The sequence below is a fragment of the Labeo rohita genome, chromosome 7 (assembly GCF_022985175.1).
Source record: "Labeo rohita strain BAU-BD-2019 chromosome 7, IGBB_LRoh.1.0, whole genome shotgun sequence".
NCBI lineage: Eukaryota > Metazoa > Chordata > Actinopteri > Cypriniformes > Cyprinidae > Labeo > Labeo rohita.
Window position 1 is genome coordinate 29,549,674 of NC_066875.1, and position 123,621 is coordinate 29,673,294.

Below are 123,621 nucleotides of genomic sequence, written 5' to 3' on the forward strand. Positions count from 1 at the left end.
AAATACAGAGTAGTGATTACCTATTAATGTTCTTCATTTTAATCAAAGACAAAGGTTAGCCTAATGTCTTGCCTCATAATTCTTCAGGCACTGTCAGCACGAAATATTTCAATGTTAATTGTGCTTGTGCAGGCAGTGAGCGCCTTGTCCGACACCAAATGAAAGGGGCCTGAGCAGAACATAAATATTGTGGCACCTTGCACTGTGAACAAATTAATAACCAGTTCAGCATCTAAAATGATGCACTATTACAAGGCACAAGATTTGGAATGTAGCTACAGGCTACATAAACTTCCTGTTTGGCCCATTTAGGTAGGCCTAGTGTTGTTACTACCCAGTGTTCCCTAAGCACTACTGCTAATTGCTCTATAACATGTTAAGATGATGCTATGTAGTTTCATAGGCCTATGTGTTGACATGAGCAAGACTGTGGCTTTACCGCCCCCTAATGTCAGAACACCTCAAGTGCACATTCTCCCTCAAATCGAGCTATTACTATGCAATAATGAAGCAAGAGCTGCTGAAGTTGTGTTATTGTTTTATCAGACAAAATATTTACAAAGCTTGAGGCTCATAGCGTATTCATTAAATAGCGACAGCTGGAAAATGTCAAACACTCACTGGCTGAATTCAGAGGTGGACTGACTTTCCTTTTCGTACTGGTCGAGCGAGGTTATTTATAATCGCTAGCTCATTTAGGAACCTGATAATGTGTTTTAAAAGGGATAACGTTTGAACACATCACCTCAAAGGTGGTCGAGTAAATGTGCCATTCAACGTTCTAAAAAACGAGCTGGTCCAGTTTGTTCCCGGGAAAATAAATGATTTAAATTATAATTAATAGGGTAACCTTTAGAGAGGAGCTCTAGAAGAGCAGGACTGCACCTGTAGTCTTTCGTGGCGCATAATATATTTGCCCACAAGGAATTTGTCCGCTTTACAGTAAAACATTTGAAAGGGTTTACATTGAAAGTTCAAAGCTGAATACAATGCACTTCATAAGAATTTACATCCAATCTAAGAAGCAGCTTGTTTAAAAGGGGCAATCATTTGAATGTCAAAGCCCTGCTAAAAAAACAATAGAAACAATCACAGAATTTGTAAATGGCTTTGCTGGTCATAACAGAAATTGTACTGGTTTTAATGGAAACTGTAATAGTGCCTGTTGGTCTCCATTGGTAATTGGTCACCTTCTATAGTGTTTTCACTACGCCTCATCAATTAGCCATTTTGGCGGCACTGCATGTAAACAACTCTACTGAAGCAAATGAAACTCGCATATTTCGCTTATTTTTGCTGCTGAAAATGGTCAGTTATTGTTATGTTTTGGGAAAAACATTTGGAGTACTATAAACTGCCAAAAGTTGTAACAAATCAAGGAGATAAGCGCAAAAAACTGAGGAACAAAAGAATCAGGGCAAGAATCTTGACAACCTGTGTTTGTTCTCATCATTTCCAGTCAGGTAGGTGAAATATATCTTTACTACCTATTATTTTTTAGTTTTTCAAAATATTGCACCCTTTCCCACCCAGTCCTTTTATACCCGTGGTTTAGACAGCATAAATTAGCAGAACAACATATTTAGTAGTACGTTAACCGTGCAATCCATGTTCTTGTTTACATCCAAGTACCACCAATATGGCTGCACATCCGGGGGTAACTTAACCCTCTATTGATGGCTTGTTAAACCCACTAAATCCTAATGGAATATGTCTGAAAACACACCACAGGAAAACCATTTTTAATCGTTTTAATGGTTGGAAGTTGATGGTTTGTAATGATATTTGTACTGGAAACCATTTTAAATATTTAGAATTTCTGCGATGGTTTCTATTGATTTTTATCAGCAGGGAGGTTAGCAAGAACACAGTAAATTCATGGTTACAAGCTACAAACCTGAAAACACGAGATGCTTCATTTAAAAGTATGAACTGAAATGGAAATCAATAAATAGGTCTGATTTAAATGTTAATTTAAAAAAGTAACAATGCTTCATTATGCTTTATAAATCAAAAATGAAAAGTATTAACATTCATTCAGCTTTCAAAAATGTAACAATTTCTGTCTCATTCTTTAATTCAACTTTCTTTTTCTGACTTTCTCTTCAAACTTTAGGTACTTTCCTAGGAAACTACAGTGTAGGTCTCTAATACTACATCTATTACTAATTCATTTCATAATTAGATTTTACAATTTAAGGACTTTTGTGTTTTCATCAGGTGCAAAGTGTAATGTATTCTGACATTATTTTGAAGTTTATTTGATTTAACCTTTTTGAATTGCCTCCATTAACTGACTTGAACGTATTTTACATTGCACAGTGTGAGAAGAATCTAAATTATGTGAAGCAACACATTCCCCAACAAACTCAATACTTCTAGACTTAGGAGCACGTCAATTGGATAAATATCATCTGTTGTGTAAGATTACAGCACTGCAGTGTTTAAGTTTCTACATTAGCACTGTGGGTCATATCAAAATGACGCAATAGACCTAGTGTTTACATGAGATAACAGCTTGATGGGTGAAGCATGTTGACTTTAGAAAACACGTTTCTGCTCTATATGGCATTTATTAAGCTGTTTAGAACGAGGTTAAAAAAATGAAATAAATAATTCTAATAATTAAATTTAGTCTACAATTATGAGATGATAATGCAATGAATAGCTTGCACCAAAACCAATCCATATAGAGAGAATCACTCCACTGCAGGTAGACCCACAGTGTGACTGAAGGTCATGTGATGGGACAGTTTTCACAGGGTTAGTGAATCATCACTCCAATAAAGTCGACTTAGCACACAGCAGCTGTGGGGTCAACATTGGGGGTCAGAGTGAAACACTGCTTTATGAAGACAAGCGCTTGCTTTCCTGCGGTCTTCAAGGAGGGAAATTGGAGTTTAGGAAAAAAGGAAGCCTGTGTGTTTCAGCAGCGCTCAGGGCTTATAGTGTGTCACTTTAGGAGATCAACAGACACAGCACAGATCCAATGTCAAATGCTGCTACCATTGCTGCTGCTGCTGCTGTTGTTATTGTTGTTGTTGATATTTGGGCTGTTCCTTATGTTATTGAGCTCCAGCTCAAGCTGTCGAATCTTAATGTCCTTCTGCGTAAGTTCGTCCTTCAGTCGCCGCAACTCGTCCTGCTGCCTGAAGAACATCCGCAAGAGCTGCAGAGCACAACATACAGGTTTACACATACACACACATATATATATATAAACACCTCTCAGCAAGGAACTGTACTGGCTAAATTGTCCTTTCAATAACCATAATAAATCTTAGAATTACAGTAACACCTCATTCTCTGTACGGGGAGGCACATTTTCTAGCAGGTCAATCCCATTGACTACTCCACCCTTCTTCTCCTTCACAGGAGCCTTGAACACCAGCTTGTTTGGTCTGTTGTATCCCTCTTTTAAGGACATGAGCACCGGACCTAGACGTGTACATGCAGACATGAATGTGTTTAATTTTAGACTCTGTCTTTTCAAATATTTTTATTTTCAAATTAACTGCAGATCTTTACCCCGGTTAACTCCACTGAGCCACTCATCAGCAGACAGAGCAGGTTCTGTCCCAGGAGTCATGGGATATATGTCCTCTTGATATGTCTCCGACTGCAAAGAAAGAGGGTTTTCAATTTACTGTTCATTTATTGTTATTTGTATAGTTAGATTTAAAGGAGACATCGGATGCCCATTTTCTACAAGTTGGTATGATTCTTTAGGGTCTTTATGAAATGTCTGCAACATACTTTGGCTAAAATTCTGCAATGGTCGTGTAAAACAACGCCATTTTTTACCTTGTCAAAAGCAGCTCTGTTCACAGTGACCCGTTTTGGTGCATGTCTTTTTAAATGATAATGAGCTAGTGCTTACTTCACCACTCTCTGCTGTTTTGTGTATTTGGTTGTGCGTTACCATCAAAAACAAAAATGCATTGCTTATGAGACGTTGTTGCTACAGCTGCTCGATTGCGTAGAAAATGCTGGACAACGTACAACTGGCCGAGGGTGGAAATGTGCTAATACAGGACAGTCGGTCAGTGGTTATGGGCGGGGCCTGAACAGTATGATGTCATACTGTTCAGAAAATCAAAACAGCTTGATATTTGAGATTGTTTCGTTTTTGGGGGGATTAAAAAAAATGAGTGAATGGATTTGTTATTATTGCAGGGTGGTTGTGTCCACACACTGCTAAGACCCACTTATATGCAAACACTATGTAAAAGTGAATTTTGCATCCGGTTCTGCATTAGTATTTGGCGATGTATTAGGCTCTGGGCTGGCAAATGTTCAGTCTAAACTAATATGTGGAATTCAGAGGCTCACAGGAAGTACACTATTATCTCTGTGTTCATTGTGCAGAGCACTTAAGGATGCTCCAGGATGCATAATTAGTGCACTGTGAGAAACTTTGAATGAAAAGGTAACTCAATATCTGGGTGAAAATAATTCCAGGTATTCAGGGACTTATTCTTAGTGGTTCATGTGGATTTGCTGAAAGACTTCTGCTACAAATAAAATAAAATGACTAATGTTTTGGGTTTGAGAAAAACTAGAGGTTTTTAAAACATATGATGCCTCCGACCTCCAAATATGATGATCTCCTTCCTAAATTCTAAAGGCAGCTACAAGGATAAAGTAAATAGTGTGATAAATAAATAATATAAAATAGTACATGTGTTGTTCCCAAAATAATAAATTCCAAAATATTAATTACATATTTGTTTTGTCAACTTACTCTATATGTACATACATATAAAGTATGTTTAAACAATTGCATATTTTATTTTATATATTATAATTATATATTATATTTAAAATTAATTTTTAAAAAATATAATATTAAACATAAAATTAATATTTACCTTCACTGTGTATTTTTTCTACCTAATATTAAAGAAACATTTTGAATTTAAATCTATTTGTACAACACTTCACATGATATATATATAATTTCAAAGCAGCTTTATAGAAAATAACACAAATAAAAACAATTCTTTAACATACGTTTGTACCAAGGAAAGAAAAAAAAAAAATGCATATATTATGCATAACCACATTTATTCTGTTACACATGTAATTTTTTCCCCTCCCAAATTTACAGAACACCTTCTTGTTGCATCCTGATTTTAAAACCGCTGGGTTAAACCACTGGCTGGGCAAATTCTGATTCACCTTCTATCATGAAGGATAGATATGGCTTAATAGGTATGAGGTCAGTTTGCACTGAAACAGAACTGGCAATGGATTTATTTGGGTGTGTTTTAAAATTGTGGTGTTGATAGTCGGCTCTCCCTCCCACTGTTTTCAAAGCCTTCCGATAATGGGCCAACCTGCCCTTGCCCATTCTGTCCAGAGCACAAAACACACATGCTGTGTCTCACATGGAGGTTATTACATGGCTCACTACTCTCATCTCACCGAGGCGGCAGTTACACCAGCAACAGAGAACTGATGGATTCCTCCATCCTGTCAGACTGCTTAAAAAAAAAATTTGGCAGGATCCTCAACTATAGACTTCACTCAAGGGATGTGTCTAGCACAAATTTCTCTCATCCTTCTGTGGAACTCTAAATGATTCATCTAACTGGGAACCATGGACTGTGAACTAATAGCTTCATGGTGCTTATGCTCACCCTTCTAGGTACAATCATAGAGATTGGCTCAATCAGGCCCTTTAGAGTCACCAACTTATAAAACCTGAAGACTTCACACGCTCCTACATCCAGCCCATGCTTCGGCATCACTCCTATGAGAATACACATGTGAGAGAGGAACATATGAGAAGTTGAACATTAGACACTGATAATTGCCATGCTTATTGCTGATTTTGTCTTGAAATAAGAGGCCATAACACAACACGTAGCTGGTTTACTAAAGGGATAGTTCACCTGATAATGAAAATGTTGTCATTATTTACTCACCCTCATGAGTTTCTTTCTTATGCAGAACATAAAAGAAGATATTTTGACGAATGCTGGTAATCAAACAGTTGATGGTCCCCATTGACTTCTATAGTATTCCATTCCCTACTATGAAGTCAATTTCTTCAGAACTCTTCAACGTATTTTCTTTTTTGGAAAGACATGAGGGTGAGTAAATGATAACAAAATGTTCATTTTGGGGTGAATTATTCCTTTTAGAGCAAGAATGTACTGAGAAACTAAAAGTGCTAAGGTTATACATACAAAATTCCAGGTTTAACTCGACTGCAAAAATATAGTCAAATTACTTGATAGGGTTTTTAAATTTTTTTTTGGTAAAAAAATGGTACCCTGTGATATTCCTTATATTCCTCATAAGACTAATATGTTATAATATACATATTTTTGGTCATAGATTTAGAAATACAATGTTGAATGTGGTTGAAGTGAATTTTATTGCACTGAAAATTAAGATAAACCATGGATGCCCTTCTATGAAGAAAACCACTGAATCCAGTATGGGTCATTTTGACCCCCTTTATCAATTTGTGTAGGTTGTTTTGGTTTCTGTTTGGGTTTTTTTGCATTCTAGCGTTAATCTGGAAAATTTCCTGCACTATTTTTACAGATATTGCTGGTGTAGTGTGATCATCGATCATGGATTCAGCTTTACCGAGCCCTTTCTGTGGTGCAGGAGACCTGAACTCCATGAGATACTGCAGGTAGGGTTTCTCCAGGGTGACCTCATAGTACCGGATGTTCCCATCACCCTGCAATTACACCGTCTTAGTCAGTTCAAAGACAATTACAGTTTTTTCTGTAGGCGATCATTTGTGATGGCAGTAAAAGGAAAGCTGTAATATCAATGTACGATGCCCTACTTATGGATCAATATGTCTTTTCAGTATATAATTCAAACTAAATATTTATATATCTAATATACACTACCAGTCAAAAGTTTTTGAACAGTTAGATTTTTAATGTTCTTTAAATCTCTAAAAGTCTCTTCTGCTCACCAAGCCTGCATTTATTTCACCCAAAGTACAGCAAAAACAGTAAAATTGTGAAATATTTTTTACTATTTAAAACCACTGTTTTCTATTTGAATATATTTTAAAATATAATTTATTCCTGTGATTTCAAAGCTGAATTTTTAGCATCACATGACCCTTTAGAAATCATTCTAATATTCTGATTTGCTGCTCAAAAATATTATTTATTTTATTTTACATATTATTAGTATTATTATGTTGAAAACAGCTGATAAGGATTTTTATTTAGGTTTTTTTTTGATGGAAAGAATGTTCAGAAGAACAGCATTTATCTGAAATAGAAATCTTGTGTAACATTATAAACGTCTTTATCATCACTTTTGATCAATTTAAAGCATTCTTGCTAAATAAAAGTATTAATTTCTATAATTTCAGATAAATGCTGACTTTGGATCTTTCTATGCATCAAAGAATGAAAAAAATGTACTCAACTGTTTTATGTTATAACAATAAATAATAATAATAAATATTTCTTGAACAGTGAATCAGCATATTAGAATGATTTCTGAAGGATCACGTGACACTGAAGACTGAAGTAATGATGCTGAAAATTCAGGTTTGATCACAGAAATAAATTATATTTTAAAATACATTTGAACAGAAAGCAGTTATTTTAAATGGTAAAAATATTTCACAATATTACTGCTTTTGCTGTATTTTGGAGCAAAAAAAATGCAGGCTTGGTGAACAAAAGACAAAAGAACATAAAAAACTTTTGACTGGTAGTGCATTTCTAAATATGTATCTTTTCAAGGCTTACATATGATCAAAAGTAATAATGTGAAATATTTCAAATATTTTAATAAAAATCTTCTGTTTTAAAATGTTTTTTCCTGTGATGGCAAAGCTCAATTTTCAGGAACCACTGCTCCAGTCTTCAGTCACATGATCCTTTAGAAACCGTTCTAATATGCCGATTTGGCCCTTACTGACGCTAAACCTTTAAATGCCTCACACATTTAAAGTACACGCAGTACAAGCATGTAAGAATCCTTAATAAAATGCAGTAATATGTACCTTTCCTGCTAAGTAGAGCATATGTGTGTCTGCATCATAGAAAGGGAAAAGCAGTCCTGAAAGGCCGTCAATCTCCTCCTCAATAATAGGCATGGACAGATCCTCCTGCCGTGAGAGACAGTGCAGAATGAGTGCAAATAACATTGAATCCAGATTTGCAGAGAGCAATTACCCCATTTTACAAAACATTTTTGAGATACAAGGCTTTCTCAGAACCCTAACAATCCACTAAGAGCAACACAACCAGCTTCTTTACCCGCATTCTCTCATTACTGCAGTTGAGTGTAGCTGTTTAGCTACACATATAAAGAACAATGAATGTGATTATCACACAATAATTACAGGGAAGATGCTGAGAAGAAAACATAATGACTTTCAGCATGGTAATCTTTAGGGTAATGCAGACATCAGGGACAATGAGTATTTCTGGATGAGTTTTGGGAATTAATCACACAAAAACACACACACATTTGTTTATCTGTCACGGTGAAGACTTTCCATTAACTTCATTTGTCATTATACTGAACTAATGATATATTGTAACCCCTAAAACTGACCCTCACAGACACATTTTAATATTTACATTTAAACTCAGACAATATTTTGTGTTAATTAATTTGTTTTCCTAACAGAGACCATTGACTGGTCACAGAACGTAGGTGATTTTACGTTGTATCTACCCTTGTAGGGACATTTGATCAGGTCAAAACCTGACCCACACACACACACAGGTTGTTCTCACCTGGTCCCAGAGCGCAATCTGGCGTGTGTTCCAGCGAGACACACCTGTCGTTAAGAGTCGTTTCATGTTGCCTAGGAACACAACCCGGTTCACTTTGTGGTTTTTAAAGTTCGCCTCCTGCTTGACAATGTAAAATAAAAATAAGTGAAATTTTCAGTTGTGCAAACAATTTTACTCAATAGTGCATTTACAAAAACATGCATGAAAAATTATGATTATTACATAAATTTAAGTGTTTTAGAGTTAGAGTGTTTCATTCTCTGTATATGGTTAATTTGTTAATGAAATATTTTAATAATAACACAAGTTATCATGAACTAAAAATAAACAATACTTCCACAGCATTTAAGTTGACATAAATTTGCATAATTATAATGTTAATTTCAGCATTTACTAATGCATTACTAAAATCACAAGTTGTGTTTGTTAACATTAATGAAATGTGAGCTAATACAAACAAACAATGAATGGTTGCATTTAACTAACATGAACAAAGATGAATAAATACTGTAATGTTTTGTTCTTTGTTTGTTAATACTTCTAATGTTAACAAATGACACCTTATTGTAAAGTGTTAAAATATAAATATGCAGTACCATTCAGATATTTGTGGGTTGATAAAAATATATTAAAAAAAAATATTTCTTTAAATAACTGTTTTCTACTTTAAAAATGTAATTTACTCTTGTGATGGTAAAGCTGAATTTTCAGCATCATTACTCCAGTCTACAGTGTCACATGGTCCTTCAGAATCATTCTAATATGCTGATTTGGTACTCAAGAAACATTTCTTCTTTTTACTGATGTTGCGCTGCTTATCATTTTTTTTTTTTTCAATTGAATTTCTGATTAATTAAAAAAAAAAATCTGACCCCAAACTTTTGAACAGTAGTGCATAATTACATTGTTTTCAGTTTTTTAAAGTGTCAATTCAAGTTCTCTAAAGGAATGTGTCTACTAAATGCACACAGTCCACACCTGTAGCACTTTTCCAGAGCGAGGCTCGATGACGCGGAGCTTCTTGTCCTTGCAGCTGGTGGCCAGCAGGCTGCCTTCTGTGTTAAACGACATACAGAGGATCACATCTGTGTGACAGTCAATCATTTTAACTGGCTCCCCAATCTCAAGATTCCAAATAAGGATCTACAGAAAGAAAAAAACAACACAATAGTCAATCTTCAGATACAATCTTTTAACAGTTTTATCTTTGCGAGTGGCACTCTCATGTTCATATTATAGACAACCAGAATTGCAAACAATCTTTAGCACTGACTGCCAACACTGTTATTTTAAATGATCAAATTTTGTTCAGATGTTTTAATTTTACAGCTCATATTACTACATAATGTCCAATTCTGTTACAATTGCATTACCTTGTAGTCATAGCCAGCGCTGAAGAGAATCCCACTAGTGGTTGGGTGCCACTCTATGAGACCAACACGCCTGCTGTGGCCATACAGTTCTAATACAGATTCTGTCAAATTCCTCCTCAGTCCACCATCAGGAATCTCCCATATTCTCACCTGACACATTCACATACACAAGCAGAACATGCACATCATTTTTAAATATCATCATATGTTTTCACCTGCTCTATCCCTATTGTAATTTTGAGCAAAGCATTTTAGGCATCTTTGTAAGTGAGTGCATGTGTATTTTTAAATTAATGTATTTTTTTCCCTTTTTTATTTATATTTATTATAAATATAGTTATATATTCTTTTATACTTACATTGTTATTATTTGCAGGATTATTTAATATGATTTATGTAAAAAAATGTACACACATGAAAATTACATTTAATAGGATAGTTGAGCCAAACATTGAAATTCTGCCATTAATTACTCCCTTTCATGTTGTTCCAAACCCGTAAGAACTTCATTCATTCATCTTCTGAACACAAATTAAGATATTTTTTTATGAAATCCAAGAGCTTATTCACCCTGCATAGACAGCAACGCAACTGACATGTTCAAGGTCCAAAAAAGTAGTAAGGACATCTTTAAAATAGCCCATGTGACACCAGGTTTTTACATCAGAATGCCGGATACTGCGTTGAAGCATGCATGGTACTCTTGTGAACGTGCATCGACCGACACAGAAGAGAAATTGTTGAATGAAGTTGTTATTTTTGTTTTCTTTGCACACAAAAAATGTTCTTGTAGCTTCATAAAATTATGGTTGAACCACTGATGTCACATTGACTAGTTTATCGATGTCCTCACTACCTTTCTGGCCCGTGAATGTGGTAAATACATTACTGTCTATGCAGGGTCAGAAAGCTCTCTGATTTCATTACAAAATTTCTTAATTTGTATTCTGAAGATGAACGAAGGTCTTACGGGTTTGGAACGGCATGAACACCTGTGGTACACCTGTGGTGTACTGGTTTAGGTTTAATAAATAAAGTTTCTATTTAAGTGATAACTGAAACTCTTTTACCTTCAACATCATGAAAACTAAATGCTGGTTTTCCATTTATGAAAACAAAAATGAACCGAAACGAGTTTTCATTGCAGAAAAAGAGGTTTCCAATGTTTATTTAAATAACGCTGACTAATTTGAACATTGTAGTGATTTTGCATTTTAAGTTTACTCACAGAAGAGTCCTCTGAACAAGAAGCGATTATGTTGTCATGGAAAGGATTCCATTTGATGTCCAGCACATTGCCTTGGTGACCACAGACCTTTGGATAGTGAGGGTCGATACGGCCAAACTGCAGGAGGGAAGTACGGGTTACTCATCTTATGTTTTTTTTTTTCTTTTCCCCACCAATATGACTGAGAATACAAACAAAAGAAGGCATGAAATATACATAGGCCTATATGTATAGTTGAAAACGTTCACATTTTATTATGATTATACAATCTGACAATATCACACCTGCACAAATATAGCTGCATTGTAACACACACAAATGTCCACTGTGTGGCGCTACATAACTACAGTCATACAGTCGGTAGTAGACAGAACGTTAGTAATGATGTCATGAATGTTTGATGTCACTTTAGTCCATTGACCTCCTTCTGAGGTCCTGTGGGATTTGTAGTTCAGGTCATGCATGAGTGCACCCTGAGTGGGCTGCTTATGAAAGACTCTTCATCTATAGGTCAGGCCTTCAAAACAAAGAGTGAGATAGTACTGTTGGCGCTCTAATATCAGAGAAGTCATTGTTGTCGAAATTTTGTATGCTTCAATTTTAGTCAAGAAGCAGCTTAATATTCCCTAACAGCATGTTGCTTTTTGGTAGCATACATTAAAGCAATAATGGCTGTCACACATTTTCTCTGTGCTATTCTCCTAGATTGGCATGATGGAAATCATGTCTGTGATTTGCAAAATGTAAGATTATTGCATTAATTTAGCACTGTGATTGCTCGAGGGCTGTTCATTTAATAGAATTTTTCCTTGATTTCCCACCGGAGATCAAAGCTCAAAAGAAAATATGACCAATTATAAAATGTCAAAGCTTTTACTACTGTCACAAAGCACTCAGTTACACCTGTGCAAATGTTTGCATATACGTGAGGATTTCTGATTTGTCACGGTGTTTTCCAAGACTATATATAGCTCTTAGACTGAGCCTGCTTATTTTTACAAACAATTCTATTAGCAAATTTATTAGAACAATTTGAACCAAAACTAAAGGTATAATTAATGATCTTTTAATTGCATTTGACAATATTTTTTTGTAAAACATCAACCATTATTATGATGCTGTCTGAGGGACACTTTCATATATGCCCAGGACAAAGTGTTGAAACGAGATTATTTTTGCGCCTGGCTTTCTCTTTGTTTTTCAGTTTCCTGTCTCTAATCATGTCTTTTTTTATTCTTGTTTATTGTTATTCTTTGTGCAAACTAGCTATGGATTTGTGTGTAGGAGTGTGTTGCCGGCAGGCGGTTGTTGACACAGATGTGTAGGCTGCAAATCAGGCTGAGTAGTCGCTGTCTGAGATCTTACAGTGAGAGACAAAAGGAGATAATATATTTAGCCACACCCTCTATTGTGAGCAGCACAATGATGCGTAAGGAACAGCCATGTGATTACACTAATTATGATGTCAGTAGATGTGCCTACAGTCTAGACTGCCATAACTCTGATAGCACATTTCCTGCATAGAAAATGCAGTGTTTTCTTAGACAACAAATGTAACACCCTTAGCAGAGAAGTTCTATGGCTTAGCCACTACTGAGCCACACTTCAGTTAGTGTTACATGAATGTCTACATTTAAATATTAAGTCAATATAACATTATTCATAGTTAAAGTCTGTTTCTAAACATTGTAAATGCTAGAAATGTATTGCTGCAAACATGCTAAAAAGACTGTGAACTAAGTAGTACTGAATAGTGGAGTTAAATAGTTTTTCCCCATTTCTGTGTACAGGATTTTTTTGGGCAGGGCTAAAATCATGTCTTGATGATGCACTAGAGCCACTGAGCATGAGCCCTCCACTAACACTATAATAACTAGAGCGCATTAGCATCAGTGGTTCGCCCGTTCAATCGTGAGTTACTGTCTTTAACGTTAGTTACTACAGCCTACAGTTTGCTAGCTAGCTATGCCTAGCTATGCTAGCTATCACATAAATACACATTACCTGCTTGCGATCATTTACAAAACAGCTCGGTCTGCTTATTTAAACTGATTTTTATTTGACAGTTGGGAGAGGAGGCAGCTTTCTCACGAGTGGGCGTGGTTTCAGCGTTTGAGAGCAGAGAATACAGCTTATTTTTTTCAAGATTTTGATAACTTATTTTATTTACTTGACGTTTTTTATCATTCAAATATGGCTGGATGGTTATTAATGCATTTTTCTGTAGTGTGACTAACTCAGATTAGTCACATATTTAATATTGCTTTATACAAACTTTCAGGTTCGATTATGTTGCTATTGTGTTTATGAGTCCTAATCACACAGTAAACACATTTTTGAATGCACATTTTGGGCCTACAGGTTATGATTTTGCTCTCTAAATATCTACACTAAATATCAAATGAGCGAATGAGTAGACCTGTAGTACTAAAACTTAAAGGGGTCATCGGATGCCCATTTTCCCCAAGTTAATATGATTTGTTAGGGTCTTAATGAGAAGTCTATAACATACTTTGGTTAAAATTCCTCTATAGTATTGTAAATAAACACTCTTTTTACCTTGTCAAAATCAGCCCTTTACAGAGCAAGCTGTTTTATTGCATTTGCCTTTAAATGCTAATGAGTTCTGCTCACTCCGCCCCTCTCTTCTGTGTGTTGATGAGCAGTACTGTTTACTTTAGCTGCATTTTGCCACGTTTAGCCACGAAACTTGCTAACTAGCACATGATTAAGAAAGCCGATTTGCAAAGATGCATAAAAAACGTTATACTGATTTCTGCTGTAGGCAAAGCTGCGTCAAGTATGATTTGCATGAGATCGCCAGAGGCATATCCTTTAAAAACGAAAGTAACGTTAATCCACTGCATCTTCAGTGGCTCAGATGTAGGGAGTAAATGAGGACTGCTATGTTTATTATCCAACAACAGAACACCTCACCTCAATCAGAGACATTTTAGTCTTCCCCTTCACCGATGGCGTTTGGACTGTTAACAGCTCACTCAGGGTGGGTCTAAGGCAAGACGGCCATGTCAATCAACTATCGTGGAAGTGTCCTTGTTTTTTGTGACATCACACAGACAAGATGCTAAGAATGAAAGAGTTTATCCATCCTTTGATGGTAAAGGTTTGATGCAACCTTTCATCTCTTCAGGACCTGTACACTTCCAGGATCCTAAAGCATGCAGTTAAGATTGTGGCTGATACTTCTTACCCTGGACACAAACTTTTTGAGGCACTCTTGTCTGGCAGAAGGCTGTGGTCCATAAGGACCAGGACCTCACGCCATGAAAACAGTTTTTTCCCATCCTGACTGCCCTTATCAATAATATTCTGATTCTGATTGATTTGAAAAAAGGGATAATGGAAACTGCATTCAGAAACCATGATGAGTTCGCCCAGGGAAAGAGGAAAAAAAAAGAGCATGAATAGAAGACTGTGGTATTTGCGACGATGTCATCATTAACTGAGACGTCATCATTAATTGCAATGAAGAATGATCCTGCATTCTTCTGAGTCCAACAGTTTCCGAGTTTTCTGAACAAAGTTCTAAATAAAAGTAATTTCAGTTTTCTGAGTTTACTGTTTGCTAACTGAGGCATTATAAAAATGGGTGTGGGTCTAGTAAAAAGCACTTTTGGGCATGTTAAAGTAGTCTGAACGTGGTTGGCAGTTTCCTATCAGTGTTGCCAGACAGCCCAACTCCCTTTTATATAGACTGTGTGTGTGTGACTGTATGCCTGACTGCTTCAGTCTGCATTATTTTAAGAATTCTGATATCATCCCAAAACATTACAGCACCACCTCACACATTATCATTCACAGAAGTTTCTGTCAACAGCCGCCTAGCAGTTCAAGGAAAGGAACGGTTTCATTTCCAAATGGTTAAACAGTTAATGATGACATCATCGCGAATACCACAGTCTTCTATTCATGCTCTTTTTTTTTCTCTTTCCCTGGCCCATCTCATCATGGTTTCTGAATGCAGTTTCCATTCCACAACTGAAGCTCCTTTGTCATATGAGGAATTCCATTTGAAAAGCCAATGTTCTGCTACTATATTGCTCCCATGTGTCTGGATTTTACTATGAGAATTGCTTATTCTTAATCAGACAGTTGTCCCTGTAATATAGACTAATGTCTTGGACTAAATAAACACATTGGAGAGATTTAATAAGCTACATACACACAAGTTCAAATTTGCATTAAACTGCCAAACTTCACACAAGTTGTTTAAATTTTAATATATATTGCTATAAAAGGCTAAAGGTCTAACCGCTGTCAGCTATTAAATAGCTTTACAGTGATTTCTATAATCTCCATGGCAGATTTCAGTGATGGTGATAGAGAATTTCTCAGTATTACTGTATGCAAACTTCGCAGGAAGCTGTCAGTGCTAGATACAGAATGACCAAGACACAAGGGAGATGGAAGCTGGGAAAAACAGCCCCACGTGGCGTCCAAAGAAACACATATGCGGAAGTCAGAGGGACTGAACTCTTTTCCAATGCCTGGGAGCCCAGTTGGAGTCACAAACAAAGTGGAATTGAGCACATTAAGGCCACAAAGCTGGCCATCTACATCACACATTAACTGGGCAACTCTTGAGTGTTCATCACAAAAGTGCTATTGATAGTTTATCCAAGTTGGCTGAGACCATGACCGAGGGTCTGCAGACCCACTGGGCAGTCTAGCATGACCGGATGTGCTCAAGAGGAGGGACAGAAGAATAGACAGAATAAAAAGGAGAGGAGATGACTGAAGAGAAGAATGGGACATCAGAGGCAGAGCGCCAAAATCTCATTGTCATGTCAATGATAAACCATGTGTGAGTCATTTTTTCTGCCTGTGCTTTTTGTGCCGTCTGGCTACTTGCTGTGGAGGTGGAATTTGGAGGCACATTTAAATTCACTAACTTTGCATTTCGTATTTTCAGGAGTCAGTAACACGCACAAAAAGATAACTTAAATGATAAAATTGTTATTATTTACTCACCCTTACTTTATTTCTTCTGTGGAACATGAAATAAGACATTTTGGGAAATAAGTTGTTGTTTATTTTTTGGCTATATAATAGAAGATTCTTCAAAATAGCTTCTGTTGCAGAAGAAATAAAATCGTACAGTTTTGAAACAACATGAAGGTGTGAGGGTGAGTAAATGATGACAGAATATTCATTTTTGGATAAACTCTTTCACCTGTAAAACCCTGTGTTCTATCTTTTCTAATGAAACAGATAAGCTGTTCCCAGCCAGAGCACATTAATGTCCACATTAATTAGTCCACACCACTGTTATATCAGTGTATAAGTGAGCAGGAGTTTACAGCTTGTCCATTCTATAGCATTAAAGCCAGAGATCAAAGGAAAAGCATCTGCTCTCTGCTTACTAGTCAGGCTTTTGCTCGGCCTGTAAACAGGGCGACAGAAAAATTCAATTTAGAGCATGTCAAGCCACTGGGTGAGGGATTCATGGTTCCATGAAGTCATGATTCAGACTCAGAGAGTGATGAAAATAACAACTTGCTCTTAAAAGATGCAAAAACAAACATATGTGGTCACTTTGCTCATTAATTTGAATTTATTGTGTTCTCTGGATGTGACATAATCGTGTTGAAAAGCATGCAGGTGATCATGAAATGACTGTGTATTGGTGCAGATGGAATCTAAACCATGCAAAGAAAATGCATAATATGAGAGCGTGAGGCAGAGAGGCCTGTGGGTTTTTTTTTTTTTTAAGTGTGCACCACACGTGCATTTATAAGAACAGGGCGAGGGATGACTCATCTATGTTTTTCCACTGTTCGGTAACCACTGCTCATGTTCTCTCTACCAATTAATGTAAATGTGAATTGGTGCAAAGCATCCATTAGCACTCCTCCGTAGCATTTCTTTGTTTTAGAAATAGTTTATGCATGTTTGCAGTAAAGTTATTATAAATGCTTGCATGTTTAAACACTGGATAATCCATCAAGATTTAAGTATATGTACACTTTAAGCACAGTTCACCTTAAGATGCGTATTTTCTACTGTTTTTTTTTTTTTTTTTTTAATACATAAATATCATATGTTAGCTCATTGAGTGTTGTAACCCATGTTTCAATGGCTTTTGTGTGTGTGCTTTGTGTGTCAAACTTTGACTTAATATTCCCATATCTGTCTGATACAAATTAAAGTCAAGCACAAAGAGCACTGGGGTAGATTGTAACATTAATTAAAACATTTAAAAATGTGTGCATAATTGTAACATAATTAAAAAACATTTTAATTCAAAACACACACATAATAAAAAACATAACTGTGTGTGCAGTACATGGGTGTGCTTAGTTCTGGTTTGGGGCAAATTAGTCATCAGAGATTAATCTGACAAGATCCCCATTTGGTAGCATCCTTTGTAAAAAATGATAAATAAACTTTATATTGGACTGTGGTCTTAATGAGTGAAAATGTACCCCGTAGCTCATTTCTAATTGGTTAAAATGACGATTTTACAACCCATTTAAAACACTTACCGATTTCCGCTATGCACATCGACGCGACCTCATTGCTATAGGCTCCATTTTAAACCCACTGCCTGCATGTATGTTGCCAAAACAAGGCTCTTGCAAAGTCCGCATCATTCATGCCGCTGTTTGTGCCAGTCTGACTCTCTACATTGTGTGGGTCATGAATTTAGTGTAAGCCATTAAGACAAATCTGTCTAGAGAAAACACTAGTACGCGCGCGTGCTGTGTCGTCGTGGTTACCTGAGTGACCGGGATAACAACGAAAGATCCTCCTCCCGCGCTCTCCGTTACTATGGCGAGGAACTTGGCGTTGACCGCGCAGAAGTGGTTGTCATGGACGTTCTTTGTGATCGGGATGCCCTCGAAGCAGTGCTCTCGGTTGGCCACTTTGCCATAGACGTTTCGAAACTTGGAGCTCCGGTAGGTCGGCCGCCATGACATCTGCAAAACACATGTGAAGACAGCTAGATTATAATTTTTTTTCAACTTATATTTTAAATTGTGACGTGGGCAGATGGAGTTGTGCATATCAAGACTGCATTTAAAAAATAAAGGTTCTAATTAGCCTAGAGCTTGAGCCAAACTAATCTGTTTACCTCTAGAAGAATATTTGAAAAAGTGAGCATGTGAACTGGTAACTGGGAAAAATCCATAGTGTCAAGAATTATTTTTAATCTCCACCGAAACAGGCAACACTCAAGAATCTTATCCACCTTATTTTTCACCGCAGAAGTAAGCATATGGGCAGTACTTCCGGTTCATTAGCCGTTGCAGGGAAATAACGAGAAGAATAGCAAGGTGCAGTAAACTGTTTGCACTACAAACCAGTGTGTTCATAATTAAGTTAATACATACAAATAATATGGTAAGACACCAATCTGCAATATCAAACAGCAAAATGAACTGTTTTGTTCAGCTAAAAATAGCTGGACACGGGTGAGACCAGAAGCCAGACCTATAAAATTTACAAATGGCTGCACCTGCTCATATGGGAAAAATAAGGTGGATACTGCATTTTTGTTTTTGTTTTTTTGCAAAGGACAAATGAGCCGTTACTTTATTGGTATTGGAAGACAATGAATAAAACATAAATTTTAATCAGAAAGTTCAGAGGTAAAATCAAATTGTTACAGTGTTTGCAAGCCCTGTTGAAAAAAACAGCATATGGTGGTTAGGTATGTTTTGAAGAATGGCTGCTGGTTTAAAGGGGTCATCAGATGCCCATTTACCACAAGTTAAGACAAGTTGATATGATTCTTTAGGGTCTTAATGAAAAGCCTATAATATATTTTGTTTAAAAATTCTCAATGGTTGTGTAAAAAACACCCTTTTTACGTTGTCAAAATGAGCTCTGCAAAAATCATCCCATTCTAAGGGATTGTTCCTTTAAATGCAAATGAGCTCTGCTCGCCCTGCCCCGCCCCTCTCTACTTTCTGTGGAGTGACGAGCGAGAGATTGTTTCCTTTAGCCGCATTTAGCCGCGAAACTTGCTAACTAGCACATTAATAGGAAAGGTGATTGCAGAGATTCATTAAAAAAAAAAAACCTTATACGCACTTCTGCTGTAGGTGAAGCTGGATCACGAATGATTTGTGCGAACGTAGACACATTTATGTCGATCAGGAGTCACATTCCCTTCACAAACAAATGTAATCCACTGCATCTTCAGTGGCTCTGATGTCTGGAGTAAATGATGACCACTGTATTCATTATTACATGCAGCAACAGAACACGTCAATCGCTCAATCAGAGATATTCTTGTCTAACTTACATCCCTGCTCTGGCATCGAAACAATTGAGGTCGGACTGTTACAGCTGATCTGAGGTAAGACGCTCATGTCAGTCAATCGTGGGAGCGGCCTCTGTCAGTGTGACACCACACCAACAGGCATCTGAGAATGGTTCGATTTAAAAAAAGGGGATATTATTTTTACAGATTAATTAAAAACCACGGCATGGATTTGTATCATTATAGGGTAGATTTGTACATACACTGCTAACACACATTAATGTTCAAACAACATGTAAAATGAACTTAGCATCCAATGACTCCTTTAAGCTGAACCTTAGCTGGTCATGTGCTGGTCATGAACTGGTTTAAGCTGGTCTTTGGCTGGTTATCTGCTGGACCTGAGCTGGTCCCAAGCCACTAGCTCCTGCTCAGGACCAGCTTAGGACCAGCACATGACCAGCTTAAACCAGCTCAAACCAGCAGCCATGTTTAAAAACATGCCTAACCAGCATATGCTGTTTTTTTCTACAGGGAGAGTGACCAGCAAAACTGGAAAAAGGAAAACAGACAAACAAATGAAACAAAGGAAACAAGACTTAACACAAACCAACACCCAGATCCCAACTAGTTGTTACCCAGCCCAACATCACTTGGGGTCTTATGTGTATAAGCAAACTCAGATACAGTACATGTAAATAAATGTATAACAGTTGAGATGTCCAATGACACTATGATATGATAAGTGAAAAACACATAAGTGTAATACATATATTAGACCCATTAGTGCTGATTTGGCTCCATTTTCTATTAAGAAACCCTTTTAAAAGACTCTGCCACTCAAACAGGAAGCGGTTGGTGGATGCTTGTAAAATTTCACTCACAACTCAAACCGCCGTTTGTAGTTTAGCCTAGAGGAATGCACAAGGAACAATTTAGGCTCTAATGAATGAGACTGTGCCACTGAAACTAAAATGAGCTGTGTTTTGAACAGATAGTGACCACAAGGACAGGAAGTGTTAAATCACCAGTATCTGATCTGAATCTTTATGTGAGATTGACATCACTCGGGACTAAAGACTGCATTGTGAAATTCTGTCTGCTTTTGTATGAGAACATGTACAACCCTTATAGTCTTTAGTTTATTGCTAGCATATATGATGACTAATCAGGAATTGTGTTAGCATAGTTAACTTTAGCTAATTGTGTTCTGTTAGCAGTGAGGCTTGAAATTGCATCCATCTGAGATTTTTCTGTCCTCATCACTTTTTTTTCCATCTCCACGTGTGTAATTTCAGCTCTCCTCCTCTGTGAATGTTTATAGCAGTCCTAAAGCATTCAGCGGTTTGCGTGCTTGTTGTTCTACCTGTTTAACCATAACCGATAGATTTGCATGCAAGAACATTTCTTAATTTAATGCTGCATGCACACACATTCATTCACGCTCACTTCTCCGAAAAGACCAATTGGCCACTATCTGCCAGTGTACTCTGTGTAATATTGCAATGTTTCTATATATGAATCAAAATATATTTTCCTATTCAGTATATGAGAATAATCATATTTATTATTAGTTTTCACCTCAACGTCTGACTCCAAAATATTAAGGCTAATTTCCTACCTTTTCTCTGGTTTTGAGCTGACCACCCTCTAAATTTAGCAGTCATCTACAGAAAGAGCCTGTATCTTCTTCGGCTTCCTGCGTGCATCCAGTTTGCCGGCCTGAGTTACTTGCATCTGTTTCTCTCTTTCCCTTTTTCCTCCAAGCCGTCTCCTCCCACAGCCTCCTTTCATCCCTCCCTTACTTATTCATTCCCTCCCTCTTCCCAGGCCCAGCCCCACATCAGCTACTTTGGCACTACTGTAATTGCTAGAGGTTGAATGTCTTTCTCTCTGCCCGACACACACACACAGTTACTCCCTTTCGAACATAAACACGTTAACTCACTTACAGGCACAAGTTGTTGCTCCATCCTCTCTTTACTTTATGTCAGTGTTTGCTTATTGATGTCTTTATTTTTATTCATCCCATTGCCTGACCACACAGATCCCTCACCATCTCATTCAGTTTAGAAAACATATTGATCTAAACTAAAAGACAATGTTGAGTTATATAAGTATGACGCAACTGCACTCTGTCTGTACTTATGTCTGGGGGAAATGTCCTCATTTCCACAGGAGGATGATCATTGCTGTGTATGCATCCACTATAGCAGTTATGGTCTTAAAAACATCATAACAAGATTACCTTCTTGCTCCTGAGCTCTCTTTCCATATATGTTCCTGTTTATCATCTTTTTCTATCTCTCCACTCACTGACCAGTCCTAAAATATTAAATATTATGTGCTATATTTAAGATATGTAGTTTTACAGTTGCATATACATGGCATGAATAAAGTAACACACAAGCTATTTGTTTACACTACAATTCAAGCTTTTGGTCAGTAAGAATTGTCAGTGTTTCTAAAAAGTCTCTTATGCTGAACAAGGTGCCATTTGTTTGATCAAAAATATCATGAATATTATGAAATATTACTACAGTTTCAGATAACTGTTTTCTGTTTAGTTTATTTTAAAATGTAATTTATTCCTGGGATGACAAAGCTGAAAATTCTTTCAGAAATAGAAGGATTTTCAGGAATACATTTATTTTCTTTGGTGAATAGAAAGTTCAAAAGAACATTTAATGCATTCTTATTGAATAAAAATGTTAATTTCTTCCAAAAAAGAAAGAACCTTTCTTTTCACCTTTTTCTTGCTGTAAGAGTGGGTGCGACTATCTGTAAATTTTATGGGTCTGGCTTCCAATCAAGCTAATTTTAGTTGTACAAAACAACTCATTTTGCTGCTTGATATTGCAAAATGGTGTGTCTTACCATATTATTCTAATGTATTATCTTAATTATGAACACACTGGTTTGTATAGTGCAAACAGTTTTGCCGTTTACTGCACGTTGTTATTCATCTCGTTATTTTCTCTATAGCAGCTAATGAACCGGAATTCTCACCCATATAGGCTTACTTCTGTTTTGAAGAAAAAGGTGGATACAGTTAGATGAGCATGATGTTACATTTTTCTATGCATATTTTGTTTCAGAAGTTGTGGTCTGTGAAATCTACAGTTCATTAAACGTTAATCATGTAGTCATGTTCACCGTGTTTAACCAACTAGTCATGTTTCCCATGTATGTTAAACAGAGCAAATGCATTTCTATGCATTTTGTTTTGGTAGGACATCCTATATTGACCCTACATGAAGAAGATATTAGAGGCTGGTTTGTTTTTCTGTGGTTGGTCAATTTACAACTTCTCAAATAATTATAATTAGGCTGTGTGATATATTTAGAAATAAACACAGGAATGTTAATAAGACATTGGACATTTTCTGGAACGTTCTCAGGTCTATGTTAAAACAAATGTCTCTCTCTCTCTAATTATGTTGAATGATTAAATGGGATATCTGGCTGGCTCTTGACAACCTCTCTGCAGGCAGACAAGATTTATTTTACTTTAGTGAGACAACAGTCTCTCCTTGGCCTTCCTTTCAGCTCTGCTCTCTGTTCACCATGTGTCTGTCAAACACCAGATATTTTGTAGTCTTTTGCAGACATTGATGCAAATACTGTCCAGAGAATATTTCTGACAATCTACTACACATTGTAAGATAATGTCTATTTAGCTGTTAGCATTTATGTACTGGTAAACAAGAAAAAAGTTAATATGTTCATTTTGAGAACATCTCTTTTTGTAGGGGATGTGCATGTATGCTTGGACTGGAGCATTAGTCTCAGCCTCAGACGGCACACCCAGTGATCACCCACAGTTTGTTTAATGACTGTCTGATGCATATTGCCCACAGTAATGGCAGAGCTGGCTGAAATTGCCCATGCTAATTTGATTGGCTGGTGCTCTGCAACTTGGGCATAAGAGCGCATTTTGATTTTTTTAATTTGATTTTTTTATCATCCTGAACAAAAGTTAAAAATGTTAAAAAATGTATCTTTAGGGTTACGCCTTATCACAGGGGGAGTAGCCTTAAAAGGACACCTTTGTACCTTATCCACCTGTAATAAGTGCATTTTAGTACCTTAGAGTAGTGATATTTATAATATATCTAATATATAAGTAATATGTAGGATATTATAAATATTTTAGGGGTAAATAAAGCATAAATATATTCTTTTAAGGGTACTGTCCATAGTGATTAGCTCTTGTTACCCTAAAGGTATACAATTTTTGTGTATTTTTCCTGATAGAGTTATTGTTTTTTCAAAAAGAGCTGATCACTGTTTTTTCCAAATGAAAAGTGAATGGCATTAAATCTTTCAAATTTACAGTACTTCGTGCTTCATGTGATGCACTCAGTACAAAGTTAAGATTTGTTTTCTAAGTATGTCTGTGAAATAATCAATACATCAATAATATCATCTATACAGAATTTTTTTTCTTTACAAATGTTCTGTACAATTATTTGAATTGATTTTTTTTTTTTATATACAGGTCTATTACTGTAATCTAGTCTATTTCAGATAAGTCTTGCCCCTAAACGGCATATATAAAAAATAAACAAGCTGCAGTCAATTTAATTTTCAGTCAGATGGCAGTTAAATTGACAAGCTTCAGACTGGGCCAGGTTTTGTGCAGTTAGCCAAAAGTATGACTACACAAGAGTGGTAAAGCATGTATAATTTTCTCTAGGATGGTATCACTGCAAATTTAGCAGACTATATGGGAGAAAATTACTTGGGTGATGTGTATTGTTCTGGTGTATGTTTTTGTGGACATCGTCTTTTTGCTGCAGGATAGAGAGACTCAAGAGACTTCACACTTTATTGACTTTTTCACATCTTGCCTGCAGTTTCTTCCACTGCTATGCTCCTGGTTTTCTTTCTACCGTTATTATAAATACTTATGTTATGCTTCGTATGTCCAATTTACTAATAATTTTGTCTTATTACTACAAATAGTGGACTGATGAAACAGAACGGAAAAATGCAAGGCCGACCCATTCATCACTCCATTACAGTATCCAAATATTAGATCTCCCCAACACAAAACTGCCTTATTCATGTAAAGCATCACGCAAAGCTAAAGATATTCCAACAGCTTCCAAGTCAGGAAGCAAGCCCCTTCTGTCTTTAAAATGGGACACAAAAACTGATGAAAGGCCTCCAGAGGGCCATTGGTTAGACTGCTTTCAGCCCCTCACCATGCCAGGGAGCCCATCTTTGTTGGGCATTAGAGCAGCTAACCTCCAGCTCCCGCTTCTGAGTAGCAGGAGTGAGTTCTGATGCCATTCGGTCTCTGTGGGAGTTAAATAACTCCGAGCCTGGAGACCCACTGCCTGTTTTGGCAGCTCTGGCTCCAGCTGTGAATGAAATACAGCTGAAAGAGAGCCAGGTCAAGCTGCATGCTGTCCTTTCACACATAGAGAACTCAGAATGAATGCTGGTGACTGCAGAGACAGGTTTTAGCGTAGGCTTCGATAAATCTTGTTCTTAAATCTGCCCAAAGTCTGCCAGGCCTGAACTTTGGGAAACTTGCTATAGAACATTTAGCATTTACTCAGTACAGACAAAGATATTATGAGGACAACATGAGATTTACCTGATATTTGGCTGCCAAGCTGCAAATGATAACACTGTGTTTTTTTGTCACTGTATGTTTATTGTTCATTTTCACTGGATTCACTATATTATATTCGCGCACGCACACACACAGTAATGAGATCATCCTAACCCACAAGTTTAATGTTATTCAGCAATTACAATACCTTGAGGAAAGCAAAGTTTCAGAACAGAATCATTTTGTCTGAGTTGAAGGGCAAATCCCTTCAATTCTCAGTGAAGACAGAACTCAGGGGAGGGAGGGAAGCTGCTCAGAGATGGGATAGAGACCCTTATTACTACTCTGCTGGAGGGTGTTTTGTGTACTGGGGTGCCCTTTGGTTTGTTATTGTCTGTCTACTTGACTGTATTTTTCTCCACAAGACAGTGCAGATGCAGCTGTAACAACTGACACTTAGATTTGAAAATTTCACACACTGTACATGATCTGTATCACACTGAAACATGTTTCTTATTGTAAATGGCCTAAATGTGGAAAGAGAGAAAAACTATGAAAAATCAGCCTTAGACTAGGGGTCTTCAGCAGGAGGTACACTGCAGTACTGACAATTATTGTCTTGATTGATTTCACAACTTGCTTCATTTTAATATCAACATTGCTGAAAAAATGCAAATGTTAAATCTAGTCAATCAGCTTATGAATTCATTTGTTTGTGAATCAGATTACACTGGTTGTGCTGTATGCTTTCGATTCACTATAAAGAATTGGCGAGTCATTTGTTCTGCAATCAGACACACACCGGCTTTTTTATTGCATTCAATACAAGACAGAAACTCTCAAAACTCAGATAAAATAGGATGTTGATCTAAGACACCTTGGAAATGTATTGAGAGTATCATGACATACTTCCTTAAAACATAAGAAACAAGACCACCAGTTTCCTCTCTTTTTGTCTCAGTAGGGGGTTACACAGACAGGATGGGTGCAGTCAGGCTACAGCATTATAGCTAAAAGACAGAAGATTTGGCTGAGTGGGGAGACAGAATGAGAGAAAATTTTAATAGTCAGCATCCTTTTCTGTGAAATGTAAGCAATACTTCGCCACGTCTCTTTTTTTTTTTTACATTCAATTTGATTTATTTCGATAACTCATGCAAAAAAAAAAAAGAAAACTTTTGTGAAGTGCTGAGAGTATCAACTGTTGTTGTTCATGCGCTTAGAGACAGGATGTCCTTGAGGGTGTTATCAGACTTTGATAAAGAAGCAAAGAATAATGAAAAAGGAAGTTATCTGATGCCATGCTGAGAGAGACACATGGTCAATAATGGCCTTGCTCTGCTCATAAGATCCAGTTATGCTTCTAAAAGATTCTTTCTACCATAGAAATGGTAAACACCCCCTCCTTCTTTGTTTATCCTGCACTCTGTAGCCTCTATATTACTTACAGCTTGCTTGTGAGTGTGAATCTGTTCTGAGTCAGTACCAGTCAGAAGTTTGGCCACTTACTTGCTCTTTATTATTACTCTTTCCCACATTTTAGAAAAATTGTAAAATTAACAAATTTATGAAATGATGGGAAAAGTAAAGTATAGGAATTAGGTTTTATTCCTTATATTATAGTAGTTTCTTGACATTACTCTATAAGACAACAAGCCACACGTTTTTAAAAACAGTTTTGCACTATTCGCATTAGGGCAAGACCAACAATGACTTAGATTTTGAGATCCATCTGTTCACAGTGAGGACAACTGAGGAACTCATATGAAATACAAAAGGTTCAGATGATGCTCAGTGATGCTCCAGAAGGAAAAAAGATGCATTAAGGTGTAAAGGTCGGGGTGTAAACTTTTGAACAGAATGAAGATGTGTACATTTTTCTTATTTTGCCTAAATATCTTTCTTTGTTTTTTCAATTAGTACTGCCCTTCAGAAGCTACAGAAGATACTCACATGTTCCTAGAAGACAAAAGAAGTTAAATTTACCCTGATCTTCAAATTCAAAAAGTTTTCTCCCCCTGACTCTTAATGCATCATGTTTCCTTCTGAAGCATCAGTGAGCGCTTGAATCTTCGGTAATAGTTGTATATGAGTCCCTCAGTTGTCCTCAGTGTGAAAAGATGGATCTCAAAGTCATACAGTCATTGTTGGCAAGGGTTCAAATACACAAAAAAGCTGAAAACAAAACAAAACAAAGAATTTGTGGGACCTGAAGGACTTTTCTAAAGAACAGCAGTTTAGCAGTTCAGGACAAACAAGGGACTCATGAACAACTATTACTAAACAAAAAACAAAAACAGCTGTGGATCATTCAGGTAACAACGCAGTATTAAGAATCAAGTGTATGTAAACTTTTGAACTGGGTCATTTTTATAAATTCAACTTCATTTTCATTTTTATAAATTCACTTTGTCTTGTGGGCTATATGTAAATATCTTTTATGTAAAATATCTTATTCAGGTCAGTACTAAATAAATAATAGCATGCATTTTGTATGATCCTTCTTATTTTGGTAAAATAATTAATATTTTGCAGATTCTGCATGTAAACTTTTGACCTCAACTGTATATATTTTAAAGCTCTGTTTAAATCATTAATTTGTTTTAGCATTTTAATATAAGCCAATATAAGATCAAAAACTTGAAGATGATTTAAAATAAGAAAAAACAAGCATTAAAATATACCAAAACAACTAAAATTCAATATAGTTCATTTAATTCATCCCCTCAGATGTTTTTGTTTGAAGAACCATGATTCATATAATTAAAGGCGCACTTTCTAGACCATTTATATATTTTTAATGAATTTTTCTAGTAATGCCAAGCTCTAAAAATGTGCAGTCAACTTTTAACTTTTTAATAATAAAATACTGTACAATGATTTACTTACTTGCTTAATATTCAAAACCAGAACTTTGGGAAACTTGCTATAGAACATTTAGCATTTACTCAGTACAGACAAAGATATTATGAGGACAACATGAGATTTACCTGATATTTGGCTGCCAAGCTGCAAATGATAACACTGTGTTTTTTTGTCACTGTATGTTTATTGTTCATTTTCACTGGATTCACTATATTATATTCGCGCACGCACACACACAGTAATGAGATCATCCTAACCCACAAGTTTAATGTTATTCAGCAATTACAATACCTTGAGGAAAGCAAAGTTTCAGAACAGAATCATTTTGTCTGAGTTGAAGGGCAAATCCCTTCAATTCTCAGTGAAGACAGAACTCAGGGGAGGGAGGGAAGCTGCTCAGAGATGGGATAGAGACCCTTATTACTACTCTGCTGGAGGGTGTTTTGTGTACTGGGGTGCCCTTTGGTTTGTTATTGTCTGTCTACTTGACTGTATTTTTCTCCACAAGACAGTGCAGATGCAGCTGTAACAACTGACACTTAGATTTGAAAATTTCACACACTGTACATGATCTGTATCACACTGAAACATGTTTCTTATTGTAAATGGCCTAAATGTGGAAAGAGAGAAAAACTATGAAAAATCAGCCTTAGACTAGGGGTCTTCAGCAGGAGGTACACTGCAGTACTGACAATTATTGTCTTGATTGATTTCACAACTTGCTTCATTTTAATATCAACATTGCTGAAAAAATGCAAATGTTAAATCTAGTCAATCAGCTTATGAATTCATTTGTTTGTGAATCAGATTACACTGGTTGTGCTGTATGCTTTCGATTCACTATAAAGAATTGGCGAGTCATTTGTTCTGCAATCAGACACACACCGGCTTTTTTATTGCATTCAATACAAGACAGAAACTCTCAAAACTCAGATAAAATAGGATGTTGATCTAAGACACCTTGGAAATGTATTGAGAGTATCATGACATACTTCCTTAAAACATAAGAAACAAGACCACCAGTTTCCTCTCTTTTTGTCTCAGTAGGGGTTACACAGACAGGATGGGTGCAGTCAGGCTACAGCATTATAGCTAAAAGACAGAAGATTTGGCTGAGTGGGGAGACAGAATGAGAGAAAATTTTAATAGTCAGCATCCTTTTCTGTGAAATGTAAGCAATACTTCGCCACGTCTCTTTTTTTTTTTTACATTCAATTTGATTTATTTCGATAACTCATGCAAAAAAAAAAAAGAAAACTTTTGTGAAGTGCTGAGAGTATCAACTGTTGTTGTTCATGCGCTTAGAGACAGGATGTCCTTGAGGGTGTTATCAGACTTTGATAAAGAAGCAAAGAATAATGAAAAAGGAAGTTATCTGATGCCATGCTGAGAGAGACACATGGTCAATAATGGCCTTGCTCTGCTCATAAGATCCAGTTATGCTTCTAAAAGATTCTTTCTACCATAGAAATGGTAAACACCCCCTCCTTCTTTGTTTATCCTGCACTCTGTAGCCTCTATATTACTTACAGCTTGCTTGTGAGTGTGAATCTGTTCTGAGTCAGTACCAGTCAGAAGTTTGGCCACTTACTTGCTCTTTATTATTACTCTTTCCCACATTTTAGAAAAATTGTAAAATTAACAAATTTATGAAATGATGGGAAAAGTAAAGTATAGGAATTAGGTTTTATTCCTTATATTATAGTAGTTTCTTGACATTACTCTATAAGACAACAAGCCACACGTTTTTAAAAACAGTTTTGCACTATTCGCATTAGGGCAAGACCATTAAAAACTAAAATTAAAAGTAAATAAAATGAATTTTGAATAAGAATAAAATGTTACTTTAATAAAAATCATCATTCATAGAGTTGAGATCAAAAGTTTACATACACCTTGCAGAATCTGCAAAACGTTAATTATTTTACCAAAATTATTTACATAAAAGAAGTTTACATATAGTCCACTAGTGAAAATAACAATTGAATTTATAAAAATGACCCTGTTCAAAAGTTTACATATGCTTGATTCTTAATATTGTTGTTACCTGAATGATCTACAGCTGTGGTTTTTGTTTAGTGATAGTTGTTCATAAATCCCTTGTTTGTCCTGAACAGTTAAACTGCCTGCTGTTCTTCAGAAAAATCCTTCAGATCCCACAAGTTCTTTGGTTTTTTGCATATTTGAAACCTTTCCAACAATGACTTAGATTTTGAGATCCATCTGTTCACAGTGAGGACAACTGAGGAACTCATATGAAATACAAAAGGTTCAGATGATGCTCAGTGATGCTCCAGAAGGAAAAAAGATGCATTAAGGTGTAAAGGTCGGGGTGTAAACTTTTGAACAGAATGAAGATGTGTACATTTTTCTTATTTTGCCTAAATATCTTTCTTTGTTTTTTCAATTAGTACTGCCCTTCAGAAGCTACAGAAGATACTCACATGTTCCTAGAAGACAAAAGAAGTTAAATTTACCCTGATCTTCAAATTCAAAAAGTTTTCTCCCCCTGACTCTTAATGCATCATGTTTCCTTCTGAAGCATCAGTGAGCGCTTGAATCTTCGGTAATAGTTGTATATGAGTCCCTCAGTTGTCCTCAGTGTGAAAAGATGGATCTCAAAGTCATACAGTCATTGTTGGCAAGGGTTCAAATACACAAAAAAGCTGAAAACAAAACAAAACAAAGAATTTGTGGGACCTGAAGGACTTTTCTAAAGAACAGCAGTTTAGCAGTTCAGGACAAACAAGGGACTCATGAACAACTATTACTAAACAAAAAACAAAAACAGCTGTGGATCATTTAGGTAACAACGCAGTATTAAGAATCAAGTGTATGTAAACTTTTGAACTGGGTCATTTTTATAAATTCAACTTCATTTTCATTTTTATAAATTCACTTTGTCTTGTGGGCTATATGTAAATATCTTTTATGTAAAATATCTTATTCAGGTCAGTACTAAATAAATAATAGCATGCATTTTGTATGATCCTTCTTATTTTGGTAAAATAATTAATATTTTGCAGATTCTGCATGTAAACTTTTGACCTCAACTGTATATATTTTAAAGCTCTGTTTAAATCATTAATTTGTTTTAGCATTTTAATATAAGCCAATATAAGATCAAAAACTTGAAGATGATTTAAAATAAGAAAAAACAAGCATTAAAATATACCAAAACAACTAAAATTCAATATAGTTCATTTAATTCATCCCCTCAGATGTTTTTGTTTGAAGAACCATGATTCATATAATTAAAGGCGCACTTTCTAGACCATTTATATATTTTTAATGAATTTTTCTAGTAATGCCAAGCTCTAAAAATGTGCAGTCAACTTTTAACTTTTTAATAATAAAATACTGTACAATGATTTACTTACTTGCTTAATATTCAAAACCAGTACTAAAAAGGCTTCCTCCCATATGTCCTCCTGTGTCCTTGTGTCTTTAAACATTACTGCAGTGACTGAAAGAGCATCCCCTAGAGATTGTCATTCCCAGGAGAGGAGCTGTCTGTTGTTTTCCTTCCTCTAACCTCCCTGTTGTTAATGGTCAGGGTGTGATAAGCAGAACCAACAGATGGATAGATGGGGATTACGGTGGGGAGGTAGAGAGAAGAAGCACAAAGGATGGCACACGTTAGGTGATGGAGGGGGTAGGGCAGCAAGATGATGGTGCGGGTGGGGTGATCATTATGGTCACCATGAGACTAGAGCGTGACTCAGCTCTCTGCTGATCTGTCAATCAAATCACACAGGATTCACTAATGACACTTTGCTGCATTAAGACGTGACTAATTCAGCATGAAATGAGGAAATTTCTGAATGAAAGTAGGCATAGAGTGTGACTTTTTAGCATGCATAGAGAATACTGCTATGAGACTGCTATGCGTGTGAGCTTTCTGACACAGCTTGAGATGTCCTGGTGCCAGCTCTGAACCACATGCAATAAAAACACAAGCCCCAGTTGCGTTGACAGCCATCTGGCAAGTGCTCAAGAAGAATATTCAGTATAGCATCCAAGAAACAAACAAAATAGACCAAAATCACTGCAGTGTTTTCAGATAGATGCACCAGATCTGTTCTCTTGGCTTTGGTATTTTAAGAGAGGGGGTCAAATGGGGTTAAAGTCCATTCTCTCTGAATTTGACATGCAGTGTTTCTTTCCGCAGGAGCTGCTCTCTACTGGCAAAATACTTTTCATTATTTAGAGAGCTTCAACACAGATGTAGATGCACTTTGCAAAATTGCTTCCATCCCAACCTACATATTTCTTAGTTTGGAATGCCAAACTTGCATAAAGACTAACAGCCTGTCATCTCTGATTCAGTAGATCTCCACTTCACATGTCAGGAATAATTCATTGATGCTGCCCAGGTAGTTTTAATAGCAGCTTGTTTGATTGATAGCAACTAAAACAAACAGAGTTCTGAGAGATAAAGATGTCAAATGTTTTTCTCGGATGAATTGTGCACAGTATGATAGCACACAAAATAATCATACCTGACAAAAACCTCTGTCAGTGACACAATATATTAATACTAAACCTCACAGTCTGTACGGTCCATCTTTTCTGCATTTTCTGAGCAGTGTTTTTACAGGAATTTACAAAAATGTAAATCTATGAGAGTAACATTATTTGATAGTTCCAAAATATCAAATACACTGAGGACAACTGAGGGACTCATATGCAACTACTGCAGAAGGTTTAAACGCTCACTGATGCTTCAGAGGGAAACAATGCATTAAGAGGCGGGGGTGAAAACTTTTTGAATTTAAAGATAAAAATTATTTTGTCTTCTGGGAAACATGCAAGTGTCTTCTGTAGCTTCTGAAGGGCAGTACCAAATACAAAAAAAAACATATTTATGCAAAATTTGTCAACCTGTACACATCTTCATTCTGTTCAAAAGTTTACACCCCTGGCTCTTAATGCGTCGTTTTTCTTTCTGGAGTGTCAGTGAGTGTTTAAACCTTCCGTAATAGTTGCATATGAGTCTCTCAGTTGTCCTCAAATACACAAAAATGCTGAAAAAACAAAGAATTTGTGGGACTTTCTGAAGGATTTTCTGAAGAATAGCGGGCAGTTTAACTGTTCAGGACAAACAACGGACTCATAAATTCATCTATTATTTTCTCTTGTGGACTATATATAAACATCTTTTATGTGAAATATCTTATTCAGGTCAGTACTAAATAAAAACAAAATGCATTTTGCATGAGCCCTCTTAATTTGGTTAAATAATTAACATTTTTCAGATCCTGCAAGGTGTATGTAAACTGACCTCAACCGTATTTACATTTTAATGTAAAAGTATTGGTAAAATAGTTTAAAAAGGCTATTCTTCTATTTTAGAACAGTGCTTTTGCCAATAGCATCCTTTTGCATGTATGAAAATTCTAAGCAGAATGTTGGCTTTTATGTAAATTAATTAACACATGAAAATGCTAATTTATGTATGCTCTTTGGTGTGAAACTATGAATGACAGCTTTCGAACTGTGGAGCAGTAATGTGCATTTTTGACAATTTTGATGCAAAGAATGATTTGTTGGTGGCTTTCACACTTTACTATGCCTCCCCCCTTCTATTGCTCAGTCTATGCTGTGCTTTCTAATCCTATGAAAGCTGTACATAAGTTAGTCCCTCTCCTGCATTCTCCATCTTGGAGAAAGTCATTTTATAAATTGGATTAAGGCTTCAGATTTGGCAATGCTTTGCTGACTAGACAGACTTTCTCTCCTGCAGTCTCTGGCTCCCTGTGTAAGTAACAGTCTGCTCCTGTATGCTACACAGAAGAGGAGCATCATGGCTCAGACATGCCATCTGCCCTGGATAAATTAGCCAGACACACCACACCCAAACCCAAAGCAGTGACATAATCTAGGCATTGTGTAAAAGCTATAAGCAATATTAAGAACTGTGGTCGATTAAAAAAAATGTAATGATTTATTTTTACTTAGTAGACTGTATATAGTAGTATAGTTTAATTTCCATAGGACCTGTGAAGCCACAATGTGGATGATTTAGACAAAGCACTGCCATTTCAGATGGTGCTATAACAACATCAGCCAGACCTCAGAGGCTGGCATCCTGTAATAGTGTTACCCAGCTACTGATGAGCACCGTGACCTTCCACAGTGACATGACAATGTCGTATTAGCCTGTTGTCTTCCTGCTTGGCTAATCTCTTCTGACTGTTTCTCATTGCTGGCAGGATTCTGTTTCAGCGCGATCGCCAGCACAGCACTCTGAGCTAAAACTGGCTTTTGCAAGGTGTGCTCTGAAATGTGCTCAGGCTAGTGTCAAATGTAAAACAGCTGTATGAGAGGTTGAGCGAGGTGATAAGTAAAACTATTAAGCAAAAATAACAGTGAAGGTAGCATTCAAGGACAAAAACTGTGATTTCTGTGAAATGTAATCTAATACATGCACTTGTGAAAAAATGACAACAGATTTAAACCTCATTTTGCATTGTGTCCTTCATTTCAGTGTCTGTTCTTTAGGTTTATGTGAAACTTCAGGCACATCAGGAGGTCTGTAGTACAAGGGGAAAACTATGCATTAACTTTTCCATTTATGTTTGCTCTGTAGAAGTACTGTAGTTCTAGAGGCAGCTTGCAATCACTTGCACTAACTTAAAGTTTGGGGTCGGTAAGATTTTTATTATTTCTTTTTTTCTTGTGATTATTCTAAATACTATCATGCTTGTTCTTATTAATCTAAAGTTTTATATTTTAAAACATAAATTCTCATAAACAATCTTCTGTTGTCAGAGACTTACCAGTGGATGTCAAAAGATTAAAATCTGATCTATTTTAAGATGTCCCATGAGAAAGCTGGTTGTTTGCAAATTTGACTTAAATTATAGTTTAACAAAAATCATTATTTAAGATATTTGCATAGTCTTATGTTTCTGACAATTTGCCCGCTCCATATGTTTTTTCCATATGTGCTTATCTGTAGTGTTTGTTATTTGTGTCATTGACGTCATCAGCAGAAGAAATCAATTTCCTTTATTGACAGATTTCTGTTTCTCCACAAATGCACACATATATGTGTGTGTCCTACGTTGTGACCTATTTTAGACTCATGTATGGATTTGAGCTCTTGAAAAATCAGTTAGTGTCAGTTGGACCATTGTTCATTTTTGGGTCAACTATTTCTTTAAAAGGATAGTTCACACAAAAATGAAAATTCTGTCAATAATTACTCACCCCCATATCATTCCAAACCCGTAAGACCTTTGTTCATCTTTGGAACACAAATTAAGATATTTTTGATGAAATGCGAGAGTTTTCCGATCCTGCATAGACAGCAACGTAACTGATACATTCAAGACCCAGAAAGGTTGTAAGGACATCGTTAAAATAGTCCATGTGACATCAGTGGTTCAACCTCAATTTTATGAAGCTTTGAGAATACTTTTTGTGAACAAAGAAATCAAAAATAATGACTTTATTCAACAATTTCTTCTCTTCTGTGTCAGTCTACACTGTGCGTTCATGAGAATTCCACGAAGCATGCGTGTAGTACTGTTGACACAGGGGTCTGCATTCTTTGACCGAGAGGATGACTTGCCATTTTTTGCCCAGCCTTACTTATTTGTATCAGAATATACAGATGATCATCTAAGAGAAATGGACGTTCTATGTCAAAAAGCCAGCTCCTGTCAGCTGCTTTGTGGTATTCTCGTGAATGTGCATCAAAGACTGACACGGAAGAGAAGAAATTGAAGAGTTCAGATGCAAAACCAGAAAATGAGATAATGATAGTGAGTGAATGCTCCTGACACATATTATATGTCCATCAAATACTTTTACTTCAAACTCGCTAAATTCCAGCCTCAGTCCAATCAGAAGTACTAGTACTTACATAGAAACCTATACAAAGTAGCCAGAAAGAAACACTCATTTTAAAGAAAAACGTCAGATGGATTTAGCTGGTTTTGCATCTGAACTCTTCAATTGTTGAATAAAATATTTTAGGTTTTTTGCACACAAAAAAGTATTCTCGTAGCTTTATAACATTGCAGTTGAAACACTGATGTCACATGAACTATGTTAGCAATGTCTTTACTACCTTTCTGGGTCTTGAACATGGTAGTTGCGTTGTTGTCTAGGCAGGGTCAGAAAGCTCTCGGATTTCATCAAAAATATCTTACTTCGTGTTCAAAAGATGAACAATGGTCTTACGGGCAGGGACCGAAATTAAGTTTTTGACACACCGGCCAAGTTGGCCGGTGGATTAAAAAATCAACCGGCCAAGCTTATTTTTTACCTGCCAAAATTCTGAACGATTTAACACAGATATATCCAAAGCACGTTATTCTGTATATTATGTGTGCTCCGGACAGAGAGGAGTGACAATTAAAACATCAATAAGAAAAACAACTTTTTGGTCATTTTAGATTTTTTATTATCACTTGGAAATGTTTTTAACGAACTATCTGTGCGCAGCTCATTCGAGCAGATTCTGGTTCAAAATGCAGCCAGTTTCTCACGACACCGCCATCTCCAGTTCGCCACTTTTCGTTGAATTTTCTGCTGTGCCCTGATTCTGGTGGTGGCTTTTCTTCCAGTTCGCCAAGCTTTCTTTTTGAAGGCTGGCTGGCTCCAGTTAAAAACCGCCACATCTCGCCACTAGCACGAAACTACCGCTACGTTGAGTGTGGGATAGACGGAAATGACGTGAGTGCGGCGCTCGCGTTTCACTTACGCTTCGGTACGTCGCATGCAGACGGGGGCGGGGGAGCATCACAGAGATCCGCGAGACTGATACTGATTAACATTACTGGTGAAAAGATTTACTCGCCATGTGGCGGATGGCGCTTTAAATTTAACTCGCCAGACAGAGAATTTGCTCGCATTTGGCGAGTGGCGAGTGTTAATTTCGGACCCTGCTTACGGGTTTAGAACAACATGAGGGTGAGTAATTCATGACAACATTTTCATTTTGGGGTGAACTATACCTTTAAATAGTGGTATATTTAAAATGTGTAGCCATAGTATAACTTCCCAAACAGATGCAATAACCAGTTGGAGTGTTAGAGCTGAAATCTGTGTCAGTGGGTCTCCACCTTGCAATCTGTCTGTTTAGGCCTCAGGCCATGTGAAGCGGTGCCTTTTGTTTTGCTCTGAAAATATCCACAACATTACCTCTCTTTTTTTTCTCAGACATCCTCTCTAGTGTCCACTTTATGCTTCTGTTAGTTTCTCATTTTTGCACATTCTCTTTTGTCCTTCTGTATCTTTCTCTGAATCCTCCAGCTCTGTTTTGTTGTGTGGGATTTGTTTCGTCCGTGAAGTTTGATTAATTGGAGGCTGGAAGCATGAGCTAAGCGCTCTGAAAACTGCCTGAAGGAAGTCTGGGCTGCCGTAAGTCCAGGATCACATGGGGTTAGATTCATGCCTCTTTAAATTGCCTTCCACAACATAGACCTTCTACCTGAGGCCTGTAATACACGTAATGCATTTCTCATGCCAAGTTTGCTTTCTATCCAGCCCAAATTTTCCACTATTGATTTCTCCTTCCAAGCTGGTTTTTGTTGGCCTTATTGCAATAGAGAGTGTACAGATTTGATATAGAATTGATTTGATGTGTTTGATCATATATAATCATGTTCTGGCTGGTGTTTATAATAATATTGATCATTCTTGCCGGAATAGCAAGCCAATGCTGTTGTGAAAGTCTAACGTTGCTCACACACACATGCACGCTTTTTTGCTCCTCTGCACTTTCTCACTGATGCATTTTCTAAGAAAATAAAAGGCTTGAGTTTTTGGCATATCACTTCAAAAAACAGTGCTGAAGGCCAGGGAATGCTGGGAAGGAATGTGAACCTTCACAGCACTCAGCTGACCTCTCTCTTTCTTTCTGCTCTCAAAGAAATCTGCTCTCTTTTTCCTTTTCAGCGGCAATAACCTCAAACAACTTGTAGGTATTATTTACTTCAGCCTGGAGTATCAAAAACATTTTCATAATGTTCTTATTGTGCTTTCTCTCTTATGACCAGTCCAGATGGAATCTGCTGTTTTTTTTTTTTTTTTTTCAATTTCTGTGCTAATTTTGTGGAGGAAGTGAAATCTGTGAAATGGATTTAAAAAAGAGAAAATGTGTTAAACTGAGCTGAGAGTACTAGACTATATTAATAGCTGAAAGCACAAAATTAGCCATAATATTTAATAAATGTGCAAAAGATGAGGAGATTGACAGGCGTTCCAGTTTATGTTCCACTTCAGATTCTGCAAATGATTATGAAGTCCATCCATGTGTTTTTATATAATATATTATTATATAATATTACATTACTTATAGGGCTGGTCCGAATACCATTTTTTGAGCTTCGAAGCTTCGGTAGTAATCAACACCGAATAGTCGAAGCTTCGGAGGGAGGCTATTTAAATAAAAGAAGAACGAAAAAAATGGCGCGGTGTTTATATATATATTTATGTTTATATAAATGATTTATAAATAAATATACATATAAATTATATATAACGTTTGTGTAAATAGGCCTATATATAAAATACATATGTATATAATTTTGAAACACAAAATAAATGAGGCTCAAACATTATTAACAAACGTGCGTGTTTATTTTAGCACTTCCGTTAGTGAACAAGCAGCCAACAAAACGCTAAAATAAATCAAAGAAATAATACATTTAAATAAGAAAGTAGCCTAAATAAAAATGTTAAACAGGCCATTAAACGAACATTCGTTGCAAAAATTCCTAACAACCTCGCCCGGACGTTGTACGACAGCTCATCAGAATTAACGTTACTGGCCCGATGAAGTTAATTTAGAAATATATTTGGAACACTTTTTATTTGTTGAATTCAAGTTTTTGTTTTTTAAAGTATCGACCAAGCGGCCAGCGGCAGACAGATGAATTTAACCTTCTCAAGTCATCACGATTTAAAAATCCATAGATATAAAAAAAACTTAAAGCATATCACAATATTAGTTTAATCGTTTAACCTAGATAAATGTATGCTATTATGCGCATATGCAGTCGTTTGTGTGGAGAGTGAAAGCTGAAGCGGGCTTCATAATTCATGCAGGACATGGAGGCGCCGGTGCGATGTGAAACTTAATTTTTGCTCATAAAGGTAAGAGTAATATATCATCCGGAACTGTAAAGGGTCTACTTTAGTTTGTGTGTACTCACATTATCAACAAAACGTGCTTTTAAAGAAAACAAACAGGATACGCTTTCTGATGTTGAACAGGAGCGCTGCACAAAAAATTACCAAAACGCAATTGCCTCAGACACGATTAGAAAACGAAATAATTCAAATTCAAAACAAAACTCTTTCATTAGCTATGGGCCTAACCATAAAAATGCATTCAGGCATTAAAGGCGCGTCCATTGAGCAGATGGTGAGTCAGGATCTTCATCTTTGCCACAAATACTAGTTTATTAATAAATTATTCAAATATCTCCTTACCTTTCCCCCAACACATTCATAGTAATTATTTTTGCTGGGGCTTTGCGACCAGCTTTACCCTATTGCATGCATTTGCGAAGTTGTCATTGCGACAGTCACAGCCATAATTTTGCTTCCACCATGTAAGTGGGCCCGACTAGTACTGTCTCTCAAATATTGCTCAATCTCTTTCTTTGCTTTCTCTGTGCTGGTGGTGAAGCAGTCTGATTTTCTCCATTCATATTCAAGCGGGAATGAGAACCGTTTAGGGGAGGATGCCAGGTGTATGAAAAAAAATAAAAAACGAATATTCGAATCTTAACATTTAAAATCGAATGCCAACCCACCGAACGAATATTCGAATAATCGAATATTCTGGTCCAGCCCTAATTACTTACTTCAGGTTGACAAGATTTAATAGCTAAAGATGTCATGAAAATGATTAATAGCTAAAGATGTCATGAAATGAGTACTATTCATAAATAAAATGTAAATAATTTTTTCTTGAATAGAAATACCTACTGATATCCTTAAAATGTCTTATAAAGGAACTGAGCAGATCAAAACTACTTATGTCAGATCCATGTGAAATTGTATCATAAGGCAATTGTATTATCTTGTGTGGAATGTGTTCGCCATCCTGAAACGTGTCACATCCCCACATTGTCTTTATGAACAGACAGTGCTGATAAGCAGTCTTTGTTTTGATAAACTCATAGAGGTCAAGAGGTGAAATTACAACACGTAAGTGACTGAAAACCTGACATGTTCATGAACAGAAACAATTTCTGGTCTGGACCAAGTTCTGTCATGAAACTAGATGGCACAGGCTGATGGGTCATTAACGCAAACTGATGATACTCACAGCATTAAATTACGTGGCACAAGCTGATTGGTTGATGTTGCATACATAGCCAATGAACTTAATGCTTTACATTTAAATGGCTGGTTAGCAATCACTAGAGCTTTTTGCAGTGCACTTTCAGATTACCTCTAAAACCCTCTACCTCCCCAGCTGCACCTGTATGGATTTGCTACAGCTTATTATATAAGCTACTTGTGCAGCAGTATCTTACATTTCTTAATTTTGGTGCCTTTATTGCCTGAAGCCTGTTATATGACATGCATGAAAGAAAGTGTATAATTTACCAGCATTTTACTGCAGCAGATTGCTGTCCACTTCAAAATTTAAAAGAGTCGTTGGTAAGTAGGATCACTCAGTGGAATCTGTTGCTGTGCTGCATTACAGATAATGAGCTCCATTTTCATGAGACTGTGTTAGTAGGAGAAGCGTGTTGAAATCCTGAGAGTGTAAGCATATGACCCATCTTCATGATGTTGTCACGCTGTAGTTCCCACTCCCACACTGTTTGATTTGTGTAGGCTGTAGCATTTCCTTCTCTGGACCTCTTACACACAGGGCACAAAAATGGGATTGCAGTATTAATGACTGTTTCTGAAACTCAAAAACTTGGTTGCTGTTTTCATTGATGTTGTTACATTGTGACGACACTTATTCTTTTTAACAGCCTTTGAGTGCGTGTATGTCTATGCGTCTAGGATTGCAGTGGCAATAGATACAGATATCTTAAGGCAAGAATCTTAACATAATATTTTCTCAGTTTCTGTGCCTTAGAGTAGGAGTGAAAACAGAGAAAAGACAGGCAATGGGAATAACAAGATAGTGTGAACATCACATACTGATGCCCCACAGCTGCTGTTTATCTACACTTAGTCCTACTGCACTCGATAACCACCCCAGGACCACAGGAAGCACATCCTCCTCCCAGTGTCTCTACTTCACGTTCACTACAGCTCTGCAGGAGCTGAGCAGGATATTTATAAATGACATGATCTCTTTTCCTTTTCTATAGAAAGTCCCGCTGAAACTCTCAGTCTCTGTGGAGTTTGAGCAGTTCGTTCTCACCACATAATATCGACAGAGGCGTTCTGATATCTGCATCTATGAATATACTCTCGTGCACTTTCTCAGACCTCATAAAAAAAAAAAGTTGAAGAAAAATGCCGGACCTTTTAGTCATTTGTTCACTATTGGATGTTTTCTGTATAAGCACATTGGCCAGCAGGAGGTTTGGGTTGCTAAGCTAGCTGTTAGGACTTGGATCAAATGTGGCTCTTCTCAGCATGCGTGCACACTGCCTGCATAGGGCATAACAGCCTGCAAATTCACTCCAGATTATAAGATTCCCTCTGAGGATAAAACAAAACCTGCATCCAAATCAAGCTTGTACTCAAGGCTGCCAGGTTTACTAACCATAACTAGCCCATTGGCCAATCAAAAAAAGCTCCAAGCTAATAACTCTATCCCAAATATCAAAACTCAAAAATGTACTCCTATATCTATTTTTTTATTTATTTATTTTTTACTTTTTTTTTAACAGTCATTTGTGTCATATTCCTCTGTTTTCAACAAGGAATCATATATTCATATAGTCATATTCTAAATCAACTAGCAGCAACAGTTTAGAAGTAGTGTAATTCCACAGGACAACCCAGGCCTGCCAATACTCTGTTAGTTATTGCATGCTCTATAATTAGAAAAATATAATTTAATTAGTTTGTAAGTGCGTGCATTGAAGCAAACATACACAAACCAAACAGTTTTGTTGTGATTTTCGAGATTGTATTAATACAGCGATTAATATTGACACAGAAAACCTGGGCAGGATATTGAAGGGCTTGTTCCATCCATCCATTCACCCATCCACCCATCATCCATCCATCCAATTCCCTTCCTTTCTCTTCCTTTCCCTTCTCTTCCCTTCCCTTCCCTCCATCCTTCCTTCCATCCATCCATCCATCCATCCATCCAATCCCTTCCCTTCCTTTCCCTTCCCTTCCCTCCATCCATCCATCCCTTCCCTTCCTTCCATCCATTCCCTTCCCATCCAATTCCTTCCCTTCCCTTCCCTTCCCTTCCCTCCATCCATCCATCCATCCATCCATCCATCCATCCATCCATCCTTCCCTTCCCCCCCCTTCCTTCCATCCATCCATCCATCATCCAATTCCATTCCATTCCATTCCCTTCCCTTTATCCATCCATCCATCCATCCATCCATCCATCCATCCATCCATCCATCCATCCAATTCTCTTCCTTTCCCTTCCCTCCATCCATCCATCCATCCATTCATCCAGTTCCCTCTTTCCTTTTCCTTCCCTTCCATCCATCCATCCATCCATCCAATTCCCTTCCTTTTCCTTTCCATCCATCCATCCATCCATCCATCCATCCATCCATCCATCCATCCATCCATCCATCCATCCATCTATCCAATTCCCTTCCCTCCCCTTCCATCCATCCATCCATCCATCCATCCATCCATCCATCCATCCATCCATCCATTCCATTCCCTTCCCTTTATCCATCCATCCATCCATCCATTTCCATCCATCCTTCATCCATCCATCCATCCATCTTCCATTCCCTTCCATTCCTTCCCTTTATTCCATCCATCCATTTCCCTTCCTTTCCTTTCCTTTCCTTTCCCTTCCCTTCCCTTCCCTTCCCTTCCCTTCCCTTCCCTTCCCTTCCCTTCCCTTCCCTTCCCTTCCCTTCCTCCATTTCTTTTGATGTGATGAAATGCAATAGCTTACTACTTTTTATTTGTATGTATAATATGTCATACAAATAAGGCACCAATATACACCTGTGTGAGTTTTATGAGTATATGTAACATATAGCCTACATATATTCACATTGCCAAAAAAAAAACACCCACCACTATCTGCATGAGGTCAGTTGTGCATATGGTGTGTAGTCATAATAATGCGCATTACAGCTGTGAGTTTATAGTCCTCATACCCACGCAGTGTCTTCTCAGTTGTTCAAACACTCCTGAGAAGTGTGTTTCTGTGCATTTCATATGTGCAATTGTCATCTAGCTTTATAAAAACACCTGTACGCCTCCTACCTGCCTCTCAATCTACTGACATACAGACATGTGCAAACCCACCCACACACACCATAGATGAGAACCCTTCTTATAATCACCCAATAATTACACTCTCACACATTCAGTGATATTGAACACATGATGTCTGCCAGTCTCTGTGGGTTGATATAGGGGGAAATTTAACAGATGAGTCCATTCTTCAGATTCACTGGAGAATTTGAAAGATATTCTAAGCTTTAAACAAAGGCATGAAAGCACATGTGTTGACCTTTGACTCTCCTCCAGCTTTCTATCCATTCCTCACGCTTTCTTTGCCTCTTAATATGAAACTGATTACAGTGTTTCTGTAGATTTCATACCTTTCACTGTGGCAATTAGGGAACGATTTTTTTTAAGTATTTTAGAGATTTTAGGAATTTTAAAGATCTTATTATTTCTTAAGGTATTTTTCAAGGTACAACCTTTCAAGGTTTATGCCACCACTAGCAAATGTTGTTTTAATGGTAAATATTTAATTAAAGTAATAATGAATTATTAGCCAGTCTGTGTGCTAATAAATAGATGTTTATATGCACTTTAACATTTTTCCCCACCTGTTATATGGGGACTTTTCTTAGATTGTGTGAGAGGCACTTTTTGTACACTTTTTTCCCACCACTCATTAAAATATATACTTTAGCATTTGCTTTGCTTTTATAACTGGTATGTAATTAGCATCCATAGTGATTTATTAACTATCGCATTGTGCTGTGTGTGACAGGAAGTGATGCGCAGCCAGCTGTTTTATAGCCCTGCAGTGAGAGATGCATCCTGCCCTGTTCATGACAGTCTGGGTGTGTGACCATTCCAGTCCCAAGAGTCTGTGAGGATATCCTGCCACACAGCTGTGTGGTTAAACACTAGTCTATATGTGCACTCACTCTCACATATGCAGACACACTCTGGAGTGGAATTACTCTCTGTCTCTCACTGTCTGACACAGAGTGCTGTTCTGCTCGCTCAGCACACATGCACAAACACTCCAAGGTCATTTAGCTCTGTACTGTACCATCACTCAATCCCCCACTCAACATCTCAACCTTCTCCATCAGAGCAAAACACACACTCACATTAGTTCTTACACAGTCAGCAGCTGCATCATGCGGGTAATTCAGCTGGGAATAACTACAACACACACCACTGCTTGAACACAAATAATATAATATAATATAATATAATATAATGGTGACACTTTACAATAAGGTTCCATTAGTTAATGTTAGTTAATGTATTAACTAACATAAACAAACAATAAACAATATATTTATTACAGTATTTCTTCATTAATGTTAGTTCATGTTAATTCACAGTGCATTAACTAATGATAACAAGCACAACTTTTGATTTTAATAATGCATTAGTTAATGCTGCAATTAACTATATATATAATATAATATAATATAATATCATTTTATATATATACAATGTAATATAATAAAATATAATTTCTAAACTACTTGTCCTCTGCTATATAAAGCAGGGATGCTGGAGCATATAATATAGTATAATATAATATAATATAATATAATACATGACACACACACATACAATACAGTATATGACACACACACATATTATGTAAGCGGAAATGTTTATTTTGGATGCAAATAATTGCAATTAATCAAGTAGTATAGTGTAATATAATATAGTATAATATAATATAGCGTAGTGTATTTTAATATAATATAATATAATAATAATTATATAATATTATAATATAACAATATTTCTTTAATAGATAAAACACATATTACGTAAACAGAAATTTTTATTTTGGATGCGATTTTTTTGGAACTGCTTGTTCTATGCTGGAGCATATAATATAATATAATATAATATAATATAATATATTTTCCAAACTACTTGTCCTATGTAAAGCTGCATGGATGCTGGAGCATATAATATAATATAATATAATATAATATAATATAATATAATATAATATAATATATTTACTGTAATATATACATTTATGTGTGTAGATTTTTATATACATATAAATGTACACAGCACACACATATGTATTACATAAACAGAAATGTTTATTTTGGTTGCGATTAATCGCGATTATTGTTTTGACAGCACTAAATATAATATAATATAATATAATATAATATACATTTTCAAAATCACTTGTCCTATGTAGAGTTGTGGGGTTATATTTAAATAAAATTTCAATTTTCAAGTATTTTTTATATATATTATGTATAATATATATATATATATATATATATATATATATATATATATGTATAATGTAGAGATGTATGTAATGTAATGTAGAGATATAGTACAATACAGATTGTAACTAGCAACTCTTTATGTTGATCTCTACATTATCAGACCTAGATCTGCAATGTTTCCAGCTTTATAGACTAACTATACAGATCTGTTTGTTTCTGTACTGCTTTTTCTCTAATTTCATAGAGCCATTTCATAGTCATTTTTCTCCAACCTTTTGAATTAAGTTCAATTAGCCAGAAGCTCATGACAGCGTTTCAGGCACAAATCAAACTTAAACAGACACTTTGATAAACAAACACAAGCACAATAAAGACAAAATTAGCCTGATCCCCATTCATACTGTCAGCTAAATTGGCTACTTTTTGACCATCATCACAATTTCAATGTCAAAAAGTGGCCCAGCTGACCTGAATTCCCCCATATCCCTTGGCCTGCCTCTTCTCATCTTGCTCCTATCCTCTTCTCTCCTTTTTATCTCTGTCACGCATACTGTAGTATGTGACATGCTCAGTCTTTCCTCAGCAAAAAAGCACAGCTCAGGCTTTATGCAGGACAGCACTGGATTAAGAGCTCCACTTCGTAATCAGTCTGCTAAAGCCACACACACACTCTCACACACTCACACATAAACATGCCTCACCCAGCCAAGACCCACTGCCCTACTGCGGGACAGGCACTTGCATATTAAACACACACTGGGAGCTAGCTGGACAGATGCTCATAGAAGTTTGTACTGCACAGCAAATCCAGCAGGCGTAAGATTCACCTGCATAAACACACGCACTCCACCTGTCCGGCACTGCAGTACACTACAGTCACAGATTCAGCAGAACATCCCACTGCAGTGGAGCCCAAACCCAGCAGCCCCTCCCAGCCTCACACGCTCCAGCACACGCTTACCTTTGTGACAGTCATGCAGAGAACAGTGCAGAAGAGTCAGCTTCTGTTCCTGAAACGCTGAGTGAGACAGCAGGACAGAGAGAGAGAGAAGGACTCACTGAGCGCGTGCAGCCTGCAGTCTATACCACAGCAGAGTGAGACACGGGAGATTGTGGAAGAGGAGGAGGAGAAGAGAGAGAGAGAGAGGGAGAGGGAGGGAGGGTCTGGTCGCTGTCTCTCGCTAAGTATCCAAGCCTATCAGTGCCGCGGTAGCCGTGGTCCTGTAGTCAGGATACTGCAGTGAAGTCAGCTCAGCAGTATGTTAGTACTATTACTCCTTGCTCTCTCTCTCTCTCTCTCTCTCTCTCTCTCTCTCTCCTTCCAAGCTGTCAATCTGATTACTGCATGTGCTAATGAAGATTATTGATGTCCACAACAGCATTACTCTGTTTACCATGTAACGTTCTTTCTCTTTAGCTCTCTGTAAACCAAATACAAAACCCATGCTCTCTCTACTTTCTGTATCTAGTACTATCATCATACTCTGGTAACTTGGCTGCTATAATCAAAATTAATAATGCAAACAAAATTACAGAAAGACTTTGAAAGCTTAAAAAGCGTACCGAAATTAAAGAGAAATTAAAGACCGAAATTAATTTATATATGAAAGTATATTATAAAATTTATGTACTCAACAACTCTGGATTCATCCTAAATAAGTGTGAAGAACAAGAAAACAAACACCAAACCATGATGTAAGATGAGCTGTAGCTTTATGATGTTCTGCTGTCCTCTTGTGGGCCTCAGCAATATAACATCGCTTTTATCGAACAGCACATTTAAAGGGAATTACACCCAGAAATGGTATGGTTATTTATTCATAGTCGTGTGCTTCCAAGCCTGTATGACTTACTTTGTTCTGTGGATCACAAAAGAAGTTTAATGGAAAAAAGGTGCAATGAATCTGGTGATTGAGGCTGTCATATTGGCTAACATCTGTAACAGCTGTTGTGTGGTTGAAAGCCATATATACTGTAGGTTAACAAAATGAAAATCTGAGAAATATTATTATAATTTAAAATAACTGTTTTTAATATTGTGCTTTTTTCATGTGATGGCAAAGCTATTTTCACCAGCCACTGGGGGTGTTTTTTGTCAGAAACACGCAACTACAGAAATATTATCATATTTACTGACATATCGCTTGAACTTACTAATATAAAAATTGTAATGAAACTTTATTTGGAGTACTTCTTGTGCACAGTGCAGATTTCTTATTATTAAGCTTAAAAAATGTTTTAATGTCACTATTGTTGAGGATTGTATGGTCTTGAAATAATATTGGTCTATTTAAATTGTACCTAAAGTATACGTGCAATAGTTTCACTTTAGCACAATCAAAAATATGGACTTCAGACTATAAATACACTAGTTTAGTATACATAAAAGTACAATTTTTTTAAGTAAATAGTATGTAAATGTATTTGTAGTATACTTAGAATGAAATGAATGTATTTAAATACATTTTTGTATATTTATTTTTTCACTAGGGTTTCTTTGGTGGAATACAAAAAAGGAATGTATTTCTTTTTTTTTTTGTCCGTACAGTGGACAAATCAGTAGTCAGTAGTAACCAACATTTTTGATATTTTTGATGAAATAGTCCATGTGACATCAGTGGGTCAACTGTAAAGTTATGAAGCTACAAGAATACTTTTTGTGCACAAAAAAAAAAAAACTTTATTTAACAATTTCTTCTTTTCTGTGTTGGTTTTCGATTCGTGAGAGTACTATGACTCATAGGTTTGTTCATTGTCTGTATCTTCTGGTTCAAATAAGCAAGGCTGGGCAAAAAGACTGTTTTATATATAACGTGCACTTCTTCTGCTTGTAATCAAGGAGTAGCACATCCAGGTTCTGTGTCAGATGCGTTGTGGTACTCTCGTGAATGGCGGAAGAGACTGAAGGATCCGACAATCCTCAAATGCAAACTGTGTATGTTTTGCCTCAGGGCAACCATACATTGTGTTGTGTTTTGCTTTCTTTTTATTCTTCATTTATTCTTCATTCATTTATACATTTATAATCATTAATCATTTCATCATTTTATTATTACATTTAATCATATAATAATTTATAATAATCATTATAGTCATTTACATATTCATTTTATTGATTCATTAATTCATTTATACTATATTATAGTTGTTTTTTATATATATTTTTTCCATTGTTGTTTAGTCTTATGACTGTGTAGCTTCAAGGGCTGTTTGTCTTCATGAATAAGAGATACAAGGGAATGTTTATAGAAATTCAAGGTTTATGAGATGTTGTTGTGAATCAGTTTGGTATAACAATACTTGTTGGATTCGTGTTCTCCAGACGGAGTCTGAGCACTGAGACATACGCAACTAAGACTATTCAATAAACTCTGCTCCTTTTTATCATCATACTTCGTCTCCTGCTTCTGCTCTTCACTTTCATTGGCTTTTTCCTCAGTCAACTTCTTGGCTGATAGAAGACTGTTAATAGTGTTTTGGGTATTTTGGGCACCAGACAAGACCTTCTGTTAACAGGGTTTGGGTATTAGACTACTCTGCTGACGAGTTGTTCTGATACCGGACAAACTGATATTTTCTGACGGGATCTGGCTGGATCTTAATTGTCTAGGCATGGAGACAGCGATCTAACAAGACAGACACAGAAGAGAAGAAATATTTGAATAAAGTCATTATTTTTGTTTTCTTTGCGCACAAAAAGTATTCTTGTAGATTCATAACATTCTTATCTCTCATTCTCATAACAAGTCTTATGGCTTTGAAATGACATGAGGATGTGTAATTAATGACAGAATTTTGAATGGTTGAACTGTACCTTTAAGACTCTTAACTTGGCTAAAACAGGTCTTTGAGCTCAGTTATGGTGATTTTGTCTGATGTTTGGAATAATGCTGGGAAATTGCGTTCAGTTGCCACATTGTCCTTATGGCTGCATTATAGTAATTTTTTTTCCTAGCATGCAGAGTAAATGTCTCATTAAAACAAACAGAAGAAATGACTGAGATAAGCCATGCTTTTGAACTTCTGAAGCCCTAGTTACTGTAATTACTCTATACCTACAGAAGAAGAGATAAGAGCCCGACATGCAGAAAAAATATCTTATCTGCTCATACCTGAAATACCTCTTTATGATTTTGACTGGATTTTGGAAAGCGAGGCTGTACAGGAACTTAAGTAGTTTAATAATAGACAGTGATTGCAGTTATTTTACTTAAAATCTTTTCTTTGAGTGTGTGTGTTCATGTACAATGGGAGAGATTATTTTTCAGTGCTCTGTTCACTAGCAGAATATTGACACTAGGGGGCAGTATCATACACTTTGCTTGAGTCAGACACTCACTCACTTGCTTATGGTGAGATTGAAGGCAGACCCCCAATTCTGGTTTGACTGTCCACCAGATCTGTCTGCACAGAAAGTGTTACTCTAGTGGAACTTTTAATGTGCACTTCTTTGGTTACAGCTTCCCATGAACATGACACAATGTTCCAGATACACGCTGTCTGCACAGAAACCGCTTCCTCTGAAGTCAGGGGCGAAGGGAAAAAGTAAGGGCCTCCAGGAAGGAGACAAGAGAGAACCTGATGAACTGATTTGGCCTTATGGAGTACAAACAAAAAGAATAAGGTGTAACACAGGATATCGAAAATTATAGCTTTAACATTGAAGTATTAAAAGGATAGTTCACTTAAAAATGTATGGATACAAACATTTGGATCCAAAATATAATTTGAATTGTAAAAATGTAATTGTAAAAGAATTGTAAAAATGTAATTTTAAAATATTATGTTTTTAGACTCTTAAATGCATTGTGAAGAAGTAGTTCACTTCCAGAACAAAAATTTACAGGTAATTTACTCACCCTCTTGTCATCCAAGATGTTCATGTCTTTCTTTCTTCAGTCATAAAGAAATTGTTTTTTGAGGAAAACATTTCAGGATTTCTCTCCATATAGTGGACTTCTATGATGCCCCCAAGTTTGAACTTCCAAAATGCAGTTTAAATGCAGCCTTAAACTGATAATTTTGAAGGATTTTGTGGGATGATTTTGAAGTTGGAGAAGAAAATGAGATGGGAGTTTTTCAGCATACCCTAACTGTCTTGAACCGGAATACACAAAGTTCACACAGAGGTAGACAAGACGAGCATTTGAGGTTAAAAATATATAAATTGTCATTTTTTTAAGAAAATAACCAATCGCTCCGCTAGATAAGACTCTTATTACAGCCCTTTGAAGATGCATTTAAACTGCATTTTGGAAGTTCAAACTCATGGGCAACATAGAAGTCCACTATATGGAGAGAAATCCTGAAATGTTTTTCTCAAAAAACATAATTTATTTACGACAGAAAAAAGAAAGACATGGATGATGTCTGAGATCTTGGATGACAAGGGAGTGAGTAAACTATATGTACATTTTTGTTCTGGAAGTGAAACTTCTCCTTTAATTGCATGAAAATGTATTAGATTTTAAATTTATGTTAAATGCGGTTACCTGAAACTTTAGAGTGATTTTTGACACACTTAAGTAAACTTAAGTATATGCTTTTAAACTCAGTACTCAAAAAAACATCATAAATACTCATAGTTAATTTCATAATTAGTGCATATCTGAATGTACTGAGAAGCATTTATGGTAAACTAAAATCTATTTCTGTTTCTATTGAAACTTGCATGTCACGTATTTAAATATACTTGTAATTGTACATACATAAAGATGAAGTTGCAATTTAGTACTTAGTTTTTAGTACAAAGTAATATAATATAATATAATATAATATAATATAAAATACCACACTACAGTTAAACTTACAGTCAAGTACAGTAGTGCTTTAGTGTGTTAGTCAACACATCAAAAGAAGTGTACTTTTTTAAAAAGCATTATTGAAACACTGATTTAAAATGTATTCTGAAGTAAAGCCTTTAAATTGACACTCTTACAATGTGCATTTTCTAAAAGTGTACTTAAGTGTCAGGAAAGTATACACACTTTTTAAGTACACTTAAATAATTTCATAAGTATTTTGTCTGCAACCAGGCCTACATTTTTATATCATTTTAAGTTTTGAAGTACACTGCAAGTGCACATTCAGTACAATTAAGAACACTTTTTTCCACAAGGGGTGCTGTGCATTTTATGAAATTTTTAGTATTAAAAGTACTTTGGCAGAGAGTGCTCAACATGCTGCAGATAAAAAAAAAAAATCCTGCAAATTAAGAAAACATCTTTATCAGTTTGACAGCAGATGTGCTACAACACAACCAAATACAGAAATGCGCTGCAAATAGTCAAAACACAACCAAATACAAAAAACGCTGCAAAAACAGAAATGCTTTTTTAATATTATTAGTTAAACCACAGTACATTAAAAACACTAACCGTACTTTAACCATGGTATCTACACAAATGGTTATCAATGCATGGGAAAAAAGAAACAACAACAACATGGTTACTACACTTTTACTATAATAAAACCATGGTTCATTTTCATAAGCATTGTTGGCTTTCCCACCGTTGTGGTCTGTGCTTGCAGTGCCTTTTTGTGTTTGGTTGTGTTGTGACTATTTGCAGCGCGTTTCTGTTTTTGCATCGTGTTTGTTTGTGTTGTGAGTATGTGGAGCACATGTGCTGTCAAATAGATGAAGATGTTTTCTTAATTTGCTGGTGCTTTTTATATTTACATGTGTTTTCTTAAGCTGCAGCGCGTTTAACTCTCTCGGACACTGTATAAAAGCCCTAATGAGTCAAAAAAGTTGATTTGACTGTTATACGTCTACTTGACCTTGTCCTAATATTGTATTGAGGTGCAGTAGTCCTCTTTATAAGATTTTATTCCCGACTCTATGAGTTCACCCATAGTGTCCATAGATTTGCACCTTTAAAACATTACATGTGGAAGGAAACCATGTGACTCCACCCCCCACATCCACCGTAACTCTTGCTGCATGTTTCCTCAGAGTGATACATTAAGTTCTGCATTGCACACGTGGCATTTTTCCCCTCATAAAGACATTAGCCTGTTAACCCCGTCACATCATTACAGGCTTATTCTTGTGAGTTATCGCTGCTGCTCCAGAGGGTTAACTGGCTGTCTGGAAATAGAGCCGTCTCACTAGCTGATAACTTTAAGCACGCTTTAAACATCATGTAATGTTGTCATAAAGAATTGCATGCTTTTGCATGTCATATTTGACTGATTCACTGCACATATGTGAAAATGCAAGCAAAAGACACCTTATAGATACAGTTTTTAGATGTTTAAGTTATTGCAGTGGAATTACTGAAATATAAAAAAAGTGTAAGCGTAAGCTTTATGTGTCCCTCAGGGTATCATTAATAAAAAACATACAATAATTTCTTCTATAGATAAAGTATTTAGAAATACTGTAAAAATAACTGTACAAGACAAATAACGTGAGAACTAAACTGTGTTGAGAAGCTGTGATAGTATAAAATATAGATGATTTTATGGATATGCTGTTCATATTTCAAAGTGTGACTGTTCTTAAATGCTTAAATGTGATAGTAAATTGTGATAGTTTAGAGCTGCAGTCCTGAACTCACTGGTCATAAATGCTTTGATGTGGTCAGGGATCCATTTATCTATGCATTTAATGTTTGGTTAAGCTTTTTGAATGTTGGGCTGATCCAGTGCCAGGTACTGTGTGCATACAAAGTTCAGCACTTTCATGTGTGTGTCTTTTGTGAAACTGTCAATCCAAAGAACAATATGTACTGTGTGAGTGTGTGAGGACATATGTGTTTGTGTGTGTGTGGTCTGTCAGCTACCTCACCTCTGAAGCACAATATGGCTTTAACCATGAGTCCAGTGGTCTTGCTTCAATTTAACAGTTTTGTGAGTCTGCTTACACCTCTCACAGAAGTGTGTGGAGCTTTGACTGCAAAGCTTTATTAACAAACCAGAGTTAAGAATGAAAGAAGAGGAAATTCTGCTGAAGTCTATAAAAGAAAGTGCAGGCGTCAAGCTGTCAAAGCACGAGGGGTTTCCTTCACCTTTCACGTGTGTTTGTCTATAGATAAGTCTCAGGATTGTGCAGTGTCTGGAGTATGTGTGCCAAATATTTATGAATACCAGAGAAAAATGGAAAAGCTTAATTGGTTATAAAAGTCAGAAAATGGGCAAATTTGGACACTAATGAGTCTGATACAATGGAATATTTTGTTAAAATAATAATAATAAAATAAAATAAACAACATTGAATTGACAGGGCTCAACAATAAGCATGTTGGAATTTCATAAAAGGATGTGATGATCTTGAAAGCATTATGTGTAAAAAAAAAAAATCACAAACCATGAAGTAATATTTTGCGTCATATGGCATTTATATGGGTTTTCCAGCAAGTGTGTTGGTCAAAAGATTTTTTTTTTTAAATATTTTGAAAAGACTCAAATTGAGGACAACTGACGGACTCATATGCAACTTTTACAGAAGGTTCAATCTCTCACTGATGCTTGAAAAGGAAAAACTACGCATTTAGAGCTGGGGGGTGAAAACTTCTTTTCAATTTGAAGATCAGGGTAAATTTTACTTATTTTGTCTTCTGGGGAACATGTAAGTATTTTCTGTAGCTTCTAAAGGGCAGTACTAAATGAAAAAAATATGATATTTAAGCAAAATAAGAAAAATGTACTAATTCAAAAATGTAAATTCAACTATTATTTTCTCATGTGGACTATATGAGAATGTCTTTTATGTGAAATACCTTATTCAGGTCAGTACTATATAAAAATAACATGCATTTTGTGTAATCCCTCTTGTTTTGGTCAAATAATTAATATTTTGCAGATTCTGCAAGGTGTATGTACACTTTTGACTTCAACTGTACATTGGTAAAAGATAAAACCGATTATTGTTTTTGGCCAACAGGTCCAGCACAGAAAATCCTTACTGTTGATACTGTAGTGCAATCATTATAAGTGACTTAATGAAATCAAAATTCACTTTTAGATGGTGTTTGCATATAAATGTCCCTTAGCAGTGTGTGGACACAACCACCCTACAATGATAAAAATCCATTCACTCTTTTTTTAAATCCCCAAAAACTTTGACAGTCTCAATTATCAAACTGTTCTGATTTTCTGATCAGAATGATGTCATACTGTTTAGGCCACTCCCACAACCCCTGACAGACTGTCACGTATTAACATATTTCCGCCCTCAGCCAGTTGTATGTTGTCCACCATTTTCTCTGCTTTCGAGCAGCTGTAGCAACAACAACGTCTCGTAAGCAGTGCAGATGTTGTGTAGTTGGATGTAAAAGTGAACATACAGTCACGGCCAAAAATATCGGCACCCTTGCAATTCTGTCAGAAAATGAAAAGTTTTTTTTTTTGTTTGTTTGCATTGGAACAACACACACACAAAAAAAAAAAAAACAGAGAAGAGAAGAAAATTATTGGCACCCTTAACTTAATATTTGGTAGCACCCCCTTTGGAAAAAATAACTGAAATCAGTTGCTTCTTGTAACCATGAATGAGTTTCTTACATCTCTCTGCTAGAATTTTGGACCACTCTTCTTTTGCAAACTGCTCCAGGTCATTCAGATTTGAAGGATGCCTTCTCCCAACTGCTGTTTTGAGATCTCTCCACAGGTGTTCTATGGGATTCAGATCTGGACTTATTGCTGGCCATTTCAGAACTCTCCAGCACTTTGTTTGTAACCATTTCTGAGTGCGTTTTGAATTGTGTTTCGGGTCTTTGTCCTGCTGAAAGACTCATAATGGCCACTCTCCACCATTCTGGTGACAGTCTCAATTCTGGTGGAGACAGGCCATTACTTTGTGCCCCAAAATTCTTTGGTAATCATCAGACTTCATGATGCTGTTTACACAGTCAAGGCATCCATTACCGGAAGCAGCAAAGCAACCCCAAAACATCTTTGAACCTCCACCATGTTTGACTGTAGGGACTGTGTTCATTTCTTTTAAGGCCTCATTTACTTTTCTGTAAACAGTGCCATGATGTCCTTTACCAAAAAGCTCTTCTTTTGTCTCATCTATCCACAGTACGTTCTCCCATAAGGATTGTGGATTTGTCACATAAGATTTAGCAAACTCCAGTCTTGCTTTTTTATGCCTTTGTGTCAGCAGTGGTGTCCTCCTGGGTCTCCTACCAAAGCGTCCCTGACACTGTTGTACCCTGTGTCTGCAGATCAGCTTGAATTTGTTTGGAATTTAATCAGGGTTCTTTATCCACCATTCGATCAATCCTTCGTTTTAATTTTTCATTAACTTTGCAATTCCGTCCACGTCCAGGGAGGTTAGCTTCAGTGCCATGGGCTGTAAACCTCTTGATGATATTGCGCACAGTGGACACAGGAACATTAAGATCTCTGGAGATGGACTTGTAACCTTGAGATTGTCCATGCTTTTCCACAATTTTTTCTCTCAAATCCACAGAGAACTCTTTACACTTTTTTCTTTTCTCCATGCTCAGTGTGACACACAACACAAAGGCTGAGTCAACTTTTCTCCATTTTAACTGGTTGTAAGTGTGATTACTATATTGCCCACACCTGTTACTTGCCACAGGTGTGTCTAAATGCAAATTACACGAGCATCACATGCTTGAAAAGCAATTATTTACGTAGTTGGTTATTTTTGTTTTTGATGGTAATGTGCCACCAAATACACAAAAAAAAGAAGAGGGCCGGAGTGAGTAGTAGCTCATTAAGATTTAAAGAGACATGCACCAAAACGTGTCGCTGTGAACAGAGCTGTTTTTAACAAGGTAAAAAAGGGTGTTGTTTTACATAACCAATTTTGAGGAATTTTAACCAAAGTATGTTGCAGACTGTCACGAATCTGGTCGGTGTCCCGCTGTCCGCTCACCACCAGATGTCACTCTCGCCCTTTCACACACAGACTGTTGCACCACACCCCGGACTACATTTCCCATCAGCCATTACACTTGACCCACGACCAATCAGCGGCGCTATAAAAGCCCCTGTATTTCGCCGTGCTAACCACGGATTGTTGTATTGTTGTTTGCTAGCGTTTTCCTGTTTCCAAGTTCCTAGTTCCCGTGGTTTTTGACTTCTCGCCTGCATTATCGTTTACGTCTGTCTAGCCGCCTGCCTTGTGGATTATCGCTCTCGTTTCCTGGACTATTCTTTCCTACTGCCTGTGTTATTCCTGTTTGCTCCCGTCTCGACCTTGCCTGTACGACCATGTCTTTGTCTCGCCCAATAAAAAGCTTGCATATGGATCCGCTCGCCTCTCGTCTCGTTCATCCTGTGACAGAACAATCCGTCAACAAGGATCCAGCAGCTCAGGACCCTGCGATACAGATCATGCTCCTCAAGCAAGGTGAGCGATCGGTTGAGGAGTACGTTATGGACTTTCATACATTAACACACCAGACTTCTATGAGTGATCTGTGTTTAATGATCTTTTTCCGTGGAGGGCTCTCTGAACCGTTCGTCTCCTTAATGCCAACACATCAGCCCCATTGGACTATAAGCCAATATCTAAACATTGCACTACATATTAGCGGTTCTTCACTTACTGTGGATGTTGCGGAGAAGCAACGCGATATCGCGCCAGCGCCGGCGCCCGTTCACAAGATGGCGGCCGCGCCGGAGCGCGTTCATACCCTGGCGGCGACAACGGAGCCCGTGCGCAAAATGGCGGCGACTGCGATGCCCGTTCGCAAGATGGCGGCGGCGCCAGTGCGCGCTCACCAGATGGCGGCGATAACGGAGCTCCGTCATTTCACAGCTGCCTTTCCTGAGTCAAGTCAAGTTGCAGCTGTGTTTCCCGAGTCAAGTCAAGTTTCCAAGTCGAGTCAAGTTGCAGCTGTGTTTCCTGAGTCAAGTCAAGTCTCCAAGTTAAGTCAAGCTGCAGCTGTTTTCCCCGAGTCAAGTCAAGTTGTTATGTCAAGTCAAGCTACTACTGTGGTTCCTGTGTCAAGTCAAGTTACAGCCATCATTCCCGAGCCAAGCACTGTCAAGATGGCCGCCACGCCAGAGCCACTGCACAAGATGGCCGCCACGCCAGAGCCACAGCACAAGATGGCTGCCACGTCAGAGCCACTGCACAAGATGGCTGCCACATCAGAGCCACTGCACAAGATGGCTGCCACGCCAGAGCTACTGCACAAGATGGCTGCCACGCCAGAGCCACTGCACAAGATGGCTGCCAAGCCAGTGCCAGCTAACGCCATGTCAGCCAAGCCACAGCCTGCTCAGGCCATCTCAGTCAAGCCACAGCCTGTTCACGTTGTGTTTTCTGCTCCTGAGTCTGCACCCATCAGGGCCGGCCTTCCTGAAGCGGTTCCCGAGTCAAGCAAAGTCACAGCCGTGGTTCCTGAGTCAAGTCACGTCCCGCCTGACATCCCAAGATCGCGGCCTATCCTGATGGCACATGTGCTGGATTCACCCCTGATGGCTGTACGGGCAGCTAAAATGGCGCTCCTTCACGTCGCGGCTGCTACCCCAGGGTCAAGTCAAGCTTCCAAGTCCGGTCAAACAACAGAGTCAAGTCAAACCAAAGCTCTTGTTCTCCACGAGTCAAGCCAAGTCACAGCTGTTCCTCATGAGTTAAGTCACGTCACAGCTGTCGTCCCTGAGCCAAGTCACGTTACAGCTGTTATTCCTGAAGCAAGCCAGGCCTCTGCAGATCCTCGTGAGTCAAGCCTAGTTGTCAGGTCCTGTCATAATGCAGCTTCCGTCTCCAGTCAAGCTCCAGCGTCCAGTCAAGCTTCAGCGTCCAGTCAAGCTTCAGTGTCCAGTCAAGCTTCCAAGTCCCGTCAAGCTTCCAAGTCCCGTCAAGCTTCAGCGTCCAGTCAAGCTTCAGCGTCCAGTCAAGCTTCAGCGTCCAGTCAAGCTTCCAAGTCCAGTCAAGCTTCCAAGTCCAGTCAAGCTTCCAAGTCCAGTCAAGCTTCCAAGTCGAGCAATGTCAAGGCGGCTGTTCCAGAGTCAAGCCACGCCCCGCCTGACGGCCCAGACTCAAGCCACGCCCCGCCTGACGGCCCAGACTCAAGCCACGTCTCGTCTGGCCACCCAGAGCCTTACCATGACCCGTCTGACGGCCCAGAGTCAGGTCATGCCCAGTCCCCAAGTCAAGTCACACCAGACCCCAAGTCAAGTCACATCTCGTCTGACATCCCAAGACCACAGCCTATCGGGATAGCCAGCGCCCTGGACCCACCACAACCTCCCGCTGCTGCTCTACCCTTAATGGCTATTGCCATCTGGTGTGTGTGGGCTGCACATTGTGCTTCTGGGGTCACGTCTGCTCCCAAGCCTGCTCCAGAACTCCTGTCCAAGCACAAGCCTACTCCAGAGCCCCCGCCAGTTGGAGAGGCCGCGCCAATGCCTCCTGAGGTGTCAGCTTCGGCTGTGGATCCTCCCGTGGAGGCGGCGTCCCCTACAGACTCTCTGCCTCTCCCCATATTCTCTCTACCTCCTCTGTCTCTGCTGTTTCCAGGTCCCAGGCCATAACGCGGTTTCCTGCTCCGCCCCAGCTCCCGTCTGGTCACAAGCCTGTTCCAGAGCTCCCGTCCGGTCACAAGCCTGCTCCAGAGCTCCCGCTGGGTCACAAGCCAGCTCCAGAGTGCTCGCCTGGTCACAAGCCTGTTCCAGAGCTCCCGTCTGGTCACAAGCCTGCTCCAGAGCTCCCGCCTAGTCACAAGCCAGCCCCAGAGTTTTCGCCTGGTCACAAGCCTGTTCCAGAGTGCCACTTGGTCGGAGAAGCTGCGCCAATACCTCCAGAGGTGTCAGCCATGGCTGTGGATCCTCCCTTGGAGGTGGCGTCCCCCTACAAGCTCTCTGCTTCTCTCCCTTCTCTGTTTGTCTCCTCTGTCTCTGCTTTCCCCAGGTCCCAGATCGTAAAGCGGGGTCCTGTTCCGCCCCGGAGGGCCGCTGCGCCTCCTGTTCCCCCGGAGGGCCGCTCCGCCCCCGTTCCGCCCGGAGGGCCGCTCCGCCTCCTGTTCCGCCCCGGAGGGCCGCTCCGCCTCCTGTTCCGCCCCGGAGGGCGGCTTCGCCTCCTGTTCCGCCCCGGAGGGCGGCTTCGCCTCCTGTTCCGCCCCGGAGGGCTGCTCTGCCTCCTGTTCCGCCCTGGAGGATCGCCCCGCCTCCTGTTCCGCCTCGGAGGGCTCGGGCGTCGCCTGTCCCGCCTCCGGTTCCGCCCTGGAGGGCTCCTGCGCCTCCTGCTCTCCCTCCGGCTCCGCCCTGGAGGGCTCCTGCGCCTCCGGCTCCGCCCTGGAGGGCTCCTGCACCCCCTGCTCTGCCTCCGGCTCCGCCCTGGAGGGCTCCTGCGCCTTCTGCTCTGCCTCCTGCTCTGCCTCCGGCTCCGCCCTGGAGGGCTCCTGCGCCTCCTGCTCTGCCTCCGGCTCCGCCCTGGAGGGCTCCTGCGCCTCCTGCTCCGCCCTGGAGGGCTCCTGCGCTTCCTGCTCCGCCTCCAGCCCCTCCCTGGAGGGTACCTGCTCTGTCGGTTCTGCCTCAATCACCGGGTCCTCCGCAGGGACCTGGTCCTCCAGCCCTCGCCCTGTCTCACTCCCGCCCCACCGCTCCCCTGGACTGTTACTCTGTTGGAGCGTCTGGAAGCCGCTCCTTGGGGGGGGGCTATGTCACGAATCTGGTCGGTGTCCCGCTGTCCGCTCACCACCAGATGTCACTCTCGCCCTTTCACACACAGACTGTTGCACCACACCCCGGACTACATTTCCCATCAGCCATTACACTTGACCCACGACCAATCAGCGGCGCTATAAAAGCCCCTGTATTTCGCCGTGCTAACCACGGATTGTTGTATTGTTGTTTGCTAGCGTTTTCCTGTTTCCAAGTTCCTAGTTCCCGTGGTTTTTGACTTCTCGCCTGCATTATCGTTTACGTCTGTCTAGCCGCCTGCCTTGTGGATTATCGCTCTCGTTTCCTGGACTATTCTTTCCTACTGCCTGTGTTATTCCTGTTTGCTCCCGTCTCGACCTTGCCTGTACGACCATGTCTTTGTCTCGCCCAATAAAAAGCTTGCATATGGATCCGCTCGCCTCTCGTCTCGTTCATCCTGTGACACAGACATTTCATGAAGACCCTAAAAAATCATACCAACTTGTGGAAAATTAAAAGTCCTCTTTAATAGCATTTTCAGAGGAAGAGATGCTTCACCAAGAATACATTTTATTTTAATCATATCTATCCTCCATCACATCTGTGGAAAAATTGTACACCTATGTAGGGAACGTGCCCATATGTGGACCTTATGAGACATCTTGTGAATGTTTTAGACAGTGTAAATATACTTTCAGGTGACTATCCAAATAGATCCTGTTCTTAATATTCTTGGAATGTTTGACAAGATGTTTCTACAGAATTGCTAAGTTTGTGAAGATTCCCTCACTAGGGCAGACGGATTGAAAATAATCAATCTTTACGTTCTGCTTGACTTTTATTCTGCTGGATAATGTTATTTGTGCCCATTATATGCTCAGGCTATGTGTTTCTACTTTAACATACAGATCACCTGTATTCAATACAGACATTGTGGGATTTTCCATTCTTTCCATGGAGTGGTGCTTCTACGCCTCTGGAATAATCTTTACCTCTAATTCACCAAGCAGTATGTAAAATCAACCGGCTGAGAATCTGAGCTGGTATTTCCAGCTGAACGCTCGCTCCAGGTCCCCAGCTGTTTGGCCAGATCCAAACCCAGCCGTCCAGCTATATTTCAGTGCTCTTTGTAAAGATGCCCATGCGATTTTTCCAGACCTTTTCGAAAGATTTAGGAAGTGAGTCATACCCATTTGTAGAGCAATTATGTGTTTATTTTCACTTCTGTCCATGGCATATTTGCAATTTCTGTGGTGTCTGTGCCTTAGGTCCAGGAAACTGATACTGTTGAGTGCTTAATCCCTGGCTTGTTCATTCCTGACAAATGACTTGCAATGAAATCATAACTTTCTGGGTGTGATTATCATACAAGCTGATGAAGCAGAAAGCACAAGTCTATTTTAAGGGACTAAGTCACATTAGGAAAAATCTGAAATTGTGATTTTCCATTTTATAGTTTCCTTAAAGGGCAAATGTATTTGCAGATTGAAATACGTGCATGTGTACATTATGGATGATGTCTTGTTTCTGTAAATGGTCACTGAAGGATCAAAAGGCGGCTAATTTCTCTGAAGTCTGTCCAGCAACCCTTGACCTGGCCAAACATCAGAGAAACAAACGGTAAACAGGGAAGTACTCATTGTTTACTTCCCATCTTCTTAAATAGCTCTTCTTTTTGAGATTCTGATGAGAAAAATTGCTTGTGTTTTAGAAGAAAAGAAGATGAGTTTTTTTATGTAATTTCTGCTAAGCTCTGTCATTGTTACTTAAAGTTTAGTTTTTCTTTTTTTTACTTTTGTTTTAGTGAGTTTTTGAGTCATGAAAATGCTTTAGTTTAGTTGAAGTTTGAAATTAGTTCTATTTTGTTTTCTTTTAACGAAAAGGTTCTCGTTCAGTTTTCATTTCATAGTTTCATTTAACGTTAATAGCACTGACTAGAGCTGCGGGGATGAAAAGGGTCTCAGTGTTTCCACTTGCTACTGAGTGAAATGTCCTTTAAATGACTGTATTGCTAGGAAATAAGCGGACAACAAAAACATTTATACAAGAAAGAAATGACTCTGCGTTATTACTGCAAAAATCTTCTCGGCCACAAGAAGCATTATGCTTTCTCTTGCTGATATGTCATCATATGGGATGCATTTACAGGGCCTGCTCACAGGGGCTCAGTTCGGCGCTTAAGCGGTCAACCCTGAAATAAATAATTACGTATAAGGCTGCTCAAACCTAATAATTACATGCTGGAAATGACGGAGCTTTGGGTTTTCCATGGTGATGCAGGAGAAAAGAAAGATATTTTCCCCCTCTCTTACATTTTTCCATTCCGTTTCATATGAAGTGATGCGGAAGCTCTATGAAACAGGAGCATTTCCCTTTAGCAGGCACGCACAAGGCATTGGGCGATTTTTAGACCACATTATGAGCTAATTGGTCGATGTTGAAACAACTGCTTGTGTTCGAGTGGCCGCTGAAGGGCTGACTCAAGCGAGAACAAACCAAGGCCAAAGCTTAGCCTCTGAAGTCATTACTCTTTGCAGCTTAAAGGTTACGAAGGACAGCTTCTGCCCACAAATTCCTTGTTTTGCTGTAGATGACAGTGAGGAATTGTAAATTTATAGTGTCAGGGATTTCGTTAGTCCAGCGGTTTAACGTGTACCCTGAGTTTACCTGCGTATATAATTTGTTAGGTGGCGTGGTTATAAATCGCTGGGTTAAACGGAGCTGTGCTGTCCCTGGTCGGTTTCTGGTTGTGTGTCTTCATGTCTATGCATTTGTTTGCATGTTTGAGTATTTTGTGCGTGTGCGTGTGCATGTGTGTGTTATGTGGTGCAAATCATGTGGCTATTCTTGCTGTGGTGTGCGGTTTCAGTTTCCACATCTCCCAATGTTGCTACTGGCTCTGAGCACCAGTCAGCTCACATGCCAGATATCTGGAAAAGTAAGAATGACTCACTGCTCAAGCTAGACCATTTGCTCGCTTGCTTTCAGTATTTATATTAAAGGCCTCTGCCATTTTTCACATTATATGAGCATTTCTATTGGTACACTGTTGCCCTGCTTACAATTAAACCACTTTTCATTCTCTCAGCAGTAATCTTATGTGAATAACCACATCATGTGCAATAATAAAACCAGCGAGGACTGAGAGAGTTAAAGGGTCTTGGCACATGGTACTAGAAGTATGGAGACGTTCCATCAGAAATATCAAGATTTTATGACGCTTTTGACAATTTGGTGCTCCAAGAGTAGAACAGACCTCCTTGGTGGCAAGAACATAGCTAATTTTTGTAAGTGCTCTGTTTGTTCTTTCAAACGTTGTAAGTGATGGACTTAGATTTTGAAAAGGCAGCATGATGCACAAATATGAACAGTGCAAACTGTGGGAATATCATGTAGTGCAGATCAATGCAGTTTCCAGGGATGGTGGTTAGAGAGTGAACATATTGAAGTTATTTAATCATGTAATGTGCAGTTGAATGATTTCTTTTACACATGAATTTCCATTACTAGCTTATTATGAAAAATGTCTAAAATGAACATTTGTGAACTTTGAATTTGACATACTTCATATAACGTTCAGTCTGCCTATTGTCCATACCATAGTACAGATACTGCACTTGATAAAGGTGGAAACAATTTGTTAATGGCTGCAGATTCTGTATTTCTATCAGTTCTATTTCTTCTGTGCAGTGCAGTTTTTGACACCGTCAAACATATGTGAACATAGTATTTTGTTGAAGAGGTTCATTTCCATTGATCTTATTTATCAGGTCTGACTCAGTTTGTTCAAATTGAAAGTATAAATCATGGATACCTTAGATTACTAGTGGTGTGCCTCAGGGCTCAGTTTTGGGCCCTCTTCTGTTTATCATTTATCTGTTACTTTTAGGACAAATTATGACACCTAGCTCTATATGTGACCCTGGACAACAAAACCAGTCATAAAGGTCTTTTTTTTTTTTAATTTATATATCTGGAAGCTGAATAAACAAGCATTCCATTGATGTGTGTTTTGTTAGGATAGGACAATATTTGCCCGAGATACATCTATTTAAAAATCTAGAATTTGAGGGTGCAAAAATCTAAGTACTGAGGAAATCACCTCTAAAGTTGTCCAAATTAAGTTCTTAGCAATGCATATTACTAATCAAAAAATAAGTTTTTATATATTTATAGTAGGAAATTTACAAAATATCTTCATGGAACATGATCTTGAAAATCCTAACGATATTTGGCATAAAAGAAAAATCAATCATTTTGACCCATACAATGTATTGTTGGCTACTGCTACAAATATACCTGTGCTACTTATGACAGGTTTTGTGGTCCAGGGTCACATATGTTTTTAAAGCCAAATTCAAAATTATCGCCTTCTTCTCTTCTGCTTTGTTTATCTGAAATTAAATCGTGGTTTACAGGAAATTTTCTTAAGGTTAACAGTGAAAAGAATTTTAGACTAATGTAAACTAATTACATTACTTAGTTACTATTTATGGAAAGTAATGCGTTACTTTACTTTTGCGTTACTTTTTAAATCTGGGCTTGCTTGTTTGTTTTTAATATAAAAAGTTCTGTTTTTGGCAAATGTAAAAGCCTTTTCACACAAAAAGCCTCAGGCTTTGAGAAAAGTAAATTCACGTCTGTACGGTAGACCGCACAAGAAAAAAATGTCAACTCTTCAGCAATAAAAAAGGAAAACAAATGTTAGATTATCTTGAGTAATTTTTGCTTGTTAGTATGGTTGAATTGGATCATCAAAGGTCGGCAGCAAAGACATCGTTAATAAAATGGGAATAAATGCATAAAGGATATTTGTATTATTTAACATATTTATTTATTGCAGGTTTGCGTCATATTCTGAGTTAAATTTCACTGTTTTTATTCATTCTGAGGAATACTGAATCTGTTTTTTGTGAGTGAGATGAATTAATGCATTTTCACATTTATTCTAGAACTAACATCTTACTCCCGATTTCTCTCAACATGGGGACAGGAGAGCTTTTAATCAATAAATGGGGGGGAAAAGTAACTGGCGTTACTTATTTGAAAAAAGTAACTCAGATATTTTTTTTGGCAATTAAAAAGTAATGCGTTACTTTACTAGTTACTTGGAAAAAGTAATAATATTACGTAACTTGCGTAACTAGTAATGCGTTAACCCCAACACTGGTCAGGATGTTATCATTTGTGAAACGTTAATTGCCTTCGATCATCCCCTTTTGCAATAGTACTGCTGTCTTTGTACATGTATTAGTTACATCTCATATAGACTATTGTAATTCTCTTGTCAGTGGTGTTTCACAGAAACTTCTTTACAGAATTCAAATGGTCCAAAATTCGGAAGCTCAGATTATTACATGAACAACATGAGCATAGTTCTCCAATTTTAAGGCAAATATTTGAAATTAAGTAGCTGGGAAAGAAATGTTTATATTATATCAGTGTATTAAGTGACAGCAACATAATATACAGTACCTATACTGCTGTTTGGACCGAAACTGTTAATATGACCCAAACAATAAAATAAAAGCAGAAAATCACTCACTGCACTAGACTGAATAATGTGTATAGCCGTAATAAGACAACATTTCTTACTTGAATGCTGCTTTTAAATGCTCTGGTGTGAAGATAAACATGGCATATAGTGTGTTTGCGGCTCACTCAGGGCGGGGTCTAGGCTAATATGGCCGTGTCAGTCAACTGTCATGGGCGGGGCTGGTAAAGTGCGATGTCACACGGTTTACAGTTTCTGTGATCAATAAGCTATGAAACACAGTTTATGATTTACAGAGATTAAAAAAAAGGAGCGGGCGGATTTTTATCATTATAGGGTGGTTGTGTACACACACTGCCAATACACATTTATGTTGAAACAACATGTAAATGTGAATTTTGCATAATAGGTGCCATTTAGCTCCTGACAATATTCTTTTTTTCCCCAAAGTGTATATTAGTCTTCAGGATCCAAAATAATGAGTCAGAATGAGTTCATTTAGGCAACCACTCTTAAAATTAATTGCTGCACCCTGCTTAGATGGTAATACATGTGGACCTCCCCAAAATATATTTAAAAAAAAATCTATAAATGATTCACAATTCAACCTCTCGCACATCATAAAGTGTCTAAGCTACTATTTTTGACTCCAGTGTGGATGACGTCCAGTTCAACGCTACTGTTAATGGAACAGTAGCACAGAACTGAGATGATTGTCTGTGGACGTCATTTTTGTGCTTATGGTTTCCAGAACAACAAATCAAAGTTTAGTGAATGTGTTTCTGCTCAGTGTAAACTCATTCAAGAACAAAGCCGCAAATCAACCATCAAACCTGACCTTGACTGCTGTGTCCTTAATGGAACTCTGACACTGTGAGAAGTCGTAAAAATCTCACATCATTTTTCAACAATATTATTTGGCTGTTTATTTGTATAGTTCTGTCATAGTTTTTCTTTGAACTGAACAGCACAACCAGCAAAAATAGCCCTTTCATGGCAGATCTTACGGAGAGAGAAAAGCAGCTGGAATGCAAATGGCTATGAGATCACGATTTACAGTCCAAACCGCTGGATTTCAACACAGCGAGTGTGTTGATTCGGGTTTTAGCATACCGAGATTACACAAGTTGAGCTCTCGATAAAATATTGTATATGGGGAAAGCAAAGCTTTCATCACAGCTTGCGAGTGAGTGCGAGGACACTGGCGTCTTTGCCCAAACCACTGAATTCCTCCAGTTGAACGTTGCCTGTCAGTCAAACGGCCAAGCACATCACGCTCCGCATGTCTGATTGGTTGACTCATGCTTTCATGGCCTAACCGCAAAATCTCTGATTCCTAGGATGATTTCATATGATTCATGAACAAATTTATGTTGGGGCTTAGAGAGTCATGTCATGGAGATTAATGTTATGTGTACTTATTTAATGAAAGAGTGTTTATTTTATATAAAAGCTATAGAAAAACCTCTACTATATGCTATTTTTTAACACTGGTTCTAAAAAATCCTTTATGGCAAATGACTAAGTATATGTGCTGATCCCACTGGCGACTTCACAATGTTATTTGCCAGAATTGTGGAAAGTTTACATTTTCAACTTGGGGCTGTATAGGTCAACCATCATCTGCTCTCTGACAGTTTCTGTTTTAAATTCTTGAAGTGGAAAGAAACGGCAACAAAACAAAGCAGAGTTTGGATATTACCACAGTTTAGCATTATTGACAGTGGTTGCCATGTTTTGAGTAACATCATACAGAAACAGTCGAAGAGTCCAGATTTGGTTTGACCTGACTGGCACTTGACATGGTGATGACTTCTAGGGTTTGACCACAGCAGGGTTGTCACTGCCATTGCTATATGTCCTTGCCAATACAATCAGGCTAAAAGGAAAAGAAAATGTGATCATCAAAATATTTGACTAAAAAAAGTATTCTGTCTGTATTTTTATATATATATATATATATATATATATATATATATAGTACAGAGTTCTAGAATTGACCAGAAAGAAAGAAAAGTATTTAATCACTTTGAATTTCCTTGAGAATAGAACAGTTTCTGAAAGGTATTATTATTATTACTATTTCAGATTGCAAAATCCATTAGCACAAGAGTGTAAGTTCATTATTTCTCTATCAGTTGCAACCATGATGGAGATGTGGAAGGTCTGCTGATACTGTTGAGCAATGACGTTTTCATTAGAAACTCTGAAGTTCAAAAATGATTGTTCCTGGCATTATTTTTTGCTTGTTTTTCTCTAAATGGCCATTCATACATCATGCAGCAGGTAATGTGGAGGTTATTGGGATAATTGTTTGCAGTTGCTACTGCTGGTAGAAGGTTTGTGGTCATGAGGTAAGTGTTGCTCCTGGATATGTATTGATTTCCAACCTCACCTCAACACAGGGCTCAGCACCCCCACATGTAGGTGGAAGAAGTGAAGGTATGATTTCCAGTAAAAGCTTCAGTGCATTCTATATGCAACTCTCTTGTTTTCTTTCTTTACTGAATTCTTGTCTGACTTTAAGTATTGGCATGGCAATTTTGGTCAGTAGCTCAACATCATGAATGAAAGCATTTTCCTTCCATGTGGAAACAGTGAGTGAAGCAACCCAGCTCCCTCTCAGGCCCCTATCCTCTTTTGAGAAAAAGAATTAGACTTTAATTTTAATTGCAGGTTTCTTTTCAATTTATCATTTGTTTGGACTGTTGACATTTTGCAAACTGACAGTGGGGATTCTTGAGCTATGAGCTACAACCTCACAATACTGGTAAAAGCTGCCTCATGTTGTGTTGTGTAACCAAATAGCCTCTTCTCTATCCATTTATCCATTTACTCACTTTTTATTCCTCAGTCTGCTTGTCTTAGCAGAGGACAGAAGTTTGCAAGAGGAGCCAGAAGAAACTGAGATATTCCTTATCTGTTTTGATGCACTCTAAAAACACTGGGTTTAAAACAACCCAACTTGGGTTATTTGGCAACATAGCACTGGGTAAATATTAGACAGAACACATGCTAGGTTATTTTGACCCATCTAGTTGGGTTAACATGCTGGGTTATTTTATTTTATTCCATGGTCTGTCTGAATACTGGATTTTGATTGGCTAGCAGGTATGCATAAACGCACACACACAAACACAGAGAGAGAGAGGTCGGAGATCACATTACGCTGTGCACATACATAAACTTGTTGTCAACGCTTCCCCGTGATTATTAATAAAATAGCCTGGGTACTAGATCGCTACATTATATTCCTCAGCAAAGAGGTGGTAAAACCGCTATTTTTGAATTATTGGTTGTTTGTACAGAGAGACGTGCAGCATGCAGGTAAACGTACACACAACTGTTACCTCTGTCTTTCACTCTCTCTCGCCTTCTCTCTCTCTCTCGATCGATCGATAATGTATTGAAATAAATGCTATAATTCATTCAAATAAATGTGATCTTACCGCACTATTTCATCTCTGTGTCTGAATTTGATGCTGGCAGAATGTGCCGTAACAGACTAAAATAACTGTCATTTTAACCCCTTAAGTCAGATATTGCATTGCAAAGAGCAATACTAGTTTTAACTTGCCTATGTATTTGCAAATGACCATGGAATAAGTGGGATAATCAGCTTGCTTACTCGTAGCTGAAAGATGCCGTGACTAACTCAGTAGAACCTGCTAATAAACAAACAGTACTGACATTACAGAACATATTTTAACATCAAATTAAAATAAACTCAGTAATACAAAAAATAAAATCTCAGCAGCTGCGTTGTTTCATCAGAGACAGGCTTAACCCAGCAATTGGGAAGAAAAATAATAACTAAAAAATAATAAAAATGACCCAGCAACTTAGTTACAGAAAAAGTAACTAGCACCTGGGTAGAAAATATTAAAAACAACCCAATAAAATGACCCAACAAGTTGAACCCAGCATTTGGGTTAAAAAAATAACCTGGCACCTGGGTAAAAATATTAAAAACAACCCAATAAAATGTCCCAGTGGGCTGAACCCAGCATTTGGGTTAAAAAAAATAACCCAGCAGTGTGAGAAGTCTTAATTAGCTACATTATATTTTCATTGATATGGCCCTTATACTGTAGACCTGAAAGGATAGCTCACCCAAAAAATGAAAATTACCCAATGATTTACTCATCCACAAGCCATCCTAGGTGTATATGACTTACTTCTTTCAGATGATTACAATCATAGTTATATTAAAAAATGGCTCTTCCAAGCTTTATAATGGTAGTGAATTGGTGTTGATATTCAATAGTTCAATAGAAGTCCAATAAACTATATCCATCCATCATAAAAAACACTTCACATGGGGGGGTTAATAAAGGCCTTCTAAAGCAAATCAGTGTGTTAATGTAAGAAAAGTATCTATGTTTAAAATTTAGAAAGTGTAATCTCTAGCTTCCGCTAACTTAGGATGACATAGGATGTAGGAGCAGTGTTAGCGGTAAGAAGTGACAAACGCAGAAGCGCAGAAAAGAGAGCCAAACAAAACATTGGTCACAAATTAGAAGTACAAAATAAGAATTTGTAAAATGTTGGTGGATTTCAATATAAGCCAAGAGGAGACTTTGCTTCCTTTGCTCCTGTAAACAAAACTTGGTTCTCACAAGACTAGCATATTCTGCTACATCTACGTTGATGAATCAGTTGATGTATTCACACTCAGAACAGAGTTCATCAACATTTTTCTGCCTATGTGTGAATAGCCTGAAATCCCTCTGTCTTACTTTTCTCTTCCTATGCTTTAGCATCTGTCTGTTGGAGTATCTAACAAGCTGTCTGGTTTGACTACGCATTCCTCTGCAGAATTTGAAAGAACATAATTCCCAGCTGCCTCATTTGCAAAGGGTGAATTATACTGCAAATTATAATGCCTGGCTTTGATAGAAACATCTGATGAAAGGAAAGAAAGATGACGCTTTAAGTACTCTTAATGAAAGCAGCACCCATGTCTTTGGTCACTTATGTTTAAAGTAAAATCAGCACAATGTTCATCAGATGTTTGACAGTCTGTCTAGTTTCAGACTAGAGGCTGAATTCTTGAATTCTTATAAAAAAATGGATTTTTATGTCTACACCATGATCCAATTAATTAAACAAGATTTCATTTCTTACATTCAGTTGAGGTACTCTGCAATTTTGAGGTAGATATTTGCTGACAGGAAACTCGCCATTGTCTTATGAATTTTATAAACAGGATATTATGTGTTTGGTAGTGTACTAGTGTGCAAGATTACATTTACACTGTATGTTCATTTTGACCAAACCTTAGTAACTGTGGTTTTGCTATTTTCAAGGTCAAGTTGAAATGAAGGTGGGCCATATTTCACTATTAGAGCAGCCAGAACGTCAGTATTAGTTATTATATAATCTGTAATTATATGGTTGGGTAGTGTGGTTTGGATGGTGTCTGAGGTTCTGCTGAGAGTTTGTCAGTGGGCTTTATATGGTAACATGCAGCTATGTTAACCACAAATTTCTGCATCTATCAAGATGGAGGGCATCTCTCCATACGTATGCAGTTTAAACTGCATGTTAAGCAAATGAGAAGATTCTAGCAGATCAGTTTTTTGTCATAGAGGTGATGTACAGTGATCCCTAAAACCTGAATTTCCAGATGCATCACAAAAAGCATTTTCAGGAGCACTGTGTGAGCTCATAACAGACTGACTTACATCAAGTACAGATGGATAGACAGACGAAGACACAAAAAGAAGGAGGGAGGAAGTGAGAGAGAAAGAAAAAGAGAGAAGATCTGTCTGTTGGCTGAATGAGCACCTCCTTTTAGTTTGGCCACAGTCCCCTCCTCCTTGCCTCAGATATAGAGTGTTTTTAGGAGCAGCAGAGTCAATCAGAGCTGGGTGTACAGGAGAGCGCACTGTCAGGATATTCCATCCTCACGCACGCGCACACACACATACACTAACACACACTCTCTCACGTCTCCCTCTCGCACACGCACATGGAGTACTACTGGATCCACCTACTCTGGATTCTCTGGAGCGTGATGCCAGGTGAGTTTGCATGCCTGCTTTCAATTAAAATCATTGCCAAGAAATGCAAAGTGGCAAGCAAATGCTCCATTGATACTACAAAACTCATTTAAACACTTTGCAACTTGAGATGAGAGTTTGGGATTGCATCCCAGTGCTGTGCATCTCCCACGTCTGCTTTCCAGTGTCAGGCGCTGTTAAACTGACCTCCCATGATAAATGGGGATGCTGGATTGGCTGTAGAATGGTAGGAGTTTACCCTTGCTCCAATTTCCATCTTAGCACTTGCATATTTTGGAATGAAAGGAGATGTTATCAGGAATATATTGGGAGTTCATAGTTTCCTCTGTCTGGGAAAGTTGTGGTGAGCACCAAGATTAAAAGCTCACTTGTGAAATGACACACTTGACAGCATTTCCGAGGACTTTGGCAGTTCAATGCTGTCATGGGTCAAGGGTTCCTGAGAAAATTTAAACCAAACTTGAATTTCTGTCCAGTCCTGTCATGCTTTGGGTCTTTTATTCAGTCTGTCCATCTCTTAAATATAGAAGATGATAAATGAGTATATATGAAGAGTTCAGAAATGAGATAATGATAGTGAGTGAATGCTCCTGACACATAGTATATGTCCATCAAATACTTTTACTTCAAACTCGCTAAATTCCAGCCTCAGACCAATCAGAAGCACCAGTACTTACATAGAAACCTATACAAAGTAGCCAGAAAGAAATGCTAATTTTAAAGAAATACGTCAGATGGATTTAGAGGATTTTGCATCTGAACTCTTCATATATATGAATATGCAATTGCTGGAACTATAGTAATAATGAATGGCCAATGTGTAAGACATTTATGTTGGTATGTGCAAACATGCACTTTTTTGTTGTTTAGTTTGTTGCTCATCTTGACCAGCTGCCAGTAAGCCAGCTGTGACTCAGGCTAACTTTAATCAAGTCCAGCAATGTAAACATTATACTAGTACAATAGTGTTATACTACTGCTGTACTCGTTTCAGCCTGTCTCTGGTCATATTAAATGTGGCCTGCGTCTGGAATTTCCTTTCAAATTAGGTTTTTTTTTTGCTTATGACCTTTTAAATGAGGCCAGTATCAGACGTTCATCTGAACAGGTTACACACTTAAACTGACCTGCTCTCATATACACTCTGGCTCATCGCAAGTGAGGTACAGTGTCATGACAAATGTTGCAATGACATGATGTCAAAACAGAAGGAAATCTGACCTGTTCATAGAACAGTCCATTCACACTACCATCCAATTATCAGAACAATTTTTTGTTTGAGTAGCCTTTGGAATTTTTGCCAGTTATGACATATATGCTGGGTTAATCCAGATATTACTCAGCATTTCTTGAGGTAATTTACTTAAGTATGATTACTTATAGCTCTGTGTTTGACAGTGAAAATACAGACGCAGGTAGGTAAATGTGACAGCAGGGTGAAGCAGTGGGTCTGTTCTGCACAACCAGTTGGTAATGACAAATTTGACTGCATTTGACACGTTGCTGAAAGACACTGTAATTTTCAGTAAGCAACTTTTCAGTATCTGCTCTGATGGATTAATTGAAGGATTCATCAGACAGGTTTAAACTAGTGACACCTGAGTTTTGGCGACTTTTTAATGATTCACTAAAAGAATCGACTCAGATGAATCTGTTGAATCAGACTAAACTGCTCGTGCTGTCAGTTTTAGTGTGCAGCTTGCAAGGAAAGGACAACTCAATAGAAATATTTGTCACTACATTCAATTCAGACTACAAACTCACATTCACAATTTAGGTTAAATCCAAAGTTCTGTCATGAAACTCTAGATGGCGGAGTTCGATATGTCTAACTCAATCTGGCATAATGACATCCTCACATGGTGCAGCTGATTGGTTCATTTGTATCAGCAGCCAATGAGCTTGCTGCTCAAATACTTGGTGCTTCAGAAACCCTCCATCTTCCCCAGCTCCACCTGCTAATGGGTGATTCATGTATGCTAGATATTGGGGTTATTCATATGTTATATGTGCAGCAGCAGTATTTCTTACATGCTCACAGCAGCATGTTGTGGATGTATTGGTAGTAGCGAGTCAAGCAGCAGCAGATCTATTTCGCCAAGACCAAATATTACATGCCAAATGTACATTACCATGCAAAACCCTCTGAAAGTTGTCATGATAGAAATATGATTTGTTTTGCTTTGGTAATAAATATAACTGCAATACGAACGATAGGTGAAATGTCGATTGAATAAAGGTTCAGTTTCTTCTGGTAAATGCTAGTTTTCTGGCAGGTTAAAACCTGTTTACACCAAGAACGATAATGATAGCTATAAATATATAAACTATATTTGCGTCCACACCAGTGAACGATAACTGTCTGGTTTTATGTTACTCTGTTTGCTGTGCAATGTCTGTTTGCTTCTCTACAATGTCACCTGCTATTTCAAATGCACAAGCCCTTTAAATATGAATAAAGTCTATTTAGCTGCCAGTGTTTTATCACTTATCAGCTGCAAAAAATCGTTCTGAAAGTGATCCCAATGATATCATTCCCCTGTAACGTTATCGTTATAGTCGTGGTGTGAACTCTGCAGTTCTCTTAAATTTAAAACAATTTTTAGAATGTTATCTTTATAGTTATAGGTATTGTTATCATTATCATTCTTGGTGTGAATGGGCCTTAATATTGTAAAAAAACAATACTGAAAAAATGTTTTAGAAATATTTTCACTCAGAAATTGATAGTAATTTTTAGTAACTTTTTTTTAACAGTGTATCTTTTCATCTTTCATTTGGTTTTGCAAGAGAGGTTTTTCTCTGGCACAAGCTGTTATTTAATCTGGCCCTAGATCTTAGTAGCAGCTGATTTATAGAACATTGTGATTAAAGATAAAATTATTGTGATCTCGGATGCTTTTACCTGGAATACTACTTTGGAAATAATAATTATAGAATACGGCTATTTTTTGGTGGGTGAGGAACTCCAGAGCTAGTGAGTAATGCCCGACTGTGGTATATGTCAGTCTGTTGATGCCACGTGCCTCACAGATAGTTTACTTTGACCACAAACCCAGTCATAGGCCACCAGGCTCATCCCCAGCTAGCCATCTCTCAGCAGCCCTTCAATGAGCTTTCCAGACCACAGAGCTCACAGTTGGAAAGTCAGCATGAAATGAGCAATGTCTTGTCATTTTATTCCTGATCTGTGAGTGTAACAGAATGTATATCAGTCCCTGAGGTGCAGAACGCATACGGTACAGTAAAAGCATAAAGCCCATGAGATCTTAAGCAGAAGAGCATTTCAAAGCAGCGCTTTGAGAGATGCGTTCCCGGCATGTGGAGTTTATTAAAAGCCAATCTGCTGGCCCATAATCCTCGCCAGTGGGCATCAGTGAGGCTCATTAGCATCAGGGCAGTTCCTCACGTAAATATTTGTGAAGGAGGGGAGAGATGACTGAGGGGTTAGCAGATGTTTAGAAGGGGATGTCTGTCGCATGTGAGCTTGTACACAGCTGCGTGTCTAACTGGGCCTTGGTGATGAATCAGTTGGTAGTTTTCTTTGGTGGCATTGATGTGGGGTTTGACTATGAAGCAGATTTGGTGGAGGGTTTGTGGTAGATATGTCCTAGACATGGTCATCAATGTTTTTTGACAAATGTTTTAATTTTGATCATGACCTGGGTTAATCTGATTACAATTTCAGTGTCCGGGCATGTGGCTTGAAGTGTTTTATGAAGTCTATTGTAATATATTGCAGCTGCCATTAACACACATCAAGACATTTTTGTCTGGGAGCAGCATCAAGCATGTGACCTTATGAAGATAAACAGGATGTAACACCTCTATTTTTGCAGCTGTCTTTCAGATGATGTTGTGTGTACTTGCTATAAACATCAACATTGTCATTACAAGATATTAATACATTTACACTTCAGTAGGTGTTTTAAGTTTTCAGTGAAGATGTAGTCTTTATATGAAAGCTGCTGCCTTTAATGTCAAGATAATGGAGAGAAATAGCTGAATGAGACTGGAACATGATGTAGGCCAGATTCAAACCTGCATCCCTGTGAACAGTTCTTCATATATCCTGAGAACATGCGTATTCTGATCACAATGCCATGGTTCTGTCAGGCCCTGGCAAATTGTTAGTCTTGGTGATGCATGGACATTCTCATAGACTGGTGCTTCTCTGTCAGTATGACTGTGGTGTGGCTCCTGTAGCTTGATTGCGGTCCAAAAGCAGCGCAGGCCTGGCCTGGACACAGAGCACAACCCTTGCAGCCACTGTATTGAGGTTTATTTATCTGGGCAAAAGAATCCACACACAGGAAACCCACTCTATAGGACCTGCTGATATTACAGAGAATATTAAAGTGTCTGCCACGTTAGGGCTTTTAAATGGAAACTAGAATCTTTCTACTCCCCTTCTTTCTCTGTCTTTTTTTCCTTAGGTTTTTTTCTTCTTCTTCTTCTTTTTTAAGGGTAAAGCTATTCTCAGTTGGTGTCTGGGACAATTTGGTTTCAGTAACAGACTGGATGCCTTAGATGTGTATTTAAACCCTTTGGAAAAAGTGATCAATGACTGTGGGAGAGAATTTAGGGGGAAAGTGTAGAAAAAGGTAACATTATCCAGCATGGTCACAGGTATTATTCAGCTTTTTTTCACTGGTCAGCACACAGATCTGTTTTTAGATTCATGCATGAGCAAGATTCTTATTTTGTTGACTATTCATGAATGAAGGCTTCTGGAAAAATATTTCGGAATAACATCAAAAGGTTCTGGATTTCTGAACAGTGTTGCAATTAGTGCAACAGTATGTAAATTATATGATTTCATATAAGTAACTATTTGAGTTTACAGTGCCTTGCAAAAGTATTTCATTTTTTTCATGTGTTATGTTGCAGACTTATGTTAAACTGCTTTAAAATTACTTTTTGTCCCACTTCCATTTACACTCTGTACACCATAACGACAAAGCAAGAAAACAGATTTGTGACAACTTTGTAATTTATTAAACATAAAACACTGAAATAAGTACATTGCATTCATAAGGGTATTCATACCCTTAACTCAGTACTTACTTGAAGCACCTTTACAGCCTCAGTTCTTTTTGGGTATGATGTGACAACCTTTGCACATCTGCATTTGGCAATTATCTGCCATTCACCTCTCAAGGTGGTGCCATCACCTCTCAAGCTCTGTCAGCTTGGATGGGGGCTGGCAGACATACTCAGGTTTCTCCAGAAATATTTGATTGCGTTCAAGCCAAGGCTTTGGCTGGGCCTCTCCAGGACATTCGCAGAGTTGTCTATAAGCCACTTGCTTTGTGCTTAGGGTCATTGTCCTGTTGGAAGGTAAACCTTTTGCCCAGTCTGAGGTTCTGAATGCTCTGGACCGGGTTTTCATTAAGCCTGTCTCAATGTTAGCTGAAAAAATGTCCCTCAGCATGAGACTGCTACCAGCACACTTTACTTTTGGGATGGTACACTGCAGGTGATGCCTGTTTCCTCCATACATGATGCTTGGAATTGAGGTTCATCAGACCAAAGAATCTTGTTTCTCACATTCTGAGGGTCCTTTAGGTGCAAATTCCAAGTGGGTTTTCATGTGTCTTCACTGAGGATAGGATTGAGTTTGGCCACACCACCATAAAGACCAGATTGGTGGAGTGTTGCAGTGATATTTGTCCTTCTGTAAGTTTCTTCCATCTGCATATATAATCATGGAGCTCAACTAGAGTGACCATCAGCTTCTTGGTCACCAGTATAACCAAGCCCCTTTTGCTCAGTTGCTCCAGGAGGCCAGCTCTAGGAAGAGTCCTAGTTGTTACAAGCATCTTCCATTATGGATGATGGAGGCTACATGCTTCTGTTAACCTTCAATGCAGCAGAATTTTTTTCTGAACTCTTCCCCAGATCTGTGCCTTGTTTCTGAACTCTACGGGCAGTTATTTTGACCTCAGGGCTTGGTTTTTGCTCTGATATGCATTTTCAGCTGTTAGACCTTTTCTAAGAAGTATTTGCCTTTCCAAATCATACTCATTCAAATGAATTTGCCACAAGTTAACTCCACTCAAAGTGTAGTAACATCTACAAGCAATATGAATGCTCCTGAACTAAATTTAAAGTGTTTCAGAAAAGTGTATGAATTCTGATGCAATGGAATCATTTCAGTTTTTTATTTCTAATAAATTTGCAGAGTTGCTACAAACCTGTTTTGTGCTTTGTCATTATGGTGTATGGAGTGCGGATTGATGTGGAAAAAAAGTCATTTTAAATCAGTTTAACATAAGGCTGCAACATAACAAAAAGTGAAAAGCTTGAAGGTGTATGAATACTTTCGCAAGGCACTGTATATGTGATTTTATATGAGTTTGTCAGTTCAGGCAGTTCATTTAATGCTTGATTTGTCTTTTTATGAGATTTTTGTCTGATATTTAAGAAAGCAGAAGGCAGGTGACAGCTTCGCTTATATAATACTGTTCAAAAGTTTGAATAACTCTGATGAGAATAAGTCTCTGTGTGTGTGAACCTAGACCAAACTGAGTTGTGAGTGACACAGTTCACAGGGGGATATGCACTCCTGCTCAGAATAATGCAGCAGTCACTGGCAGTGTCGTTCACAACTCTTCATCACTTTCTGTAAAAAGCAGTGACCAAAAATGAGGCTAGGAAAAACATATGGTCCACATTATTCCCTGGGCATTCTTGTGCTTTAGCAGATTAATGTGCAAAAATGCACTTACATCATCCCCGACACTACAGTAGCCTGTCATCATTCATTCTTTTGTCTACAGACAGAGAACGTGGGAAAGAGAAAAAGAATGAGAGAGAGAGAAAAGACACTTAATGCACTTCACTTCTCTTCCTCTCTTCTCTACTAAGAGGAAGATCTCTTCATCTCATCCATCAGTCATTTGCAAGATATAATGTGCTGAATGGAAACTGTACATCCTTGCATGAAGCAGACATTATACTTATCATCACTGTCATTAATAAACTATTTTATTTTCACTGGTGACAGCTGGAAAATAATTATTTTTAGAGGAGATAGATGTTTCTCCTCTGTTTTTTCCATTGGTACAGAAGCCAGACTGGAGACAAGGAGACATGGGGCCATCAGAGAAAATCAGGCCTTTCATAAGCTCCCATTGTATATTTTCTGCATCCTTGCCATTTTTGATTTATTTATTTTTTTGTCAAACATTCCTAGTCATCGGTTTCCAGGTGTGCAGGGATATGACATCCATATGCTGGCATTTAGAGTTCAGAGCATAGATTAACAGTGTAATCCAGTGTAATTCTCAGATAAATTAACCATTGTGTTTACACTTGGTTCAAAGTTTTTTTTTTTATATTTCTCAGTTCAGCACCTGCTTTAGATTTATTTTTAAGAGCTATATACTTTTGAATACTGATCTTTATGATGTGAGGTTGGAAAATATTTGCAAATTCATTAAAAAACACAATTATGTGACAATTTTTGCTCAAGCCTTTCTAGAAATATTTAAAGGTTTATTTCACCAAGAACTAAAAATTGTATTATTTTCTTGTCATCATGTCATTCCAAACCTATATGACTTTATTTCTTTATTCTGAACGCAAAAGATATTTTAAGAAATGTTTAAACTGTTTTTATCTACACAATGAAAGTCAATGGGGTCTAAATCAGCACCCTTTTGACCTTCACTGTATGTACAATAAATAAATACAAATTTTAAACCCTTTTCAGCATATCTTCTCTTGTTATCCACAGAAGAAAGTAAGCCATACAGGTTTGAAACAACATAAAGATGAGTAAATTCTAACAGAATCTTCAGTTTTTAGGTGGACTGTCCCTTTAATTAAAAAAAAAAAAAAAAACAGTCATTTTTTTCAGCCTTTGCTCCAGGTTAAGCCATAATTATGGTGCTGACAGGAAGAAACATAAAAGACAAAACAGTCTTTTAATTGTGACTGAAATTGGACCTGCCTGTAAGCTCTGTGAGTCAGATGTAGCTTCCTTACTTCTGTCTTTCTTTGACTGACAGACTGTCAATTTTGTTGTGATGATTGACAGCTTTATTGTTTAGTCTCATCCATAATGAGGTCCAATAGTCCTGTTTCTCCCACACTAGAGTGTATTGACACAGTTGGAGTGTGTCAGGTCAAGCAGTAAAAATCATGCAGGCTTCTCCATGACTGTGAGCATCAGGCTGATTGTGAAAGGGTTTCATCAGTAGACCTCCATGAATGTGTTTGTTAATCCAGTGACCAAGATCTTGTAGTCTTTGGGAGTCTGTCAAAGCATAAACAGAAGCCATACAGGCATGTTATATGTAAACAGAGACACCTCTAAGCTTTGATGGAGAGAAAGCAATTAAAAAGCCTGTTTTCAGAATGAGATGAAACCTCAGAACACCAGTGTAAATAGATTCTTTTCCATATGAGGAGGATTTCTGGACCACATCTTTAAGAACTTGCAAAAAGCCCAGTTAACACAAACCTATTATAAGTAATAGAGTTAATCACTGCTGCACAGTCACCTACACTGCAGGCAATATTCACAATATTTAGATTTTGGTATACATTTTCATACTCAGTTTTCCATGAGTCTGTGCATATTTGGCCTAAACCAAATCACATGGCAGATGATGGTCTATGAAACCAGATTCACTCTAGGTTGTTATAACTCAGTTTTGACGAAATAATTATTGCCCTTGCAAACAACATCCCTCTTTTTAAAGTTCAAAACATTTCAAAAACAAAAAACAATCTGTCATTTGCTTTCTGTTTGTCTGTTGTGTGGACACGATACAGATTACATCTAGTGTAGTTCATGACTGGAAAGTACTGTTCAGGGCTCTTTGTGCTGGCAGAAACTCAGTGTAGCCACAATTCAATTTTCTTAGTTTTGGGTCATTGCTGGAGCTCCTTGCCTCTGTTGCCAGTAAATGCAGTCTTATGTCCAAGCTTGCTGTGGATAGTTCATATTTGAATTGTTTGTGTCTGTTTACAGGGTTCCATGACTGTTTCAACATTGACACCAAAAATCACCGGATCATAAAGGGCCCCAGGCAGACACAGTTTGGCTACACTGTCCAACAACACATGGCTGGGGGACAGAAGTGGTAAGAAACACCACTTAGGTCATTTTCTGTACTCCTTTTTCCCCACTAAAGGAATAGTTTATCTCATAGTTTATCACACTCCCTTTAAGGCTAAGCAGCGAATCATGCTTCCTATGTTTTCACAGATTTTGACATCCTATGTTTTAGATGTCAAAAGCATTTTGATTGTGCACAAAATTATAGTTTTTAGTCACATTAATCTTTTAAAACAAAACATGCTCCTGTGTGTCCAGGTCTTTCAGCGAAGGAAGTGTAATTCAGAAAGATATAATTCAAAAAATAGTGAATTTGTTTTTCATTGCATCTCCCAAATCAACAGTAGATCTCAATGCCTCAGCGATTTGTAAAGTTTTCATCACAAGTAAATTTAGATCTCTTGTAAATGTAAAATCCACCTATGATGCTTTCACGGGCTTATGAGAATTGTAAGGAGTTTAACGTTTGTCGTCCATTACTGTGATATCATCATCTGTATTTGCTTTGGCAATTTGATTTAATTCTGGCATCTCAGTATGTCTGCTTGGCCACAGCTCACCTGAAACCCTGCCCAGAAGTCTGTATCTCTTGTGTGAAGTAATAAGTATGCCTGCAAAGAAAATCATTTTCTTTGTGTATCGGTGTAATTCACCTGAAATAAGTGTTAATGTACCACTCATGTTTGTTTAAGCAGCATGCAAGAGAATCCAGCTCATCTGCTTCTGTTCATAATGAGATTTGTTCACCCATTGTACCTGAGTTCATGAAAATGATATTTTCTATCTCACATTCCCTAGATAACGGCTAAATAGCTCGGTCTGTAGTTTAGCTGTGAGTGTGTTGTCAGTTTAGCTGGACTGATGTGTGGTGATATCAACAAAGACTTTCTCAAGTGAGCGGCTGCCAAACAGACCCCCTTTCTGTCCCTGCCCCATTCACACAGCATCTGGAAACCATTAACAGGCCAAAGGAAATTTTCAGTGTGGCATGTGTGTCTGGCTTGGCTCTTGTGTGTGTGTGTGTCACTTTAATTTTATCATATTCAAGTTTTGTTTGGGAGAGTTGTGTGTTGTGAAAAGGCACTAAACAACATTCACAAAAGCAGACTCTGTTAAAGACACGCACATCAGCAAATGCTAACAGACTAAACTACTTATAAAGCCAAGACAAAGCAATTAAAAGGTCAGGATTTTGTTATACAGGTATATTTTAAACAGCAGCATGCTGCAAACAGTTAAAAGTAAAATCTGTTTATGTGTATGCAATAGAGAGAGCATTAGGGAGACTGTGTTGTGTTTATCCTGGCATGACTCAGGCAGTAGAAGAGGAAAAGGGTTTTGCTGGAATTGGCTATAGACAGTAGCTAATCACCATTATGCGGTAAGGCTACCTCAGGTCGTTTGAACAGGGGAACCGTTTTGGACACTGCTGGCTATTTACTTATGCATGTGTGTGTATTGGTGCTCTCGCACAGTCTGACTCAGGAAATGTCTTGATTAGCACAGTCAGATCCTCAGAGGAGAATGTTTAGTCCAAGAAAGTAATGGAGTCTTGCTGTGTCTCACCTCTCTCACAACCCCAAAGCCTTTCAGTGTGCATAACACACACAATACATTCACTCGGAGAGTTCAAGCTCTTTTTCATGCAGGCTTCAGTGCAGAATACCTACACTGTTATATTCAGTGAAGTGATGGGGGTCCATAGAGATTTGTTTCATGGAGTCACTTGCCTTCAAATGTTTTGACATTATACTTGACTGAGGGTCTATGGAGGCTTGCTTCTGAGGTAGGGCCATAGTCCCTTGTCTTCTGAGGAAGGGGGCACACTAAGTTCCTCTTCTGTATAACTTACTAATTGGGCCCAAAAATATCTCATATCATATCATATCGTATTTATAGGTTTAAAAGGTGTGATTTTTACTAAAATAAAATTATTAAATTATGAAAAATCTGCAAATAATGTGTTTTTTTTATTTAACTCAAAAACTGAGGTCACCATCTCAGATCTCACACGAAAAACAACACTACAGCCAGTTATTCTACTTTAAAAATGTGCATTCTGTGTCGGAATGTCTGTTGTTTTTTGATCAATGTGATTCCGCCCACGGCCAGTTTAACCAATAGTATTTCGATACCCTGGGTTGCCAGTTGGTGGAAAACACAGCGTATTGAAGCCATTGAAGGCAACAAATGAACTGGCTCAGAGATTGTTGATTCTACCCAACCTAAATAGCCTTGGCATCCATTTAAAATGTTCTATGACCAGAGGCATGTTAAAATGTGGATAAATCAACTCATAGACTTGCAGTGTAGGGCACATTGCCTTCCATTGTTAGCTGCAGTCATTCCTGTTGCATGTCCTCAATTTGACAACCCGTGTGAGTGTCGAGTCTGAGGAGGAGGGGGCGGGTGAAACAATGTTTTGAATTTGGAATGCAGTACTCATTTCAACCACTATCTGCTAGCTGTAAGTATAAATATAATGCTAAAATGTGCCCCTGGAACACTAAACCAGTCGTGAGTAGCACAGGTATATTTGTAGCAATAGCCAACAATGCATTGTATGGGCCAAAATTATCGAGTTTTCTTTTATGCCAAAAATCATTAGGATATTAAGTAATCATGTTCCATGAGGATATGTTGTAAATTTTCTACCGTAAATATATCAAAACTTAATTTTTGATTAGTAATGTGCATCGCTAAGAACTTCATTTGGACAACTTTTAAAGGTATTATTAATATTTTAATTTTTTTTGCACCCTCAGATTCCAGATTTTCAAATCATTAACAAACCACACATCAGTGAAAAGCTTATTTATTCAGCATTCAGATGACATATAAATCTTAATTTTAAAAAAATCACCCTTATGACTGGTTTTGTGGTCCAGGGTCACAAATAATGAGTCAGATTCTAAAAATAGTATAACTATTTTAGTACTATGCTTTTCCAAACTCTACTTTCTATTTCTTTCTCTTTCTCTTTCTCTTTCTCTTTCTCTTTCTCTTTCTCTTTCTCTTTCTCTTTCTTTCTCTTTCTTTTTCTCTCTTTCTCTTTCTCTTTCTCTTTCTCTTTTTATTGGTGCAGTGAGGGCCCTATCACAGCAGCATGCAGTGGAAAGAGGTGTTATCCCAGTTTCTGAGGCACAGAAGGGGTTTAGTGGTGTAGGAAAATGGGGGAAAGGGTCTGGCAACACACACATCAGCTGTGGTTACTGCTGTGGAAGGGAGTATGTAGTCATTGTTCTCTCATATTTTTCTCTTTGAGTTGTAACATTATGTTAACATATGCGTTTTATTCCAGGTCAGTACACCAGGATTGTTTAGAATAAGTTCACTATACATGTTCCAAGACACAGGCATTGCCCTGCATACTGTAGATTGGAACAATCTTAAAAGTTGCTACCATATAGCAACATAATTACAGGTTAGGAACTTTGAAATGTTCAAAGTGCCACAAACCACTAAACAAGCATGTTCAATTTTATTTTAAATCAGAACTGCATACATTTTTTTTTACATTTGCATGTCACACAGAGTGAGCTGAACTCAGTAACTTGTATCACTATAGAGAAATTTGAGCTTTTCAGCTCTGTGATGATGATAAAAGCAGATCTAGCTCCATCCAGCATTCATTGCACAACACACAGGGAGCATGTGGGAGTTTTGGGGCACAGGAAAATTTAATGGGTAATGAATATTTTGACTATTCCCAGAATCTGTTGTTCTGATGTACAGGGCTGCTGTGTTTGCCCTCTTTTAAGTATGACATATTTAACATGAAAAGTGTGTTTTACACTTATTCCTATTTTTCATTCTGTTTTGCATTGTTTTAAATTGATTTCTTTCCTCTATACACTACCACTCAAAAGTTTGTGGCCTTTTTTACATTTAAAAATGTCTTCTTTTTCTGTAATGGCAACAAGTTATTAGTGTCACAATAGTGTTAAAATAGTTGTGTTGCTTAACATTTTTGTTGAAAACATTTTTAAGGTTCTTTGATGAATAGAAGGTTCAAAAGAAGTAAACAAATGAATGAATGAATGAATGAAACGAAACAAAATCCTGCTGACCCCAAACCTTTGAACGTAAGTGTATAAGATATTTATAAATGTCAGAGGTCAAATAGCAGAGTTCTTAAAAGCTACATAAAATAATCGGCAGCCATTATTACCTTCTGCTGTTAATAATCCCAAATGGAACAAATTTGAAATGCTTTTTCATTCTGCCTCCCACTTTCTGCTGTAGTTGTTTAGATAGAAGCGGATCACAGCTCATAGATGGAGAGAAAACTTTTAAAACTGTAAGGCAATAAACAAGCCGAGTTTGATTATGACTTGCATGTCTATTATGACTTGGTTGTCCATGATGGTGTTCATGGATAAAGTTAACAGCATACTCTAATGACCTTATCAAATATACACAAATGCAATTATGTAACAGACATAAATTCTTCTCCTGATGTCTCTCTGGCTGCCAATGGGATTTCTTTTCCTGGGTGGCCATGCGCTGACACTTGCACATCCACAGAATTGGCCTGATAGGTCCCTTGGGATGCACATACAGACAAACGTGGACACATATGTACAGCCCGTTTATTTTTGAAAGGTTGCAGTTTGAATTCCTTGCTGAGTTTTGACTTTTGTCTGGCCTGTGACCTTTGAATTCTTTAAGCAGCAGGAGGGTTAAAGCGTTCTTCATTTCTAGTCTCTAGACTCAAACAAGCCTTCTTTCACACTGGTCTAGGAAAATTCATCTGTACATGAATGCCTTGGTTAACAAAGCAGTAATGATTAGATGAAATCAACATGCGCAGTAATAGTTTTGTGGGTTTGAGGATGTGGGGTGAGTTGCTATAGTTACTGCCTTTACTATGAAGAAATAACAGCACAGAAGTGTTGCGTTTCATTGTAATGTCAGTCTGATGAGGTTCTTGTGATGTTTGACGTGCCCTTTTAACATAATAACACCCAGGCCGTGAGAAGGATAAAGCATTTGTGGATCATCTCTTCTTTTCTGTCCCATCATATATGAAAGTAATGAAACGCCATATCAGTGGACTCGCTGGCACTTCATAGACTTCAGCACCATGGTACCATGAGCAAAGTCTTTTCTCACTCTCCAAATGTGAAAAACATTTGGCTATTAATGGCAAACCCTTTCCTCTTCGATTTTTCCAAAGGATCTGGGCTGCTAGTACAGCATTTTGTGGGAGATTAAATATGTAAAGGTTGTGTATTAGCGAAGCTGTTTCATTCAGTGCTATTAGCCTTTTGTAGCCCTGCCATGGAGAAAAAAACGTTAGACCTTAATGAGTCTAAGCCTGATTGTTTTAACAGCTCACTGTGTCATTACCCTGGAAGTTGACTAGACCGTTAAATCACTGCAACAAAGGTCCTCTTTCTCATGCTCATCTCTCTATTTCTCTTTCATACTTCCTTCTTCTCTTTTTTTATTTAGGTAAGTGTGTCCTGAGCTGAACTCAAGTATAAAATATTACAGTATTAATAGCAGCGAAAATATGCACACAGTCTGAGCTCCCTCAGTGAAAAGTATTTCCAGAGACGTTTGAAAATGTTTAGATGAACTTTTAACTGGAGACGTCTGTAAGCTTATTTCCTTATTTCGTGCTTATTTCAAATCTGTGTCAAACTTAGAGTGTTTATCCAAAAAATTGTTATATCACAGACATTTCATATTTACGTATGAAACGGTGTTAAACTGTCCCTGTCAGTTCCTTTTGTTTATTTGATCATTCTGACTGAAGTCAGGCTGAGCAGTAGGACATGTGCAGTGCTTCTTGTTCTACTTTATTTCTTAATTCCACTGTAAATAGCCTGTGGGTGTCTTATAATTGTATTTGAACTGAAATGGGTAAAATCCATTTGTTTGGGAAGCTGGATCCAGATTTTGTTGGAATGCTTCCCTGGTGAAGCTTGCCAAACAGAGAAATATTTTCTCGAGGGGCCCATGATGTTGACCCCTGGCCTATGGCAGAACACTCATGGAGGTCTGGATCTGCAGTAAACTAGTGTCAGATATCACTTTCTGAATCGCTCTGTCCCTGAGTGGGTATTGCTGCTGTTTAGAGCATTAACCTTTACCACCTGTCAGAATCAGCTTTAGATGTGCTGATTATTGGCGTGTGTGAGATGCAGTGTTCACTGTTTTCTTTGTAGCAGGATGCGAGAGTGCCTTTGTGATTTGAATATTTCATGTATAATACAGAAAGAACAGATGTTTTCGAACTATGCCAGGGATCATCAAATATGATGATCTTCCTAAAATATAAAAAGCAGCTCTATATTTTCACATAGCCCCATTTATACTGCGTCAAGTCAAGTGAGCCTTAGTGGTATTCTGCTATATGTGGAACGAAATGTCGTGCCTCACAGACCATGTGCTACATATTTAAACATACATAAATCTACACATACAGTAGCGAACCTATTGAAGAAGTAATCTGACTATAATATACTTTACATAGATACTTTGCATATGCAGTTCTTTAATATTTACGCATGTAACAACACGTAGTGCAGTGGTACATAAAAACAACAAACGGCGCAAAAATGGAAACAATCCACAAAATCCAAATTGTAAGCAATATGGATAAACGATTTTGTTGACATCATCCTGCACTGCAGCTTCTTATAACATTTTCTGTCCAATCAAATGCTCTCTAGAATCAGAAGCATCTCGCCTCCTACACTATAAATAGACACTGAAGCTGCGGATGAAATGGGTCACTTCTTCACAGAATTAGTATTTTCTGTATGTTGAATTGCAATATATGGGGATAGGGAATGATTAAGACAGTTGTTTTAGAAATTAATTTATTAGCTGTTTATGATCATTGTCAAAAGCTAAAATAATTTAATAAAATATTCATAGCTCTATATAAATACATATAAAATATAGCTCTATATAGCTGCATTGCTAGTCAAAAGTTTTTGAACAGTAAGATTTTTAATGTTTTTTAAAGAAGTCTCTTCTACTCACCAGGCCTGCATTTAATCCAAAGTACAGCAAAAACAGTAAAATTCTAAAATATTTTTAGTATTTAAAATAACTGCTTTCTATTTGTATATATTTTAAAATGTCATTTATTCCTTTGATTTCAAAGCTGAATTTTAGCATCATTACTCCAGTCAAGATCCTTCAGAAATCATTGTAATATTCTGATTTGCTGCTCAAAAACATTTATTATTATTATTATGCTGAAAACAGCTGACTAGATTTTTTTCAGGTTTCTTTGATGAATGGAAAGTTCTGAAAAACAGAATTTATCTGAAATAGAAATCTTTTGTAACCTTAAAAAATGTCTTTATCACCACTTTTGGTCAATTTAAAGCATCCTTGCTAAATAAAAGTGTTAATTTCTAGCATTAATACATCCCCCCCAACTCAACTGTTTTAAATATTGATGATAATAATACAAAAATGTTTTTTTGAACAGCGAATCAGCATATTAGAATGCTTTCTGAAGGATCATGGAGTAATATATAACTATATTATTTAATACAACTATATTAAAATATATTGTCTCTTTTTTTGGTGTTTATTTTCTTTAAGCTCATGTTTTGTTTTGTTTTGTTTTTTGAAAGGTCCCCTAGCATTCCTTTGCAGCCCCTGTTCTATATAACCTTGAACTAGAAATCAAAATATTAAGATTCAAGGTTCCAAATATTTATATTCTTACTTCAGATTAATAATGTAACCTACTATCAAGATTAATAAATTCTTCTCTAAGCAATGAGAACAGAATGTCTCTGAGTTAAAATCACTAAGAACTGATATGCTACTCTTAAGAAATCATAGCGTTTTACGTAAGAGCTACTCTTTAAAAGGCTGACAAATAACCAGAGGATCGTAAAATAGCTCTTTTGCAGTAAATGGACTTTTGATTGGTTTAGTTTTACTGTCAATCTCTGACCTCAGTGTAGAGATACTGCCATACGTCTAACAGACTATTTAATGATCTCTTTTCACCATGAACTAATTATGAAGTTCTAAATGACATTTAAGAGCCCATCTTGACCTGGCACAGGCATGTAAATACAAAGTCAAGCAAGTTTTTATCTCCCTTGAGACCACTATGAGCATGAAGGAATTCTCCGTGTCCTGCGTAAACATTTGAAAATACACATCTTGCTGTGTTTAAGGATGCCTAGTCTTCCAGTGAGCTGCGACTAGTTAAATGAGTCCTCTACGGCTACTTAGTGAAAGTGACGGCCTTTGCTATTAAAAGAGCTTCTGAGAGCCGTGAGAAGTACATACAGCTCCCTACAGTGCTACTGCTACTGCATCTGAGTGATATGTGGCCCTGATTGCTCTCTGCAGGAGCAGTATTACGTGTTAAGCATGCCAGCGTTAATGGAGCGATGTGTTTAGTCAGTCTGGGTTGTAGGATACATATTTCAACACGCACACAAACAGATCTCAGCAGAGTCTCACATACCTAACCACCCTGCGTGCTTCCATCGATACATTACCTCAGATGTCAACATTCAATTTAAACCTGTTTAAACATTCCTTTGCCAGTAGATTCCACTCACCTGCCATCTCTCATTGATTCACTTCCTCTAACCTCCTTTAAACGGCCCTGTTTTCAGAGGGAGCTTAAATCAACAGGCTTCTGGCTGTATTATTTACAAGGAAGTGGATCACACACCTGCTTGTGCGTTTCTTCTGACGTTTCTGTTTGATGAATATTGTACCGTGTCAAGGGTGATATTTATATGTTTGAGTTGTGGATGTTTCTAGGTTACTGGTAGGAGCCCCTCTGGAAACAAATGGACAGCATCAGACAGGAGACGTGTACAAATGTTCCTTAAGTAGAAGATCTGGAGGACCCAGCTGCACCAAACTCAATCTTGGTATGATGATTGTCTCTTATATTTATTTTTTTTTGTAAAATATTCCTTAAATTTAGTCAGTATTTTGTCATGCTAGTTTGATTAAAATGGCATATATTTTTAGTCCTAACATTTCAGTTTAGAAAAATATTGCTAAATTTGTTTTTTAAACATTTTATTAATTCAACATATGAAGAATATTAAAATATTAATATTAATTCAATATATCAAAACATGAAAACTGTCCTTGTGAGATGACATTATAATGAGTGCACTTCTGTAGCACAATATCACAAAATATTTATGCTTTTAGTTATTCATGTTGAGCGGTGTTGTAGATGTAATATTAATGATTTTAGAGTGTATTCACATTGTGACTTAGACATTCTGATTAGCACTGAAAGCTTAAATTTATTTGTGCGTGTAATTTTGATGCTTGAAATTTTTTTGATTAAAAAACTGTGTTAGTCCATTGTTAAAACTGTATATTATTTTCAGATTTTATTGAATAATCCTTCATTATCGTTGGCAAAATTAAACAACTCTTTGTTAAAAATTTTCATTAGTAATTTCGTTAACAGAATTGGTACTGTGTGACTGTGCATTCTAATCACTAGATATAAATTAGAATAAATATTTTTGTAATTACACTTCAAACACATTGTTATTATTTACTAGCACCAAATAATTACTTTACAAAGCTGCCACAATAAGGGTTAGAGTTGCAATTTGGCTAAAGTGTTACCAGGCATGCCTTGTGAAAAGCAAAGGGGGAAACACATTGATTCATTCAGATGCACTCCTGATCTGTAATGAAGTTTACATGTGGGTTTTCCTTAAAGAACACAACATCTATGTTAAGCATATGTGTTCTATATAATGTTAAGTGTGTCGATACAGCCTTTCTGCCAGTTTCAATATGTGCGTGTGCATAGATGCACACACATAACAGATGCATGCTGCAGATAAATTCAGGAATGTCTAGACAGGACTAACAGATATTTTTACGGTTAGAGGAAGTCTTTCTGTGAAGTACATATGCCACATATGGACCGTGGTCAGATTTAATAGCACAGCCTCCACATTTGCAACATTTGTTCATTTTTTTTTTTCCTTAAGGAAGGATATCGTTGACAAATGTCTCTGAACGAAAGGATAAGATGAGACTTGGAATGACCCTTTCATCCAACCCTAAAGACAACAGCTTTGTGGTGAGTTTAGACGTCTGGTTAGATAGTTAATAATGCGTATTCAGTGCTATATTAAAGTCATCTGGCATTTAAACGGTCTGCAACACTAATACTATTAAGTGTTTAAACACCATCCGTTCCTTGTGGAAAGCTAATTATAATTGATGATCTTGATGTAAATCATAAATGCATTTATTAATGGTGCGCTTGTGATAATTGACAGGCCTGCGGTCCCCTTTGGTCGTACGAATGTGGCAGCTCATACTACAGCACTGGAATTTGCTCCAGAGTAAACGCCAGCTTTAAATTTTCCCGTACTATCGCTCCTGCCTTCCAAAGTAAGCACATGCACCTGCACCTTCGATTTAACTGGGACAGTTTTTGCAGTTAATTTCAGTAATATGTCTCCACTTTCTGCCTAAACCATGGACTTTATTTTTATGCTGAATTTGGCCATGGCAGTTTCTAGATCTGCCATAGACAATATATTGTGAAATTAATCTTCTTTTTAAAAAGAAAATGATCTTGACTGCTCATAAAGAGTTGAGTTGTTAAATCTTTCCTTTTTTTTAGCTTTTTGACCAAAGAATCACAGACCTTGTTTTTTAAATTAATCACTAAAATTCGCTTTTGAATAGAAACTACCGTTTTATGTGCTTTATGTGCCAAAGGCATCAAAAACATCTAATTTCCTCTTTTAGGGTGTGAGACATACATGGACATAGTGATAGTCCTGGACGGATCAAATTCAATCTATCCCTGGAATGAAGTTCAAGACTTCCTAATCAACATCCTGCGGAAATTCTATGTTGGACCAGGACAGATTCAGGTGTTTTAGACTTTCTGTACAATGGCAATGTGAAATATCAAATGGTCTATATATCAAATGTGTGGATCATGTGCTTGTCAGGTTGGAGTACTGCAGTATGGAGAAAAGGTGGTGTCCGAGTTTCAGCTGAATGACTTCCGCTCTGTGGAGGAAGTGGTCCAAGCAGCCCGTAAGATAGGCCAGCGAGGAGGAGAAGAGACCAACACTGCGCTGGGAATCAGTGTTGCACGGTACTAATAAAATAACTGTATATACAGTTGAAGTTAAAATTTTACATACACCTTGCAGAATCTGCAAAATGTTAATTAATTTACCGAAATAAGTGGTCTCTTACAAAATGCATGTTATTTTTTATTTAGTACTGACCTGAATAAGATATTTCACATAAAATACATTTACATATAGCCCGCAAGAAAAAATAATAGTTGAATCGATAAAAGCGACCCCGTTCAAAAGTCTACATACGCATGATTCTTACTACTGTGTTGTTACCTGAATGATCCACAGCTGTGTTTTTTTTTTGTTTAGTGATAGTTGTTCATGAGTTCCTTGTTTGTCCTAAACAGTTAAACTGCACACCGTTCTTCACAAATTCTTTGGTTTTCCAGCATTTTGTGTATTTGAACCCTTTCCAACAATGACTGAACGATTTTGAGATCCATCATTTTACACTGAGGACAACTGAGGACTCATATGCAACTCAGAAAGAAAAGAATTATGCATTAAGAGCCAGGGGTGAAAACTTTTTGAATTTGAAGATTAGGGTAAATTTAACTTATTTTGTCTTCTGGGGAACATGTAAGTATCTTCTGTACCTTCTGAAGGGCAGTGTGAAATGAAAAAAAAAACATGATATTTAGGCAAAATAAGAAAAATGCACACATCCAAAAGTTTTCACCCCCTGGTTCTTAATGCATTGTGAACAGCTGTGGATCATTCAGGTAAGAACACTGTATTAAGAAAATGCTAATTTGGTGTTTAAGGAACATGTTTTGTAACACTATAAATGTCTTGACTGTCACTTTTGATTAATTTAATGAGTCCTTAATTTCTAAAAATAAAACAAATAACTGACCCCCAACCTTCTGAACGGTAATGTACATTTTACATATTGACATCAACAGAGCCCAGGAATGACATTTACAGAGCATAATTTATTATCTATGGATGTTCACAGCTCAGAGGCCTTTAAACAGGGAGGTAGAAGAGGAGCAAAGAAGGTCATGATCGTCATCACAGATGGAGAATCACATGACAGTGCTGACCTGCAGCAGGTCATTGAGGACAGCGAGAAGGACGGCATCACCCGATATGCCATTGCTGTAAGTGTTGCCTTCCTTCAGTTTGTCATTCCTAATTTTTTTAGCTGTGGCATTGATCAGATGCCCATTCTCATGCTGAAATTATAAGGCAACCCATTTTAAAATGGGCATTAAACCAACCATTGAGGTCACATTCAGCTGAAAAATGCCCAATGCTTTTAACATTACATTGTGGGCTTGGGCACTCGAGTGAAATGCGTCATGTTCAGGCTGATTGATTCTTAGGGTCCTTCCTCACAACAGGTACTGGGCTACTATAACCGCAGAGGCATCAACCCAGAAGCTTTCCTCAATGAGATCAAGTACATCGCTAGCGACCCCGATGATAAGCATTTCTTTAACGTGACAGACGAAGCAGCTCTGAATGACATTGTGGACGCTCTCGGAGAGAGGATCTTCAGTTTAGAGGGTTGGTGGTTTTACCGCACCAGCACCACACACAGCATTGCATCATATCCATAACACAGCCCAAAACCTCAGCCTGTAAAACATTTACATCTCTGCACAGCACTACACTGTAAATCTCATCGGACCAAATCTTAAAATTTATACCACATCTCTTTGATACATGCTTTGTGCCAACCCGCTATTTAAGACCACTGAAATCTGCACTCCTTCATTGTAGGAAATGGCGGATTCTTTTGCTCTCCCTTGTGTTCATTTTGTCTCTGTTTGCAGGGACTAGCAAGAATGGGACAGCATTTGGTCTCCAGATGTCTCAAGCTGGCTTCTCCACACACATAGTGGAGGTAAGTCTGGGTGTCCATCAGTCTGTAGGTTCTCGGTCGACTCTAGTCCTCAAATTCACAGCTCTTTATTTCATCTCAGTTGAAAGAAAACCCCAGACAGGTTGACCGAGATCAGATTAAGACCTACTTTGTGTGAATTAAAAGTCAGACGTTCAGTGAATGTTTAGGGTTGCTTTCTTTGAACTAAAACCGTATCTTTCCATCTTTCTTTCTGTCTTGAACATTCTTCATTCTTTTCTTCTCTTTCTGTAGGTCATCTCTGTATGTCGCTGTATGTCAGTAATATGATACACCAAAAATATTACACCTTTACAGTGGTGAGCAGATAAGATTCCTCCCCGATAATTCAAACAAGCCTCTTTCTGATTCTCATTCCAAAGAAACGAATATAAGGTCCAGGTTTTCCCAGGGAAGGGATTATTGTGATGAGAAGTGTGGAGGAGCCTCACCTCAGGGGAGAAGGAAAATGTCTTCATTTTTTCCTTTTCTATCTAAACCCAGAGCTGATATGAGAGCTGGCTTGTCCTCCAGCATCTTACTCTCCCATACTGTACCTGCTGTTCTGGCAGGCCGTCTGCCATGCTCCATCCAAAAAATCTGCCTAGACTGTACCTGGTAGGTCTGTATCCATCCAAGTCCTGCTCCCAACTGTAACGCTAATCATCGCTGTCCAGGTTGCACAGTTTCCTAATGCAACCCCTCTTTTCCACTCCATCCCCTGAAGGCAAGCACAAACTGCTGTGAGAGTTATTAATATCTAGTCTTTTTTGTGGAAGAAACAGATAGGAAAACTCCAGATGGCCATTGGGATGACTGGAAATCTAATCCATCAGGCCTCTGGATGCCTGGAACAGCATCTGCAACAAAAGCAACTTAAGTGTTGAGAGGGATAAGTTGTTGGAAAGAATGTTTGCACTCTAGGAGAAAATCATACCCCTAAATCCAGATGGTACTTTCTGAAAGCATATGTAGATTTAAATATGCTTATATACTACATACACTTTATTTAATGCCCCAAAATGTTTTTGCTAGCTTTATTTGTAGATTCTTGTACATTTTAAATGATCACTAGAGAACGTTATTTGATGAGATATGCGGTAGCAATATAACGTGATTACATAAATAACAGTGAATTCAGCTATTTGATTGATAGGCAATAAAAAAATATTTTTGGTGGTGTAGCTTAATGGATTTGTTCACTTCCAGGATAAAAACTTCCTGATAATTTACTCGCCCCTGCGTCACCCAAGATATTCTTGTCTTTCTCTCTTCAGTCAAATAGAAATTAAGGTTTTTGAGGAAAACATTTCATTTTTCTCCATATGTGACCTTGGACCACAAAACCAGTCATAACCAGGGTCTATTTTTTAAGGGGAAACACTGCAGGCAAAAACACTGTTGCAATGCACCTATCAAGTTTGAGATTTTAGGCTTTTTTGGTTTTAATAAAGTGTTTTTTGAGACGAGTGGAAAGAAAACATCCAAAAGACACTTTAATAAGTCAACTGGGTAAGTAAGGCGATAACTATCAGTTTATTTACCCTATCTTGCCTTAATCATCTGAAAGCTGAATAAATAAACTTTCCATTGATGTTTGGTTTGTTATGATATGACAATATTTGGCCAAGATACAACTATTTGAAAATCTAGAATCTGAGGGTGAAATAAAAAAAAAAATATTGAGAAAAGCACCTTTAAAGTTGTTCAATTGAAGTTCTTAGCAATGCTTATTACTAATCAAAAATTATTTTTTAATTTAGTAAACTTACAAAATATCTTCATGGAACATGATCTTTACTTCATAACCTAATGATTTTTGGCCAAAAAGAAAAATCAATAATTTCTTTCTTTGCATGTTCACTTTATAAACACTGGGTTCGTACTTCTGCCTACGTAAACACGTGACCTTTCCAACATGATTACATAATGCATGTGGTTGAGCTAGTGCAAGATGAGCATTTGTGGTTAAAAAGTATGTAAATTTTAATGTTTTTAGAAAATTACTGATAGTTTCACTAGATTAGTCCTTATGCCCTTATTCCTCTGCTGGAATGAGCCCTTTGAAGCTGCATTGAAACTGCAGTTTGGACCTTCAACCCATTGGCTCCTATTGAAGTCCACTATATGGAGAAAAAAATTTGGAATGTTTTCCTCAAAAACCTTAATTTCTTTTTAAATGAAGTAAGAAAGACATGAACATCTTGGATGACTTGGGGTGAGTAAATTATCAGGACATTTTTATTCTGGAAGTGAACTAAGTGAACAAATTTAGAATTAGAAGCAATTTTTGTAGGCTGGTTGGGAAGGAAGAAAACAGATGGATACCACAATAATCTCCCAGACTGAGTTATTTATCTGTGAACAGGCTAAAGTAAGGCAATCAAGGTTAATTAACATTTTCAGTTTCAATTTTATTTGACATTTACCAGGATTATCAGTGTATCACTTTTATTGAATGTCAATTCAATTCATTCATATACCATGTGGTATATCATAAAGGCTCAGAGTAAACACATCCAATGTGGTGGAGAGTGCAGACTGTAGTGTTAACAGGAATAAGCTTCAGAGGTTTAACTGGGTAAAAATTAGACTAACAAAAGAAAATTTAAAAAGCGTGTCCAGTAAAAGTGTTATGAACTCCAGGGGCCGATAATAAAGTGGGTGATGGGGAAAAGGTAAAGTAATGCAGTCCTGGTGGCATCAGGTTTAGAGGCGGTCCTGCTTTGTGACTCCATGCTGGCCTTTTAGCACATTTTCTGCATGCGATTGTGGGGCTGGTTCTGTAGAAAAGAAAAGCGATGGTGGATTTATGGCATCGGTGATGAGGTGCAATGGGCACCAGGTGCACAACATCACACGTAGCCAGCACTGTTCCCTTGACTTGTGGCTTAGAGCAGAAACTGATGAAAGGATGAGGTCACACCATAAAGGCACACAATACGGGAGGCTTTCTGGAAAACTCTGGTGGTTTCATCCACTGTGCATTTTGTTCTCTGATTAAAAACCAAAAAGCCATGGTTATCAGCTCTCTGTGTTTGTGTTTACGAAGTTCTGAAGTATCGATTGAGCAGAGCGGCATGTTCTCAGTGGGCTGCAAGCTCGGTAAGAATGTTCCGTATGGCCTGGAACGGCTCACAACGTTGTTGTTTGTTTATATGTAAGCAACCGTCCTGGAATTTCAGTTCTCTCTAAACATGAACTGAAACCACTTGCTCTCATTCCAATTACTGTCTACATAATTAACAGCAAATAAATAACAGTGTGGGATGCCAAACATTTTGTCCATAAATTACAACAGGATAAACCCATCACTAAGGAAATAAATTGTTTATGAGGTTTCCATGGCAAATGACTGCAAAGCAGAGAAATTGTAAATGAGCTGGATGGACACTGAGAATAAGATGAAATGTGTGAATCACTGTATAAATTTACTGAGAGCTAAAGAAGGTCAAGAATGTTGCTACAGTATGTACAAACAACTAGGAAATGTGCAATGTTTCTTCAAACTGTGTTTTAAATCTACAGTAATCCTCAAGATATTTTTGTAAATTAATTTTACTGCCTTCAAACATTATGCTATGAAGGCATGTTTGATGCATTGGCTTTTAAGAGTTTGAGTTTTGATATTCAGTGATTGATTTTATTATTTTTCAGCAACTGTTTTAGAATTCAGTCTGTGCAAGTCTTACTAACATTCTTTTAATATTTGTCTAAAGTGGTGCAACTGGTAGCAAAAAGCACATTAATCCATAACTGCCTACTGCAAATAAAAAAATAGTTGGAAGATGGAGAACTGGCAGCTGAAAACACAACAAATGCCTCCATTTATCAATTTATAGACCCAAAGTCTGTAGTTTAATGCCATCAGAGTATACGAATAGAGTATGACAAATATCATTAGTTTCCTGAATTTTGTGTAATTGTGGATATATTCATATGCTCTGCAGGACGGTGTTTTAGTGGGAGCAGTGGGAGCTTATGACTGGAATGGGGCGGTACTGAAGGAGACTCGTCAGGGTAAAGTGGTCCCACCAAAGTCTTCTTATGAACAAGAGTTCCCAGAAGAACTGAAGAACCATGGAGCATACCTGGGTAAATAATTTGAACCTATACTTTAAACAACGGTTATCAATGCCGACAGTCGAAATGCACCAGAATGATCTGCTACATTTAAATGATGTCTGCTTATTTGACGTTCTTCTTTCTCCATTCGGTGCATTATTTTGGTCTCATTTTATCTTCACTCCTCTCTGTTCTCAAGCAAAGTGATTCATCCAGTATACTGTTTTTAAAGTGACAGGCATGTCATCTTTCTGATTTTGTGTTTGTAGGTTACACCGTGACCTCAGTGGTTTCAGCTCGCAGTGGCCAGTTATTTGTAGCGGGAGCTCCTCGGTTTAACCACACGGGCAAGGTCATCATCTTCACCCTGAAAAATACTGGGGAGCTCACTATATTACACTCACTCAAAGGACAGCAGGTAATGAATCTAAAAATATGCTTACAAACACTTGCAGTGCACAGTGTTTGTATATAGTGCTCCCACAATCTGCAGCTCTGACTCATCTTTCAAGACTTTTGTGTGTTTACAACTCTCCCGCTTAACAGTACTCATACTGTACAAAGAGCAGTGATCAGCTGGTCATTGTGTTTTCAGTTTGGTACATTTCTCTCCTGGCTTTCATTTGCGACAAATGGACTGTCTAGACTAAACTTATCCCTCACAACCCATGTGCTTCTCATCACAGTCCTAAAGCATGCAAATAAATTCCCTCTCACAAATAAAAAACAGATATATTAAATATTTTTTAAAGAGATTAACATTTAACAGGTGATTAGCACCATAGTAAACAGCCTTAAATATAATCCTATTAACTGTGCATTGTTTTCATGTGACTTGATATTCAAAAAGCATACAGATGATTAGAAAAGTGATAGTAAGCAAGTGGCATGGCTTAACTCACTCATCAAAGTGTTTTCATGTATTTTAATGCTTACGTTGACATTTGCGTCTTCAAATGAGGTGTTTCACCGTGTGCACCAGTAGTAATCATTTTGGTCTTGATGGATGTGTTAATGCAGATCGGGTCATACTATGGCAGTGAGATTGCTCCAGTCGATCTGGATGATGATGGAGTGACTGATAACCTGCTGGTGGCTGCGCCTATGTTCTTCAGTGGAGGCTGGGAAAAGGGCAAAGTCTACATTTACAGAGTCACAGAGCAGGTAAAGACTCTTTATTCCTTCTTTCTTGTGAAAAACAAGTTAATTAGCCACTGACTAGGTATTATATTACCTCCTGTTTACTTCTCACCCCAAATACAACACAACAGATGTTCTCTTCTGTTTTAAAGGCGAGAGATCCAAGCTCCAAAACTGTGCCTGTGCATTAATGCACTTCCTCATTAATGGTCTCATGTAAATACTGACAGGCTTTTGCCACCTGCCATACTTCGCATCGGAGAGTAGTGGAGGGTGAACTCAGCAGGAAAATATTTCCCCCTTGAAATGTAATTATATGAAGCTCACAGAGAAAGAGAACAGCTTTAATAAATGGAAAAAGCTGGAGCGCATGCAAGAGCAATGCCATGAATAGAGCAGACCTCCATCTTTATTCATTTAGCTCTTATAAGCTATTTCCTTACAGCCTTAACCAGGAGACCACAATCTGTATTATACCTCAGGTTGCAGCCAGACACTGGGTACATCAACAGTGCTGGTCATCAATGCTGGCCACTTCTCTTCTCTTCTCTTCTCTTCTCTTCTCTTCTCTTCTCTTCTCTTCTCTTCTCTTCTCTTCTCTTCTCTTCTCTTCTCTTCTCTTCTCTTCTCTTCTCTTCTCTTCTCTTCTCTTCTCTTCTCTTGTAATCTGATGCTATTTTAGGAAGGCTGAGAAAACAACTGATTTCACATGTCTGTCGTCTATAGTCGTATATTTTCAGAGAGAGAGAGAGAGATTTAGGAATTTAGGAGGAGGGTTATGTGCATGGCTAATTACTCTCCCAAATACTTGGCTGACATGAACAGTCTTTGCTTTGAGAAATTGCACCTTTCCCTCAAACTTTCCACCCTTTTGAAACTAATTCAGAGGCACAAATACATTCTCACATTAAGTGATAATACAGGAGTTCTTACATTTGACCTTGGGAATCTGGTTTGGACTGTATTAGTCAATGTTTGTGCTTATAACTGTTCATTTGAGTCTTGTGGTATATTTTTTGCATTTCTTTCTTAAAATATACCGTATGTGAGGCTGCATTTAATGCAGAGACTTTTTTTGTTCTGTTGGATAAAAGCAACAATGTCGCCCAAATTTCTTACATAAACACATGGTGGGATGTCGTCGTGGTCTCTGGATCTGGATAACAAATTCCTCAAAGGATTGTCTCTGGCTACAGAAATGTTTAGCTCTTATTTATGTCCTAAGTGGATATGTCCCTCATAAACAGCCTCTTTTCTGAGTATATACACTTATTTATGATTGGAACGTGATATAAATATCAAGAAAGTGCTCCTATTCCTTATTAAAAGTTTGCATTGAACATTTTTGTCCAACAGCAGTATAAACTTTTATGTATATATGTATTTTAAACCATAATATTTATACAGACTGTATTCCAAATGTATTTTTTTTTTTCAATTAAGGCTTCAAGATTTTAGTTTTAAGCCAAAGCAGTATTAAATTATGGGTTAGATTAGCATCCAGTGTATAAATACACAACCAAAGGTTTTGGATTTTTAATGTTTTCTAAAAAGTGTCTTCTGCTCACCAAGCCTGCATTTATTTGATCCAAAGAACAGCAAGAACAGTAAAAATTATGAAACATTTTTACTATTTAAAATAACTGATTTCTATTTAAATATATTTTAAAATGTAATTTATTCCTGTGATTTTTAAAGCTGAATTTTTGCATCATTACATCCTAATATTCTGATTTGCTGCTCAAAAAACATTTATTTTTATTATTATGTTGAAAACAGCTGAGTAGATTTTTTTTCAGGTTTCTTTGATGAATAGAAAGTTCAGAAGAACAGCATTTATCTGAAATAGAAATCATCTCCCGCCCCCTCACCAAAAAATTAGACTGACTCCAAGCTTTTGAATGGTATAGTGTATAATGTTACAAAAGCTTTTTATTTCAGATAAATGCTGATCTTTAGATCTTTCTATTCATCAAGCAGTCCTGGAAAAAATGTACTCAGCTGTTTTAAATATTGATAGTAATAATACAAATGTTTCTTGAACAGCAAATCAGCATATTAGAATGATTTCTGAAGGATCATGTGACAATGAAGACTGGAGTAATCATGCTGATTTGATCACATGAATAAATGACATTTTAAAATATATTCAGATAGAAAGCAGTTATTACAGATATTTCACAATATTACTGCTTTTGCTGTATTTTAGATAAAAAAAAATGCAGGCTTGATGAGCAGAAGAGAATTCTGCATGCATTCTGCAAAAACATTTAAAATCTTACTGTTCAAAAACTTTTGACTGGTAGTGTAGGAGTTTATAATGAATATAGACAAGAGTACAATCCAGTGCATAACAGCATTTTCAGTGCATTTTGGGGTCAGTTGACTTCATTAAAGAGTAAAATATCTGTACATTGTTGCATCGTGAACCTATTAGTTCACCCCCTGCCTCTGCCAATTGTGGTGTACAAGCTATCAACTTTTATGGCGCACCAAAGCTGATTTAGTTCACGTCATGCTGTAACTAAATTGTGTCCTCCCTCACGGCAGCCTTTTATGCTTGTTTTCCCATTAGCCTCGTTTTATACTGGAGGGCTCGCTGGAGATCTTAGATCAAGGTCAGAATGCCCGTTTCGGCTCTGCGCTGGCCCCAGTGCCTGATCTTAACGGGGATTCATTTAATGATGTGGTAATAGGAGCTCCGTTAGAGGATGACCACAAAGGAGCCATTTACATCTACCACAGTCAACGCAACAGAATACTGAGAAAATATAAACAGGTACCACATAAGTGTCCAGCTACTCTCTCTATTTGCTTTGAATAGTTAATTATGGATTTTTACATCCACCTCTTTTCTCTGTCAGAGGATCGGTGCTGTTCAGCTTGCCCCGGGTCTGCAGTATTTTGGTCGTAGTATCCATGGAAAGATGGATATGAATGGAGATGACCTGGTGGATCTAGCTGTGGGCTCCCTTGGTGCTGCGGTACTTCTTTGGTGGGTTGATAACACTGGGTTAACTACACTTTATTTACCAGTTTCTCCTAAAATACCTTAATAACATACCGTTTTTGCTGTGCTGCAGGTCTCGAAGTGTTGTCCGAATCCATGCCACTGTTCGATTTGAGCCCAGCAAGATCAATATATTCAATAAAGACTGCCGGAGAGGAGGGAAAGATGTGACCTGCATGTCAGCTATTGTATGCCTGAATATCACATCTCGGACTCCTATCAGACCTGCAGAGGAAATAGGTCAGTTTTTATATCTTTATAAAAAATAAAATATTGAACTTTAATGTCTTCTAAGTCTTTCTGAAGACATGGTATATAAAAAGTTTAATTTCATGTACATGAAATGGTCTTCGTGAAATGACTACATCTGTTATACTATTGGATTGCAACAGTTCTTTGGTCAAAGGGTGACAAGTTGAGCTTTTATCCAAACAAACTCTATTCTGGAAGAACAGGAAGTTATGGAAGTGCTTTGAAAGCAGCAGTTTCCTCTCACCATATAGTTGAGTTGAGTATCTTTTGGTTACAGCATCATTAAAGCTAAAGAGCTGACAGCTGGCGGGGTTTACATACCACCGACCAGCTGCATATCCAGTGTAGTTCAGTTAAGGTTTCCCTGCTTAGCATGCCACGTATTAGCATGAAAAAGATATCATCAGTAGTGATGAATTGTTCAGCATACACTAATCTCTTGATCTTTCCTTTGTTGCTTTGTTGATTCAAGATTTACCTTGGGAGTGGAAAAGAAAAGCTGCTTAGCCAGCTCTGGAAATTTAGTAGTAGACAGGTTGTGTGATGATTCTGGCTGAAATAACAAAAGAAATTAGTATGGAAGTCTTTTGAGCATGTGCAATATTGTGTCTAGAAGCCAAAGCCTCTTGAACAGTTTAAAATAATAGTATTCAAGCAGATTAGATTGGTGGCCTAAATGGTTGCAGATAATATAGAAAGGTGTTTTGTTTTATGCCCTACACGTGAAGTCATTGCTGTGCAAGAACACTAAGCACAAAGCGATGCAGACTGGACTGGCTTGCTGCATTAAAATGCCTCAGTCCCTCCGGACAGGTCTAGTTAGTGTTTGACACATGCAGTTTGACTTAAGGTCTTGGTGACCATCATAGGTTTGTTTTGAAATGCATGTGCTGGAAGGTCAGGTTGCTGTGTAATGTGTGAGACCACAGAGCAGCACAACTGTTTTTAGTTAACCTTCATGACCCCAGTGCATCTCCATCACGAATGTCATGGGTGTGAAACTGATGTAATGGTCTCAGAGAGATGCCATGTCTTAGTCTTTATGGTCATCCAGTGGGATCAGACTTTTGGGACAATATAACAGAAGGCACATATTTTATTTTGATCTAATTCTCCTCACATGTGCTGAGGAGAGTTATAAATATGTTAAGCCTTCTAAAAAAGTGTGTCATTTATTAGCGCACAAAGCTTTTTTCAGCCAGTGAACAAGGTTCAAACTGTCTTTAGGCAAACTTCTTTTTGAACCTCACCAGATAGCCGAACATCCTCACGTCATTCAGATCTCTTAAAAGGGTTTGCCTTAAGATTTGATTTTATGTCTTTTAAGGCCTCAAAACTCCCAAATGCTCTCAGATCTCCTGAGGATCATCAATTTCAACTCTAGAGTCTCTTAAATCTGTCTGTAGTCCGCACATGGTAGAGCACTATTATGGCCATAAATAATTGGTCATAAAGTTGATGCTGTGCGTCTTTGCTGTGCTTTTAGTGGTGTAACTGATGATGCAAACAGTGGTATGCGAAAGTTTGGGAACCCCTTGCAGAATCTGTGAAAATGTGAATAATTTTAACAAAATAAGAGAGATCATACAAAATGCGTGTTATTTTTTATTTAGTACTGTCCTGAGTAAGATACTTTACATAAAATGTGTTTACATATAGCCCATAAGACAAAAAAAATAGCTGAAATGATTAAAACATCCCCATGCAAAAGTTTGTAAACCTTTGTTTCTTAATACTGCGTGTGGACGATCTACGACTGTTTTTTTGTGATGGTTGTTCATGAGTCCCTTGTTTGTTCTGAACAGTTAAACTGAGCACTGATCTTCAGAAAAAGCCTCCAGGTCCTGCAGATTCTTCAGTTTTCCAGCATCTTTTGCATATTTGAAGCATTTCCAGCAATAACTATGATTTTGAGATGCATATTTTTATACTAAGGACAACTGAGGGAGCCGGGGCATAAACATTTTTGAACATGTCCAAATTTTTCGTATTTTGTTGAAATAATTTTTTAGCAACAGAAGATACTTGCATGTATTTGCAAGGTAAATTAAGTACAGTTTACCTTGATCTTCAAAAAGTTTTCACCCCCCCCCCCAGCTCTTAATGCATGGCATTTCCTTCTGGAGCATCAGTGAATATTTGAACCTTTTTTAATAGTTGTGTTTAAGCACACTGCCGTTTCTTTTAAAGAAAGTAATACTTTTATTCAGCAAGGATAGATTAAATTGATAAAAATTAGTGACAGTAAAGAGATTCATAATATTAAAGAGATTCCTATTCTTCTTTTGAACTTTCTGTTCATCAAAAATTCCTGAAAAAAAATATCACAGTTTCCACAAAATATTAAGCAGCACCGTTTTTTTTTGACACTGATAATAATAAGAAATGTTTTTTCAGCACCAAATCAGCATATTAGAATGATTCCTGAAGGATCATGTGACACTGAAGACAGAAGTAATGGCTGCTAAAAAACAGCTTTGCCCTTTAAAATATATTTAAATAGAGTTTTTTTTTTTTTTTTTAATTTACTTCTTTTAAATTGTAATTTTGTATTTTAATAAGTATTACTGTTTTAATGTATTTTGATCAATTAAATGCCGGCTTGCATAAAAGACTTTTTCGAGAACCTTAAACATTTCAGTGGTAGCTTGTTTTCCAATATGGCATTAATTGTAAATAATGTGCAAAGTGATAAGTAAGCATTTCAGTGTTTGTTCACTCTATTCCTTCCGCTTCTTTTAGCTCTTAGCTACAATGCTTTCTTTGAGGAGAAGCGCTTCAACCCTCGAGCTGTGTTTGATGACCCAGATCGCCAGCAGCCACAGAATCTTACACTGCATCCTGGAGAGGAGACGTGCCAACACACATCTACTTCCATGTTATGGTTAGTTCTCACCTCTTAGGTCACCAAAGTGTCATTAGAGTGCATTTGCATTGCATTTAAAATAACTGATAATGATAACATGATCTGCAATAACTGCCAACTCATCATTAGTCTTGTTGTTTATTCAGATTTTCCATTGCAATAGCAGCATTCCTGTTTTATTAAGTTCACTGTCTAGCATTACAGCAGCAGATTATATTCTTCCAGTTGACTCTTTAATAGCCATTTATTTCGATTGAGAGATTTATGATATTGTAATGTTGATACAGGAGACTACAGACTATGCCAGACCCATTATATTCACTGTAGAGACTGAGCTATTGGATCTGGATCAAGGCCCAGTGCTGGATGATAGCTGGCCGACTACTGTAAAAACACAGGTAAGAGTCTGTAGGTCAAGGGAAGCTTTACTGTTACACTGTATGTCTTTTGTTAACAACATTTGCACACATTATGAATTCATTATGAAGTGCATTAATACATGCAAATGTAAGGCCAACAAGTGTTTTTTCTGGTTTTCTCCAGCTTCCCTTCTGGAACGGGTGTGACGAAGACGACCACTGTGTTCCAGACTTGGTGTTACAATCTCAGACTGATCTAATGAATCGCAAGTAATATAAAGCACACGCACGTATGCTAAAACAATTATGCATACACGTTCTCATGCCACCTCTCTTTCTCCACAGGCAGTTCTGTGCCCAGGCGTTTCGATCAGCCAGTCTATTATGTCGGAATCAGACGCCAGAAGAACCTTCTGAACGCATTATAGAGGGATCCAGGAGGAGGATGGTAGTAGATGTACGTCTGGAAAACAGAGGGGAGAACGCATATGGGGCTCAGCTTAACATCACTAACACTCCAAACCTACGCTTCTCCAGCCTTGTAGTGAAGGTACAACATCACTCTGATAATTATGTTTGGTTGTTTGATACCATGCATGATTCTTGGTCATTGATACTAATGACCTTGTAGGAATGCATCTGCAATAGTAATTGCCACTATACAGTAAGATAAATTGGGCTTTTCTCTCTGTCTCTATTTATAGGATAACTCTGATATACATATAGACTGCCGCAGTGAGACCAGGCGAAAATATGAAAAATCTTGCAATATCAGTGCACCCTTTATGAGAGCAAAATCACAGGTGAGTTGTCATTGCAACATTTATAGTTTCACTGAAATCAGAAAGCTCTAGCCCAAAGTAACAACTATGTATACACTCATATACTGACAATTTAATAAAATAATAACTTTTTGTGCCAAATTAGTTCTCCAGTGAGGTTACTGAAACTAAGCTGATCAGACGTTTTGGTTTGGAGAAGTTTTGAATGTTTTTAAAGAAGTTTTTAATGCTCACAAATACAGTTAAAACAGCAACATTGTGAAATATTCTTACAATTTAAAATAATTGTTTTCTATTCCTGAGATGCAAAGCTGAATTTTCAGCAGCTATTGCTCCAGTCTTCAGTGTCCCATAATGAATGCCCCATGTTGAAAACAGCTGTGCTCCTTAATATTTTGTGAAAACAATGACACATTGTTTATTTCAGGATTCTTTGATGAAACAAAAGTTTAAAAGGACAGCATTTATTTGAAATAGAAGTCTTTTGTGGCAATCCAGATGTCATTACGTTTGATCAATTTATTAGTGCATCTCCACAGAATAATAGTATTTATTTAAAAAGCTCTTGAAAAGCATGTAAAGAATTAGCAATAGTTTCACTAAACCCTTTTTGTGGCAATCCAAGTGTCATTACGTTTGATCAATTTATTAATGCATCTCTGCAGAATAATAGTATTAGTTTAAAAAGCTTTTGAAAAGCATGTGAAGAATTAGTATGTTGTTTCACTAAACCCGTCATATTTCATTATGCATAATGCTAAATAAATGGAGGGTGTGATGTTTTCAGGAGCCTTAGACAAGTCAAATGTAATGTAGTAACTAATGCTTTTAGCATACTGCACTCCAGCCGATGTGCACTGCATATTATCATATATGCAGAATTATACAGTTGAGGTCAAAAGTTTACATACATACACCTTGCAGAATCTGAAAAATGTTAATTATTTGACCAAAATAAGAGATCATACAAAATGCATGCTATTTTTTTTATTTAGTACTAACCTGAATAATATATTTCACATAAAAGATGTTTACACACAGTCCACAAGAGAAAATAGTAGTTGAATTTATAAAAATGACCCCGTTCAAAAGTTTACACACACTTGATTTTTTTTTTTTTTTTTTTATGGTTGTTCTTGAGTCCCTTGAGTTTAAGTTTGTCATGAATAGTTAAACTGCCTGCTGTTCTTCAGAAAAATCCTTCAAGTCCCACAAATTCTTTAGTTTTTCAGCTTTTTCGTGTACTTAAACCCTTTCCAACAATGACTGTGTGATTTTGAGATCCATCTTTTAACGCTGAGGATAACTGAGGGACTCATATGCAACTATTACAGAAGGGTTACACTAGCTGTCTGTGCTCTAGAAAGCCTCGCTTACACAAACATAATAGACCATACAGTCAAAAACCATACAGACTTCCTCATATTACCCATCTGCAGAACTGTCAGGATCTATCACAGACATACCACGTCTTTTCATCTGGAATGTTACACAGGGCATAAACATACTCACAAGGTCACCAGCACCATTAAGTTACAGAATGATTCACTTAGCGTCCTTTTTTCTGTTGACCTTTAAGCTTGTGTTCAGGCCTCTCCAGAAAAAGAAAACATGAGGCAAGAATTTAATGCAAGAATACTGTTACCATACGGTTACTACATCCATACAGAGCAAAGTCCATCAATCACACGGCCTGGACCACAGAAGTCTGTCCTGTGCTAGGGCACTGCTTTGATAGGAAACGGGTCAGCAGCTTCTCACAGAGTCCTGATTCATTTTCTTGAGGTTTGGGGGTCATTGGAGCTACACTTGTGGCTACAGGGAGAGATTTTATTGGCCCACTTGGGAGCCTGGTTCAGCTCAGAACAGTTTGTGATGGGGCGAAAATGGAATAAAAAGAGGAGAACTCAGGAGGAGAGAACATAAAAAGGATTTTCCATGCTGCTTTGTGCCACTACTCACCAAGAGGGAATGAAGAGTTTACCCACGTAGTTATAGCTCTGTCCAAGTGCTTCTATTTCTCTAAGCAAGAATTAAACTAAAAGCCAACTCCTGTGCTTTAAAGAGACAGTTCAGCCAAAAATGAACATTCTGTCAATGTCATTGCAAACCTGGATGATTTTGTTTTTCTGCTGAACACAAAAGACAATATTTATTTATTTTTGAAAAGCATGTTGTTTTAGACATCACTGAGCTGATTTTCATTGTATTAAAAGGAAAAGATGAAACATTCTTTGAAGGATTAGTTCACTTCCAGAATGAAAATTCCCTGATAATTTACCCACCCCCATGTCATCCAAGACGTTCATGTCTTTCTTTCTTCAGTCAAAAAGAAATTAAGGTTTTTGAGAAAACATTCCAGAATTTTTCTCCATGTAGTGAACTTAAATGGTGGCTAACGGGTTGAAGGTCCAAATTGCAGTTTTAATGCAGCTGCAAAGGGCTCTACACGATCCCAGCCAAGGAATAAGGGTCTTATCTAGTGAAACGATTGGTCATTTTCTAAGAAAAATACAAATGTATATACTTTTTAACCACAAATGCTCGTCTTGCACTAGCTCGACCTCACACATTACGTAATCACGCACACGTGATGTAGGCAGAAGTACCGACCCAGTGTTTACAAAGGGAATGTGCAAAAAAAAGTCAAACGCCCTTTACAAAAAAGTAAAACAAACGATTTTGGACGATTTTGAAGTTGGAGGGGAAAATGAGTTTTTCGCTTTACGTGATTATGCAATGATAGAAGATGTGCATGTGCATCGCAGAGCTAGTGCAAGACGAGTATTTGTGGTTAAAAAGTATATAAATTTTTATTTTTCTTAGAAAATGGCCGATCGTTTTGCTAGACAAGACCCTTTTTCCTGAACTTCTTTAAAATATCCTCTTTTAGAAAGAAAGTCAAACAATTTTGGAATGACACAAAGATACTTTTTTTAATTTGATCAGACTTACATTATTTGATAAATAACAAATATCAAATATGTTATCAAATAGCATAAAGAAAAGGACAAGTATTCATTCTGTAAACTGCACCGAGACTTGGATGTCCTCCAGAGTGGTGGCTAGAGTAGTTGCTCCATGAACTGGAGCAGATTTTCATTGGGAGAGTCTGTGTATCATCTGTATCTGTGTTTCGTCACTATTAAGTGGCGTATATACAGGATATGGAAGTTAATACCTCATGTGGTGGTAAGACTACTCAGAGAATAGCCAGCAGCAGTGGACTGCCTTCTTCCACACAATTTATGTTATTTGTATGTAGAATAAGCCTGGGGCAGAGTAGCGTAAAGGGTCTTGGCCTGTTTGTGTTATTATTCTATATCCAGACAGGCTGTTTGCCCTAGAAAATATTGATTCATCTTTAAAAATGTAAGTTTTAGATGTGATCCGGGTATAAGTTGGAACTTTGGATGCAAGAAATCTAAAATCTAAGGATGAACTCTTTTTTTAACCAACCATGAAATCATCATTAACCAACAGCAGCTTTTAAATTTGAGTGGAGAGCAGAGCATTTGAGCCAAAACTGACGGGTGGGAGCGACTCCGGTAGAGACTGGATATAAAACTTTCATATGACACGCAGCTCATTTCTCCGTCACTGTAAGTTACTGAAACCACACATGAAAGCATGCAGCTAGCACACGGTAGACGCGCATTTGTGGGTCTCTCGCACTTACTGACATGACAGACTGTCCGTTCACACAAAATTTACGGGTGTGAGTTCGGTTATAGAATACGGTTGTCACACCCATAAATAACCGTACTGTGTGTGAATGGAACCGTATTAAGGATTCAAATATGGTATTGACAACCATATTCTGCTGCTGTGTGAACGTGGCCTATATGGAGTGACAAACATGATTCGATTTAACATTACTCTGTCTTTCACTCCCCAGGTAACATTTCGTTTGGAATTTGAATTCAGTCACTCTGTGCTGCTGGATCACGTCCGGATCATATTGGAGGTTACCAGGTAGGACACAGCAAAGCTAGTCAAGCATGCTCTATATGAGATAAATGTTTAGAAATTAAAACTGTGTGTACAGTGCAGTTAAGAATATAGTTGAAATTGAGATACTGATTTTGTTATTTTTATTTTAAATCTTACTGTTAAAAAACATTACTGCAAGATTCAAAAAGATTTGGAAGAAAATTCAATTCTGCACTATTTCAGGCACATTATTTGCTTTTTAAAAAATCAGTTAATTTTTGGAGCACAGTTCTATCCTGTAGAGCACAAACAAACAAACATAAATAAATAAATAAATATACACATGGATCACTGCATGACTAAATGGCCACATCGAAATCTCCTACATGTGGTCTCAGTTTCAGCGTTGAACATTGCTGATGGTTTGGAATGTTATGAAACTCTGAGGGAAAAGGATTCTGGACACTAAAGATGCCTGAGCTGGAATGTTAAACTCTTCATATATGCTGCCAAGTGTAACTGCGCAGTCAATCACAGGGTGAGGATAACTGCCTGGGAGGTTTCTCATGCCTATTCTTATGTCTCTGCAGTGAGGGTGAGGAGGTTGTCCTACATGATAACATTAATGACATTTTCTACACTCTGAAATACGAGGCTGATCTGCTCTTCACAAGGTGAGACAGATGTGTGTTTGTTTGAATGCTCTAAGCAATATATATGGTTGTGGGAATCTGAATAGTTACAATACACTTTCATTCTCTCAGGGATTTTTACCCTACCCGATATGATCTTAAATATGACCTATCTCTAGAGGAACCGGGTAGTTTCAACCCTCCGTTCAACTTCACCTTTCAGGTGAGGTCCAATTCCTTGCTATCTGTAATTAAAGAGAGCAGGGCACCAAAAACTCAAGTGTCCAAACATTTTTCTGCTATGCATCACAGGTCCAGAACCTTGGTTATTTTCCAGTCCAAGATTTGCAGCTGTACATTGCAATCCCTGAGCTCACTAAAAATGGCAATCAACTCCTGCAGATCAGAGATTTTCATATTGACCAGGTGAGGAGGATACAACTAGATTTGTAGTTTTACTCTATTTGTTATTACACTTTCCCTTCGATTTACAAAAATATTTATAAAGGCTAGAATACACTGCATGGCTTTTCCCCAAATGTTTGCTCTGATTTACAGTCTAGATGAGTCAGTGCTTGTTGCCAGAAGTCAGAGCCAGTCTGCAGATTTGAGTTGAGAGATTTTTTTTTTTTAGCTTCAGACTATGATGACATCCATTTGGAGGATGTCAAACATGTTTTATATTTCAAGTGTCAGTTGCAAACAGTTGAGGTCAAAAGTTTGCATACACCTTGCAGACTCTGCAAAATGTTAAGTATTTTAAGTAAGAGGGATCATACAAAATGCATAGTATTTTTTATTTGGTACTAACCTGAATAAGATATTTCACATAAAATATGTTTACATAAAGTCCACAAGAGAAAATAATAGTTGAATTTATAAAAATGACCCTGTTCAAAAGTTTACATACACTTGATTCTTAATACTGTGTTGCTACCTGAATGATCCACAGCTGTGTTTTTTTGTTTGTTTGTTTAGTGATAGTTGTTCATGAGTCCCTTGCTTGTCCTGAACAGCTAAACTTCCCGCTGTTTTTCAGAAAAATCCTTCAGGTCCCACAAATTCTCTGGTGTTACAGCATTCTTGTGTACTTGAACCCTTTCCTAAAATGACTGTATGATTTTGAGATCCATCTTTTCACACTGAGGACAACTGAGGGACTCATATACAACTATTAAAAAAGGTTAAAACACTCACTGATGCTGCAGAAGGAAAAATGATGCATTAAGAGCCGGGGGGTGAAAACTTTTGAACAGAATGAAGATGTGTACATATTTCTTATTTTGCCTAAATATAATATATATTTTTTTAAATTTAGTACTGCCCTAGTACTGTTTCCCAGAAGACAAAATAAGTTAATAATAAGTTAAGTTCTCTTGTGAGCTATATGTAAACGTCTTTTATGTGAAATATCTTATTCAGGTCAGTACTGAATAAAAATAACACACATTTTGTATGATCCCTCTTATTTTGATAAAATAATTAACATTTTTCTGCAAGGTGTATGTGAACTTTTGACCTCAACTGTACATCTAATTATCTAATCTAAATATTCTAATTAGTTAGGTTAAAGTAATTACAGTTAAATTTTAGCATTTGGCAGAAGCTTTTAAAGTGACTAACATATCTTTCAAGGTGCTATGAACCCAGTACCTTGGCATTGCTAGTGTCATGCTCTGTTGTTTGAGCTACAGGAATATTATTAATAGTAATTTGTGTCTTTTTTGCATTAATAGTGCTTTGTTCCTCTTTTCCAATAGGTAGGTGGAAGTCATTGTATCCCCCCTCAGCATGTGGCACACAGTCGAGCATCTCCGGAGGACCTCTCACGCACATCACGACTGGTAAGACCCTCTGCACAGGCTCAAAGTGTCTGCCTGCTGTTACAGACACAATGTGTGCCACATTTCAGACTTGCGCTTCAGCTCTTTGTAAACGTCTGGCTTGTGTTGTATTGCTGCTTTATAGTTTGCCTGATTTAGGGGCTTTCAGATATGAGATGTTGATTTAATGCTAAACAGCCAAGCATTTCTCTAAAAAAAAAATGTTGGTTTTGTACTATATTAAATAAAGTCACTTGAGTTTAATAAATTGTGCCATAAATAAAGCTTATTATTGGTTTACTAGTTCGTCTTCAGTCAATTCTAGAAATGTTATTGTGTTTTTGAAGATGTCTGAGGTAAGGAGTTTTGTAATGCAACTCTTATGCACATCAGATTCCCACCACAAGCAGCTGGGTTTCATCAGTAAGACTGTCTGTTTGTGAGAGAACTGTTTTGTGTTTCTTTGCACAGAACTATTCCAACACCCTAACAGTGCCAGTGCAGTGTACTGTCAACCTGCCTTCCTACAGAGACGTCAGCGTGAAAATTGGCGGATCCCTCCGTACTGATGCACTGCATGCAGTGAGTACCTGCGACTTTGAAATAACAATCTGATGAAGATCAAGTATAATGTGGGAAGAACTTGTAATCAGAGCAGTGTTCACACACAACATGAAGGCTTTGGTTGAGAGGAGGATCTCCCAAAACCAACGCAAAACTATGACCAGACCAGTAATTAGAGACGAGAAGTCAAATAGTACATGTAGGCATACTATAATCAGGTTTTGTTTACATTTTGTACTTTTTTTCCATTCCTTTTTTCTTTTGCTTAAAAACAAAAAAGCACATGCTTTGAATTGACACCAGAAAGTAATTTGGACACTTAATCCACACCCAAAATGTCTGCATTTAAAGCAGGTGGCATTTATTTTTAAAGAAAAAAAAACACTTTTCTAGTAGAACATTTCACAAGAATAAGTTTTACTTCTTTTGTTTTAGGTATATATTAGGTATATAACTTTTAGATATATTGTTTCAAAGTCAGAAATATTATACTGTACTGTATAAATTCTGGTTGTCAAATGTTAATTATTAATATGGCTAAAAATGCGCTAAAAACAGCAGATTGTTCAGAAAATGAAGGGTTACACTTATTTTGATAGTCCACTTTAGACATTCTAATAACTGTAAGTAACTTTGACTTTCAACTAACTAATTGGAGTATTAGTAGAATGTTAGATTAGGGTTAGTAGAATAAGTTGACATATTTAAAAAGTTATTTACAGTCACATATACACTACCAGTCAAAAGTTTTTGAACAGTAAGATTTTTAATTTTTTTTAATTTTTTATAATTTCTTTCTGCTCACCAAGCCTGCATTTATTTGATTCAGGATACAGCAAAAACAGTAACATTTTTACATATCTTCACTATTTGAACCGTTTCTATTTGAATATGTTAAAATGTCATTTATTTCTGTGATTTCAAAGCTGAATTTTTAGCATCATTACTCCAGTCACATAATCCTTCAGAAATCATTCCAATATTCTGATTTGCTGCTCAAAAGCGTTTATTATTATTATTATATTGAAAACATCTGAGTAAAATTGTTTTCAGGATTCTTTGATGAATAGAAAGTTCAGAAGAACAGCTTTTATCTGAAACAGAAACATTTTGTATCATTATAAATGTTTTTATCATCACTTTTAATCACTTTAAAGCATTATGCTAAATAAAAGTATTAAAAAATGATACTGACTCCAAGGTTTTTAGTGGTATAGTATATAATGTTACAAAAACCTTTTTATTTAAGATAAATGCTGATCTTTGGATTTTTCTATTCATTAAAGAATCCTAAAAAAAAAAAAAAAAAAGTAACTGTTTTAAATATTGATGATAATAAAAATGTTTCTTGAACAGTAAATCAGCTTACTAGAATGATTTCTGTAGGATCATGTGAGACTGAAGACTGGAGTAATGATGCTGAAAATTCAGCATTGATCACAGGAATAAATTACATTTTAAAATATATTCAAATAGAAAGTAGTTATTTTAAATAGTTAAAATATTTCACAGTATTACTGCTTTTGCTGTACTTTTGATCAAATACATGTAGGCTTGGTGAGCAGAAGAGAATTCTTCAAAAAATTCAAAATCTTTTGACAGGTATAAGTAATCATCAAAACGTGTTAGCAGACAGACTACTAATACTCTAATGACTGGTAGTTTACATGTAGCTACTTATAGTTAGTAAAATGCCTAAAGCGGACTGTCAAATTAAAGTGTTATCAAGTGACGATATCTCTGAGAAAGACTCTAGCATTATTTGTTTGCAGCGACTGCTTGGGTTTGATAATTTGTATCTAATGCAATGAAGATCAGACATTTTGCAACAAGTGTGGCTTAAGTGTTCTAATACACTGACGTTCTTCTACCACCTCTCTAGCCTCTCACCTTTAGTCCTTGTTCTCTCCAACTTTCCCACATCCACTGGAATTAGCATTTGTCAGAAAAACTGAAAACTGTTTTTCTTTTCACGGACAGCTGAAGTTCAAAACCCTCGAGCTGGTGACGACAGCCTCAGTGGAGCTGAACCCTTCCAGCCCTATGTTTCTGCCTGAAGAGAGGCCGGTCAGACATGTGAGTCACTCTCTACACACATCAGCATTTACAGAAAGCCACGTTACCGAAATAAATCTATGGCTAATTTTGTGAATATGTGGTTAGTATGAGAAGCTGCTTTTATCTTTTCCATCCAATTTTAAGAGACTAAAACACTGACAAATGATGTGTTTTCATTCATCTGTCAGAAAGAGTTAAGAACAATTGTACACAAGTGTGATATATAAACGTCTTTTATGCTAACATTAGACTATTCGACTCCATACAATCAGACGTGCTGGTTTTCTCATGCAAGAACCTTCGCTTTAGACAGCAGTGTGTCTTCTGGTGAGCTACTGTGTGTTGTTTCACCACAGTAGAAGAACCTGGAGCCAAGGGGACCGAAAGGACCAACGGCACAATTCAGTTCTGTATTGCTGTGTGATGCTGCCATCTGTAGGCAGGACGGGGAATAAGACATACATATTACAGTTTTTTCCAACTGCTTACACACATTTTCAAAACTTTGCCTCTATTTTTCAAAACTTTACACACAAATCCAAGAATTGCACGCACAAAATGCAAAATGCCTTATATCTCTTGCAAAATGAGGCACTGCATTCAAAATATCACAAACACATCTCAAAAACAAACATTTGCATTATTATATTTTTAACACAGTTATTCCAAACCTAAAGCTCTTCTTTCATGAGCTCCTATGTAAATTTCTGTACAAGACTGAAAGTAATTGGCAGAGAGTTCACAGAGAATTCACAGTAAACAAGAAAATGTTTTGTACTGTAAACATTTGTGGTTGTGAATAAAGTATTACACAGTACGAAAGAAAGAAATGCACTCCCAGTCAAAAGTTTGTGAACAGTAAGATTTTTGTTGTTTTTCAAGAAGTCTGTTCTGCTCACCAAGCCTGCATTTATTCGATAAAGTAGAGTAAATACGGTAAAATTTTAAAATATTTTTACTATTTAATATAACTGTGTTCTATTTGAAAATATTTTAAAATGTAATTTATTCCTGTGATTTCAATTTGTGGTTTCCTGTGATCTGAATTTTTAGCATCATTACTCCAGTCACATGATCCTTCAGAAATCATTTAAATATTCTGATTTGCTGCTCAAAAAACATTTATTATTATTATGTTGAAAACAGCTCAGTAGAATTTTTTTTCCAGGTTTCCTTGATGAATAGGAAGTTCAGAAAAACAGCATTTATCTGAAATAGAAATCTTTTGTAATATTATAAATGTCTTTATCCTTACTTTTGATCAATTTGAAGCGTCTTTAAATAAAATGATTAATTTCTATAATTTCTTTCCCCAGAAAATAAAAATAAAAATACTGACTCCAATAGGTATAGTGTATAATGTTACAAAATCTTTTTATTTCAGACCAGTGCTGATCTTTATATCTTTTGATTCATCAAAGAATCCTGAAAAAATGTACTCAACTGTTTTAAATATTTATAATAATAAATGTTTCTTGAACAGCATACTAGAATGATTTATGAAGTATCGTGTGACACTGAAGGCTGGAGTAATGATGCTGTAAATTTAGCTTTTTGTATATATTACAATATATTACATTTTAAAATACATTAAACTATAAAGCAGTTATTTTCAATAGTAAAAATATTTTACAGTATAACTGCTTTTGCTGTATTTTAGATCACGTAAATGCAGGCTTGGTGAGCAGAAGAGAATTAAAAAAAAAAAAAAAAAAAACTTCTGTTCAAAACTTTTGACTGGTAGTGTATATCAACCATGTGTAGTTGGACAGAAACCAAACATCATTTTGAAAAAGGTGATTATTCCTAATCATATTCCAAGGCCTTTTCTAAAGCCATGATTGGTTGGTGTTAAGTAAAGCAATGAGTGTTTGCACAAGTGAGGTGTTGGTGTGAGGCACTAATGAATTAGTGTGGCATTTTGATTGGTTATGTTTGAAAAAGGAAATCAAGATATTTCCAGTTAGATTTTTGTGTGTCACATAGAGAATTGTGTGTTGTGTTTGGCAAAAAGACTTTTATGAAATTGTAAACTGAGTCAGAGGCCGAGAATTATCATATGGTTTTGCAGATTTGATGTGTGGTTCTGGTATTTGAGTGTCAGGTTTAAGAAAAGATTTTATGTGTAAGCAGTTGAAAAAACTGTAACATAAGCAAATCTGATCTCAGCTGCTGTAGATGAAACATGAAATGACAGCTTGTTTGGAACAGGGAACCAGTACCAGCATATACAGAAAAAAGAGCTCTGAGAAAATCTCTGATAAAGCAGCATAGTTTTTTATATTTTTCTTTTGTATGTGTGTTTTTTCAGATAATCCTAGAGATCAGGAAGGAGGAGGATTACCGTGTTCCCATCTGGATTATCATAGGCAGCACACTTGGAGGCCTGTTACTTCTTTCGCTCCTCATTCTGGCACTTTGGAAGGTGATGAGTCCTTATTTTTTTAAGCATGCACTGATGCATGGATGGACAGTTAGAATGCATGTAATCATATTTTGATATTTTTTCTTTTTACACTCCAATAGTTGGGTTTTTTCCAAAGGCAGAAAAGGCGAGAGGAGACTGAGAATGAGGCTAATGGCAAGATGATGGAAGAACGATAACGCAGGCTGCTCAAGAGGGTTCAGACAGGCCTACATCTCAGGGACCAACCAACAGCAACATTAGATGTCTCTGAAACAGAGAGAAAGAGAGAAAAACAAGACCTGAGGCAATGAAGAAAGGAGAGGGTTTTGCTCTGTGCACTGGACGACCTGTTGTTCAACCACGAAAAACACTGCATTGATGCTCACCATGCCTGCACTGCTTACTGAGCCGACCCTACAGATGGGTCTCCATCTCACTTCTCACTCCAGATCAAAACCCTCAGATGACGTGATGAGGACGTTCTTCTGAGAGACACGTTTTGGAAGATGGTTTCAAAAAGAAAGTTTTTTTTACCCCCCCCCACAGGGTCTTTGGAAGCGCAGTCAGTTGCAATTGATCCTTGGACAAATCCAATGTCTGACTCTGCAAATATACAAAAGAAACCTCAAAGGGCTGTAAGTCTATAAAACAGCTGTGTTTTCTGGTGCTTCTTCTTAGACATCTGGAAGAAAAGGGACATCTTGGAGGGAAAAACGTGCAAAAGTTAGCTCATTTTATTGTAATGCCCGTCATTATTATATGTAATGTAATATTACGCACTGGAGTATGTAACTCTGTTTTTTGCAGTGGTCATAATTTATTGAATAGAAAATGAACTGTTGTGGACTTTACTACAATGTTTTTTTTTTTTTTAGGAATTCTTCTTCTCTAATACTCTAAATAATTACACATCATTTTATGTTTTTCTCTATATGCTCATTCTTCAGTCTCATAACAATAGAGGTATTTGAGTTTTTTTTTAATATTGATGCACTTTTTATATTGTAGTGATACAAACTTGAATTTTGTAAATATACAGGTTATCTTTGTACACAAATTTCAACTGTTTGCTTTCATGAGGATTGTGGCATTGCAGTGCATCTCTAGTGAGACATTAGTCCTAGTTAAACTTCCACAAGAGAGCAGCACATCCTCAAATATGCTTCACACCTCAACAAGTAGCCTTTGAGAAAGGGTATGCTGACTGTACAGTGCATCAACCAGACTGAAGATGGTTCATTCATTTCAGTTAATAAGAATATTGTTCAAAAGTTCCCTAACATCAAAAGATGTTGAGTGTTTACAATGCTATGACACATCCTTATCATTTGCAGATGTATTGTAGTCAGGGATCCCAGCTCTCCAATGCTTTATCATATACATGTGTAAATATACATGTCCAAGAATATAAAATAAATATCTAAACCAAGAATTTTTAAAAAAGAAAGTGTGTTTATAAATGACAAGGGATTATAGATCTTAAATGCTATCTGTTTTGTGTACGAGCAAATCTTCGCAAATGTATTCATAAAACATTGTCAACCTAACTGGTAGACTACAACTTGCTGAAAAGTATTGGCAGTGGTTTATCAGAACATTTTAAATTTGAATCTTGAAGATCTTCGAACAAAGAAATGCACAACCACCTAACCATATGCATACATAGAGTATAGACTGATATAAAGGATATATATTGTAATGAAATACATTTGTGAAAATAAATGTGCATATAACATTCAGGTGTTATTCAGTGTAATGTATCTCAAAGAGAAGATCTGAGATTGATCAGCGTGTCAACGATAAAAGAGAAGTACAGCTGCTTCAGTCATCTCTCTGGACGCACTCCAATCTCTATTAGTACCATAGCCACTCCAGTCAAAGCTGGTAAAGTCCCCACACTGTCTGGGAGCCCCTTCAGGAAAGTGTCCACCTCCACCAATACAGAACTGCAACAATTTGAGTACATTACTAGCAACACAACATGCATTTCTTCAAATAACATTGGTGCTGTAAATTTATTTCTGTTGTAATTATATGACTGTAAATGCATTATTGTCTGTCTAAATAATTATATGTCACAAATTCTAGTCATTAATGTTGCTGTAAACAATCCACATTATTTTTAACTTACATGTTCAGTGTGACAAGCGGTTGGTTTAACACCTGAGCAGAGAGCCATAGCTGCCTTTTCAGTATTGAAGACTCTGAATGTAATGAATCCGGGCTCAAATATTCCTGAAAAACATGCAGAAAATATATCACTGATAATGATTTGTCATGGTAGATCCATGTACATCATTAAAGTGATCAAACGATGATGGCTTAAATAATAGCATCAATGAATAATTTACAGATTGTATCACTGTCAACCAATTTAGCTAGTTTCTCTAAACATATTCGCTCATATTGGCTCAAGAAATACAGTATTGCCCTACCTCTTGAATGAGGACCATACAGATATTTGGTTGATATCGCATCTCCAGTATCATACACTATTGGAATAGCAGGTCCATTATTAATGTTGCATGTCCCAATTCCAAACCTCACAGGGAATTTCTGGAAAAAGAAGGAAAAAAATTGCAGCTTTGCCTATATGGAATAATTCAAACTCAAAAATGGTGTCAGAGTTTATCTGACCTTAAATAAATTGAAAAGGTTTCCTCCATGTAGGGTTAAGAAGTGATTTTCAGTGTGGTATCGCAGGATGGAGGCAGTGCTCCACTGTTCCAACTCACTATTATTAGGAACATGCCACACAGATACATCCTGTGCCACAATGTCATAGTATCCAGGATTCTGTAAAAGAAAGGAAAAAGACTGTCATTTCAGATTCTAGACAAACATCTTTTGATTGCAAGTCCAATGTCTTAAATTTTCTTTAGGTTGCATTCCTTGAACCATGGCTGTTAAAACATTAATGTAATAAAAAAGTACCTTAAAATCATCACTTGTAGCGGCCTCTGCAGCTCCGAATGTGACTGTGTTTGCCCATGTCCCATCACCATCAGGCCAGTTTGGGTTATCGCCCTGCTGACTAGACCAGCGATCACCAACAGTGCACTTTCCATACATGTTGTTTTCATGAACACTGGCCACCAGCGTCCAGCCGCCACCAGCAGTGGTCATATCACAGAACGTCTGGTAAAGGACTCCTCTTGATGTGATCAGATAGTACAGGCCGTCTGTTTGAACAGAAGTATTCCTGAGTCAAATAAATGCAGCTCCCTGGTGAAAAAAACAGCATAAACTGGTAGGTTTGTTTTGATGCTGGGATGATGGTTTATGCTGGTCATGTTGCTGGTCAAGGACCAGCATAAACCAGCATCAAAACCTACATACCAGCATATGCTGTTTTTTTTTAAACAGGGCTGTTGCTTAAGATAGCAAAAATAAATAGAAAAATATTGTACCATCATAAACATGATACTTCTCGCGAATTTCTTTGCAGCTTCGACCAACATATTTAATTCTGGACAGAAGTTTTGCAGCCTCAGGGTTGATGTTGGTATCATCCATAATAATAGATGGTGCTTCTTGTTGAGTTGCTAAAGTATGAAACATACAGACGTAGTGTAATAAATTTAGGTACAAATGGCATTTTCAATGTGTTAAGATGAATTCATTTCAATCCAGAAAAATATTACACTTACTTAATGATACCTCACAGAACCATAAATTCAGCGACAGCGAGAGGCTGAGAAGGATCCGTAAAAACATTTTTGTACTTTGCAAAAAAAGGAGGAAAGTTATTCACATACATTAGAAATGCTTTGTATTTCTGCATGTACCGCTCTGTCTAAGGTGTTTCCATGTTTTTCTAATAAATGTCTTTTATGTATCCCAATGACATTGTACTATAATTTCTTGACGACAAACAGTAAAAAACGTGAATCCTGTCCAATCTCTTTCAATCAATATTAAACATACAGTATACATAGGCCTAATGTGTAATTGTATGCTATTAGATCTGCCTTACAGACTTGTGCAGACATGCAGTCTTTTGTGCATTTTCAGTGATCAAATAGCTTATATCAGGAAATAATATCACATCAATGCCAAGTATTTTTTGACTATCTTGTTTGTGAATAATGGCACAAAGTACCAAAGCGATGGTTAGTATTAGGGTTAGTATTTTCGTGTAGTGGTCATACTGCCCGTGAACGCGCCGCTTGTAGGCTTACTTTCACTTCAGTTTCTCTAGTAAAATAAGTAGATTAAATGTGAAGGTACCGTCTGTTTAGATTACTCTATTTCTTTTCTTTATGTCTTTGTATGGTTAAGAGATTCTTACCTTTTTGTCTTGTGTTTTCCTCTTCTGATTTAGTGAGCACTGTCGAGGCTTCAAGCTTGCGCAAGTCAAGGAATGCGCGTGGACCTTTAAACCTTGGGGGGGGGGGTTCCCCCTTTTCTCCACATCTTTGTATATTATTTTTAATCACATTGCATTACCTCTCACAGATTTCACTAATTCCTTTGGTTAATTCAATAATTAATACTAACTATACATGATTCCAGGTGGACTATCTCACCAACCCAAAGTTATTCTAAATAACTAAGTATTTCCAGGAGCTCTCCCCCTCTGTTTTCTATACATTCTGTACTTTAATTCTTTTGCTGTAGACTGTTTTTATCGTTTGAATCAATACTATTCTTATTGTTTCTTTTGCTATCATGCAACTTCTTGGTTATTAAAATCCCACATGTTCCCCACAATTATGGGTGTAGTTGTTGTAATTATTTTTGCTAACAATCTATTTTAGTGTGTATGCTAGACTCAGCCGTGCACAGAATACTGGGGGGCAGAAAAAAGGCACCCCTCTCAGTATTATTTATTTAAAAAAAAAAATGCATATTTTTAATATAAAAGAGAATTATTTTAGAATATTTTAATTATTCTAAATATAGCATTTCAAATATAGAAATGCTGGGGGACAAGAAATCATACTAAAGTCATTCACGAAGCAAGTCACTGTCTTTATGAACTGGTTATTAGATCACTTAATTCATTCAAAAGCTCTGATGGCTCAAGAGTTGCTGGGGAACGCAGTTGCTTTGTTTGGAATTATTTCAATTTTCAATTTTTAATTTAACAGCAGTGATTTACAGTACCGAATTTTAGGGAAAACACAATCGTTACCTTGTCATAATTGAATCAGGTATGTAAAAAAGTTAAAAGAGTGGGAATATTTTTATATTTGCAAAAGGGGCGCTTACCTAGTCAGAGGCCAAAAAGGGCACCACTTGGGTTCTGCCTGTGCACGTGCCTAAATGCTATTATTCAAAAGGTACAGGTCACACGCATTCCTAACAGTCCATCTGTGGAATTCGTGTTTTCGGTGTAGTCGGTTTTTAGAGTGAAATAACTGTTCTCAGAGTGAAAAAACTGTTTTCAAGAAAGAAAGCGTTGAAAATGGAGCATGCACACGAAACCCAACCCTGTGTGCTGCTCAAATACATGCCCATCACGGGGAAAAACCACCCTCGTCCTCTTGATGAGACGCCTGGTAGTGCTGCAGGGAAATGTCGCCTTCTTAACTTTTTTCGCTGGAAGCTGGAAAATACAACCCGTCTAAGGCTGAGAAGTGTACCAGAATGCGGCGGAATCGTATCAGAGACTTAACGATGGTAATATCATACATGACAGTACACTCTAAAAAGTGCTGGGTTAAAAAATCACCCAACCTTAACCCAGCCGCTGGGTAACTATGGGACAGAACACGCATTAGGCATTAGGTTGTTTTGACCCAAGTGCTGGGTTTAACCATTTGACCCAGAATGCTGGGTTGTTTATTTGACCCAACCAGTGGGTCAGGTTAACTGTGTTGCTGGGTTAAGCATAACCTAATCATTGGGTTATTTAATGTCTTATTGTCTTGCTACCTTTATATTTACCAATAATAATAAATAATCACAAAAGAATGTAAAATTATTATTGCTTTTCTGTAATACAGTTAGAAAAACACAAAAAAATGCAACTGTAAACATCAATTTTCATCAGTTTTATTTCTTTTTAAAACAATTTTCAAATGGGTGCAGCTGTCACACATTTTATCC

At 37.4% G+C, this 123,621-nt stretch overlaps 3 protein-coding genes across 7 annotated transcripts in view; 1 reads left to right on the forward strand and 2 right to left on the reverse strand.

Annotated features, from left to right (window-relative positions):
- Positions 1 to 521: 521 nt before the first annotated feature.
- On the reverse strand, positions 522 to 46,805 carry coro2ba (coronin, actin binding protein, 2Ba). 3 transcript variants are annotated; one of them, XM_051113949.1, is made up of 12 exons: positions 46,535 to 46,805; positions 18,083 to 18,283; positions 11,343 to 11,459; positions 10,115 to 10,264; positions 9,720 to 9,884; positions 8,742 to 8,861; positions 8,000 to 8,104; positions 6,604 to 6,700; positions 5,643 to 5,755; positions 3,529 to 3,619; positions 3,299 to 3,438; positions 522 to 3,169 (listed from the first exon to the last, which is right to left on the reverse strand). In XM_051113949.1, the coding sequence occupies exons 1-12, from the start codon at positions 46,547 to 46,549 to the stop codon at positions 2,993 to 2,995; spliced, it is 1,491 nt and encodes a 496-aa protein (XP_050969906.1). In that variant the 5' UTR covers positions 46,550 to 46,805; the 3' UTR covers positions 522 to 2,992. The 3 variants fall into 3 exon arrangements, with proteins under 3 accessions (XP_050969906.1, XP_050969907.1, XP_050969908.1); XM_051113950.1 differs by having other exon boundaries at positions 8,742 to 8,858; positions 46,535 to 46,802; XM_051113951.1 differs by lacking the exon at positions 46,535 to 46,805 and adding an exon at positions 21,194 to 21,318.
- A 24,599-nt stretch (positions 46,806 to 71,404) lies between these two features.
- On the forward strand, positions 71,405 to 118,441 carry itga11a (integrin, alpha 11a). Its single transcript, XM_051116197.1, is given in 31 exon segments — positions 71,405 to 71,664; positions 80,648 to 80,759; positions 89,498 to 89,610; positions 90,709 to 90,800; positions 91,003 to 91,117; positions 91,481 to 91,608; positions 91,690 to 91,838; positions 92,786 to 92,930; positions 93,174 to 93,339; positions 93,609 to 93,679; positions 97,627 to 97,771; positions 98,011 to 98,159; positions 98,762 to 98,905; positions 101,457 to 101,660; positions 101,746 to 101,876; positions 101,965 to 102,131; positions 104,886 to 105,004; positions 105,007 to 105,027; positions 105,297 to 105,407; positions 105,553 to 105,638; positions 105,714 to 105,918; positions 106,073 to 106,171; positions 110,049 to 110,125; positions 110,674 to 110,757; positions 110,848 to 110,938; positions 111,028 to 111,141; positions 112,476 to 112,559; positions 113,010 to 113,120; positions 115,083 to 115,178; positions 117,472 to 117,585; positions 117,687 to 118,441. Coding segments are annotated over 31 exon segments (3,573 nt in total). The 5' UTR covers positions 71,405 to 71,612; the 3' UTR covers positions 117,765 to 118,441.
- LOC127169006 (intelectin) overlaps positions 118,423 to 123,621 on the reverse strand; it is a 508,248-nt gene continuing 503,049 nt past the window's right edge. For 2 of the 3 annotated variants that reach the window (XM_051116206.1, XM_051116204.1), the window contains exons 2-8: positions 121,218 to 121,291; positions 120,978 to 121,112; positions 120,502 to 120,749; positions 120,205 to 120,363; positions 120,003 to 120,123; positions 119,699 to 119,802; positions 118,423 to 119,513 (exon numbers count right to left, since the gene is read on the reverse strand). In XM_051116206.1, the coding sequence (XP_050972163.1) occupies positions 119,361 to 119,513; positions 119,699 to 119,802; positions 120,003 to 120,123; positions 120,205 to 120,363; positions 120,502 to 120,749; positions 120,978 to 121,112; positions 121,218 to 121,284 (987 nt within the window). In that variant the 5' untranslated portion in view covers positions 121,285 to 121,291 and the 3' untranslated portion in view covers positions 118,423 to 119,360. Of the gene's footprint in view, positions 119,514 to 119,698; positions 119,803 to 120,002; positions 120,124 to 120,204; positions 120,364 to 120,501; positions 120,750 to 120,977; positions 121,113 to 121,217; positions 121,292 to 121,858; positions 121,951 to 123,621 lie in introns of those variants that run through there. The other variant, XM_051116205.1, reaches the window with a different exon arrangement.

Excerpts from the sequence above, each read along its gene's own strand:
- coro2ba (XM_051113949.1), bottom strand. Across the intron at positions 11,460-18,082 it reads TTGTTATCCCGGTCACTCAG|TTTGGCCGTATCGACCCTCA; the intron begins GTAACCACGACG and ends TCCCTCCTGCAG. Across the intron at positions 3,439-3,528 it reads GCTCAGTGGAGTTAACCGGG|GTCCGGTGCTCATGTCCTTA; the intron begins GTAAAGATCTGC and ends GTACACGTCTAG.